At 37.9% G+C, this 101,039-nt stretch overlaps 2 protein-coding genes across 3 annotated transcripts; both read right to left on the bottom strand.

Moving 5' to 3' along the window:
• Positions 1-14,915: 14,915 nt before the first annotated feature.
• On the bottom strand, positions 14,916-54,364 carry GXYLT1 (glucoside xylosyltransferase 1). 2 transcript variants are annotated; one of them, XM_027893435.1, is made up of 8 exons: positions 51,263-54,364; positions 51,035-51,118; positions 28,660-28,834; positions 27,551-27,676; positions 26,441-26,692; positions 19,165-19,288; positions 18,673-18,845; positions 14,916-16,778 (listed from the first exon to the last, which is right to left on the bottom strand). In XM_027893435.1, the coding sequence occupies exons 2-8, from the start codon at positions 51,115-51,117 to the stop codon at positions 16,617-16,619; spliced, it is 1,095 nt and encodes a 364-aa protein (XP_027749236.1). In that variant the 5' UTR covers position 51,118; positions 51,263-54,364; the 3' UTR covers positions 14,916-16,616. The 2 variants fall into 2 exon arrangements, with proteins under 2 accessions (XP_027749236.1, XP_027749235.1); XM_027893434.1 differs by lacking the exons at positions 51,035-51,118; positions 51,263-54,364 and adding exons at positions 37,777-37,869; positions 46,150-46,349.
• A 6,641-nt stretch (positions 54,365-61,005) lies between these two features.
• On the bottom strand, positions 61,006-85,541 carry YAF2 (YY1 associated factor 2). Its single transcript, XM_027893437.1, has 4 exons — positions 85,315-85,541; positions 85,050-85,175; positions 64,069-64,218; positions 61,006-61,421 (listed from the first exon to the last, which is right to left on the bottom strand). Exons 1-4 carry the CDS (start codon positions 85,338-85,340, stop codon positions 61,184-61,186), a joined length of 540 nt encoding a protein of 179 aa, XP_027749238.1. The 5' UTR covers positions 85,341-85,541; the 3' UTR covers positions 61,006-61,183.
• Positions 85,542-101,039: the final 15,498 nt, after the last annotated feature.

Here is a 101,039-nt window from a genome sequence, read left to right as displayed (position 1 = left end):
GCTAAGTGTCAGAAAACAGCATTCACGCTGCCGAAAGAGCTAGAGCAGGAATTTCAACTATTCAGCATAAAGACAGAGAACGCTTTTTTATTTTGCTGAACTTCAGGTAGCTGGATAAACATTTCAGTTAATTACTCTGAGAAATTATTTTCCTGATTTAGAGATTCTGGGAGTTTCACTGATTCATTGCTTAAACTCAACCTGTACTTTCCATTGTGATTCATTCATTTTAGTGAAGAATTACCCACTTGAAACAAATACTGGTTTTGTACACATGAAAAGAACCCCTTAATAAATATAAGTCACTGTTCTGCTCTAACTACACTGGGAAGATAGATTAGTGCAGTAAATTAATCCACAAGCAGACTTTATGCTTTCTTGCTCCTTAAAACAAAATCAGTGCATGGCTAAGTAAACCATCTCTGAAAATACGTAGCTCAAATTGCTCAGCCAGGACAGAAAACATTATTAATAATCCCCAGCCTTGGACTGAAAAGTTTAGCTAATGGCAATAGTCTGTAGAAGAAAGGGAAGCAGAGCACCATCTGCTGTACAGCCCTGCAAATGTTTCAGACAAAAACTGCAAGAAAACCATCCCTATCTTGAGCTTTCTAAATAGTAGGATGACGATGAGTTTTAGATGGACATAATCTAAAATTAGAGAGACACATGAAGACCCAGGGTTCAGAGTAAGTCATCAAAAGCTACAGGAAGAAAACAAATTGTGAAGTGTTGTTTCTTGGAAGGGACAGTCATGGCTGTGATTTTTAAAAGTACAGAATTTGACAGCCTATATATGTATATCTCTATGCCACTATATTGACATGTCATTTGGCTCAGGCTAAAATGCTGTTTTGGAAAAAGACCCAGAAGTCGTGTTAATATGCCTATAATTGAAGAAAAATGAAAATTAATAGGGTTAGGGGCCACTGACATCATCTTTGTGCAAATCCTCATAATTTATAAGGGGTCAGTAGCCATTTGAAGACGAGTCTTTTGAGGAGCCTTAATTTGGGAAAGTTCTTTGTCAGAATCTCAAAAATCAGATCAGGTTTGGGCATGCCTGTCACATGCTGGAGAGAATGTAAGAGTTAGGAGAAGCAATGCCAGTGACTCCTGAGGATGTGGCAGGGAAGGGAACACGGCCACAAGTCCCAGGAAGAGCAGCCCACTATGGAAGTGGTTTGGTCAGCAGTACCCATTAGCCAGGGGGACAAGGGAATAGTTAAATATAGAGAGGAGATTAAAAAGAATGATAGTCGAGGGAGACTAACAACTGGATTTTACTTTAACAGTTAAGATGTCAGTGACTATAGAGAACACAACTAGTCAAAAAGTACACCACCAAAAGGAAGCAGATTTCACCCTAAAACTGAGATCCCAACATATGAAGGAAGCAGAATATTTCAGCACCCTTCTGTCTCTCCCCCTTCATAGGATACTTTCACAGAGTTCATTAAGTCCAAGATAGAATACAGGAAAAGCCAGTCTCCTTGCCTGGAGAATTACAGTACTATGATCTTTCACACCAGTCTGGTGTGAAAACCAATTTTTTTCTTCTGTTCAGGTAACAAAAGCAAAATATTATCATTCATTTTATTCTGCAGGTATGAGAGAGCTAGGAACTTCTTATTTCTCATAGCTGTTGAATTGTAGGGTTTTTTTCACTTTTCTTAGTTTGTATTATTTCACTGGAGTGAGTGACCAGTTGAAACTGTACACCATTATACCAATTCTTTTCCAAAACAAAACCACTGTGAAAACAAAGAGGAAAAAAATGAAGGTTTTGGACATAAAAACATAGCCATGCTCCTTCTATTTTACTCCAGACCACAGGAGTGTGTTTAATTCACACACACACAAAAAAAATAAAACTAATGCTATGTTAAATTAATATGTGTTTTCTTATAAAACTCAGTTTTGCACCTAGTAACCTCTATCAAAAATACATATGAAAAAGAAGTTCAAAGAATGCAGCTTGTAGTAGTACTCTTAATATAACAAGTTTAGAAAGCAAACTATAAAGCCTGAGTTAAACACACATCTGATGCTATTAAAATTGCACTGTTGTGCTCTCTTTCCCCTGAGATTCTGCTGAATCTAGGGCTCATGGATGACTGTAAGCAGTAATGGTCTCTTAAAATTGAGACCAAATGTGAAAGAAATACAAAGCAGTTCATGAACTCTTCCTGTCTGCAGAACCAATTACATTATTAAAGACTGACAAAACATTCTGTATTTTAATTGCTGTTTGAGATATCACTGCATCCTGAAAAATAAAGTTCTGCTTCCTTTTCAATTAGTGCCCAAAAGCTATTTAAGAACAAAACTGCGTGAAAACAACAATAGTTACTAGAGGTTTTATTGAGAAGATTGCCACAATTTCCTTAATTTCGTGCATTTCCCAAAGGAGTTTATCGTCAAATTCTTCACCTATCCCATGTTCTCCACAATTTGCAAACGTACCCCATTGATTTTCAGTCCATAGAGTGTAGGGTGAAGATAAACAATAATTTTATAGAGGAAGTATTGATTTAAACCCATTGATTCAAATCCCTAGGGTATCAAAAGATTAGTTACTTGTAAGGAATGTACTAGAGGTGGCTTTCGGCTACTTCATTATTGAAAAACACAAAGCAAATAAACCCTGCTATTCAAAGCAGCAAGATATCAATGCAGAGGCTGTTACAAAGCGAGCCGGTTTGACCAGCAGAAAGCAGATCAGCAGAAAGAGACCCAAATAGGCATTGACAACGACTGTTTCAGTGACAAAACATAAGTGCTACTTCTTCCAGAGGAAAAACCCTGCCTCACACCAGCATGAATATGTGGTCCACTCTGTCATCAGAGCTGGATGGACTGGGTGATGCTGCAGGCTGATCCCACATGCAATGAGGAGAGGAGTGGGCATGAGGTATGTTGGATGTGCAGAGCTGCACGGGGAGGCAGGGCCATGGGACAGGGAACTGCCAGCTGGTGTCTGGGAGCTGCCAGCTCTGCTGGGGAAGGCACTGGGTGCCAATATACAGCTCTGAATTCACTGGAACTGGCCACGTGGAAAACTAAATGCCTGACAGTACCAAATTTAATCCCCTCATAAGCTACTTCCACAATCTCCTTATAAAACTCAGGACTGGAAATTGTGAGGGACACACTAGACCGTGTGTTTTTCTTTAACATAGCGTGGTGGCATGATCTTGGCTGGACAGCAGCTACCCACTAAAAGCAACTCTATCACTCCCTCTTCAGTCGGACAGGAGAGAGAAAACAGTACAAACGGCCTGTGGATCAGGATAAGGACAGGGAGAGATGACTCATCAGTTTCCGTCACGAGTAAAACACTCCATTTGGGGAAAAATTAATTTATGACCAATCAAATCGGGGTAATGAGAAATAAAATCTTAAACACACCTTCCTCTCACCCCTCCATCCTTCCCAGGCTCAAGGTCACTCCCAAATTCTCTCCCTCCTCTCCCATGGTGCAAGGAGATGGGGAATCGGGGGCTGGAGTCAGTTCGTCACACGTCTCTGCTGCTCGTTTCTCCTCTGAGGGGACTGGACACAGCACGTGAGGTATGGCCTCACCAGTGTCAAGTACAGGAGAACAATCACTGCCCCAGTCCTGCTGGCCACACTATTTCTGATAAAGGCTAGGATGTCATCAGCCTTCTTCGCCACCTGGGCACACTGCTGGCTCATGTTCAGCACCCCAAGGTCCTTTTCCACTGAGCAGCTTTCCAGCCACTCTTTCCCCAGCCTGTAGTGCTGCAGGGGGTTGTTGATACCCACATGCAGGATACAGCACTTTGCCTTGTTGAGTCTCATGCAATTGGCCTCAGCCCACTGATCCAGCTTGTTCAGATCCCCCTGCAGATCAACACTCCCTCCCAACTTAGTGTCATCTGCAAACTTATTGAGGGTGCACTGAATCCCCTTGTCCAAATCATCAATAAAGATACTAAAAAGCACTGGCCACCAAACAGAGTCCTGGGAAACACCACTGGTGACCAGCCGCCAACTGGATGTAGCCCCATTCACCATCACTCTCAGGGGCCAGTCAGCCAGTTTTTTACCCAGTGAAGAGCTTTCCCATCCAAGCCATGGGAAGCCAGTTTCTTCAGGAGAATTCCATGGCAAGCAGTATCAAAGATTTTACTGAAGCCCAGGTAAATGACATTCACAGCCTTTCCCTCATCCACTAAGTGGGTCAGCTTATCACAGAAGGAGCTCAGGTAAGTCAAGCAGGACCTGCCTTTCCTAAACCTATAGTGACTGGGCTTGATCCCGTGTGACATGTGATGGCACTCCAGATGATCTGCTCCATGACCTTCCCTGGCACTAAGGTCAGGCTGGCAGGCCTGTAGTTCCCTGGAGTAATACCAGCAGTTATCTTTGGCCAGCAATTTAGTTACCTGGCCTTCTACATCTAATCAACTCTGGCTAACAGTAGCTGGCAGGTAGCAAATATTGTTTCCAAAATGCTATAAATGAATGCAGATCTTGAATGTGACTATTTGGCAGAGAGTTGTTCAAGCTGCTGTTAGCCAGGTCTTATGAGCATATAAAGACAGTAACTTTTGGAAACTTTCTATTTAGCTTTGTTGGCATGGACGGATTCCTTTCCAGAAATGAAAGCCAGAAGGGCCTTCTCTCAGCCTCTGAAGTTCAAGATTTTTTATTTTTATCATGCATTACCTACACAAAGGTCTTCTCTTCTGATCAAAATTATTTTGGCAAACTGAAACTGGCATCCAGAATTAGAAATGCTGACTGAGGAGCAGATGTAGAGGTTACCATAATTCACGTATCAGCCCAAACTCTCAGACTGACAGTACTCTACAGATTTAATATGTACATGATGTAACAGTCAGTTGACCTGAAGCTAATTTGCTTTAGAATCACAAAATATCTCAAGTTGAAAGGGACCAGTAAGGATCACCGTGTTCAACTTCTTGCTCCTCACAGGACTAACTAAACCAAATGGCTAAAAGCATCATTCAGTTTCTCCTTATTCTCTAGCAGGATGAGCACTGTGACCACTTCCCTGGGGAGCCTGCTCCAGTGACTGACCACTCTGTCAGTGAAGAACCTGTTTCTAATGTCCAATATGAATTTCTTTGATCATTATTAGATCACCTTAGAGGTTACTAACAGGAGTAACTAACACGGAGAACATTTTTAAGATATACTAGCTAGGAGGAAAAAAAATCAGAATTACATTAGTATTTGCATCAGAAACCCTATTAAGAGATGTTTTCCTGCCCAGTCAGGAAACAGAACATATATCACTTACTATCTACTGATTTCTCTTTAACCACAGACCAGCACTCAGCATTTAAATAATTTTAAAAAAATATATTTCAGAAAAAAAACATGTTCTTTCCTGGATATTTTTCCAAATATTTGGAATGGTAAGGAATAAATCTTAAAATGGATCCAGCTTTGTCTGGGATTCATTCCCCTTAGTCCACATTAGGAATCTGCATTGTTGCACTTGCTTCCTAATCTCTATCATCAGGGAAAATCCAACTACTTTTAGAGTAAAATTTCCTTATTGGTCACCTTAGGATGAGTTGAATCATGATGCAGAATTCTGCACCATATTTACCTCCTTTCATTTAGAAGTGGCCTAGAATCATTAATTCAGGTAAGTTTGATGTTACAAATCCAACATATGCTTTCAGTAAAGGAACTATAACATTTCCTGATGCACAGAGTCCTTCATTAGGTGGTGTGAGAGCCTGAAATGTTAAAGGTTAACGGCTCAAACAATCGGTCATTTGCAAAAGTAGCAGGTGCTTTGCTCTAATCTGCCCCCAAGGATCTACTAACAAGAAGTTCAGTGAATGATCGTTACAGGTAGCACCAAAGAATATTTGAAAAGCAGTAACCGGCACATTGCATAAACAACAGCCAAAAGTCCTTCTCTTTCATTTCAAAGTTATGAGGTTTGATATCATTGCAGAAAAAAAAAGAACTGAGCTGTACCTAAATTTTAGCTGAAATCAACGGAATAACTATGGACTATGTCAGAAAAGGTTATCCAATATAACTACACGTAAGACCATTAGGAATAACTACATATTTCTGTATCAATACAAGTTTGCAACTCAAAGGATTGACATATAAAAGGTAATCTACAGACCAGTTCAAGAACACCACAGACAGAAGTTAGAACACTCTGATGGAAATAACACTAACTGTACTATTATTAGGATTTTTTTCTCCATTGAAGCAGAAATGTTTGCATGGAAAGAACATATCAATTCTTTTAAAATTCGTCATCTGTTTATTTCCTAGTAATTTGCTGAGATGATATAACTAGACTGCTAACTTTAGGAAGAAAATAAACTGCAAGGCACAAACTGTTGTGAAGCAGGTACTAGCCTAGCCAGCAAGATTTATCCTTGGTGCTGTCTGAAGGGAACAGACATTATGTACAGTCTCTTACTGTGAGGGTGACCAAGCTCTGGCACAGGCTGCCCATGGAGGTTGTGGAGATATTCAAAGATATCCTTGGAGATATTCAAAGGCCAACTGAACATAGTCATGGGCTCTATGTGGCCCTGCCTAGGCAGTGGATCAAATTACCTCCATAGATCACTTCCAACCTCAATCCTTTTGTGATTCTGAGATGTTTTTAGAAGTTGTAGGAGCTACTCTGAATTTGGGTTCTACTGCTGAGGTTCTAAAAGGCATTTCCTTTTCAGGTAAACAGGTATTTCACATCCATGAAAAGTGGGTGTAACACCCATCATTCAAAAGTCTCAGAAGTTACTTTTTTCTCTGTCATGTCTACCTTCAATCAAGATATTGAAAAATTAGAAGTTGGGCAACAGAGTGTTCTTCTTTCCTGCGAGTTTGTACGACGCACGTATAGGCAACTTTGTGCACAACAAAGAGCAAAAGAGAAAGACAGATAGAGGTAAGGGCATTCATTTTTTTGTTCAATCTAATACTGTAATCATAGCCTGTCTGAACCTTGTAAGCATGACCCCAAAGGGAAAAATGACTAGGGTATCTCCTTTTTTGACAAGACATCAGACTCTACCACCTCTTCAAGATATTAACTCTAAAATGAAATTATGGTATTTGTGCTTACCAACAAGCTGATTTGAAAAGCAGCCCTTCTTTCTACCACCCTCTCCCCATTTCAGGGGGATACAATGCTGTAATTTCTGGAATATATTAAGAATAAAATAAATTAAAACTGTTTTCACAAATAATTATGTTGTTGATAATGTGAGGGTGTTCAATTAATTCTTCTACTTTCAGAAATATGTTTGCATCACATGAGGATGTTGAAACACTTTCTTATCCATTAGCAAACCAGAAGAAAGTTAAACAAATATTGACCAGGTATAAACATTTCCAAATCAGTGGATCTAGACAATTTACAGCAGGAACCATGAAATAATTTCCTGAAGAATGCTCCTGTTAATAGGTTCAATAAATCTTAGCATTCCCAGAAAATTCCAGAAGACAACCTAAATAATATTATTTAAAATACTGAGTTACTTGTAGTTAGACTACTACAAGAGCATTGTCACACAAAAAATATTATAAAAGTTGCAACACAACTAACTGGAAAATAATTAAAAGAAAATACTACAATCAGAAGTGATCGACGTGGTTTCCACAAAAATAAAACTTGTCAAACAAATATGATATTTATTCCTGAATATTTTTTTTTCCATGAAGCTGAAATTATGCTATGCAGAGAAAAAGCAGGAACATCAAAATCCTGTAAGATTACCTGGCCACTCTCAACAAATAAGCTTTGATAGAAAATCTTTATCGAAGAGCTGTTTTCAGTGATGTTTTAAAGGACAACATTATTAAAAGCTTTCACTGGTAATTCAGAAGTAAATATAAAATCATGGCTGGTGAAGTTTGCAGATGACAATACCTGGTAAGATGATAAACAGTGATAAGAGCACCAATTCCACAGATGAATCTGCATTAATGTCATGAAACAGTATCAGGCAGAGCTCTTTTTAACAAAGACAAATGCCCCCACAGAAAGGAATGAAGATATAAGCCCAGGAATGGAAAGTATGCTAACACGAGCATTTAATGTACAAATTTCAGAAATTACTGCAATTTCAGAAATTACTAGGAAAATGTTACCTATTTACCTATGTATTAAAACTACCAAGTCCTTAACTATACCGAAATCCATATTTTATCCTATGCCCATAGTTTAGGAAGGCCCCCGGAAAATTCATGAAGGTATAAAAAAGAGCCACAGAACCTAAGTGATGTATTTGAGTGAGAGAGAGTTCATGAACTCAATTTGTTTGGCTTATCCAAAAGGAAACTGAGAAGTGACTTGATTACTTCATTTAAGTATCACTACAAGAAGAAACTGCAGGATATTAAGGACCTCTTTACCCTACTGGGGAGAGGCATAAAAAGAATCTATGGCTGAAACCCAGTGCCAGAAAAAATTCAAATGAGACACGAGGCACACACTCACCATGAAAACAATGAACCATTGCAACAAACGGGCAAAGGGAAGCATTTCTCTTCTTCATGCCTTCAGACCAGGACTGGACATTCCACTGAATGGCATGGATTAGCTGGACACAAGTTATGCTTTGGTCAAACAAATTAATGGGTTTGTTACAGCTGTAAAATTGATGAAATCTGATGGATTGTAATATAGGACAGATGAGACTAAATGAACTGATACACCCCCAAAGGCTAAACTATATTAATTGATTTATCAGTTTTTTATACTGCCATCTATTGCTAGGGTATCTAAGCACTTTCATATTAAATCAATAGCAAAATCCCTAATGGACTTCAAGTAGCTTCTGGAACTTCTGCTTTTAAGTGTAAAATTTATTAGGGGAGGATTTTTGAGGAGGTCAGAAGGTCTATGTTTATCCTTCTTGTTGTAGACTGTGCATTGCTGTATTTCCTTTGTGCTTATATAGGATTTTGAAGCAGTGAGCTAGTGATTTCAGATAGGCCCAGTACTGCTAAATAGTTCGATTTAAGAATCACAGTTAGGTTTGTCTTCTCTAACTTTCAAGGTGCCAGCGGGTATCATGTCAGAACTGTCTCCAATCTCCAGTGCTCTTTAGGGTAATGGACGCTTCCTTTGCTGACAACAGGAAAAAATATTTGCATCCTCGGAAAGTCATAATTTAGATGAAGAGCAGTGATAGGCTCAAGGCACCATATAATCTGATTCTTCAAAATTACATATTTTCAGAGACACGATACCACTCTAAGAGAATAAGCACTTTTACATCTAACAGTTATTATAAAGTTATGGTACAGGATGTGGTGTTGCTAAAATTACATGTATTTTGCAAAAGGTATTAATTCAAACTTAGACTCTGAAAATTATAAAAATACAGAAGTATTTTTGTACAAAAATATGAAACTTCTTCCCAATGTATTCTTTGACAAACATACAGTAATAAAGTGACTTGTAATTAATTTAATGACTGCTTGATGTCTAGAACATCAAAAATAGAGCATATTTGATAACTGTTTCATTTTTCTTACAATAACAAACTGTTGATGCTTTATTCTTCAAGTTAAATCAATTTTCATTAATTACACCCTATCCTTCTGGCCAAAGAAAGATCAAAATAGGTAAACTGGATTACTGCAAAAATAAGGTTTTTAAGCAGTATCTTACCATCACTAATTTTTGCTCAGTTTATTAACTGTTTTTATGGACCAGTGAAGGTACTTCTCAAAACTCTGTGTGTTTCAATTGTCTATTTGCAGCTGTTAATTTTTCAGCTAGAATCATTTTATGTACTGTGCACACTCTATTGCATTCTGCAATTCCTCTAAAACTTTGTTTGGGCCTTTTGAAGTCATAAATCAATTTTCTCTCTTTGTACCTGCACCAAAAGAAGAGTTCATTGAAGATTGCTTTTTCCTCAGAGGTTGTCCAGCACCTACAGGAACAGGGCAGAGACCAAGCCCCTTGCTGCACATCAGGTGCCCTGGCACTTTTGCTGGCTCACACTGTTCTCTGAAGCCCTGCTGAGCCTGTCTGCCTCAGGCACTCAGAATGGCTCAGATCACCTCCTTTTAATTGTAACAGCTTCAACAGCCAAGCTTTCTTCCTGAAAGCGTGCCTCTAGTAAAAAGCCCTTTATCTCTACAGAAAAATAAAGACTATTAAAATTTTGTAATAGTCTACACAAAGCTGAGAGGGAAACTAAATTTATTCCCAAAGCTACAGCCAAGGAACACACAGCACTGCTTTATGAACTGTGCTGGGTAAAGAACATGCTTAGGTGCCCAGACACGCTCCTTCAGTAGCACTGTGGAGAAAGCAGCATGCCTGCTCCAGGGTACCCTTTCAGCGGGGAATACAGTCACCTTATTAAAGTCAACAGTTCAGGAAGCACGTACCTGGTGGCAGAAGCCTTACTGACTAATGGGCATAACAGCCACTGAGATCCAGAAAGATCATGAGGAGTGACACCAGCTCCTGGAACAGACATGCAGCAAGGAGACTGGAGGGGTAGTGGAGAAAGGAGGTAAACCAGGAATAACAAGCAGAAAAGATAAACACCCATGAGAGGCAGTAAACCCCCAACACATCAAGTTTACCCACAAGACTAGCGAAAAATATCAAATCAAAAAAGAAGTATATAACACACTTTGAGTAGCAAAATCGGGGTTTTTTATTTCTTGGGCTTAGATCTGCAATCCAAATTCACCTTGAATAACACTATCCATTGCATAAAAATGGAAAACCAAACAATAACATAAAACATAGCAGATACGTTAAAATGTAAAAAAAAAATAGCAATAGCAGTGACTAGTCAAAACTGCATGAAATACTTGTCAGGAGTTTCATGATATCCAACAGGTAAGCAGAGTTTCCTAGGCACCAGCTGCTCAGCGAGACATAGTAGGTCAGCATTACAAGGCTAAAACACCAGCTTTAATTAAATTTCATTTCCTAGTCTTGAATCAGGAGTTAAAACTGATTATATTGCTTTTGTTTTCTTGGAAGCCTAAAAAACCCATGCCCTAAATACTCATTAATTCAACCACAAAGATTTGCAGTTTAGGGTAACTTCTACATTACAGACTGATTTAATGTGGATTGCTCTAGTAAAATGTGTGCAGAAATGACTGGCAGAACATAAACATTCATAAGACATAGACATAAAAGAAAAAGTGGACCTATTGTACCCAGATTATAATTCTGAAAATGAGGGCACGATATTAAATCACCCAAAGGAAGAACAGGAGAAAAAGTGACCTCCCAGAATATGAAGGTAGTAGAAAATGCTAATAAATTGCTCATCTCAGTTTAATAATTTAATACGAACTGCATAAAATAGAAAGGCCACTTAGGAAGGCACACAAAGCATTTTTAGCTATCAGTACTCAATGCTAGTAGTGAGAAAATAAGGGCAGCACAGTCTAGCAGCACATCTCTAAGTAGTGATGAAGGCACAGGTAAGATCCACATTTGGACTCCATAGCCTTAGAGAAGTCTGAAGAGCAGAAATGATACCTAGCAAACAAATTTCACAGTCTCTTTCCTCTCCTTGTAAAATTCTCTTTGGTTTCAAGTGGACATTATTAAGGCAAACTCCCCAAATTTTGCTTTTCTCTAAAGAGGTAAATGGATTCGTAAATTATCTGTGGAAAACCACACAGAGGAAGGGGAAGGAAGGGGAATTTGAGAGAGGATATTAGTTTAACAGGTATCTAGAAAAGCAGACAGAACACATAAAGACTATAGGCTTAGACTATATGCTTAAAGGCTTCTAATGGATTTACTTTGGGAATATAATATGCCTTTCTTTTACTAGTTTGGCACTCTTAAAACAGCACCAAACTATATCAAACCTGAGAAGCCCTGCTTTTGCAGACCTGTTCTGATGTAACACGCAAGGAAACCGTCCTGTCGCCTAATCTATGATTAAGGCCCATGACCAGTGAAAACATGTTCCTAAATGAGGGTGTTAATGTGCTATTCTCCTCTATCTTTGACTCAGACTCAGAAAGCTGGGTTTTGGTTGTTGGCTTTTAAGTGTCATGTGGAATTATAAAGACAGAAGCCCAGGAACTAACAAGAAGAACCAAATAACTGCATCATTTCCCCTCCCCTTTTAGCATGACCATTACAAAACAAGTCAAACCAGTACCACCATACAGCAGTAAGTGGGCAGTTATTACTAGTTTCAAAGAGTTTAAATAGGATGATACTGAAAATCTACAGTGACAACTTACACTTCCTTTCCTTGAAATTCACAGTAAACAAGGAATGGTCTTTTAAGAGTTATCTGCCCATCCTTCCACATAAGGGGCTAACACAGGAAAAGTCAAATATTTGATGGAATCAAGATGCAACCCTTACATCTACCAAACTGGAAATTAGATTGAAAGATAGAACCTTATTTGAAAATTGTTAATTGTATTTCAGAAATCTGTAGTTCTCTGGTTTCTGTTGTGAAAAATTCTGAATTCCTTGGTATCTCATTATTTCATTCCTATGGGTACAGCTGCAAACTAAAACAAGAAAATTAAATCAAAGATGGACACCTTAAAGCAGCCTTCCAGTACTTGAAGAGATGCTACAAGAGAGCTGGAGAGGGACTTTTCACAAAGGCGTGTAGTGACAGGACAAGGGGGAAATGGCTTTAAACTGGAAGACAAAAGGTTTAGATTAGATATTGGGAAAAAATTCTTTACTATGAGGGTGGTGAGGCCCTGGAAAAGGTTACCCAGAGCAGTTGTGGATGCCTCATCCCTGGAAATGTTCAAGGCCATGTTGGATGGGGCTTTGAACAACCAGGTCTAGTGGGAGTTGTTGGAATTAGATGAGTTTTAAGGTCTTTTCTAAGCCAAGTCATCTCTAAATGGAAACAGACTAGGTCCCTGGTTTGTGCAAGTAAGGTGGCACCCCGATACGGGATAAGCATTTAAAATACAGATCTAGAAGAACTGACGGTCACTGCTTTGATTAAAGGAACTTGGAATCATATAGATCAAGTAGGCAGACTGCAGCCATGCACATAGCATAAGAAAGAACAGAGATTGATTCAGGGAAGAAACTACCGCAACATAATAACATTTCTAAATGCTCAAAAATTCCTCTTATCCAAACATCACCAAATAGCAATCTGAAGAAAAAGAAAAATTAAAACCCAATCACAGTAGGAATACAGGTCCTCCTTTAATCACAGGTTTCTGCAAAGAGACTTGTAGTAATACCTCCTGTAATTTTTATAAGCATTCAAGAGAAGAAAGAGCTTTGTGATTATCTTTTAAAAGCAGTGCAGGGAAAATGGGGAGAGGAGCAGAAAGAAGCACTGTAGAAATCTGCCAGCAAATATACAGGAAGATGCAGATTCATAAATTGAAATGAGGACTCTCTAAAGAATTGACTGCTGCACCTGTACGTAAAGCAACTTCAAAACTAAAGAGATAAATGAACTTCAACTTAAGAATTTCCACTTACTTGATACTCCTTCAAGAAACTTAAAATTTTAACAGGTTACAAACTACAAATCTAAAATTTCATTACAACCTTGGAGGAACAAGCTGTTCTTACACAGCTCCACTATACAGTTAAAAGAAAGAGATTTTGCGAACTACCTTAAAATGAGATTTTCCCCTAACTTCCTATAGTGGAAAATTCACTATTACCTTTGCAAACATCTTCTGCTTTCAAACCTGAGTAATAGTTTCGAGTAGACTACTAGGACTATGAAGCAACTGTGAAGCAACCTGCCCTTCTATAGAAAATTACCCTGCATTATTTAAGATTTGGCAGTTAAATACAGAAAGCAAGTTGTGTTTCTCTGTACAGTTAAACTTGGATCAAAAAGCTTTCTTCTTTATTCGAAGGAAATCTAAAGCATACACACTCATGGTTAATTTTTTAATTTTTTACTTGCTGGGTTCATGCTTGAGCAAATAACTTGGCTGTTATTTGTGCAAAACTCTGTAGGAGTTTCAGTTACTTTTCTCAAATATACAAAAAATGCAGCTGGACAGAACTAAACATCAAAAAAAAGAAACAGAAGATATTCAAAGGTATTAGATACAGAACATAAAAATACTTAAGGTTCCTTTTGAACAATGCAAGTTATGACATCACCTGCACGATCTGTGCACGGAAAAATGCTTAGACTGACAGCAACAGCCACATAAGACGGATCTGAGATCTGTTCCAAGACCCATGGTGATGAGAAGTATCTTCCCATTACTTCATACTTCTACTGTCTCTTACAGAAGAATCCACTTCCCCTAATAAAATAAAAGTCTTACATTCACATTATAGTTCTCTGCAACTTATTTTAACAGACTAAATTACTGGAGCAGTTCCAAATACCATTCATTCACAAGGTAGCATAGAAATTATGATAATTATCATAATCACCTTAGATACTACAGGAGAGAAAGTTAAAATAATGATTCAAAAATGGTTATTTATTAGAAAAAAATGGGACAAAGAGCCTACAAATTCATTTAAATTATACATGAGCATTCAACTCAATCAAGGGGGAAAAAAATCATACTGTCAGTAAATTGTATTGTTAAACCTGTCTGATAGTTGAAAACCTTTAAATTTGAAACAGAAAACAGACAATGAAAAAAAACTCAAGACTTCCAAGAAGTGGAAATATCTCTATCTATGCATTTGGAGACACCTTCATAAACCAGGTAGAGGAGAGTAGAAGTCTAATGTTTTCCTATAGATAACCTCATTTAATCTGTCACAAATACCATCACAGCCATAAATGTGAGTAAATAAGCAGTGTTTCATTGCAATTTTCACTCAAAAAAAAGAGAGTCAAATAATGCAGCATATATGTCTGCAAAGACAAACAACAAAACAACTCAAAACACAGACTTTTTTTTTTAAATACAAGCACACAGTACAAGTAAAAAAGAAAGCTGAACACAGATTGATAAAAAAATCAGTATTTATGTAAAAAAATAATGCACTGCATACTGTAAAATCAGTCAGTCACAGTATTCACCTTCACATAGATTTCTACATTTTCAGTCTTCAAAAGGTTACACAGCAAGGAAAAGAGACCTACGTGCAAGGCAGACTGCTTCCTTGTTTTCATCCCAGAAATTTACACCCTGAGCCTGCAGGGAGATTAGAAACAGAATATAAACTCTGTTACACTGCAGTGTGTTTTTGCACTGCTAAAGCATTTGCTCAACTCACATGAATCTGGAAATCAGAGGAGCCTACCTCTGACATGGAAACAGCCATAAAAATTAAGCTTCTAAAATGGGGTTGGGATGAAGGTGCAAGTCAGTGAGTGGATCCTTCATGTTCAACACACAGGAACTTTTCTGGAATCCGAAACCTCACTTTATGAAGACTTCATCTCACTTAGGTTATCTAAGTTCAAATACACTTTACAAATACATTTTATACCACATAAGTTTAAATATTTTACTGTAACTCTAGAATTCTGCCTTTTTCCTCGTCTTTTTCTCTGGGAAAAAAGTTTGTATTGCATAAACAGTACTTTTTTCACTAAGACAGTTGAAGAAAGCCTAATCCTTACCTGTTGCAAATCACTATCACCCTTTTGACAGTAATGCATTCATGTAGTTGAGAGTCCGCCCCGAAGCTATTTTAAAGCCATGTTATTTAAAAAAATATGGTAACAGGATATATTCTCTAAGAAACCTATCTACTACACGGTCTGATGAAGCATCAGAACTCTTACTACAGCTCTTCACTTTTAGGTCCTACATACTCTATAACAATCATCAGGTAATAATTCCTAGTATGGAAATACAACAGCAACAGATTTCCACTGTTGGGTTTTTCTCAGCTTCCCAAATGCCCTATTAAAGCTGCAAAACCATGAATTTTTTAAAAAGTATTATAAGACAAGCAACTTCAAACTGAATTTTTCCTTAAAAGCCCCTCAAATCTGCTCTACCTTTTAGAGCTAATGGCTCTACAATGTTCAAACAAATGCTTTTTAATATAAAGTCTCCATATTCACCAATGGAGAAAACTAGTATCACATACTAGTTCTCAGCTTCTCAGAAAATCGTATTTATAGCGTGCAGTTTACATCTGAGATAAACAAGATTGTCAAAACAGTACTTCAACATGTAAGAGATGAACATGTAAAGGCACATACAGATTGTCGATAATTACAACCCATTTTTTGAAAACAGAGTATTTTCTGCACTTGTAAACAACTTTGTTTACATAAAGGCTCACACCTTTAAAGTGAGGTTAGTGCTGCTGACCCAGTTATTGCTACATTCACAGTTTAACATAATTTTAGACAGTATATGAGGTACACTCCCAAACAGAGCCATCTTCATTTTTTCCTTGTTTGTTTGATCATTAGATAACTGAATTATGCAGACTAAAACTACTGACCATAGAAGCCAGTAACACCCAAATCATCAGATCCAAGATAAACATTAGCAGTCATTAAACTTCAAAAGAGCAAAAAGTCACCTTTGCAGAAAAAAGTTCCTGTTCTTCATTACATGACTATTTTCTTCATTTTTATGTATGCTAGTAAACTTTTGTCTGGGGACATTAGGAGCCCATTCAAGCTGTATTAAAATTCAGTATATTACTTCAGTCTCCTGATGTAACAGCTAGGAGTCAAAAGTCACCTTCCCTTTGATCTTCTGGCATACAAGTCTCTTATGCTTTTTGTTAGTTGCTTTATGAATACTTTGTAAACTCTTCCACAGTACGTATGCATGGTTTTCTGTAATTCCAGTTCTAGGGGCTGCAGCAGTGAATGAACCAGATCATCTCCAAATGAATACTATAAAGAGGTTAAGAAAAGAAAATTTAAGGTCAATACAGAAGATTGTCATTGTTCAGAGGATTAGAGTTTTTATGAAAATGTTTCTGGGCATCATATTTGCTTTCTATAGGTTTATTAAATGTTTTCAAGCATTCAGAGTGCTTCTAAAAATGCAGTAATTGAAAAACACCTCCGAAGTCTAGAAATATTCTCTAATGCTTTCAATAAGCATAACATGGAAGACTTGACTTTTTTTAAATGTATGCAAATGAACATATTCAGACAGGCAAGGAGGAAATTTAAAATTACCTTTTAAATTAAAAATTTACAAATCTGAAATTATTTCCAGTTATTTTTCTTGTTGTATGGTAACTTTCTCAAATGGCATATAACCTTTAAGTAACATAATTTTTATCAAATTATAATGAAAGCAGTATGAAAAGTGGTACTAGTGAAGTTTCATTAAACTGAATGATGGTCAAACACATACTATATTTAACATAGGCATGAAATAAAGTAGTCATTAATTCAACAGTGCTATATTTTTATGAACAAATGATAAGTTTTTGCACTTTGAAGTAGTATAATTTTGTTCATCTTATTACCATTGAATCAGCAATGTTTTACATACTTTCTCTGACATGTTCGTATACCAAATGGGATCATAAATAACAGGAAATAGTTTTTTCATCTGTTTTTGACAATACTCAAAGGAAACAAAGAAAACATATTTTTATGGAAACACAATAACTTTCCCTGCTACATATTCTCAGACCCCTGAAAGTACTTTTCTTCATTTTTATATCTATATGACAACATGCAATAAAGCAACATTAAAATATACTCTTGATTTTTGTAGGTTATACACACACAGTAGCCTGCTACATTATAACGTGCATCAGTGCTAAATTTTACAGCTCTTCAGTGAGTATACCGATGCAGTGATAAATAGTTTATTAGACAACTTATCTGCAGAATGAAAAGACATCATTGTGCTTAGTATTTAAAGGAACAACAACATATTAATACACTGAATCTCTACAAAAGGTCAAAACACAGTATATAAAAAGTTTTTTACAATCCAAATCTAGATACAAGTATTAAAATGTTGCAATAAATACTTCCAAGCTTTGGGAATGCGAGGTTTTTCCTGCATTTTAAAATATTCAGAAAAATAAAGCTTCTGGTGACAGCTTGTTGAGCCTGGAGAAAAGGAGGCTGAGGAGAGACCTCATTGCAACCTACATCTTCCTCACAAGAGGAAGAAGGGGGAGCAGAGAGTAGACACTGCTCTGTTCTCTGTGGTGACCAGGGACAGGACCCGAGAGAATGGCCTGAAGTTGTGTCAGGGAAGGTTTAAGTTGGATATTAGGAAAAGTTTCTTCACCCAAAGGGTGGTTGGGCACTGGAACAGGCTCCCCAGGGAAGTGGTCACAGCACCAAGCCTGTATGAGTCCAAGAAGCATTGGGACAATGCTCTCAGGCACATGGTGTGACTCTTGGGAATCGTCTTATGCAGGGCCAGGAGTTGGACTTCAGTGATCCTTGTGGGTCCCTTCCAGTTCAGATATTATATGATCTCCAAATGCTCATGTAAAAAGTTTATCAGATGATTAATTAAATGAATGAGAATACAGCCTTTTAAATAAGCATTGACAACTATGGGCAATGCTTTAGAATCCTAACTGAGACACAGTCTACACTATGTTTCCAAAGATGCTCATCACAATATTCCAGGAATATACTGGAACTCCATCCAAATAATAAAGAAGAAACTGGTGAAACACTTAAGGTTGCTTAAAAGAAAAAAAAAAATTACTTTGTTGCAATCAAGGTGAGTATCAAACAAAATACATGCAGCGTAACAGATAAAAATACTTTAAAAAATAAGTACAATGATGAAAACACTTACATTTTTTATTGCTTCATAGACAGCCCTAAAAGTTGGTTGTTTATCATCGTGGTACACACCTCTGTTTCCATGAAGAATAAATATACCTTCTTCTTCAGCTGCCTTACAATTGCTTCCATAGATGCAGTGGTCAGGCCGATAATTCCATTGGCAAGGAAAGACATAAAGACTTTCTGTGTGGAAAAATGAGAGTTCTGGATTAAATGCCAAAATTGTTTCAGGAAATATACTAATCTCTATTTTTATTAAGGCTGCTTCACAGATTGCCATACAGTTGTTTTGAAATCTAACAGTTCATTGCTCTCTAACAAGCTCCAGTGTTGCGTCTAAATGTAAACCCTCGAAGTAAATACTTTCAGAGAACAAAAGGAGCACATAGTCCCTTGAATGCTTTCACAGAAAAGTCTGCTAAAAGAGTATTTTCCTGGATTTTTGAACATCATGGAAAAGATCAGCTTTCTTGTGTTAGACTTAAAATCAATATGGATTTACCTGGATTGTGAAAAAACATAATGTTCAACAGATCCTGATCGCCCCATGTTATATTCAACTTATATTTCTTCAGTAGTGGCATAAGAATTTCTCCCCACTGTAACCGCACTGGCGTCATATCATTCTATGAAGCAAAAGGCAAAACAACACAAATTCAGGAAAATTATACCTATAAGGAAGCACCTTACACAATCACAGTAATTTGCATTTCAAAGTTACAAATCTCAAACGTATAGAGATTTTTTAAATCAACAAGCCTATCTAAGGAAAATAGTTATAGACACTTCCAATATGCTTTATTTCTCAATTATTAACTTAGAAGGAAAATTTGATGCATCTCCTACTTCTATTTAACTGCCACAGTAGATTTTTGTCTTCAAGATTTTCCTCAAACATCTTAAGCCAAGAGTTCTAAGAAATGGCATGGGTTTTTTACACAGCAGTAGGATCTAACACCAAAACTTCATTAAGTGATGCAACAAGTCGATGGGCAGTATTTAAATATCCACACTTCATGCACTTTCTCTCTTTATCACAGAGTGATAAAGGTTAACTTCAGGTTCTAAGGTTAACTTCAAAAATTCAAATCAGTTCAATATAAAATTAATTCTTAAATAGTTCCAAACATACAGACAACAAATACATGCATTTTGTACATGGTGTACAAAAATACAAAGATTCTTCAATGGTTTTGAAAAGAATTTTTTATCCAGTTCAACTAATTTTTTTTAGTTACTAAACTCCCACAGTAAAGGCACAACTTTTCACTAGCATAAGTCAGTAAGACACCAAACCAACAGCTGATACTAAATTCCAAACTTCTTGATTTAGCAGAATCGCTTCAAATGGAAAGAAGGAGGAATTCCTCTAAGGTTCTGGTTGTGGTGGTGCTACTTAGAGTAAACTGGTTTACAGTTTACTCTTTTGGCCATATTACCAAAGAGATTATAACCTGCAGTTACTGGTTACATATTCCAAAACTAATTTCTTATCTTTACATCATGTTTAAGCTCAACTAGAACAGAAAAGAAACAAGACTGCTCACTCTCTAGCTTGTACTTCAGTTGTGAGAGTGAGAAGGAATAACAGAAAGTCCCAGAGATAATTCTTAACAAGTACAGAATTGTACGCTTTTTAATAGGTTGCAAAAAAAAATATTAAATTAGAACTCCAGTATAGTTTGGGATTTGCATACAGGAATATCATATTAAGAGACAGATTACTAGGAGCAAAATACTCAGTTTTTGAATTACAGTATCAAAGACTTTCTTCTCTGAGCTTTACCCTGACAAACTACAGAGTGCACAAGTTAGCAGTTCAGTTTTTATCCTTTTCTCAAATCATTTCAACCATTGAATATGAAGGGCTTTTAGAACTGCAGAATAAAACAAGAAATACTATCAGATTTCAGACATGAATTAATACAAAAAACAGATCTATAGCTTATATCATGTAAGAAACCAAACAGAATATTACAGTCCCTTCTGTCCTAAAAAATTTATGACTATGATTGTCTGCAAGTATTTAATGAGAGCAGCATAAGAAATGCACAAGAGAATTCTTCTCTAGTAAGAATTACCATTAGACTCAGTGCAATGTGATTAAACGAAATAAAACACAGGCTTAACACCAAGCTAAAATCTTCCAAAAAGCAAATAAATTGGACTGAATCACAGTGGATAAAGATTATTCCCTCACCTGAACATTGCCATCCATAGATTATTGACCAAAACATAAGTTTAAGTTATTAAAGTCATTATTTAATATAATTTCCATTTAACTTGTAGAGTTTTAATAGCAGTATATCCCAAGATGCAAAGCAGGTAACAGCATGTATCACAGAGCCAGACGTCTAGAAACAACACTACTTGACAAATAGTGCTGTCAGATTTAAGTACCGGAAACTGTAATATTTCAATAGCCTTTGCATAAATAAAAAATAGTTAAACATTAATTTATTAACAGTGATGTATAATGACACCAGCATAGGAGTCAGAGAGCAAGAGAAACTACTGGAATAGTTATATGTTCTCCTTCTTTAAAATATTCTACTATAACTTTTGGTGAAGTTAAACAGTTTGAGAAGTAGAATGCTGATAGAATTGCTTTTCAAAAGTTCTATGATAATTTAAGGATTTTCAGAATATAAGCCTTCTGTCCAATATTCAACAACAAGCAAATAATGTTAAAGAGATTTAAGAAAAAAAGCACATCAAAGTAATACAGACAAGCTCTTACAAACTCTCAAAATTCTACTTTTATTTGAGCAGAAGAAAATGTGTAAGAACAAAATATAAATAGGGACATCAAAATGTTTTCCTACATTTTGGTGGGGTTTGTTTGTTTCTTTGTTTAGATGCTGTGCTTTAAATAGTTTGGTCATTACCCATTTCTGTACCAGAAAACTTCTGCGTGGCTAAGGCTAAAGTCAGACTTAAAAGAGCTATCACATTTAGCCTTGTATTACGTTTCTCTTAATTCTAGTAAAAAAATATAAAACTGAGGAAAAATTCTCAAATCATAAAGCAATATCTGGACCAGTTGCATCTGTATCCCACGAACAGTTGACCAACTTAGAGCCAGCCCTCTTCCTTCTGGTTACATGACTATCCTGCTTTTGCACTAGTGGTGTAGTGCTAACACTTACTGAATGTTTTTGCAAGCTGATTTACTTCCACAACCCAGCAGAAGGATATCTTTTTTTCTACTGTTACCAAATTGAATCATAGAAAGGACCAGCAAACACCAGAGGCCAAGACAAAGTAAATAAGAAAAGGGGGGAAAAGCTGGTAAGAGAGCTGGTAACCTTGCTCTTAGAAGCAATTAATTCTTTCTTGGAACTATAGCCCTAAGCAACACTGAAAGGTAAAAAAAAGAGTTTATAATGGTTTAAGTAATAGAAACTCTCTGATTATTTTTTTTTTTTCTAAAGCATACCCTTGAAGCTCTACTTTGCACACTCTATCTCGAGTTAATTTGTTGGGAGTTTATTTGATTTTCTAAGAACTTGTTCCTTTCCATGACTGCCTGCATCTCAGGAATTACAACGTGATAAAAGTCATTGCTCTCTATTCACATTGCCTCACTGGTCTAGGACTTTGTGTTAAAACACCATATATGTTGTATTTGCTACATCTCTTTCAGTTTAAAAAAATAACTACATCTATACGTATACAAATACAAAAGAAGTCATGTGCTACTACCTCTTCCCTGCCCTAAATATTCTTGCATGTTTTACATTCCCATTTTATAACTGCTGCTTAGCAAAGACAACATGCAGGTCCTAACCATCAGAAGCTCCATTACGGATTCTAGTATCATGCCCAGTAATGCACTGTTTAATGACCACACTATACTCAGTAACACACATGTGCCTGCATATGAATCTGCATAGATCACAGAATACGCTGAGTTGGAAGGGACCCATGAGGATCATCGAGTCCCACTCCTGGTCTTGCACAGGAGCATCCCCAAGAGTCACACCATGTGCCCGAGAGTACTGTCCAAATAAATGCGCGCACACACACACACATGTGTGTGCATACACATATATGCATACAGTGCATATATTTGTTCTGTATATATATACAGAGACTTAAAACAACAAGACAGATAGCATAGTTAGGATCAGGAATAACGACTTCCATTAGGCGCCACAGATAGCCAAATAGCTAGGATACTCGTCTAAAATGACTAAATCTGACAGTCCTGAGAAGACTGAGGCTTTAATAAGTAAGTGGATAAAAGACGACTTAATCCTCAAGCAATACACGAAGTACAGGTTTATTGCTACCCAGACAAACACTATAACCTTTAGCTAAAGTCTCTGATTCTACTTTTTATTTATCCATCTTCTATCTTCTCCTGACTCTTACAAATCAATGTGACAACAGAAGAAAGATGCTTAGAGGCCTCAAGCAGCTCAGTCCGTAATTTTGGGCTGCAAAAAACTACAACAGATAAAGAACCCACAGTTTTAAATCCATAGCATTAGAGGAATATCCTGATTCGAGACTTCTACTGTTTAGATAAAAGCTCTAGCCATTGCAGTGTCATGTAAAAAGATCTAGAGACAGCTTTGTAAAGACACAAAAATTCCCAGATCTTATATACTCCTTGAAGAATTTGTTGAGCCTCCTGAATGAATATAAACAAATTCAGACCATCCTATAAAACAATGAAGCATTTTCTAGTTCTACTGTATTTGACTGAAATCGTTAATGGGACACAACATGGAACAGTTATCTGTAAGGTCCAAAAACATCTGCAGTGCTGTGGCAAGGGATAGCCCCTACCCCCCCGAATGTAGGGCAGATCCTACACCTACCCTCTCTCTTCCATAGGGTTAAGATTAGTAGCTCCTTTGCTTTCAGTCACAAGAAAAGTCATACACTCTCAGGCCTGTAGTGTGTATAGACTCAACTACACTAAATCTTTTTCCAAGTTTTGCTGTGAGGTTGACATTTTTCCTATCAAACAATCCTCCTTTTATTAAGACATTCAAAGAACCCGAAGAAGAAAACAGTCTCTGCAAGTCTCCATGAACAGAAGAGTATTTGTAATAAAGCTTGTGCACCTTCAGGGCCCTGTTACACTCTGCAAGCTTGTGGGACCACGCTCTAGGTACTAAGGGAGAATAAACCAAATGGTTCCCCTGCTGAGTGCTCTCTAAAGCTCTCAATAATCAATGTTATATAACAACATCATTTCCTCCTTAGTCATTACCCAGGCTGCACTATCTCACTATGACAGAGGAGGAGAATGATCAAACACTATCACTCCTAAACTTCAGGTAACCTAGAAGATCTCTGATTAGACAACACCAAACTGTTCTGGCTGGACTGAGAACACTACCATAAGTCTGATACTACAGGACACTTTTCCAGTGTGTCCAATAAGTAGAAGGACTAAGGCAGCAGCACAGTTTAGAAATCATGAGGTAATTTCCTGTCAGAGACAATTCTGAACCTATTTTACTTTTTACAATCAAGCAAGAGCGAAAGAATACTTCTTCAGGTGCACCACTAGTCCTAAATGTTTGAAGAACAGCCACAGTGCACACAAAAGCACTCCTGGGTAAGTATGAGGTTCAGAAGACATGTGAAAGCAAGGGACGAAAGTACATATGCATCACACATGGAAGCAGAAGTCTAAGTTTCAAGTGACAGTAATGATCTAGGAAGGATGCCCAAGAATTATGACTAACTATTATGGGCAGAAAATTATGTATTTCTAACATTTAAAACAACTGAGCATGGGTTATTGCCTCTTTTATTACTTTTGTTAACTAAATTCATCAAAAAGGGCTTTGAATCATGTGCTTTGCTATTAGGAAGCTTTACTTTGTTCCTGCTTCCCTTTCTCAAGTGCCGTTTCACAGTTCTGAATACTTAGTGTAGTAGCACTGAGTACCTAATTCCAGTCTTAGTTCCTTTCCCTTAATTGTATGATTGCTTAGCCTGCAACTCATCAAGCAGACTTGTGCAGTACAATACATACAGAACAATTTGAGCATTAAGATGAATGTTTCCAGAACAATTTGAGAACTGTTTTTGTTCTGATTCCCAATAACAGTTATGATGCACTATCTTCCTCACTGCAGAAAGAAGTTCAGTGGCCCACTTAGCCAGAAACTACATTATGTTAGGTGTACTGCAGTTTGCCAGCAAGATCATGAGAAAAGCATATGGATGTATGCCTTGCCTTACAGTGAGGTCTTATAAATCAGATACTCACCCTCATAATAAAGAGCAATCATAAAAAATTCACTTCCTCCAAGGTTGGTTTTGTTGAACAGTCTGACATGTTTCATTGCATAATAAATATACACGGTAAAACCAGGAATACATAGCAGATATTTTTAGGACTTGGAAAATATTCCAGCCCTCTAGAGCCAAGAGAAAGTGGCAATGTTCCATTTTGAATTTCAAAATACTCATTAATTATTTCACCTGCATTAATCTGTATATATAAACCTAAATTGGAAGAAAACGCCAGTTTTAGGTGTTAATAAGAAAGGACTTCATATTTTCCTCTAGAAAACAACAGTTAATTTCATTGACAATTTTATTAGTCTACATAATATGCATACTTTTCAAAACTTTAACCCCAGTTTTAGTAAAAACACATCAAGTTTCCAATTAATTAAAAATCTAAGCTGTACTGAGAAGCCCAATCAGAATTCTGGCACATAATAAAATAAAAGACCAACCTTATTTTTAGTGGGGTAAACACCAGGATAACTCACTACACAGAACTGCATTGTCAGAGGTTAAGATACATGCAGTTTTCAGTCCCATGACTTTCTCATTATACTTTTCGGTATTTTCATTTCTCCAAATGCTATAATCAGTAAAACAAACAAATAAAGTAGACAGTGCAAGATTTCACTGATGTCATATACGGAGAAGTTTTCTTCTTGGAGAAACTACAGCTCTATACTATAGCTACTGTAACTTTCTACTTTATCTGCAACTGAGATAATTCCCCATTTTTCTTGAATTCTCTGAATTTCCCTAACAGTAAGATTTTGAAGATGAAAGCTGTTCATTAAATTGAAAATGGGGGACAAGTAATATCTACTGGAAGTTTATGCTGTCCCTCTTACAGATGCACTTCCAAAATTTTTTGATTGCATGATTATTTTTCCCTAATCAAACTTCTCTTAAACAGAGATATACTGTTCCCCTAAGCATAATCACATAGCACTGCTTTTGTCCTTGTGTTTCAAGTATGTAAGAAAAAAACTTCCCTACTTTCATGACAAACTTAAATTGTCTACAGAAACTATGACTTCATGGTAAATAAACAGATACTTAGGGTGATAATCAACTGGTTACAATGTAAAAGATCAAAATTTGGTAACTTTCGTTTTAAACACCTTACTAAATGTTTTAGCACCACCTCCTGGTCATACAACTACACATGGTAAAAGTTGACATTAACTTTTTTCTGGGATCACTACAGTGAATTTAAAATGCTGGCATATCTACTGGCAAATGTAATTTACAGCAAATTGTACCAAGTCAAGGATCTCTCAGAACTAAGAAAAATTAAAACAATCAAGCACACTTAATATTAGAGAACTCCAAGTCTTACAGTGAATGACATTTAAAAAATAGTTGGAAACTACTTTAAACACAGTGTAGTTTGAGAAGATTACTACAATTACAGGAAAAAAGATTTTGAAAACTACACATGAATTTGAAACAGGATTAGAATTAAAATATTAAAATACTTAAGTCCACAGAAAATACAATAAAGGCAACACACATACCTTGAAATATTTTCTTCTGATACGTGTCATATTCATTAACATGACTCCAGAATTAATTCCAGTTACTCCATAATAGGGATGTCTAGCAAAGCGATTATACCACCCAATACGAGGCTCTTCATGTTCTGGTGCCATTGCAGCAATTTGCGTGGAGTTGAACTTTCCCAAAAAAGACCAAATATCATCAACAGGCCTCAAAAACAGGATGTCGGTATCAACATACAGTAGTGAATCCACATTTTTGAGAATTAACTGTGAGAGAAAGAAATTTAAAACCAAACTTTTAAGTTTTATCAAACTTCTCTTCACAAAACATAAATTGCTGCCATTATACAATAAAGTTTAACACATTTTTGTCATATGCAAATAAATTCATTTTAGGCTGACAGTTTGCAGTCAATAAATTTGCCATCACTCCTCTCATTTTAAAGAATTTTTGTAAAGGGAAACAGAGGTTTTATATAGAATAGCAATGCAAAGGCACTCAGTCTACACTTTATATGTCAGGGATCCTCAGGAGTAGGTTTGCAGGCCAGGTGAAACATTACTCTAACAGGAGTTCCTATCTTACTCCTGTTCCCTTGCTTTCCCATGCAGATAATCAAACAAGGAAGAGATGTAAAAGCACCAGAATAGACACTGTTTGGAAGATAGCTGCCACTGCTCTAATTCATCAAACCTGAAGGATGATTCCTGAAGTGTCTTAGATAAGCAAAGAAAAAAAGGCTGCACAAAACACTGGCAACAATAGCCCATTTCTTGTTTCATTTTCTCTAACACTTCTCAGACCCATGCACGCAGGAAACTTTCCAAACAAATGAGCAGATGAGGCATGATAAATCCTTCTTACCTCTGAGAGGATGACATGACCTATACCTCTCTCTGAGGATACTGTGCCATAACGCAGCAAGTGAGAAAAGGACTTTTATTCCGTAGGGTATTAGTGCCATAGAAAGTGGTAAATTCACAGGATTTTTTAGGATGTCATAAAAATAACTTTCAGGAGTAGTAGTAGTCCTTCATTTTAAACCAAGTATATATCAGATTAACAAGGGCAGCTTGATCCTTCATAAACAGACTTCTGGACAGTCCTATTACAGAGTAACTTACTGGCAAAAATAGCCTTTGTGAAGCACATGGTTTAAACAATTTCTTCCATTCTGCTGCACTCTCAGTTGGAAATGTTATTGGATATAATGTGTAATTAACTTTTCCTTCATAGGGGAATTCATCAAGCTATGGAAAAGAAGAAATCACAGAAATTATGTCAGTTCAATTCTACTACAAAACAATAAATCAACCCTGCATTCAAATTGATAATTGAACACAACTACAACATCTCTTTTCCATAACAGATATGCTTCTTGACCTACAAGAATCTGTCAGCTAATCAAAATAATCGAAGGAAAAGGGGCACCTGCAGGCCACTATAAAGAAAATCATCATATCCGATCATATGCAAAAGGAAGAGGAAGTAAAATAAATTAGTATTTACAAAAAGTAAGTACATTAAATAAAACTCTTCCCCTCAACTAGTTTCCACAGGAGAAATAACAAGGAAGTCTTTCTAAATTTAAAATAACTTACTCCATTTTTGCCAGTTACTGTTGGCATAACATTAGCATATACACATAAGCATGTATAACACACTAATGTCACAGTTAATATGACATTTTAAGCACAAAAATAATAAACCCCTCCACAGTTATATCCTAGTCAGCTTCTAAAACTGTTACTACAGTCATAATGTTACATTCATTAACTGCAATTTACTAAAATCAGACATAACCGTATCTACCATTTTCAAAAACTGGTCTTTCAGTTTGTCTCAACAATTCAAGGCTGATTCATGCTGTAAGCAGAGGGTCAAAAAAGGACAGATTTCTAATTTTTTCTTTTAAAGCCAACTTTAAATAAGCTCACACAAGATAACTGGTTAGCATTCAGAATATAGGTTTGTATTTAACAGATTTAAGGTGACAAATCAGGAAGATTTGGTCTGTCTCTAGGAGGAACTTTGATATCAGCAACTGGCACTCTTCCACAGGAAAAAAAAAATTCAAAAATCCCCATCCAACATTGCAAATGCCTTATTATCTTATTTCCAGATTCCTGCATTTCTGCCACTGTATCAAACAACTACTACCCAAGTAGAGAAATTGCAAAATATTACTTAAATTGTGCTACAAAATGATTGAATTCATTCTTTGAATACTTACTGTGTTTTTGAAACTCTCATGTAATTGGTCCTCAGCAAAAATATGAAAGTGGAGAGGTCTGATGCTGAAAATAATGGCTGATCTCAACATAGTAACAGTCTCCTCCAGTCTTTCACCACAGGCCACCACTGCTAGATGCATTTTCTCAGAAGGATGTGTTTTCATATAATCATATCTGATATAAAAATATTTTTTCATTTGACATTATTTCTAGCACAGGCTTAAAGAAAAACACTACTATTTACTGCAGGAAGTAACTTAACAAAATACCCTTTATCATACTTAAACCAGCAATGCATTTATACTTCATATATATTATGTTAACCTCAACCATTCTCATATTCACTCCCACTATCCCAGCTGAAAAGGGAAAAAACAGGTATAGAAGAGCTATATAGAAACTACACAAACATTTACTTTCTTAGTAACCTTACTAGCCATTAATAGCAGGGAATTTCACAAAAATACCTATTTAAAAGGAAAGACTATATGAAGTTACATTGAAATGTGGAAAGGTGATAGCACATTAAGTCTATACATGAGTTAATTTTTTTCCCCTTTCCCTGGGCTAAGTATAGACATAGGTAAAAATTACAAATACAGTAGAGTTAAACTCAACAACAGAAGTGAGATAATCTCTACTTTCAAGATGTTCTGACAAGAACATTTTGGACTGCTCTAGGCATTTTGTTCATTTTCTGCTCCAGTAAGTCCTTTTTGGCAAACCCTTGCTTCAGCATTTCACCTAAGCACTGATAAAACACAAAAAGTTTTCTCCTATACTTCCATCTTGCAGGAGTACAACATGAGTTGGAAAAGGCAGGAAACTAATAGCTCAGATGGCTTTGTATTGTGGAATGCTTAGTGGTTCTGTAAAATCCCTCAGGCACACTGACCAAGAGCACTGTCCATGTGCCTTGAGGCTAAGTCACTGCAAGGAGTGGGGACTGGGAAATCCTTTACTCCTGAAGATACCTGTGCAACAGTTACAGTGTGAAGTGCTTGGAATGTCTTTTATAGTGTACATTTTAAAGTTATTTCATTACTTTAATAAAATAGACTAAAATGATCATCAGGTAAATATCATTAACTTGGTGGCAAACAGTGGGCACACTAAACCTAAAACCATATTCTCCTGGATTTCATATATTTAATTAGTCAGAAAAGCTTTCAAAGGTTTTAAACATACATCAACTCAAAGCCCATCTTCAAAACAACATGCAGTTGAGCTCTTTGCACAGACTATGGGAAGAGGGGGGTTAACAGAACTAAGAGTATCTGAAGGTTTAAATTACAAGTTTAATGCCAAATTATGCAGACAAAACTAATACTCAAGTTAGAAAATGCTTTCCTAAACTAGTAACAATAGAGAAATGCTTGACAAACCACGCATTCTTAGAAACTTGTCAAAGAGAGAGACACTTCAAAACAGAAATTAACACATGTGACTCTTAGCGAAATCTCCACCCAATTTATGTAACTATGTAGATACATACAAGTTTTCCTTTAAACTGACAATAGATAGTATGTAAATATGCCTTTCTTTCTTTAAGGCACAGAAGAGCAGCATACATTATTTTCAGTTACATGTGGCAAAACATAGGCAAAGTTATCACTCTAAAACTGCTGAATTTTAGTGCCATAAATAATTGCTACATTTAAAAAACATTCTGAGTTTTGAAAGAATTTAATGCTATGGAACCAAAAAACATACAGTATCCCAGGGATTTAAGATTAACGAAATTTTAATTAAAACATGCAGCCACTTTTAACTCAAGGCTTGGGGTATTATTAAAAATCCCATGGACGATAGACCTCGTAGGTTGGATTCAGATCCAAAACAGGGCACATAAAGGAAGATGCTAACATGAGACTGTGTCCAAAGTCTCATCAAAGCCAACAGAGATCTAGTGAGCAGGTTATAGAGCACAGACAGTAATTCATCTTATTTCAAAGTAAACACCTAAGGCTTGAATCAATTTTTAACATAGGTGCAGTGCCATTTAATAAGCTCTAGAATATCCCACCTGAACTCCAGGTGCCAGTCCAAAAGGACTGGGTGTTTCCAAGATAATGTTGTATCTCCTAGTCCTAACGAGATTTCTAGGATATGCAAGTGCTTCTTAATTAATACCAACTATTTACTTCTCAGTCACCAAATGGCTAGTCACATGGATCATCCTCTGTGCTCTGTGACTGTTTAAGACCTACTTGACATAGGCACCAAAATGCAGACCTCTATATTCAGATGGTTTAATCTGCAGACTGAAAGCTTTTCTAAGTCTTGCAGCAAAATCTGAAAAATTAGTTTAGATTAACACACACAAAAGAAATCTTGAAATGTAACCAAGGCATGCCCATTCAGACTTTTATACATAAAGCTAATTTAAACATTACACCATGTAGTAAGTAATAATGTAAAAGACACAATGTGAGCTGAATATGATGAGGGCAACTGAAACCCACAAGTAAATACACTGCTACAGTGTGAACAAGCTGCAAGCAGCAGATTAGCTTCATCACTAATCCACTGAAAGGGGAATTACAATAATTAAGCCCCGAAGTCATGTGAGCCTACAGTGATATTACAAGGTCATGTTATACATAAGGGCAAAATGAACACAAACTGCATAGCTGCAAGCCAAGCTCCTGAACCACGTGTAACACATGGCTTTCCATGAATAAGGTCTGACAAAGATTATGCCAAAGTATTTCTAAAACCTACTGAGATTCCAAGACCATATTTTATTATTTCTACATCTAGTGACATCTGTGAATAAAAGAACATTTCAAGACACACAACAAAAAAATGACTGATCGTATTGAAATGCTTTTACAGTTGCTTTGTTCACACAATCCCTGCTATATGAATTTCTGACTCAGGTTTTTAAATGTGTGCTTAAAAATAATTTTTAAAGGAAACAAAACATTTAGAAAGAACTAACAACAACTGAATTTCAGTGTGTACAACACAGGGAACAGCCAGACTCAGATCTCTAAGTTCACCACAAAGTTTTATTCCTCAAGCAGATGGAACAAGAAACTGTTGGAAAGAACAGGCCACCATTCCCTCTGGGGACTATCCACTACAAAGGTGCTGAGACATATTAGATCTCAGAAATACATTAAGGCAGAAGTTATGAGATTCCAGAGTTGTGGTTCTTACTGCAGACTCCTTTAGTGAAAAGAGACATTCTTTAGTGATTATAAGTTGCATTTGACTTCCCTGAATACAGACCACTGAGAACCACAGCTGTCTTTTCAGTAACCAGGCCTCAGTGCTGCTCTTCTCCCTGCAAATACATCTCCCTCCACTCCCAGAGGGAAAGCCTATCCTTCATCCAGAGACACTAACTACTTACTGCTAACCCTCAGCTAGGAGTATCTTTCATCACCTTTTCTTCTTCCTGACACTAGAGGCAGAATAAAATGTAAATTGTCCTGCAGAGCTTATCAACTTGAGCTCTGCAGTCTCACCTTTAATATGAGCATGTCCCACCCACAGAGACAATTATCTATTCCATGACTTGTCTCACTCTCTTCTTCAATATTATGTCTACATGGCTTTGGTCTTTCCCCTAATTCCTTTCAAAATTATCTGCCTTCAACTGCTCCCTTCTATACTTCTCCTTTCTGAATTTTCCAGCCTCTGTAACCCTTCTCCCCATCTTTCTCCATGCAACTACCTCACCAGTAGCCAGGAAAAGGAGAAACATGTTCATTTAGACATCCTGGTATCTGGTATGAGAAAGTGACATAAGACCTTTTGGCAATAAAATTTTCTTAGCAGTTCAGTAGCTGAGTTGACGATGAACAAAATAAAATTTATTTTACAAGAACAGTAACTTGTCTGAACCTGAGCCAGTTTGGTATCAGAGTATCACAGCTCTGATATGAACCCTTACTGAACCTCAAATACAGGTCCTGAAAGGGTTAAGACACTTTCAAAAGTGACATACTTTCAAAAAAGTTGTTGAAAGGCAATGTGGAAAACACAAAAAATACAAATGTAGATTTTCATATGCACATTTCTAATTACTAATAGCCTGTTCTTTTGGTGCGGGAGAACTTAGTGAAGAAGCCAGAAAAAGCAACAATAAAGTGAAATACAAAGTGTATTTTACTAGGTATTTTGGATAGACTAACAGAGAAAACTTGACAGCCCTAATTTCTAGAGAAAAAAAAAAAAAGATCTCCAATAATGTGGGAGTCCTAGCTCCTGTAGGGAAAGAGAAACTTCTGGTAATTCAAGTGAAAAAAAAAGAATGCAGCTGTAACTCAGTAGAAGACACTGACCTGAATGCCATGACAGGATTTCAGTTTTTAGGGACAAATAAGAGAACTTCACTTGCTTGGGGTTGCTAATTACACGTGAGGGGTAGGGATAGTAAAAATAAATGAAATAAAGCACTTGAGATAGAGGTCCACACATACTCCCATGAGTTTAGAAAACATTTAAAACAATCTGCTTCGACACTGTGAGAACAAAACAATATACTTTAAAACATGCTGCTCATCAGCAGCATAAGGCGATGTACAAGCCTTGCCCTGAAGTATTTCTGTGTCAAGTGAAGACCTTCATTCTATAGTGATTAATTCTGCTTTGGAGTTAATAACTTCTGAGAGGAACTGCATATGCTCAGTAAATCTTCTACAACAAGGTTTTCCAGAGCCTATCTGTCAAGACACTGCCTTCTATTTAAAGGTGTTTACCATGATGCATTGTATATTAAATTAGCTTTTCTAGGTCAATTACAATTATGAAGCTATAAGTTGGTAGTAAGCTACAGAGGTATGTTTTGACAGGGGTTACTCTTCTAGAACCTTCACTGCATCCCAACTGGAGTTCCTGAAAAAAAATAACCCAAATTTTATTGTCACTAAAATACCCACCAGCCCCACAAAAATCTTAGCTCTGTCCTCTAAATTTGACACAAGGTACCTCAGTGGGGGTCACTTGCATTTGTTTAAGGTAGGGTTCTCCTATTCTCACAGAGGACATGAAAAACACAGGTGAGAGGGTACCAAACCCTCAGGAACACCTTGTATACGACTGAATCTGATTTGTGATCATTAAACCTATCCCAATCCCACTCTGCTTTAGTGAGGTCACAGGACAACAGCTCCTTCTGCTGCACACATACACTGTTGCCTTTCAGAGCAGCCAGGGCGTTACAGCGTGACCTGGGTACCTTCAAAGAAGTGTCAGTGCAAACAGGCCAATTTTCCCCTCTTTTCTTAAGCTACATTCAAGTATAGACACACTGTTATTAAAGAAAGGCACAAAGTAGCCACAGTCCACCTCACTTTTGTTACAAACTTGATGCATTAGGGTTCCTGTTTTCTTCATGTGCTGATGTACTAGCAATAACATGCCTAGGGGTCAACATGAAGCTCCCTGCATAAATACACTGGTAATCAAGCTGTCCTCTCCTATTGCCTTAACATGGCTGCGGGAGCCAAGGAAGGAAAGATGAGCATCCAGAGCAGAGTTGTATAAAGAACTTAAGTAATAAATTGACCTCAGTTGTCCTTTTAAATTTTATCCTGGTCCGTTCATTGAGGAGTTACCATACTAATCGCATGAGTTTTGAACCATGTAAAAATATTTATCACTTTTTGAGAAAATTACCATCATCCTAACTTGCACCTCTAGTTTTTTATGTACCACCACTCTGTTACATAACAGTAATACAAAAAAGTAAGAATTATTTTGTAAGTTACACAAAACATTTTAAAAATTACATCAAAGCAAGTTTTTCTACACTTGTTCTGAAAAAGCTACAGCAGCCTTGCTTTTCTTTGATCTTTTCTCTGTATGGTCTATAACATGTGAGGTATCCAGTATTCAGCTTCTTAAACAAGGTCACTTAATAAAGTCTCTCAGTCCTTCCCTAACACCATTAAACTATGTTTCTTTGATATTTAACCAAATGAACTAGGTTGTCAGGCTCAGCTGTGTTAAAAGTTGTTTACATTTACTAAAAGAACAAACAGAAGCCTCCTGCAAATGTGTTTTCTTCTTCAGTATAAAGAGCCAACCACATTATCAATGCAAATATTTTACCTATAGAGGTGTTTTCCACAATTAGCATGGAAGTAAAAAGGTAGCAAAGCCTACACTGATTAAAATGCAGCTGTTAAATTATTCCCACACTTATTAGAAGTAGGATGAAGGTAAGTACAGACATTTTTTGGAGTTTAAAGTGAGGAAAATTCTAGTTTTTGCTCAGCTTAACTTTCTGCTACCGTGCTGAATTAAAAACATGTCATAATCAGAGCTTATTTTGTAGAAGTATGCTAATGATACCACTGCATATGACCACTGATATGACTGCATATGACATCCAAATGTAATCTATTCAATTGTCAACTCAGTAGATTAGGTATGAAGTTACAATATATTAATTTACAATTGACAAATTGACTATTAAAATATGAAGTCTTATCCTCTGATGAGCTAGCTAGACTAGAGAAATCCCTTTTTTTCAGGACTATCACAATTCATCTCACTATATCCACACCATGAGAACATCAATATACTCAAAAACTAGTGAAACTTTCTTTTTTAGCAAGCAACACAAGTTAAAACCCACTTAGAGTCAACATGCAACATGAAATCAGGCTGGTCAGATAGCCATAGTAATAACCCTAATAATTTCTCCTTAATCAGTACCAGTAGGAAATAGGCAGCCATTCCAGTTAGATGACACTGAGCACTTTGAAAGGTGTACTAGAAAAGATATGCATCATCTAGACCATGCTGAACTTGAGCCTGTTACCTTTATCAGCATTTTTAAAATTTTGATAAAATCTATACCACTGTATGGAATAGCATCTCATGCTTCCTCTGTCAGTGTGAAAGCTAACAAATACTCTGTGCGAGAAGCACAACATAAGACTTTCATTCTCTCTCAATAAAGTTGATAATCAGGATAGTCGTAAAAAATGTGGGGGCACTCACTGCATCTCTCCAACATCAACTGAACTCATCAAACAAAGTAAGAATAAGTTTGGGGGAAGCATATTGGTGCACTCTGAAGTTAGAGCACCTCACTGAGGAATTCAACAAGCACCAGAATCAGCACAACATAAGCGGATTAATTTAATAGTAATATATTGATAAAATAATCCAACTCAATCTGAAATTATTAATCTGAACACCACTCCCCCTTTACTCATTGAAGAAGCTTTTTTCTTTCAATTTCAAAATGAAATGTTGAACACAAAATTCTGCAAATATTAGGGGTTCACCAGAGCAATTGTTTCATCATGGAAGTGGACTCATCCAGTGATGTCATAATCAGTGCATACTTTGACTTGTCTTCCCAGCCACATATGGCATTCTTAAAAAGATAATACTAGTTCCGGTTTAAGGTACATGTAAATAAACTGCATGGGGTTTTCTACTTCTGGTTCCAAGGTCCCACTTGCCTCAAGCCTGACAGAAAATCCAGAAAGGAAGTTTTCCACTATTTTAGTGCCTTACATTGAATGTATTGTGGAGAGTTCATGGACATTATCATGGTCAACATGGTCAGAAGGCAGCAAGGCCCTCTCCTCTTTCAGCAATACACAAGAGTTAGACTGGCTCAGATGTCCAAGAATTAAATGAAGTTTACAATCACATCCTGTCCCTCCACTAAGAATAAGCTAAGCCCCTACACCTTCAACCACGACAGCACTGACATTTGATTTACTCCACTATGATAAACTTCATAAAGCTAAACTCCCAAAAGCTAACCTTTAAGGAAAAAAAACCAAGATAATTCAGTCCATTCAGACAGCTAAATCTGCCTAACAAAGTCAGGTGAATCACTATGGATTGACACACTAGCTACCAATGGCAGCTAGATAAACTCAGCAGTCCCAAATTACAGGTACAGTTCATTAACAGACTAAAAATCAATATAAGCAATCTCTTTAAGGAACTTCTTGGCAACTGATGATCTTAAAAAGCACTGACAACACACAAGCAGAGAAGAATACAGGAATAGGGGAACTGAAGTCTTTCCCACAATCAAAATTTTCAAAAACACATTAAGTCTTGTGAAGCTAAATTTTCTTCTTTGCTTCCCTAGAAATAGTCAAACTTCATACTAAGAAGAAAAGGTAAACTGCTGATCTGAAAGGATGATCAGCAAAATTTTAAATATAAGAAAAATTGACTTACATTTTAGTTATAATGGCCAGTCCCTTCGCGAACGAAGAACCACCTTCCAGCCTGCGCATTGGATTTTTTAGGTGAGACACAGTGTGCGCGGAACTGAGCCCACCCTTTAATCCTGAGGTTCATCTGCCGGGGCCAAGCGAGCTTGGACGATGGCAGCGAGGTCCTCAGGACGTAGATGGATTGCCTTACAGGGCTAACGAGCTCCATCTGCCCGGGGAGTGTCCTAACCGGGAATCGAACCCGGATCTCAGCGTTGACAACGCTGTGGTTTAGCCACTGCACCACCAGGGACACTTCACATTTTAGTTATACAATGAAGAGAACTACGCAGGTTAGAGAATCGGGAAGCTTATTTCTTTTCAAGCTACTCCTGTAATCTGTCAGCCTAAAGCATATGAACCACCACATCATGACATTTAAACTTACTTTCAAAGATGCAACTTTAAGGGCACAGTCTATGCTTTAACATACTGTATTTTAAAGAACATTCTAAAATGTTGTTTCAGTGCTTTTGAATGAAGTACTCTCCTCAAATTCTATAAAACATGTAACTTGAATAAAAAAAAATCCGAACTTAACTAGTAAGCATATCTGCCAGTTTTTACTATAAATTACATCATGGATATTACTGTGCAAGTTTTATTTTGGGAAAATAATTTATCATTAACTTTTCAGACTATATTCGGGCAGGCTTTTAACAAATCTTAGCAATTTTCTATTCAATGAAGCAACACTATTGAAAAAATCTACTCTTTGTAGTAACAGTTGGATCTACAATTTTAAAAACATAATGTAACAGGAAAAACCCAGCTAAAGGAAACCACAATATAAGCAGGAGAAATGCATGTGAAGCAATCAAAATATTTTGCTTTGTCACCTTGCTAAATAGTAGCTACACCTCTCTGCAATCAAATAATAAAGTACTATTTAATAACAGATCCTACCTAAAAGCAGCTTCCCAAAAGCAGTTCATTCCACAAACATCAGAGGGCAGCATCCAATAGGAATTCCAGAAAGATACAGACAAATTCTTACACCTAACAGAATAAGACAAAAATAACCTATATAAATGTTAATGATTTTATGGCAGAGTTAAATGGATTATTTTCTATCTAATGCACAACTTGAATAGTTAATTACTTGGGAGAAAACTGTCTATGCAATGCAACTTGAATACAAAGGAGGAAGTATTAGAGGTCAACCAGGAGGATTTTTTTAAGGAAGAATGGTCCCATTCTTTAGCCTTTCCTCTTCACGTATTTTCACAGAGGGGCTGTGATTTTTGAGGGTCCTTCTCTGTTCTCAAACTAAGTCCTACAGGTCACAGAGCAAATTGCAACACTTTCGTCTAGAAAGAACTCCTTCACCTTTTCAATACCTTTGTCTACTCAAAGCAGAGGAGCAACTGTAACTTTTCATTTTCAAAGTTACAAGTCCATTTAACACAATTCCTGTTCATCCATGACTCTATTCAGCACAAACCTGCAAATCTGATATTTAATAAAAAATAGGGCTTTGCAGCACTAAGGAATTCCACTGTTTCATAACAAAAGGTCAATGCAATACAGAAATAATCACCACATTTGGCAAGTTTTTTTCCTCCATACTAATAGCAAGACTAATAATTTATTGACTTGTGCTACACTGACAACTAAAAAAGCAGGGTTTACTAGTTTACCACTACATTTATGCAACAGCAATACAGGAAATATTTAAAAATAGAAATAGCATATTGTCAAAAGTTCTGGTGAGAAAATCAGCATCAAGATTGAAGATCTGCAATGAGCAAGCAGAATACTGTAAAGCAAGGGATAGGATGTGTGACCTTCTCTGCTCTCTGCTCTGGTGACACAAAGCCAATAGTGCTTATTCTCCTTTGAAAGTTAATATCTGTGAATGAAAGACATGTGCAAGAAGAAAACCAACACAAAAGCTGCTGATGAAAAGATATTTAAGGACTATAGCTCAGATCTCTTCTAGAAGTCAATTTTGTAGGTTTGAAATGAATCAGCACCATCGTGGTAGTGTCACCTGGAATCTGTAAAGGTCAGTGTTTTGCAAATAATAGATCAAGATAGCATCAGAAAATGGCAAGCTGTGTAATTTCTTCTTTTTATAACACTTGAGAAAAACAACTTGATAAACACAGTTTCACAAAGCCTCATTATGTGCCAGTGTGGGTGGTGGTGATGCAGTTCTTTGGTAGAGATCACAGGAAATCCTTGTATTCTGTAGTTAGATTTTTTCAAGTAATTTTATGTCATGGCTTAAGAATGCTTTCCACAAAAAAATAACCAGGTAAAAAGAAATGAAAATAGACTAAGATATCTGCACTTGTCTTTACCAAAGTGAATGGTATAAAACCACAGTGGTATACAACCACTCTGCTAGATTCTTTCTTGTATCAATCTTTGTGGGTTTTGAAGTTTTTTTAAAAACTTCAAGGCACATTAGGACCTTGCACTTATACGAAGAACAATCTTCACAATCTCTACTGTGGACCTTTTTGAAGTACCGTTTCTCACTACTAGTAGAATAAATTAACAGACAATCTCTCAAAAAGAGTTTTCTGGTTTGGAAGATTATTGTCATCTTATTACTACAGGGGATTCCTCTTCCAGGTGTCAACAACAGTTTTCTTAGCTGTCTTGAGCTATTATTCTACCCAAACTACCAAGGCAAGAGAAAAGTTTGAAGTAACACCTAAGTCATTTCTCTGACACGTTTGGCCTCTCCAATGTTCCATTCAGCACAACAATAAGATTATCAGAGTGGGATTTGAGTCATAAATTTCACATTTAAGACTAAAACGTTACTAAGATATGTATGTTTGTAATTTACTTCATGTTAGACTAAGACTATTTTCCTTTCAACAGAAGTCTCTCTCAATTGACCATAGGTTTTTGCATACAAAGGATAGCATACAAATGGACGGCATTTTCTTCTTGTTATTCACAATAGGATCATTCCAAATGCCACTCATGAAGATAATTTTTTATTTGTAATAAAATCTGAGGAAAGCATAAACTACAAACAATTGCTTTACAAAGCCAGGGAGATGCATTGTATCTGTTCATCAAACAGGCACATTCATTGTTACTTCAGCAAGGTTACTAGTCAGACAGGAATGGTCACCTTCAGCACTAGGGAGGGATATTTTGCTCACATCTATTATAGTTACAGGATTAAATGCCAATCTCCACAAAGAGAAAGAAAATAATGTCAGGTGAAACACAGCAATCTAACCCAGGCACATGGAGCACCGTGAACCAGACCCAATTCAGGGGAGCAGGGAGCCCATGAACCGGGCAGAAGTTCCACCACATGAGACAACCAGAAAGACTTTCAAGAGTACCTCACCGACTGTCTAATGGGACTACTGCCTGCAGGGGTGGGGCTCTCACTGTGGAATCAAGGTGGACTAGGGAGGAATGAGAAGCAAAAAACAGTGAGAAAATAAGAGGGTCTAGTCACATGTGAACAGGTTGCCAGTCAATATGATGGGCCGTGTTGTGTGGCTGATCACCAGTCTCCTTATTAAACTTAATTTCTGTTTTCCTGGGTGACAGGAGTGGCTCTGTTCCATGTGCATGTACACAAGTCAAAGTGCCCGCAAATGAAGAGGTAGCCACAGATCATAGGGGCCCACAAGCCTGCAGTGCCGGAACCGGAGAAACATGTCTGCACATAGCACGTAGGTGTGTGCATGCTGGTGCATGTATCCAGTAGCAACCAGACTAGCCTCCTAGTAGAGCAAGAGGCTTGGGAGACAGATGTCAGACAGGCCATAAGACTGGGCCAGGCTCTGCAGAGAACAGAGGGTCTGAGCTACTGAAAGAACCTCTCTCTTACTCAGCCACAAGAGATTAGGGTCTGAGGGATGGCTACTGGAAGCACCAGAAGGCCTAAGCCAGCCACCTGGGGTTCGAGGGTCGGCTAACTTTAAGGCTATAGGTCAGGGCCAGCTATCTGAGAGACCCCTTTATATGAGGCAATCCTGTGGCCAGCTGCCACAAGGTTAAGGCCAGTAACTGGAAAGATCCATAGTGTATTCATCTGTATATGTGTGTGCACATCCAAGAGGGTGTAAGTACCAGCAACTGAATTGGGGCTGCAAGGCTCATGGGTTTGCACACCCAAGCTAGCAACAGAGGAAATGAGAGGACCAGGAGGCAGTTCCTGGATAGACCGAGTGTCTAAGACCAGTTACTGGAGTGATCCACATTAAACACATTAATATAGTTTTCACCAAAGCCTTTCACCATGATCAGCCAGAGAAGGGAACAGGATCAGGACTTGTCTTGTATAAGTGCTGTTTTCTCTGCACTGATCTCTGTGACCAGCCATGTGTGTATGCACTAAGAGCATATGTTCCCATTAGGAATAAATGCTCAGCAGGTTGGAGCCAGGAACAAAGAAATGCAGCAGCCTTGCCTCCATCACTCTACCGAGGTGGACAACTCCTAACACCCACCATTGTCAAAAATATAAAAATGAAAAATATGAAGTTTCAAAAATCACTGGTGTGACAGACAAGCATTCTCAGTGATCTGTTTGCCAATTCGACGTATCTCTCCTTTAAGCAACAAGGTGTTTCATAACTGCCTTTATCAGGTACTTTAGCTTCAACATCACTGGATAGCAAAAATTTTACTACTGCACACATAGGTTTCTGTATTGTGATTTGAAAACTTTTCAGAATTAAAGGACAATTTAAAATTATTGTGCAAAATACACAGCAATGCACAAGTAGCAGTCATGAAAATTAAGGCCCTGTGCTCAGGTGAGTAAAGTTTTAACCATAAGGAGTTCCACAATCATCAGTGGTAATCTCCTAATGGAGATCATAGTTTAAAGAATACTTTTCAATCCATATGGCATCTTTTATACCACTGTAACTTCACAGCAAATTTAGCAGAATGTCTCAATGGTGAGGGTTGCAGCCATGACTATGTTCTTGTCAGCATTGCATTAGCAGCCCAGATCTGATCAACTGCATGAATCAATCAAGAGAGACAGACTGGTATCTTTCCTGCTGTCTTTGTTGTGGCGTAAGCCACAACATGCAGCAAAACAGGAAAGCAGCATTTTTTAGTTCCTTCCCATTCATAATCACTAAGGAATAAAAATCTGGTAGGATGAAATGCTCGATGCAATTCCCAAATACACTGAGAATTTCTGATTCTTCTCAATAGCTTTTCCTGAACATTTGCAGCAATATCACAAATTTGTCATGACATATTTTGTCATGGAGGCAATGGCTTTATTACACAGGAGACAGTAAAAGCAATGTTAGATGTCTGACACATGCCAAACTTTTTAACTGGAAAAATCTCAATAATGTTTAATTAATTTATAATATTTCTATGTAAAATAACATTTGCTAGTCAACTGCTTGAAAAATTCAGCAGATTTTTTAAATGAATTTTCAACTTAAAAGGATGAAACACTGACTGATTTGAAGTTAAACTCAAAGTTTGAAATTCTTAGACAGCATCTGGACCAATTTCTCAAGACACAAGAACAGCTGAGAAGCAGACTGGTGAAACTGCTGGTTAAGCTCTGATACAGACAAAACCAGCTGTGCACAGGCCAAGGAAAGAACCAACTACCTGTCACAGCCACTCTCCTCTACTAAGCTCGTGGATATACTTTCTATACTTTTCCATGCACTATAATACATTTAACTCTGCCCTTTTCTGGATAGTTAAGAGAGTGAGAGACTGACACAGTCAGATATCTGTGTAACACACCACAAAACAGTGCGGCCAGCTGCAAAAATGCTAAATTACAGCACAATGAAAAAATGTTTCATTTTAATAGAGTCAAACTCATTGACCTCGTTAACATCACAGAAGTGACAACAGATTGATCCGTTCTCTATTTCTCAGACTTGCCATTGCAATAGCACTTTTTTGGCCCTGAATAGATGAACATTATCTGCCTAACTGAAGTGGTAATATTGATAAAATTAACTGAAGGTTCACTTCTCAATCTGCTAATTAACTCATCTGAAAGCATGTGGAAAAAGACTGACTTGAAAGGATATTCCACAGACAGCAGATTACAGCACTATTTAATAACATATTGTAGCAAGTACATATTTATGCACTTTGGTTGTTTTTTTTTATTTATATTTCTTTTTTTTTTCTCAGCCACCTTCTTCATCCATAAATCATAATAGCAATGAAAAAAAGGTTGACTACATATACTGCCTTTTGATTGATTTTGTACTTTCTGGAAGTAGAAATGTCAATATGCTTTCATTCTTTTCAAGTTCAGATCCACTGCTCAATTAGCTATTATTTATGACAGTACTGACTATTCATTACTACTTTTCTCAATAGAATGAATAATCAATAGGACAATTTACCTTCATTGGACAGCTAACCCCCAAACTTAATTTGTTATTAGATTCTTAAAATGTTTTTCAATCGTTTATACCAAGTTTCAAGATATAAGCCTTTAGTTTTCAGTCCTCTTGTTCCTCAGGCTAGATTAGGGTTTTAAACAAACAGCTCCTTACTAAACTGATTACTCAACAAGTTCCCCTGAATTATTATGTTTATTGGAGGATCGTGCCTCAACCTGTAATTCTAGTTTCAACGTGGTACTTCCTTTTCAATTATTTTCTACTTAAATATGTCTTCACTATTGCTAAACTATTCCAGGTGTGGTATTCCAAAGCCTGATTCAAAGCTTGCAGTTTTCATGTTTGCATGTTCTGAAAATGGACAGAAAATTCAACTTCCCTATCCTCCATCCCAGAGCATGATCAAGTTCTTTCTGCCCTTATGGGATATACTAAACCAGATTATTCAGAAAAAGAAAACCCTTCTTGGCTAAAGAGAAAAGCAAAACACTGCTGAGTGCATAAATGCCTTCAGATGATAGTTAGACTTGCTTTGCTGAAGTGTATTTTAAAGCTGTCCAAGAAAACAGCTGAAGAAAACCATTTATGAAAGTTACTATTAATGCATATAAAACATTAAACTTTAAGAAAGATTAGAAGGTTATCTGAACACAATTTTTTCTATAACGTTATGGACCCTTCAGAATATTACACAATCACAAGACAGTCAGAAGTGGGCATATAACAGCCATATGGCCATTGTGCTCTCTCTCCACTGAAGAGACAGCTGAAGTACTAAAAAAAAAAAAGTGGATCAAGGGTTGGACTTGATGATTTTATGATTCTATGATTCTATTCGATGAAAGACACCAATACATTCACTAAGATGCGCATGTATCACTTACACAAGTGAATGTAATGCAGCTTAATACTTTAGAATAAATGAAACATGCATCTATGGGAATATTCAGTGGGGTATTTCTTAACTGCCATAGGACAGAATTTTTCCTTAAACAAAAGCCTTTTAGGGACTGTTCTAAGGGACTGACTCTCAACTAGATTTTGCACACACTGTTTGCACAAACAGCATGTTTCAGTAACTTACAGCAGGGTACTTCCTGAGCCTTCAGTCTGACAGCAGTCTACAGGTAAAGAAATCCCACAAAGGTGACAACAGACAGTCATTTTGCAAGGAGATATACCCCCATGATACTATACACAGGAATTATTTGTGGCGCTTGAGACCTTAAGAAAAGAACTTTCTCAGTTTGTAAAACTCGTCTACTTTGCAACACAGGGCAGATTTATATCTCACCTGACATCACTGCAGCAAGAAGTTTCTTGCACATTGTTGGGGTTCTTCCCCACTCATATCTTTGATTTAAAAACTGCACTTTGGTACAAATACTGAAACACTATAGCTTTTAAAATGAACTTGGTTCTTCTTTTGTTAACCAGGAGCATGATGCACCTGAAGGTATTTCAATGTTTAGTAAAAATATTGAGATTATCATCTTTTCTCAACTTAAAGCTTTCTTCGTGTAAACTGCATGTTTTCCTTAGCAAAACAAATATCATACACGTTTTTTCCTTGTATTTCTACTAAAACTGATTTATTAAACCAATAAAATCTTATACAAAACTGTCAAAGGTAACTTTTTTATTTCAGTTAGTGTTCCTTAGAACCAGTAGATTTCAACTGTTCACAATGGGTTTTTAATCATGAACTAGAAATGAGGAACAATCATCTTCACGATTTTTTCAAGTCATAATCTGTATTAATTTGAAATAAAGTAAAAGCATGGGGAAAAAAAATTCTCTGAAGTAGTTACACCAGTCAAAAGCTGGGTTTCGCATTTCAGCTGACGCCACCCCGGTATTTAAGAATGCTGTTTCATAGTGTTTTAGGATTATTAAGTGCTTGCCATCCTATCGTCCTTCATCATTCCTTTGCACCAGCACTGACACTTTCATAATTACGTGATGAGGCAATTCAAAGCACTGAGCTAGCCAAAAATTGGGTGGTTTTCAGGCAGGTCAACATGCCAGTTCAACTCATTTGTGTGCTCAGTCAAGCACAAGAAGTATAAGTAGTGGGGGGCGCCAGAGCTTGTGCAGCATTAGAAAGCAGTGACCATCCAAACAATCAAATGCACATTGTTTTAAACTGCTTTAGAATCTAAGCAGAGCTAAAGGTAGGCTGGCCCAGAAAGGCCTGCCCGAATTTCTCCTCCAGCTTCAGTAACAGATTCCTTGTCGCTTCTCTTTTCCTGGCATTAGGATTCCCATTGCCACTGGTGATCATTATGAAAATATAACCTAAAGGAAAACTAGTAATTTTCATTCCATAATCTTACTCACCTTTTGACCACATAAAAATTTCTGGCGATAAGAGGCAGAGAACAGAACAACGTGGTTCTGCAGAGTGTGAAATGCTTAGATTTACACTCCTTTAACTGCAAAACTGAACTCGCTAGTCTGTGTGAGAAGACTGACTCTATCAAGGTATCCCATAAAAAGTTCTGTTTCAATGAAGTTATATTTGCTATCCCTATAGTTACCAAGTTTCAGAGCTGAAGAAACACCCTGAGATTGTCTTCGCTTGGAAAAAGGAAACGCACCCTCCCGCCCTGTCCCACCAGTAGCGGCCAGGGACGGGCTCTGAGCGGCGGGGACGCGCACGGGGGCGGCATTGGCCGCCGGCAACGCCACTTCGGAAAGTTTCCCTGGTCTGTTCCAGGCTTCTCCATCCGCTGTTCTCCGGCGTCTGTCTCGCGGGGAGGGAGGGCACGGAGACACCGCCGCCCGCCCCGCCAGAGCGCCTCCCAGGCCCGGCCCCGGACAGCCGGGGGCGCCGCGACCCCGCTCCGCCCGGCGCTCCCGTCTCCCGGCCCGCCCCGCAGGAATGCGGGGGGAACCACCGCCCGCGCCTCCCCCGCCCGGCCCCAGCCCCCGCGCCCGGTACCTTCCGGCCCCCGCCTCGTCCCCAACCGCGCTCCCCGCCTGCCGGCGGGGGCCGGGCGCGGCGGGGTCTCGGGCCTGCCACTCCCGGCCGCCGCCGCCGGGCTCCTGCTCCAGCGAGAGGGCGAGCTGGCTGAGGCCGTAGAGCAGCGAGCAGACGCCGCAGCCCAGGCACAGCAGCGCCACCCGCGCGAATCGCCGCATCCTCCGCCCGGCCCGGCCCGGCCCCGGCAGCGCCGCGCGGGCCGCGGCTCCTCCGGCAGCGCGAGCGCGACGGGCGCGGCGGCAGCGCGCGGGGGGCGGGGCGGGGCCGGCGGGGGCGGGGCCGGGCGGGCCGAGGGGCGAGGCCGGCGTGGCGGCCACGGTTCAGTTGTCCCGAGAGGAAAACAATGGCACAGGTCCTCCTCTTCCCCCGCAGCCCCGCGCTCAGTCCGGGCTCGTCCCGTGCAGGTCTCCGGAACACGTCCCTGGGCGAGAGAAGAAACGTCCTCGACAGAAACAGCGGCAGCGCTGACGTACCAAAAGTCCCCTCAAAATGACACTCTTTCCCCCTATGCTAAATGTTTCTGTTTCAATAACTCCGATTTTCCCGTGCAAAAGCTTCAGGGTTGCCTCTCCACAAGGATACTCTATAAGTACAGTAGGTAAAGGGAGCATGCCAAGAGGATGGAGCCAGGCTCTTCTTAGTGGTGCCAAAATAGGACGAGAGACTATGGGCAGAAACTGATGCACGGGAAGTTCCATCTGAATATGAGGAAGAACTTATTTACCATGCAGGAGACTGCACACTGAAACGGGTTGCCCAGAGAGGTTGTGGAGTCTCCCTCATTGGGGGTATTCAAGAACCGTCTGGACACAATCCTGTGCCATGTGCTTTAGGATGACCCTACTTGAGCAGGGAGGTTGGACCACAGGACCCACTGCGGTGCCTTCCAATCTGACCCACTCTGTAATTCTGTTATTCCTTCTCATTCCTTAGGCAGCTGTAGTTACACAGGTGTCCTTTTTCCTTGTACAGAAACAATCAGAGCATGCAAATCACTTTGGACTCCAGTGCTCTTCCCTCCTCTGGCCTCGGCACACAGGTGATGCACAGTACTCTGGCCCAGGGAGCAGGTGGGTGCTGCTGGGCTAGGAGGATGCTGAGCTGGAGCAGTTTGGTGAACTGAGCTTGCAGGATTTGTTTGTGGTCACTAGCAAACAGAGGGTTATTTTGGCTCACCAAGTCATGCTTATGGATAACAAGATTCAGCTCTGGGAAGTGGCAGAACAAATAATAGCTGTATATCCTGCTAGACCAGGGGAATATTGCTTGGGTTTCAGCAGAATCCAAAACAGTAGTGGATCCCTCCTCACTGGCCCAGACCACTGAGCAAAGACCTAGTAGCTTAACTAGCCTACACCATCACCAAGGTAAGTATTTTAAAGTCACCACTCAATGCTGCTCCCTCAGCTTTCAGGTTTAAAAAAAATTACAAGTTTGGAATAATTCTGCTTCCTTCTTTGTCCTCACAGTGCATTTGGCTCACATTTTCTCTGTGGACTGGAAATACCCTTTTTTAAAATAAGTGATGATATCCCCATTTAACTGCATGAATTTAGGACCCTGAATTTTAAGAAAAATGCCAACAAATAAAGCATAAAAAAATAGTTCTGTTATAGATTCTGTGGTCTAAGGGTGAATCTCAAATGGGAATGCCCATAAAACCTCAGCCATAGTTTTACTGCTGCTCTTGGCTGTGCTTAAAAGAAGGGGGAAAGCAGAAGGCCATCTACCTGCGTATCTACCTGCTGACCTGTGTTATGAATTTGTGCACTGTCCCACTTCACAGCCCCTTACATACACTACCAACTCCATATGGTAGGGAATGAGTTACACAGAGAGTCAGAATGGAGAGATACAACTGAGTATTTACTGATAGCAAGCTTAAAAGCAGAGACCAGCTAGTCCATACTGAGGTGTGATACTTGCCCTTTTTATGGAAGAGTGTTCTAGCCAGAGAAACTGAGGTTTGAAAGGTCTTACAAAGGCACCAAGAATGAATGTGGCAGATGGGCAGCAATAATGCTCTCATGCTTCAGAAGAAGAAAGTATACTCTTGGATGAGAAAAGAAGAAATAAGGAGTGCTAAAGAGAGGTAACACAGGGAGAATTTTTAAATTACTATTATCAATCATGTCATCACCAAAATAGAAATTTACAGGACTCTCTTCATTCAGTGCTGTCCAATAATACATTAATAATTAATCAGTGGGAATGTATCTGCAGTGCTCTAAAAATATAACTAAGGTAAGGTCAGAGAGAAAGTTAGTATCTTTTTTTAAGCTCTGTGATGCTATTGGGAAGCAAAAAACAGCTAAACTTGCATTTAAACATAAACATAAATGCAAGCTAAACTTGCATTTAAACATTTAAACATAAAACACAGTTTTTTCACACTGCAAAATCTGTCCATTTAATCAGCTGGTGTGATAAAGATGCTTCTCACTACAAACTCAGCCATCTGAGTAAAGAAGAGAAGTAAAAGTGACTGAAATGCCATACCTAGGCAGTATCACTGAGAAAAAACCACCATCATATTACATCATGCCACCTATAAATTCTTTAAAGATTAATAATTATGTATCTTTATTACTCACCATGAATAGTTAATTAACAATATGTAATATATTAAGCTATAACGTTTGCTAGTCTTTAGTAAACTTAAAACATGAAGAGGTATAATCAGGTGCAAGATTCTCTCCTTTTAATAACAATTTTAAATCTTTAAATTCTTTCTTTACTGGAATTTAGTTATTTAGCCATGGTAACTTTTGTATATTTAGAATTCAATTCTATTTACTATGTTCAGAAATTAGCTGAAATTCAGAAAACAGCAATCTTATTAAACTACTGGTGTTAAATAAGTAGTTAGAAAATAAATTTTTAAGAGAATCAGCATCTTATACTTCTGCAAGTGTGTTCAAGGGTCAGAAGAGCAGTTACTCTGTGCCAGAAGAGGAAAACAAGATTCTAACAAGTCATTAGATCAAGATACAAATCAGATCAACTTAATTAAAAAACCCAGTCCTAATCAGATGCATTTGTATCCTTCCCCCTGTTTTTGTTCTTTCAGGAAGTTAAACTATTAGTTAAGTTGGCAGAGCAATAAGATTTTGTGCTGACCTCTTTGTGTCAATGCTGCCTCATGTGCAGACCAGTTAAGGGTTTTTCAAGGGCAGCAACACTTTCTTTGATGTTCATGTGCCCTTTCATACAAGCTGCAGCATCAACACTCGGCTATGATAGATTGTGAGGTTGGGTAATTAAGGAGAAACTGCTTTGTTGCCACGTGTTGTACATATGGTATCATTGGACTTCTTGGGACAATGACCCTTTTCTGTTGCTGCCAGATATCACTGGTTTTTTTCCTCCCTGATACTTTTCAAGAGAAAGACATAGTTTGGTACAACTGCCTTCCATTCTTATTGCATCTACTCTTCAGATTTCCCAATGTATAGAAATGCCTCCAATGTATAAAAATATTGATAAAATTTTTCAGGTTTAGGACAGGAATAAGAAAAACACATCAGGACATTTGTACACAAAATTAAGCAAACTGCATTGTAAGCTCTTTGGGAAGGGGTATGATACTTTGCAAATTTCCTAGTTTCTTCTAATATGAATCAATTATTTCTTCAATAGAAAAACATCACTTCAAAATTTATTTAATGGATCCTCTGTGAATAAGTTATTATGCCCTAAATAAACAAATAACCAAACATATCTATATATGTAGGCTTACACAGTATTTAGTGGTTTACTACATTAACAAGCAGAATGAATACTTTCTAGGAGCACAAAGAGAATTTTCTCCTTATCTCTTTTTCTGCATTTGTTTGTCAAGCTCTTTTCTTCTGTAATATTTCTAAATATGGAGCTCCGGAACATCAGTCCAAAGAGGATTCTCAGTGTAGGGCTTTTGTTTCTTTAAGTCACCTAAAATTCTCCAAGCATGGCTATAATGAGGTGATTGGTGACAGCTAACATGGCTTTACATGCCTGACAAACTTGGTGGCCCTCTGCAATGGGCTCACAGTCTTGGTGGATGAGGAAATTGCATTGATGTCATATACTTGGACTTGTGCATAAAATCCTTGTCTCTTAACTGGTAGTTGATGACAAGTTCAACATGAGTAGCATGTACTTGCTACATAATTTTCTCTAAGGGTTGCTTTAGTTCTATAATTGCTAAATAAAAAAAATTAAAATTTAAAAAAAATTAAAAACAAAAACAAAAACAAAAACAAAAACAAAAAACCAAAAACCAAACAGATCAGAGTAACCAAATACAGCAACTGTTTAAAGCATTTAGTGCTTGAATTATAAGGAAGAAAAGATAAGACACTAATATTGTCTTTTGTACTGATTACTTCTTTAAAAACTGAATTGAACAGCCACATCAGACAACTGCCTAAGGTACCAGCATCATTATGCTTGGTTAACAGCCTTGGTCATTCCTGAAGTTCATGGGAGTACTTAGGGGAGCAGTCAGCCTGTGGAAAGAAATTAATATAAAGGTGATAAAGGGCTTTACAACTTGCTCTCCTCTTTTGAATCTCTTCTGTTCTTATAAAATTGATGAGTAAGACTAAATTAGACCCCTTTAACTAGTGACAATAGCCTCATTCTGGTATCTGATGACAATTTAGGCAGGGTTTCTGCTAGTACCAAACTTGATAATTATGTCAACAGTCTCCTAACGCTTGCTGCTTGCACTTTGGGATCTGTGCCCAACACTAGCAGGGTGACATTAAAAGCATTCTCCACCTGAGGAGGTATCAGCCTCACACACTGCATCCCTGGAGCGGGGATGAATTCCCACACTCATGGCCAACACTGGAGTTACCGGCTGCACAAATGCAAAACTCTGACAATCCTTACAAGGGAACGAGCTTCTTTTAAGAATGCCTTGTAGAACCTCTGTCTCATGCTGCAAAGTGACACAAATGACAATTCAGGTAACTGAACACAGGAACTGTGCGTAGCTTGAAGATAAACTGAGAAAATCCACGCAGACCACAGTTTTATAACCTGCTTTAGTAACAGAGTAGCTGTTTCTTACAAAGTTTCTTACCTCAGTCGTTACTTTAATTTGCAAGTGTGGATACTTCCAAAATTTCTTGCCCCAGAAGCGGTACTCCCAGGAATATCTCAACTTCCATCATAGCCAAAAGAGGTAATTAATTATCTCTGCCAATAAATTAATAGAGGCCTCTTGGCATTTTGAGATCAAATTCCCCAAGTCTCCTCTTCATCCTCAAACTGCCCACTTATATTTTTTGCAACTCCTCCTAGACAGTACAAATAACATATTCAGAGATGGATTCTGAACAATTTAATAGCTTTATTTACCATTTTATTTATCATAGCACACTCTAATCATCACCACTGCCAGTCAAGATTTCAATATAGTGCACCCACCGTAGCTTTCACCAAAAATACTTTCTTATCAGATTTGATAAATTCACAGGCAAGAAGTATTAACTTATTCCTGGGGAAGGCATTTCAATATGTGTCACTATTCTAGGCATCAAACACATCTTTTGATGCTGATCTGAAATCAACTGTATGTCATCAATGTGAAATAACTCTAGCAGTGTTAATTTTTAAACAAGTCCATTACCATTAATTGTTTAACATTTAATACAGAAAAAAATTATCTTTGTACCGAGATTCCTGCTGTTTCTTTATTTCCAGGTGTTTCCCCTCAGCCTTCCTGCCAAGCTTTCAGCATTTTAAATTCTTAATAATGTCTTTGAACTGAGGTAGGAAGAAGTCAGTTGAAGGCAGTGTCCCAATGGGTTCCTACACACTTGACTAAATGCAATGCATTGTTGTCTTTATTTAAAGGAAGGCTTAACTGGAATTGAACATAGTTTATCAGACAGAAAATTTAGAGCATCTCATGATGCAAACTGTACTTTCAGACTGCTACATTGAGACCTTTTAAGTGTAAACCAATATACTACCTTTAGATTTTTTATAATAAATTTGTATATATTAAAAAAATTACAAACACACACAATCTTTTGTTCACGGAGATGTTTATTTTTGTCTTCAATGTTTGTAGGGAATACGATTTCACTACAAAAGTGTCTCAGAGAAACTCCATTCAAAGTCTAGGCTTAAGAATGAAGGGAAAATATACTTTCAGCTGTACCAGTCCTGAGCAAAGTTTAAAAAAAAAAATTAAAAAAAATCTTCTAGAGATAGGAAGCAGCACCAATTAAACCAGAGGGCCCCTTACTGATATCTGCTCATGCTTTCTTTTCTGCTTGAGAATTGGTAAAAACATAGGTAGGAAGAATTACTTTATTAGAAGATGGACATAAGATTGTCAGTCCCAATCTCTCACCAAAAACCACACATTTTCTTATAGTTAGAGTCCAGGGCCTTAGTTTTACTTTCCACTAAGTAGTCAGGACTGCTAACAGCAAGACTGTTGCCCCCATGGTGTAACATTTTCTCTTACTTAAATTGGTAAATAAATATTTATTTATGTACTTCTTTTAATAAATATTTATTTCCTATCAAGTTCCTGTAAAGTTACATTGTTCTTAGAAGTATACTACTTATAGCAGTTGTAAAAATTCTGATAACATCAGGTCTCAAAGTAATTCAAGTGGCTTACATTCTGTCTCATTCCAGTGAAAGGATTTCAAGCCATTGGTAACACTCAATACTTAATAGTTGGTTTATCCAGGACATTCAGATTCAATCTGACAAAGTAAACACTTCTAAGAGTCAGAACAGAAAAGGCACTTACTCCTTTTGGGGAAGACACCTGGCAGGTAAGATTTTTATTTTCCAAATAACAAGCCCTTTTTCTAACAACAAAATCCTTAAAAAACTACCATTGGATTAACATAAACCCTATGAACAAAACCAACTTATGTACCCCTTCCCGTGAATGGTAATATTGTCTTTGATAGAGAAACTGAGAAATGTGAAAGCATCCAAAAATACTCACAAATTTTATTCACTTCTGTGATGTTTCAGTAGACTATCATTGCTGACTAGAGAAAAAAAAAAATCTCCTTCAGAAAATGTGTGTTTTACAAATTGAAAGCCTCAGAAATTTCTGGACTGTTTCTTATTAACTACTTGTATTACCAATAAAATGTAAGACTCTAGTGTATTATAACCAGGAACATCACCTTGGTTACAACTGATAACCTTTACAGAGGAGTAAATCTTTTATCAAACTTTCTTGCAATCAAACCATTGCCTCAGCGATGCTCTGTGTAAGGCACTTAGCAAATTTTAAGAGCATCTGACAGTACTGTTGGTAGTCTTGATTTGTTTGTGAGGATGCTCTAACAAACTGCAAGATTAACGGGGTAAGGTGTGGAATAATCACTGAAAACAGCCAAATGAACTACCAGCCACTCTTCAGAAGCCACATCCATTCTAGTTTGGCTTCCTATCACCCTTGCAACATAAAGCTATCCTTTTTTTTCTAGAAGTCCAGGAATTAGACCCTTTAAAATTGTTTACTGGCTAATTGTACAAGAGGAATTTGTTTTGTTCCTGACTAGCTCTTTAATCAAAACTTCCGCCCTTTCAATAAATGACCTGTATCCAAGAGTGAAATGTTCATGGTATTTACTATACAATTCACAAACCCCTACATCTATCTTTAGGCCAAAAGTCACTGAACCAACAGGTTTCAAGCCAACAGGTGTAAAGCAAGACACACCTCTAAGAAGTGTGTAATGCTGCCTACTTCTAATACAGTACACAGAAAAAAGAATACCAAATAGACAAAGAAGCCATTATATATGGCTCTTCTAGGGATTATTCTGAAAATACATATTCTTTGTTCTTCCTCCACCCCTCCTTATCCTCTGTCTTTTTGTTGGACTGAGCGTTTTTGAAGGTCTTTGACATTTTAGAAACAGAAGCTGGTTAGTTAGAATTCCTGTATGAAAGCTGAGAAAGCACACAGTATTTGTGCATTCTCCTCAGACCTTCTCTAGTGGGGACTGAGCACATTTTCTCAGACTTTTCAAAAAGCCTCCAGGTACTGCAAGTTACTTGGCAACATTATGCCTGCATCACTTGGAAAGCATTTTGCTTATTTTTTCATGTCTGGAAGTCTCCCAGCACAGAATCAGATCATTTACAGAAATGCAGGTAATTGGCATCCCAGAATGCCAGCTACCTTAGCCAGAGTGCTCGATAGTACTGTTCACTAAGTCAGTTATATAGAAACAAAGACAATGGTGACAAAATTGATGATGACCTCTAAGCTTCACATACCATTATTGGTCTTACAGAAACCAGAATATAGCTGAAGAACTGGGAACAGCCGTCAAATTCCCCACTTACAAAAGCAGGTATAATAAATTATTTCAAACTCACTGCATCCACTTATGCTATAGATGTACTTAAAAAAAAAAAGGGGGGGGGGAAGAGGAAGGAATCAGAATGTGTTTCCTTCAGAGCTGGAAATAGTGATACTCAATAAATACACATAACCTGAGGAGATTTCCCTTGCCTAGATTAATTCATAGCTGGAGGCTGTTACAGTAAGAGATGATCAGTCAGATAGCAGATTTTCTTTCTGAGATCTATGCCATCAGGAACTGGGCTTGACATTGAAGCATTTTTATTTATTCTGTGCAAAGAAGGATCAGCTTGAAATAGATTATTCATAGATGGTAAGTATGTATTAGATACATATAAACAGCAAATTAGATCTGTGTTCCCGAAGTGGGTATTCAGAAAGTAGAATGGGCCTGACCACGTACTTGTCTTAACCAACAGATTGTGGTTGAACAACTCCATCTTTTTTTTTAGCGACAAAGACCTGGGAATATCTTTGAACCAAATTCAATTTGTACTTTGTAGAAACTAGTGAGCTTGGGAAGGATGTAAAGAGCCACATTTCATTAGCCCAGGTTACATTTATTTCCTCCTTTTGTATACTTTTGCTTCTTCATACAGAAGAAGAAAATTGGGTGTGCATGGTTAGCAGGTTGTCAAAAATTACACCAATAGTCTCTTCCTCAGCTGTCTCCTCAGTAACTCTGTTGTAAACTACTGCTTCATTGGTCTACAGCCACATTTCTTAAAATCTTAAAAGTTTAAGGGGGCATGTTCACTTTGCTTTGACCAAGATCAATATTTATACACAGATGTGCTGGTTTTGGCTGGGATACAGTTAATTTTCATCACAGTAGCTGGTACGGGGCTGTGTTTTGGATTTGTGCTGGAAACAGTGTTGATAACACAGTGATGCTTTAGGTATTGCTCAGCAGATCTTACAGAGTCAAGGCCTTTTCTGCTTCTCATACCAATGCACCACTGAGAAGGCTGGGGGTGCACAGGGACACAGATAGGACAGCTGACACCAAATGACCACTGGGATCCCTGACCATATGGTGTCATGATCACCATATAAAGCTGGAGAAAGGAGAAAGCAGGTGACATTCAGAGTGATGGCATTTATCTTCCCCCATCACCATCATGTGTGACAGAGCCCTGCTTTCCTGGGGGTAGCTGAACACCTGCCTGCCCATGGGAAGCGGCGAATGAATTACTTTTGTTTTCCTTGTGTGTGCAGCTTCAACTTTACTGTTAAACTGTTTTTATCTCAACCCATGAGTTTTCGCACTTTTACTCTTCGAATTCTCTCCCCCCTCGCACCAGGGGCAAGTAAGAAAACAGCTGTGTAGTACTTATTTGGCAGCTGGGGTTAATGTACAACTTTGTTAAACAACAGAGAACAGTGTAATTAAATACTACACTTTTCCAGGTGGCCTAGGTCCTGAAAATGTAGTCCTGAAGGGTTTCTTGCTCAAATATTCTTCCCTCTGCCAAGATATGCCATAATTTCTACAAAATAATTAACATTTCAGAACTATTTTTTAAACTATTTTTACTGAACAATATTTTCCTGGTGGTGATTTTCCTTTTAGACATATGAGAGTCATTAGATAATATCACCATTTTGTCTTTTACAAAACCCAAAATGGGACAGCAACCTTTTGTGATCATTCTTAGTAATATTCATTAGGAGCTATGGAATATGCTTTTGCTCTTCATCTTCCATGTTTAACTCCTTAAAAGTACACCTAAAACTTCCTGTGCCCATTAAACTGCTTTTAAAATCCCCTCTGTCAGTAGACAGAGCAAGTTCATTCTGATAACTCTTATCTGTCTCCCACAATAAAAGGGGCAAGATCAGGATCAAATACCTGTGAGTGATTACGTAATATACAGTGGAGGTTTGTTTTAATGAATTTTCACCAATACAGTTAAATAGAGGGTGTAAACAGCTCCTGCATTATTAAGTCTACAGGATCTGAAACTATTTGTTTGCTGCATTTTTTTTTCACTGTTTGAATCCAAAGATACAGTTTAGGCAGGGGGACACACCTGGACTCCTAGGCCTCATCTACAGCAGAATTCTTGGGAAAGTCATGTAAACATCACTTGCTGTTGGATAACAGCATTTTCTAGCAAGTGTGCAGCTATCCATTGCTGTTGCACCATTTACTCCATTCTAGACAGGAAGTTACAATGATTTCTATAAAGCACTGACTTTTAATTAACTTGTGAAGTATTTTCTCAATTTTAATTTAGTGGTTAAATCCTGTTAATTCCTGTTAAAACGTGGGTTTTAAACTTAAAAGATGTCAAACTAAGCTCAGTCCAAGATTATTGTCTTAGACAAATCTTTTAAGTGTTTTTTTAACAGTTTCTCATCTTGATAAAACTTGGACAGCACAAAAGAAAAACACCTGAGCTTCCTCAGTTTGACTGATTTTACCATACAGTTTCTGCTAGCTTGGGAAGTTACAACCTTTCAAACTGAGACAGCTTTGGCATATGTTGGGGCACAATTTCAGGTTAGCAAAACCTTTCAAATCTCAAACTGTATTTCCAGCACACCCAAATCTTAACGTTAAGATAAAAGTACGCATTTGCAAAATGCCATATTTGACTGACTGGTCCACTAGCCAAAACCAGCATTGTGTTACCTATCTTATTCCTGAGTAAACACAGGCCATATTTACTACCAGTATAGCACTTGCTGTTGCCTTCGGAGAAATTAAATTTAGATGCCTTTCTATTTCCATACAGTTTCAGATGTTTGAACAGACTCCCTAGTAGGGAGAAGAATCAAATAAAGGCATGTGACAGAAAGAAAACAGATACAGTTAAAGAACCCCAATGTACACAAAAAGTACACAATAGACAGTTCCATAACAAATCCATCCTGTATAACAAAGTAAAATCAATCAGCATAATTTGGGAAACTGTCCGGCTTTTGAGACAGGAAAGAGAAAAAGTAAAGAATCTAAGATACAAGATGTGAAGTTTAGAAGACCTGTCTAAACACTATAGTGAACCGGTAGAAACAAATTCTAGAAAGTACTCTCTCTCACATGGCTACTTGAAAATGTGCTATTCATATTATTTAAAAAAAGTAAAGTGCACAAATTATAAAATCAAACCTTTTTTGAGATTTTACAATCTATGCTCCAAAACATCAAATATCTAGATAAACATATAATAGGTTAATACATCAGTCATGGTATTAATATCAAGACTACTATTATCAAGAACTTTAAATTTTTAAATGTCATCTATTTATTACTATTGCCTCTGTTGGAATCAAGATTTTTATATGGTATAATTGAACCTGCTACTGAGTAGAACTTAAATTCATGAAAAAAAAAATCAGTCTCAACTGTATTCATTCTTTTCCTTATAATTAATATAATTATATTAATGGCAAAGTTAGGAAGATAAGAGACTGAATTACTGTACACTTTATCAGTGAACTATTTATACTCCATTTTCCCCCATTTCCCCCCCCTTTTCCTTTCGGAAACAAGACAATCAACACATAAAGGAACTCATTTACATGGAACACTATCACACTTGTCTTTGTTGGGCCACCATTTCATGAACAATCCAGGATGTATGGCTGTTTAAGACTGGTGCATATATAGATTTAACAAATAACAGTTTATGCAGAGCGCAATCACAGAGAAAAATAGCTAATCAAAACACATTACAACATTAAATTTTCACTTTTTATAAATGGAGTAAAGATGCTTTTAAATATATTTACAGTTAGAAAAAGGACTTAATATTACTACACGTCAAAATTATTTAAAAATTATGAAAGTGAAGTTCATTTAAATTATAACACTATAACAGAATCATATGCCATATTTTACTTAGGATTTGTCTACTCTGCTGTCAGTATTGTCATATTCCTTTAATCACCAACAGGCAAAAATTAACTTAACTTTGCTTAATGCTAAAACAAGCATCATTGCAATGAAATGCTGGCAACCTAATAGTTCGGTTAAAACCACCACAGTTTTCTAGATCCTAGCTGATTTGTGTTGTATCTGTAGTTAGAAATTGCTTTTCAATGTCTTGTTCCATAAAGAACAGCTCTTCTTTATTCTTTTTGATTATAACCATACTTGTACCACATTTTTGAGATTATTCTCTAGAGACAGTTGAATCATAGTAAAATCCACTCCATCCTTCCTTCCAAACCAAATGGCTACTTATTTCTGAAGAGAGAGTCCTCTCGTAGGGGAGCGCTGGGTGGTGTGTTCATATAAACTTAATTGAAAATACATTTCCCATTTAGTGAATTCCTGATAATAGATTATTATTTGTTTGCAAGGAATTCTGAAATGTGTTAGCGTTCATTACATTTTAAATTAGAAACACATTTCATAAAACTTCTTCCAATGAGATTTGCTATCCTTACACTGCTTACTTTAAAGAGTTTCAGCTCTTTTGTAATCCATTACATCAGTATAGTCCCACCTAAAAATAAAAAAATAAAGTTGAGAAGCATGTATTTCTCTTTTAAAAACTAGTGTATGTTATTCCGAACACCAGCCCAGCCCCCAAAACATTTAAGAACCTTAAAAAGCATTGTTTTACAGATACTAAGAGTTGGCCAGGTAACAGCAATGAACAGACATCCTATTTAGTAAGATAAAGCAGAATACATAATAAACAGGTCAGTAGTTTATCCATCTGAAATAGCCTATAATTAACATTTGATGTCTAAAAAGTTTAAACAGCAACACCAAGGAATGAGGTATGTATGTTCTCAGATATCACATCAGACTCTCATTTTATGCAACTAACTGTATTTCACAACTAGCATCTTACAAAATAGAACAGTACCATTGTGCCTGAAGAAGTACTGCATTAAAAACAGAAAAATACATTACTACAAGAAACCACCAAACATCACAATTGTCAGGGGCTACAAAAATCCATTGTTTTAAGCTGTTAAGAAGACATATCATATGTTGGTAACAATCTGGGGCTGGATTCACTACCAAGAAGGTCCATCCAACTTTTACATGGGCTTTAAAATGTATGTACTTTGAATGAAAAAGAAGAGGTTCACAGGAATGTAAGTGCACTATCTCCCTAAAAGGAGGTAAATGGACTTTTGTACTGAACCAGAATCTATAATTTAAAATCTATATATGAATTGTATGTATATATCAAAACACTTATTGGTTGTAAACAAAAATGCAAAATCTGTATTCACAAAAATATTTTATTGGTAACGTTACATAATACCAGATGGGATTGTAAATAATTCTGCTCTGTATCAGCATATTGCTAAGTGCGTAAATGTTGACAGTTTATGCCATAAAGCAGGATGGATACTGAGCTTTTTTCCATATGATTTATGACATAATATATTCTAATAGGCCAAATCAATATTAAAGAAGTTGATTCAGGAACAAAAAAATAATATTGTTGTTTTCTCATTCTTGTGCAACATCTGATATTCCTGTAATGAAATAAGTCACTATATGACACTAGAAAAATTTGGGGCAAGGAAACAGCACTAAGCAGAAACAAGAACTGCAGTTCTGTTATTTTTAAAGCTTTTCCAAACTTTCATATTTCCAAACGTTAGTTTTTGCCAAATGCGTCATCATCTGAGGTTCAGTATTTGTTACACAACACAGAATACCAGTGTACAGCGACAGTGCAGTACTTTACCTGAATTGCAAGGTTGACTAATCAATACTTAGAATGTGTTTTCTATTTTGCTTGTAAACATTACAATAAGTGTTTTAAGTGTCAAAAAATATTGGTAAAACCATCAACATAATTCAGTAACAGTAATCTAGTAAAATGTGTCAAACATTGGCAAAAATTCATACAAATGTTTTCTTTAATAACATTTTTCCTATTGAACCACACCAAGTACCAGCAGGTGTTTTTAAGAAGATAATTATATGAAAATTCTGTTGCAGCAATAGTTGATTAAGTTGATCTTTGACTTGCATACATATAACTATGTTTCACAATTCTCAAATAATACATATTTAGGCAGCTTGAACCATGTTATAAAAATTTAAATTCAGTACATGCCAATAGAGGAGACTCCCAAGAGTTGTGTTGGAATTCATTAAACTAAAAGTGAAAATGGACATACCAATAACACTGCATAATGAACATTCAAACCACATTTTCATGGCACCCTTACACATGAAGATTAAAAAGTTGTTCTGAAAATGCTCTATAAGCATTTGTAGATTGCATTTAAATTATTACAGAATCATAGAATGTGCTGAATTGGAAGGGACCCACATGGATCATCGAGTCCAACTCCGGCCCTGCACAGGACACCCCAAGAACCACACCATGTGCCTGAGAGCATTGTCCAAACGCTTCTTGAACTCAAACAGGTTTGGCGCAGTGACCACTTCCCTGGGGAGCCTGTTCCAGTGCACCCTTTGGGGGAAAAATCTTTTCCTGACATCTAACCTAAACCTCCCCTCACTCAGCTTCATGTCATTATTGTTTCTATCACTGCACTTCTTCCTTTTCTTTTTTTTTTAGCTGTAGAAATTATGTTCCAGTCAATATACCAATTATGCATGAATAATCTGTCATGAAAATGTGGTAACAGCTGACAGAAGTTATGTATTTGTATGTTCTGAAGAGAAGAGACTAAAACTGGAGGAAATAAACTTTAATGAGATTCTCCATTCAGTGATGATGCTTCTCCTCGGGGTGAAGATGACCTGGACATTCCCCTCTCTGTGTTGTCAGAGCTAGAACCACTCTGACTGTGTTGATCTGCAGAAGCAGCACTGGAAGCAGGTGGTGACTTAGTTTTCTCCTTAAAGTCTGTAATTATGACTGTCAGATCTCCAACGGTAACTTCCAAATGCTGAGCGCTACTTCGATCCACATTTTTCAACCTTGGCCTAAATAAAGCAAATAATCATATTAAAAGCACACACACCACCTTATTATCTTGTCTCCCTCCTACTTTTTAGGAGCTCTGGAGAACAAACATGTATATAAGACTGCTTTGTGCAACATCTAATACATAAGAAAACAATGTACCACAAGTATTAATGGTGTTTACTAGTATGTTTTACATTGAAATAGTTGAATAGAACACATTACTACCTAAAATTATTTAAATTTGACATTATGAATAATGTCACTGTGTAGCAATATGGATATATTGCACATGTGAAGGTTTTTACTTTTAAAGATCAAGTCTTTATTGTGACTATAGGAAGTTACAAATTTGATCCAGTGAAACCTCTATCTCTGCAGCAGCCTTACGCAACAATTTTAAGTTGAAAATTATGTTCAATAATAAAGATGTTGGTATCTGTCTTTTAAATTCAACAGCACAGATGGTGTTAACTTGCAGCAGGTGTTACCTCATTTCAAAACCTCACTAGGACTACCACTATTTAAACTGGACTTTGTGTTCACAGTATATATAACTCTGGTATTTCTGGCATACGCTGTGATTCAAATTATGCACAGCGATGAGTATTACACACAGTGTTGATATGGTAATTATCTTCATATAATCTTTCAACTGTTTGATATTTCCTAACAAAAAGGACCAAAAAACACTTCAATTTTGCCATCATCTTTTTGGCTAGTGACAATAGAAAAGTACTTTCAACTTAGTACTTTCCCTTGATCACTATGAAAAACTGTGACCAGAAAGCTGAATTCACAAAGTGGTTATGAACATCTCACTCAACGCGTTTAACTGACTCCACAGCTATCACTAGCTCAAGCTGCAATAAAATGACGTCACGTTTGCAGGTGTGCTCACAGCAAAGCGCTAAGCCTTGCCCTCTCATCTGACTTAGTCTGAAGTAGAATTGGATCCCATTCAACTTCAGCTGAAACAACTCATGCCTTTCCTCCACTAGAATTGAGACAGGCTTTGACATCTTGTTCCTCCGAGGCTGAAGCAGTATGACTGAAGAATTTCAGAGAAAACTGAAAATCTGCTGCTCTGTAATGTGGGAATGGAGACATTCAGCATTATCAACCTGTGTAAGTGCCAGGCCTGGAGCTTATTAATCATATTGAGTGTGCATGCAGATTCTTATGATTGTTTACAGCAATAATAAATGTATTTTAAGGCAAAAAGAAAAAGAGATCCTTTTCCCAAAGGATACTGAAGAAATCTGTTTAAACCAATCAAACATTCTTAACTTACTATCCTACCTAGTGAAACCATTCTTGGAAAAATTAGGCATTAATAAATTAGCAATTCTTAATGCAAGACAGTATTGGTATTTCAGTTCAAGATTTTATTTTAGTTATTTTTCAAATGTCCTTACTCTTTTCCTATCTCACTTTTGCATTTTTTCTGTATTATTGCAATTTAGCAATCAATATTTCAATTTATAACTTTCAATTAGCTTAACTAAAACTCACTACACTAACATCAAATGCTTCATAAATAATGTATTTCAGCTGCATGAAGTAAGCTCGTAAATTTTGTAAATTTGACTATTTAAAAAAAAGAAGAAAATGGAAGAACATCTCAGTGTCCTTAATCCTAACCATGACTTTCTAAATGACTGCTCTCTCTTGACTCTCAGTCTCTACCTGATTCCAACCTTAATGATCTTATTTCAGGCACAAGAAAAGCATCTACTACTTCTCTGCATAACTAATGCCAATGGATATTTCCTGGCTGGGCTACTTTGGAGTTCTTCCCCCCCTCAAAAAAACCACCAAAAAACAAACAAACAAAACAAAACAAAACAAACCCAACCAACCCAAAAAACAATAGTTCCTCCCACATTTGCTTAGACCACCTGTCTTACATACTTCTCAGATTTTTGGTACACCATTATTGCCACAATAACTTTATGCTTAATTTGTGATGAATTAGGGGTTAAACCTGCTGTTTTTGTTTAGTAGTTTGAACCTTCCTTCCACCTGGTCTTGCAGCAAGATCAAGGCTTTTACAACAGCTTATTTGTACTGTAATAATTCATGTTTTCAGTTCTAGAGTCCAAGGTTTCCTTCAGCATCCCAGATGCTGCACAGAGATTTTTATCACTAGGTAATATACATGCCTTATTCTGTCTCATTAATTTATAACCTAGTTGAGCCCTTCAAAGCTAAAGGGTTCTGCAAGGCTATCAATAATCAAGTTACTTTCCCACTCATCTGCAGTCCGGTACTGGTTGTCTCTCTCTCCCAACCACTATTTTGTATGAAAATTAGTCACTCCCATCTCCTCTCTTTACCAGAGATTAATATCATCAATTTGCCTATCAACAGTTTTGTATGGTGTGAGAAATACTTTGTAACCCTTTAAAGGATACCTTTAATAACCTTTAATAATTAAAAAGGTTTTTTTCACTTTTCAGCTGACCTCCATCTTCTGGCCATAATTACATACTGCAGGTCTTCTTCCCATTTTATAGACATCCTAAACCAATGAAACTTCACACACCAACATTTAGCCTTATTGTTTGCCACAGCACTTAAAAAGCAGTACAATCAAAGAACATTTCTTATTTTCATTTGTAAATTACATTTTACCAATACTGCAAAAGTTTCTAGACTTTTTACCTGGTTTTCTTATGACTGTTCTTTTTGCTTGTTTCCTTTTCACTTTTTTCCTTTTCTACTTTGTCTTTTTTCTCTTTCTTTGACTGTGTAGGGGGCACGAATTGCTGAGGAACCTGCTGTGCAACCAGCTGAGAGACAGGTCGAGGTTTCCTGTGTGCACATATATATAGACACGCTTAATGCTTAGACTTAACAAGTCTCAAATTGTCTACTGTTCAGTAATTAACATTAACAATTACTATAAAAAGAAATATTGTTAAAACATATCTTGCTGCTAATACTTCATTAAGATAGCATATAAAATTTAAATGTATTACAGCCCTTTGTTTCGCTTATTGCATTATCAGTAGATTTTTTATTTCTCTACAGGATTTAGAGACAATACTTTGCGATGTGCCCTCTTCTCCCAGTTGTCACATCCAGAGAGAGACCTCAGAGAGTGAATTCCAAAAGATAAAGCTCCCAGAGTCAATACTTTACCATCTACATCCAGGCCCCTCAAATGCTGAAGGGGTCTGTTTTGAGCGTACTCCAATACAGACACAGACAATCCGTATCACAAAAATGAAAAAGCTAATCTTTAAGGTGTCAGAGCTAAAACCACTGTTGGCCTTATAGAATAAAAGTTAAGTGTTTTCAGCTCAAACAAAATAATTGAAGGCAATAATAAATCCTGTTGTGTATCACTTTTTCTCACGTTCCCTGGAGAAAAATATACTGCACTAATATTAGTAGGTTATAACTGTCAGAAGACACAGTTTGAGAGCTGGCAATGGAAACATACAGCCACATTCCATCAGTATACACACTGCATGCTTCATTTCCAAGTTTTCATCCAAATTAAAAACCAGTGTGGGAAGAGTAAAGCAGGCAAAAGATTTTCAGCAGTTTATTATTTTTACATTTTCCAAAATATTGTTTTCAAATGGCTTGATTTTTATTCTGTTTTGTATTGCAATATAATTATTCTAGTTTGAAATGAAATGTTTTCCTCTTTCCAATGCAAATATTTAATCTCTCATTTTGAAATTAAGAAATTTCAAGTCATGACATATAAAAAAGAAGGTCCTATTAATACTTTGAATATGTAAATTCCTTCTCCAAAAGAACATTTACCATGAAAAGCTCTTGAGTTTTGTTAGTTGGGTTGTGATGTTGGGTTTTCTAAAATAGAAAAAGCACAAACGATATGCACTGTGACATTCTGAGAATACAAAACAGTTATTGAAGCAAAAGAAGCTATCAGCTCATACACATATTTATTTATCCCAACCCACAGGGTCTCGCTACTGGCACTTCTTGCTTAGGTGAAGAGATGAAGGAGGAAATCAACGCTACTCCCATTAACAAGTTATATTTTCAGTAACGATTGCAACAGTTCATATTACAGAGTGAAAGACAAATTACAAGAATCCATGAAGTGTGGGAAGGTTAGTTAATATAAATTAGCTGAGATTTCATGAGCCTTCACAGCAAGTTCTTAATGAATTAAATAAATTAAAGCAAAGACTATTAAAATTGTCAACACAATAGAACTTTGAAGTAATAACTAGAGGACCATTTTCACACTCTTGAAGGAATCAAGCCAAGAACCACCAAGGTGTAATGGATGCATGAGCTATAATTTTGTGGAAAATATTTGTCATATATAAACAAAACTGATGATCTGTCTTGAAGTGAAGATTATTCCATGAGATAGGGATACAATTGCTCATGACAGTCAAGTGATAATCCCATTATTACTACACAGTGACCTGAGAGAATAATTTGACATGTTACTGATGAATTAAGACAGCAGTGAACTTCTTGACACAGAATGGTTTCCAAGAACTGTGAACAACACCATGATTATAAAAACTTGTTAAACAGAGTGGAGGGGAAAAAAATCTTGGCCAAATAATTTTAGAAGTTCTCAGTTTGGAACAATTTCAGTTCTTGAGGGTAAACTAGATAATTTATATTAGGATACAGCTGGGAAACTAAGCTTAGTTCTAAGTCCTAGGTTTAGAACTTCTTCTCTTAATGCCATAAAACAAGTGAGACTGAAAAAAATCTTTGCAACAAGGTACAGAAGTCAGTTAAGACAAAGAACGCACAGAGAAATCATGTTTTGGAAAATTTATTAAAAATTAATCAAGAGGTTCTATGTGGTTTTGCTGTAACAAGGGATTCTACTCAGTTATTTTATTCCTTCCATTGAAACAGCCAGCTTTTGGTTGTCAATTATTTCTATAGCTATTAGTTATATCAATGTTCTAAATTTTATTATGTGATTTGTCACTTCCAGATTTATTAAATGGTGCATTCAATGTCTTATATTTAAAAAAAAAAAAAAAAATAGAAAAAAGTAATCCATATCTCTCAACATTAGGAATGTCTTTCAAGCATTCAATTTTTTTTTTCTTTAGGTACTCAAAAGAGGCTACTAAATTGCAGCCAAGCACTGCAGGAGTTAGGAAATATCTTTACTACTCCAGAAGCTTTAACCTGATAGATAGAATTGTTCCTGACTTAGCAGTAGCTGAATCATGTCATTCAAGCATGAAGGAATTCATATAGAAAAGGCTTTCTCAGAGAAGATAGAAGTAAGAGAAACTATCCTGCAATAGGAAATTGATTTTGATGATTTGTCAAAATACATTTTAAATTATTGGTTTTCAAAACCAGTAACAGACTTCTTGCGATAGGCTGTTACAGATTAAGTATATACAGACAGTGTTAATATTACCTTTTATTTCATCAATATACTTAGGGTAATTTGCTTTTTAAGCATATTTAAGAGCACCTGAGTTTTCTGGTGTTTAGAAAGAAGTTCTATAATCTTCTGCTTGAAGATTACAAGCACTATTGCCTCTACCACTGAGCCACCATCTGACCACCCCAACTGAACAATTCAGAACTACAAGCAGAAATGTTTATAAAAACAATACATATAATTAGCCAGCCCCTAAGAGCTTTGCATTTTTATCTAGTAATGCCACTTCGGTCATTTGAAGGGGAACCCTAATAAAGAAAGACATACACTATTACAGAAGATAAGAGCTATCAGTTCTTTCCAACTGTAGAACATTCCAGCTCCAAATATTACACCTCTCCTTCTCTACCACCTAGTTTTCCTTTTCAAACAATATATCTTTCTTCTAAGTTAACATCAGCCATACTTTACCAACACTTCTATTCCAACCTCATCCATTACCGTTTTACTAATTCTCTAATTCCAATGTTGTTTTCAAGGTGTTGCACACAAATACCCACATACTCCATAGTCTCCTTAAAAAATTTAGGGAAACTAATAGGAAAGCCAATAGACATTAACACAAACATACAAGGATAAAATTTTTATCTTCTCTACAATTCCCATAAATGCTAAATGATAAGGATGTCACCATTTTAACTCGAGTCTTGTTGCAGGATTTGATCTAGCTGCTAGTTTAGAAGATACATTTACAGAGATTGCAGAAACTTGTCTTTACTTTAGGTTTTGCATGCAGAAACTCATTCATTGGTGATGTTCTCAAATGAAACAAATATTTAATACTGCAAAGCATGAACTAGTTTTCATTGCTGGCATTCTTAAAATAAAAAAAAAAAAATCTTTGTAACACAGGAACTTACATGCCTAAAGATGAAAAATACTCATGAACTATAACAAACGATAGCTGGAACTTTTGCCCCAAGTGATGCAGAGCTCAACACAATACCTTCTCATAAGTAATTTTGGGCATCTCACAGCAGGACATGCTTCCTTAATTTCCTTCGCATGGTAACCACCAATAATCTATGTTGATAGAATTTTGACTAATTTGATACAGTGAATAACTTGGTTTCATTACAAGAATGCAGGTCCATTTTGAGAACGGAAATAAAAGAATACCTATGTACAATACTAATGATCAACATATGCAGTAGAAGTACAGTAAACTTGCAGTGGCCCAAGTTGAGCATCAAACATTCAGACAACAAACTGGCTTAATGCTGAAGCATCTTGGGGTCTGGCAGAATTTATTTAATTTATACAGAGCACAACTACATTTGCACAATGCTGCTTCTGCAGCCATCCCTAGTCTATAAAGCAGACTAATGCCTCCTGCACTACTCAGAGTATGAGCTCCAATTCTGACAGACCTCAGCTACTTATCTGTCAAACCAGCTCTAGAGCTCATCTGCTACTGTCTGGGAAAAAAGAGCACAACTGTGCACAGTTTTTCCATAAATCAACCCCAAAGCTACCTACATCTCAAGAAAGTCCTGGGTCAGCATGATGCACCCCTGCACACAAGGTTCAGAGCAGATTTGTCCCTTTGGTGCTGCATATCCTGAACAGTCAGAGTGTTCCTGAACACTCAGAGCCAGCCAAATAAGACTGGCAAGCAGCAAACAGTGCAGCCAAGCAAGTAAGACTGCTGAGAAGCACTGCACAGAGACATCAACAGAGCAACCAACACCTTAGCTTTGATTTGGTGTGAGCCATCTTGGACTCGGATTGATTCACACAGAACCAGTACCAATATCCTCCCAGTATCCACAGATCTCAGAACATAATCTGTGCTTTTCTATGCAAAAAACTAAATGCTATAATTAAATCCCAGTGCTGAATACATACACTTTTTCAACTTACTGTGGGAAAAGTGTATTGTCATCTATAATGCACAGTTTACAGGGTTCAGACATTCTGAAGAACAGGAAACTTACTCAAAGACACACTCTTTCCTGAAGCTTTATGTCCTTTGCTTTGTATATTTTACTACTGCAGAAATATTAAAATTACAATTTCCCAATCTTAACAATGGGTCTATGTGGGGGAGCCCAGCTGGTTCTGGGCTCTCTTTAAACTGAAATACCAAAGATAGAACTTCTTACACCTGGCAGAGTGTTAACCACGGACAGTAGGACTGTAACACAGAGGGGGTTTCCTGCTAGGAGTGTTAACCTATTGTGTTAAGACATGTGGCTGTATGTCCAATCATGAGTTGTTATGATAGTGATAAACCAATGCTGCATGTACATGTGTCACCCAGAACTGTATAAAGGTAGATACACTGTTGCAATAAAGCAAGCTGGTATCCTGAAACCATGTCGTGTACCACCCCAACCCACGACAGGTCTAGATTAAGGAAATGCTGTCACCTTAGCATTCAATCAAGCTGAAAGATGTTCTTCAATTGATAATCTGGAACCAGAACATGACATGCCATGCAGAGCTTCCATTTCAATGTGATCCTTTCCTTCACTTTCCTCTTCTCATGTCCATCCACCTCCAAGCCTCAGTTCAGACAAAAAGCCCTTGCTGAAGGCTTATCCGGTCTGAAGCGGCAAATTACCTATTTTCTAAAGCAAGTGATACATGCTTTAGAATCTAAAAACTTTCAGAATACCACATGTTAAGCCAGATATTTATGTCAGCTATTGAGCTCTGGTCACTTTACTCGCCAAACATTTCTTCCAATAACTAGAGCAATAATTTAGTCCAGTTCTACTTAGCTATCAATTCTAGCTGATACAATTCTATTTTCAAATTCTTCTTATCCCTGGTTTCCTATGAAATTATACTCATCTTGTCCCACCCTAAACATCAGGACGAAATTGCCTGTGAAACACTATTTCTACAGAAGGATATTATGTCCTAGCTGCCCAACATGGTATTGATGTGGTTCATGGATTCAAGTTCCTCTTCCAAGTACTAAGAAGTTACTTTTTGAATGACAGCAGGATTCAATGAAACAGGTAATAATATAGAATAAAAGAATCACTGAGGTTGGAAAAGATCTCTACGATCACGATGCTCATGATATCAAACAGAACAGGAAACTATTACATATCTCAAACTGTTTATTCATCAAAACAGTTCAAGCTTTCAGACTGATCAGCAATATCTTATCTCCTACCATGTTTTCATTCCCAGAAAAGACCAGCTCCTGAGAAAAACGAAGCCTGTGGTACTTCCTCACAATTCTTCACCTGTTTTTATGTAGAATCTCTACATGATATCTCATACATTCAGTTTGTCAGTTCTTCCACTTCTTAAAAAAAAAAAAAAAAACAACACTCCACCAAAACAAACCAAATTTCTGAGACTTCAAGAGGTTTTATTCAAAGGCAGTCCTATTCCTTAAGTGGTACCAAGTATCTAAATTTCTCCTCACTGCAGGGAGATACTGACCTTTTTCTCAAGACCGCTGATTTATTCCTCAAGAATGAGAGGTTAGAAATATCTGGGACAGAAACCTCACTGATTTTGTCTCATCCTTGGTCACAGAATCCTTTCCTCAAAAATTAAAAATCCACATTATTCTTTAAATACAAACTATTCTTCCCTTCCAGGCCACTCAGGTGAACAGAAAAAAAGCTTTTAAGTTAATCCAAGTTCCCGAATCTTCTAGTCTACTTCTTGTTGCTTTAAGGCCCTCACTGCACATGACTTAGGTAGAGTTCATCATGTTTTTGAACATCATCTTCGTCAACACTTCTGCAATATGTTCTGTCCTACCAGCATGGCATGGCAGAACTCATTCTTTGGAAAACAGTAGTCTAGTCAATTAGCCCCCTGAATTTTACTGTGCAGGGTTTTACAAGAATTATCAAAATCGCTAATGCCAAAAGGTTTTACAAGCAGTAAATAATCTATTTATGTATGTCATCTTTGGTCAAACTTGTGAAGCTGACTGCTAAAGAATAGAATCAGTATGAAAAAGAAATGCAACTGCCTTTACAGGTTCCACATAAAGGTTTTTTTACAGTATCTCCTTGGAAAGTCTTGGCGTTTATTCCAAAAGCTTCATTATAAACACAGGGTATGCTGATGCGTTATGGATTAAACCCAGAATACCTCTCACAGTTCTGAATAACATAGTAGAAACTCTAAAATCAAATTCAGGCATTCCCAAGTAAGTATCTTTGTGCAAAGCATAACAGAACAAGGTCAGTCAGCTTGTAGCAAAAAAAAAAATACCTAGAACTATTCACTAGGCTTCAGAGAAAGTCACTCAGCTCCTTTAAATAACCACTCAAGTTTTCCTGAATCCCACCTCTCTCTTCATTTACTACTTATGAGGGACAACTGCTTAAAAAGCAACCTTCTGTAAATAGAAGAGATCCCTGTAATATCTTCTATTCTGTAAATAGAAGATATTTCCCTCTCTCTCATGCCCTGCCGACTTGCCCATCTCCTTTCCATCTGCTACGGTGTGGCTTCTGAGTGTCTCTGACTGAGATTACTCAGTTAAGGTACTCAATGTTTTTTTCAAATGGAATTTTAATTTCAATCATATACTAATATTCCTCCTCCACCAGCCTTTGCTATTCCCTCATCCAGTGACGATTTTAGAAATGCCTTGTTAACATTCCAAACCCTAATATAAATCCTGTCTTGCTGATGTTTGTTTCATACATGTCTCTAAAAGTCTAAACAGAATACAGTTAAGTGCATTAAAATCTTGTTGAGAACAAAGCTGAATCACTCAAATCCTACTCTGTTCTCTCATTACTAGACTGGATCATTTTGCAGTACAAACGTACAGGCTTTAAATATCTTATCATTTATTTGAAGATCATTTTCCACTCACATCTATCCTAAATATTAATGTCTCAAGAAGCTAATAGAAATCTGATATCCACAGTAATACTCTAATCTTCATTTTTCTAGTTCATGGTCATTACTGAAATCTCAAGAAAAGCTTATCTTTGCATACTTTCTACTTTATCATCATATTCTAGCTAGTCTTTACTCAAATCTCCTTCACCATGTCCTCATTTCTCTAACTACTACAGTCCACATTCTCAAATATATCTTAACACAGTAACTAGAATAATTAATTTAAAAATAAAAGGTAGTTCCTAATCTTCAAAGCAAGCAGACATTTACAGGAAGTCAAACTGATATTACAGTAAACATGTGAAGGATATGAAAAAGTGGGTTTAGGTAGATTTTCTAAGGAACGACTACTCCTGTAACACATACTGTTAGGAGAACACCATCACTTAGGTGTGAATGTTTTGAGCAATTCTTATGGCATCTATCTCAGGAACTTTTACAAGGCACAGCTATAGTTAAGTATTGTAGCAATATTATAGTGTGATACGCTTCGTGAGCATTTGCAAAAAGACATTAATTATGCAAAGTTCTAACTGTAACTTTTGTAACAGAGCTTAGATAACTTTTCATTCAGCAGATCCCAGGACAGGTTACAACCAGCAGCTTTAGAATGTGACTTTTCCATGATGGATCGATGATGTAGATTTAGACACCAGAAGGTCTAAACGGCTCCAGGAAAAAAACCAAGATACTTGAAATTCAGTTTCTGTAACAAGTAACAGTGTGTTGAAGTAGAAATGATTAAGAAGTCAATAAACTTTCCTCCCACCCACTAGCCAGGTCTTTTTATATAGTTATCTCTCCCTACTCTCATATACTGATAAAGAGTTACTATATAAATATCAAGTAATTAACTTTCACCCTTCCTCAGACATATTTTCTCCCTTTTCAGAGGTCTTCCTGCAAAAAAGGTAACAATGACCCTAATAATTTTTGCATCTATGCTCCTTCCAGAGTGTCTTTTCCCTCTCACTATAATTGGTTTTAATGATAACAAAAATGAGCAACTTCACCTAAACGTTCACCTAAAAATTAAACACAGACACAGCTGCCGGAGTCTTCCTTGCTTTGAGCTAACCTCTGCTTCCAAAGAGCTTAACTTCAAAGAGACTGCTCTTTTTTCCAAGACTAGGAATTCATGAAAGATGTTGGGAGGCTGAGATCTATATTTATATAGACATTGCAATGGTATTCACAGCTTTAAATAAAAGAAATGGAACCAAATTTAATTTCATATCATAAACTTATTATCATGGCTTACAAATGCAAAAGAATTTCTTAAGAGTCAAGAAACTGACACTTGAATGACTAGAACCAAGACAAACATCCATGCATTACGCCATTGCAGTGACTGTCCTCATGTAATAATGCTGACAGTCAAAAGCCAGTTTGACACATAAGGAGTGACAGAGTCTTACTAAACTTCAAGGGAGAAGGCAAAACTTTAGCTGTTACATTTTCGGTCATTCATTCCAGTTTATGCACAAATCTGTACTGTTAAGGTATAAGTATGTGCAATCTAACCGCACAGAAACAAACAAACAAACAAAATTCCCTATCTTTACCCCATCAGTATCTTTTTTACTGATCTCTGTGCTTCAAGACAATGAAGTTTTCAAGTGCTAGTTTGACAGCAAAAATTTAAAACCATGAAATATTTTTCAAACTTCAATAGCAGAGGACTATTTTTATCAAATGTAAAACACTCATTCCCAAATAATTTGACAGATTTATTGAGCATTTCTACACACAAAACGCACAGCTTTTAATATATCCTTCCACATATTTGCATAATAGCTACAATGTTTTCAGACTTTATTTTCTTCTATCAGGCAATTTTTCAACTAACAACATATCTTTCTAGATTTGATATATAAGCAAAATTTGCTTTCTAAACTTACATTTATCTTTTTACTATCATATCTACTCCACAATGTCTTTCTGCAGCATCTTGCACAACAAGAGCTTCTAGGTTCTGCCAAACAATATTCCAGAACAAAGAAGGTGCTTTTTTAACTTTGCTATAAACCCAACACAAACATTTGTTCCATTACTATTGCTGGGTTTTGTGATCTAGTGTAAGTAGGCCACAACTTACCTCCTAGTAACAAAAAAAAGATTTATTTCTGCAAAAGCACATCAATATTATTTAAAGCAAATGGGAAACCCTCAGGAACACAGTGTATACTAAGTAGTATTGCAAATGCTGTGGCCAGTTAAATCTTCCAAACTGTGTTCTATACAGAAGTGAGCAGCTCATGTAATGATGTCACTCCTGATTTTTAGCAGTTGAAGTCCCATTATGAAAAGTAAAAGATATTTCCTATTAGTGGTTCTCATAATGCAAGTATAAGTTGCTAGCAATTAAATTAAATCACTACCAGGAGAAGCAGTCTTTGGGTTCTGACACAGATCAGCTCACCCTCCCCCAGTCATCAGTACTGTATTAAGCTATTCATAGAATAAAAACTATCAGATTAAACTACATTTAGCTTGCCATGTCACATGAATATGCTCACACTAATCACCACACAAAGCCATCTTGTGAGAAACTAGTCTTTATTTCTACATTGAAGCAGTTCATGATTAAACGCATCTTCAACAATTTACGCTGCTATCCAAAATTATTTTTTCTCATTACCATTACTTCTGTCATATCCTAGAGTGTTAAGAGTACATTACACTGCCTCCACAAATTATACAACTGTGTAATTATGACAGTGCAAACAATGGAGCTAGTAGTCTGTATGGGAAAACATAATATAGCTCCATCTGCATATTGCAGGGTAACAATGCAATTTCTACACATCCTATGCATATTTGAATTCTAACTTTCAGCCAGCTCTGATTTGTGCTTTCATATTCCTAACTGTTCTACAGTATGAATCATTTACTTGGAATTCATCCATTCAGTGCATTTCTAGCAATTTTGTCTTTCAATAAAAGCTGATTCAATTAGAATAGACTCACAAGACCCATATGGTTTTATCAGTCACAGTAAAAATGTGCAGAAAACTACCCCTTGAGGCAGTGTCCCTATTTAATCATTCCCTTAAAGGGAATGCCCTATTTTCCAGATGACATTTAACAGATGAGGCCAGCAAGTCTCCTGAAGACAACTGGCCCAGTGCACAACAACCTGCCCAAAGAAGAAATATATGTACCAGGACCTTTAGAAAGACAAAGTTCATCTTCATGGATACTTTTCAAAACAGCCACCAAATGTTACTTCTCCAACAACCAGTTAAGTTTCCAACCTTCTGAACACTGTTGTTAGGATTCTTTCCCATGTGCCACAGACTATGGTTCATCAATGCTCGGCATTGACACTGTGCTCCATATGAGCAGTGGTTAGGAAGTTCAGTTTCCTTACCAACTTCCCCTGAGGAAGCAGTATTTGGGACTCTACAGAGAAAGCAGTGGTTACATTCTTTTAGACCCCTAGATCCTTGTGATTCATGGGGAAGTGACCTCTTCTGACTGCCAATCCCACAAAGGATTGGATCCTCCAGGCTGCTCCTCTGTCCCCTTCCTGCAGAAACTGTGATGCCTCTTACACCTATGCAAAAAAGCAGATGCAGAACACAAGGTTCACACTGATGCAGCACATCAGTGTTCACTGTTGCACTGAACAGGGTCAATACTTGGCACAGCTGGTTTTGTGATCAAATAGGAAAGAACTTGCTTCTCATGTATCTTATTTGTTCTGCACCGCAAGTGTCATCTTCCCAGAAGGTTGCAGCAATCTAGAAACTTCTTGCATTCAAAGCCAGCCCCACAAAGATGCTCACCTTAAGTAGGGGAAAAGACTTTTGCCTAAAAAGTCAAGTCTCCATAACATTCTTCAGCAGAATGCATATTAAGCTTAAAAGATGCCACAGAATCAGTCCTGACCTTCTCTTTTACCCCTCTTATTCAGTTATAGAACTTCTAGTGCATGACCCTAAACACAGATTTCAATGACATCTGTAAGAAACAACTTCCTTTCACTGCATGTGCCAACCAATTTTTTTTAGCTATTAAAGTTAGGAACTTTGTTTTCATTGTGAATTTTCAAGCCCCCACTCATTCACACATTTTTTTCTGCTAGGCACTGTGATTTGAACTGTACAGTTCAGGGAAAGCACATGCAAGCTTTATGGAAAAGTTTAAAGGTAAGTCCCAAATCTCCAGTAAATCAGAACGGGAAAACTTTCAATTGCTCATTTCCTCCCCACCACTCAACTCCTAAGAAAACAAGAAAAAACTTGTAGCAGACATCAAGGTCTTGTCTTCTTCCAGACTTCTGATGAAAAATCTGCCAGCCAAAAGCCTAGCAACAACATTCTGCAGCTGAACTCTCAAAGTTCAAGCCTGCTTCACATCAGTGTACCACACACCAGTGGAAAGCACTTCAGAGGGAAGAGATAATTCTCAAGATCTCTATGTCTTGCTTAAACCAGGATATGCTATTTCACTGCATGAAAGTGTAAAAATTGAACACTTAATATTTTATTCTAACCTACTTAAAAGTATTTTGTAGCTCACTGTATAAGCCAACAAGACATGATTTGATACTCCAAGAAGATTTTCTGCAAAGCATACTGTCCTAACCCGACTTTCAAGATGAAAAGTACAGACACTTAATCAAGTTTTAATTAGGAACAGCCATAGTGGGCTGTCACAACTATCAAGGAAAAATTGCTATAAAAAGTCATGGGACAGAAAATGCAACTTCTCATCACTCTACAGGTGATACAAGAGCTTTCTTCTCACCAACTAGACTTCTCTTTTAATATAGTTCATCTTATCGTAGGTGTTCATTCAAATCCCAGTAGCTTTTAGTCTAGAACAGATAATTTTCCCTAGAGAAGACACATGGAGCAAGAATACCATTGGTGGCACTAAAAACAAAGATGACTTTTCCACAAAAACACCCAACAAAAACAACAACAAAAATTAAAAAAACCAAAGCAGCCTAACCAAACAAACACAAAAACCTCCCAAGAAACCCCCAAAGCTAAACACATCAAAACACACACTTCTTATGCCCCAAAGGAAAGTACTTAACCATGAAAATAGAAAGAAGTATATCCACTATCAAATATGGAAAGGAAGCAAGTACCAGATGGTATAAAGGCTTCCTTGCTTCAGTACCCACACAAAAGTTTAATTCCACATAACCAAATTAAACAAGGGAGTGTGAGTACAAGTGAGAATAAGAAATAGACTGGGTTACTGAATGTTAATGATGGCAGTTAACAGCCTGTAATGAAATTTACCCTCAGAATCAAGTGTTTAGAGAACTACATGAAAATGGAAGAAGTCATCAAGTACTGTAGAAGGGGAAAAAAAAAAAGAAATCCCAAGATAGGCAAATAAAAACACAGGTAAGAGTAGAGTAGATGACTCATCCTAACTCAAATTTCAGAAAGATACTAGAATGAAATTATTTAAGAATTGGGAGCATTCAAGGATAAAGTTAATTGGCTTGTCACAGTCTAGTTCCTTTCTTTAATGGACTGATAGTCCTACTAACTAGGAGAAAAGGAATACACATTCCAAGTCTTACTTGCAGCACAGTCAAAAATACATCCTCTCACTTATGCTAAACTATGATGAACACAAAGTTTCAGAACGAAACTCAAATTTGGGGTTGCTTGTTTAACAGTTCTCAGCAACAAGCCTCAGAGACATTTACACATACAGCATAGTTTTTATAGTCAGGTTCTACAGGCATGCTATTTAATATTCTTAAACATGCTTTGGACAAAGGAATAATACAAAGAATAGAACAAGCATCAAGCTGAAACTATTTGACAAGACCACCCTGAGTGAAGATGACTCAAAAATCAAAATTAGGAATTCCAAGAACGAAAGCACAAAGCAGTGCAGGCCTCATGATAGCATGAAAAAGAAAGCCCTGCTTAAGTAACAATGGCATACAAAAGGACACTAGACTGTACTGGATCAAGTAGATTACAAGGCATGGATAAGTTAACATCATGATACTATCGCACAAAGGAAAATCCTAATTCAGGGAAGTATGAACATCAGACATCATAGTTTAGCAGAATTCTAGAAAGCCACAGTCCCACTAAACCATACACTAGGAATTACTCAGCTGAAGGTATGTCCTCATTCTGGGCTACTACTGTAAGAAACAAATGTGTCAACTGAATACTCAGGAATAAAGAATCATGATATAAAGAATCATGATTTAAGAAAACTTCTACCTTTAAGAAAAGACGGCTGAAATTTTCTTCTTTATATGAAGACTTACAAAGGGAAAATGGGTGAATATGAAAACCAAAAGCCAATAACCAAAGAACTACAAATGTAGTAGGTAATGCACTAAAGGGAGAAGGGGGAATACAAATCAACCTATCTCATTGAACACAAAGGTTAGATATCTTGGAAAACAGTAAGGGTAAAAGCACTATAAATAACCTGTCTAAAGAGGTTATAGTTCCCTTCGCTGGAGATCTGTTAGAATAAAGATAATGTTAGAAGTTGCCCAGCTTTACTGATCCTCTTTCAAAGTAGGAGAGAGTCCAAATCACTGGAAGACCTTTTCCATCCTGAGTTCCTAGGACAATAAGACAAATGAGACATATCAGCCTTTACACCCAACCCTATAATGAACACGAAAGAAATTCAGAGCTTTTACTGCTTTCTAACAGCGGAAAACAAATGCTAATCTATTTTGCTGACAGAACCTTTCTCTGATCCTGCAGTACTATTAATAAAATTGGCCTTCTAGAGAGCATATCTCCTAAATCCATGATCAGATCTGAGATCTTGGAAACAGAGGGCTAAGCAGTTCTTCCTGTTCAGCAGCTCTGATATCATTAGTTACCATAGGAGGGGGAAAGAGAATGTTTATAGAAAGCAATAGGTTTCTTTCTGCTCCATGTTTGTTTCTTTTAATTGCATAAGTTGTGTATATATACAGAGATGGCCAAGTAACTAAAATTTCTGGCCAATATAACTAATGATATAACACCAGGGAAGTAGAGGTCTGTCAGCCTGACTTCAGTGCCAGGGAAGGCCATGGAGCAGATCATACCAAGTGCCATCACACACCAGGTTACAGGAAAACCAGGGGATCAGGCCCAGCCAGCAAGGCTTTAGGAAAGGCTGGTCCTGCCTGACATACTGATTTCATTCTACAACAAAGTGACCTGCTTAGTGGAAGAGAGAAAGGCTGCAGATGTTGTCTGCCCAGACTTTAGTGAAGCTTTTGACACTGTCTCTCACAGCATTCTCCAGGAGAAACTGGCTTCCCAGGGTATCGACAGGTAATAAGTAAAAAAACTGGCTAGATGGCCAGGCCCTGAGAGTGGTGGTGAATGGAGTTACACCCAGGTGGTGAGTGATCACTAATGATGTTTCCAAGGACTCAGTACTGGAGCCTGTCCTGTTTAATATCTTCACTGATTACCTGGACCAGAGGATCAAGTGCACCCTCAATCGGTTTGCAGGTGACACCAAGCTGGGTGGGAGTGTTGATCTGCTGGAGGGTAGGAAGGCTCTGCAGGGGGATCTGGACAGGCTGCATTGGTGGGCTGAGGACAACTGTATGAGGTTCAACACAGCAAAGTGCTGAGTCCAGCATTTGGGTCACACCAACCCCATGCAGAGGTACAGGTTGGGGAAAGAGTGGCTGGAAAGCTGCTCAGTGGAATAGGACCTGGGTGTGCTGGTCAAGTCGATGTGTGCAAAATCTTAAGTTTCACTATATTTTTTCAGGGAACTCCTAAATAAGTTTCCTAACAATTCTAAAAACTCCTTTTAAAAATAAGACTGGAAGTCCAGAATGACTGGATTACCCCGTGGCTACCTACAGAGCAAAAGAGAACTATTTATTCTTACTCTTTGTTATAATTTAATATTGACACTAAAACACAAAACTTCTAATATAGAGTTTGGTAAAATGTGGATTATATATGACTTTCCTACTCACTTAATTCCTGCAAATATTTCCTTCTCCAAACTACCACAAGTAGCGAACAGCTCTTCAGTCTGTTAAGCTTGATTCAGTAATGTATTTGTGAAATCAGCATGACAAGTAATTCTTTCTCTTTTTCTTCTTTACAGCCTTCCCCCGACACACACACACGTGCACACACAGAGGCTGCATAGTGGAAGGCAGAAGAGTCCTTAACAAGCTATTGTAAAACAGACATTTTAAACCACCTATACAGAAGTACCAACTCTGTCCTCAGCAGTACTGCATTTCAACAGAAACACAAATACCAGATTTGATTAAATATAACTGATTTGTGCTTATAAACATCCAGATGGTACATGACTAAACAAATTGCACGTTTTCTGAAGAAAAATGACCTTGATATCCAAGTTAAAAAATTAAATACTTTATTTATGCTTCTCAAAGCATAAAACAAACTCATGACAGTTCCAAATAGAGACCTATATCTCATATTTACAGGATTATCAGACATGCTTATAAAATCATGCACATATTAGCTTGCCAGCCTCTCAGGCACAGTCAAGGAGCACAGACCAAATACCAAGGAAACGCACAAAGATTGCATCCCAGTTCCTTATACCTCACACTGGTATGATTTAAAGTTGTCTTTTCATACCTTATGCTGGGAGAAAAGGAGTAATTCAGCAATGAAGATCAACAGATCACAGGACAAGGAAGCCATGCCCCCATTCAGCTAGTTATACATGTCTCTACTTTGGCAGTATAGGATGTTAAGAGGCATAGATCCCAAATCCACAAAAATTCATTCTGACTTAAGATGACTTTCTCATTCTGGCAACAAATTTCAGAGGTTATTTTATAAATGATATTGCATATAGTAGCTCACTCGATATGTGTATCAAATAGGAATCCCTAAAAAAAAAAAAAAAATCTAAACCCAAGCAAAACTTCACAGAAGTCACTTGCACCTGTCTCATCTCTTTTATTATGCCTCCTTTCATTTTGCCAAAAGAAAATTAATATGGATTCAAATAGTGTGCACTAAGACCCAAACTTATAGGCAAGATTAAGTTTTTAGAGAATTCAAAGAAAGTAATGAAAGAGGCCCTAAAAATTACAACCATAACAAGCATAAAATACATTCTGTACAAAAAATCATCCCCTGTTACCAGCTAAGACAAAACTTTTAGTGAAAATGTCCCTTTTCCATAATTTTAAAATCACGGAATTCTATCAACTCTGAAAAGGGGAAAATAATCATATGTCCCTGCCCCTCTTTTTTCCTTTATTTACACAGAGTATCATTCCAAGCATTTCAAAATTTAAAAAGTCAGTGTTTGCAGTTCCTCCTGTAGTTCTCACTACACTTCCCCGGATGCTCATCATTCACACTGAAAGGAGAAGTGGTTTATCATAGCATTGAGAAAAGAATATCCTGCAACTAGAGCTCAGACCACATGCATAAAAACCACATGAAGGAAAGCAAAGTGACAGTAATTTTAAATCTGGATGCTATAGCTCACTGAATAACAAGAGCATTAATAATGCTTCTTAGGAAGTCCAAGCAGAGAGGTGACAACAGGGCAGTAATGCAGCAGCGTCCCAGAAAGCAGAGGAGACTAGGAAGCATACATTCCTGTAGAGGGAATCCCAGTCCTCTTGTGTACTTCTTCCCAGCAACACTGAAACTCTTAATCTTTAGGTTCACAACACATTTAAATTACAGTGACTAATGGTGTTAGCTGGCAAGAATAGCAAAATCCAAACATCTATTGAAGAACAGACAAACCAGGAGCAAATAGATGCTGAAATAAGGTCTGTCTAAGGATCCAGCCCAATTCTTGAAGGTTAACCACTATTAATATACTCCTGATTCAGATGGTGCCATGAAGAGCAGAAGGAAAGAAAGAAAAGAAATGGTAGCTTGCTAATGGAAGCAACTTTCTTTTGACAAAGTGGTAATTGTGAGAGTCAGACCAAATTCAGCAACCCCATTATAACCTCCCCAGGAGCAAAATAATTCCCTTATAGGTTTTCAGCACAGCATCGTTGCCACTGCTGCTTTTACTTGACTCCAGTCTGGGCTTTTTCCGTGTTCTAGCAATGACTTTTCTGTACAATATGGGTGACAGATGGGGAATGATGATTTTTCAAGTAATTTAGTCTCAGCAAAACGCAAACAATTTCATGGGGCAAGGAAATCAAAACACTTATTTAGCCTAAGGACTCTTCCTCTCGCCAAACTTCAACGGCTTCTGCAAACAATAAAACTTCTCAAAGAGGTCACAGAATTTCTTTGTTATGGAAACTCTTAGGCAACCTAAATAGAGTTTGCTACCAATTCCCTCTATAACATAGTATGCTAGGGTTCTCTTCAGTATTCCTTACTCATGCTTCTAATGAACTTCAGCAGGAGATTTATCCAAGTAAGAAAAGATTATTGCAGTCCTATGTTCCTTATGTTTGTATAACATCTTTCATCCAGACGACTTCAAAATGTTTTAAAGGTCACACATAGAAAATGACTATATTCAGTGCAGCCTCCTATCAAGAGGAACATAGCAATTTCAGTACCCAAGCAACAAAATAGAACTATTTAGGTTAGAAAGTAAATACAAAAGCCATGCCTACGGGGAGAGTTTAGATCCTCAGTGACATTATCAAATTAACATCTGGCAGTGGTTCTAGAGTAAAAGGTACAGGGATTTTTGTCTGGTAGATGGGAGTTTAGTTCTATGTCTGGCTCATGGCACATGTAACTGGCACCATGTCCGGGCACTCCTTTAGTACTAACCCAGGGAAAAGAGTGCCACCTTGGGAATCAGTTAAACCACTTCCTGCAGCACCCAGGATTTTTCTTGGACATCCACCCTCCAAGCACAGCCCAGTTTAATCGTTCAACGTAATACTGCCATAGACAAAGTTAATTGAACTCTATGATCTCACCTGCTTTCAAAATTCAGTCTAGAAATTAGATATAATCAAGAAGTCATAGGAGCTATTTGCACTGACCTTAAAAATTCTACTAGCTGTTAAAGAACACAATCCGTGTCTAGCCCCTGGCACAAAAGATAACTCTTTCAAAAAGAAGAAATTATTCAACAATGAAAACACCCATAAACCCTACCCCCACCTGAGAATACTTCTGTAAAGTTAAATGTACGTAATCAGTATTAAAAAAAAAAAAAAATTAATCAACTTTGCACCTGATTTCCAGTGGCCTTCAAACCCACTAAACTTGAATATGATTGCCTGTTTTTCCACCTGAAAATCTGGTCATATTTAGTAAATTTTAACATGCAGAAGCAGATATTAAACATTCCACCACAAAGAAACAGATTTCTCTGAATTAAAAAAAAAAAAAAGCAGTGTTTTACATTGTCTTCTAGACAAAGCTCTCCTCAGTAAAAAAATAGTCAAAAATTTTAAGTAAGAACCACTGCACACTAAGAACCATGCTGAGGCATCAATTTAATCTAACATCAAGCTTCAAAATGGAAGACTGAAATAAATAAATAATGCATTCTCACTGTCATCAAAACATGGTAGTATTGTTATTCTGGCCAATGCTGATGAAAACCATGTTGTCCTATGGGCAATACCAACAAATGCTTTAACAAGGCACTAATTTGATCACTTGGATTACAGATGCTTTAAAAAAAAACCTAAATAATAAAACCATCCAAATGGCCTTTTGTGTCTCTTTGGCACCCTAATGATTCTCTCCATGGACACAAAGGTCTACTTACTAGCTCAAATCAAATATCAGAATTGGAGACAAAACCTGCCCGGCCTAAAACCTCAACTTGTATTTATCTCATGCCATGTGTAAAATCTGGACTTTGGAAACACATGAAAATTCAATCTATTTAAACCTTATGGGAAAAAGAAATCCATAGCAGGTCACTGTCGAGGAGAAATTGGAAAGAAATAATAAAAAAAAAAACCAGCCCAAATGTTTTGTGGCTAAATTATACAAAGTCTGAAATATTCAACTGGGGAAATTAGAATGCAATGAAAATATTTGTTTCTCTCTTTGATTTGGCATGGGTTTTTTTTTTGTTTGGTTGGTTTTTAAGTTTCAATGCTTTTATCCAGCATTGTTTCCAATGCAACAAAACATAATTTTACACTGACTTTGCCTATCAAACTGACTGGATGTTAAAGAGCGTTTTTTAAAGACTTTGCATTAATTCAGTAGTCTTATTTTGCTGAATATTACAATCTGTACACATTTCTCTGTGATATAAACACAATGCCATTGTTGTAACTGGAAACCACACTATTTGTGACAGATGTAATTCCCTCTCAGTGCATTTACCTCAATGATTTCCTTTGTTAAAAAAAGAAAAAAATCAACTAGTATTCAAACCTCAAGTTATAAGAAGCCCTTTCAGAGCTCATTCTGGTTTTCAGAAGTCTAAGAAACCAACTCCAGAAAAGAGTAACCTTTTTTCTCAAGTAATTGGATCTAACCTTGCAGTTACAATTTGAAACATGTAACATTTGTTGCAAGTCATATTCATCACTGCTTTGACCAATATCTACAATGTAATTGTGGCTTTTGGTAGCATTGCAACTTTGATTGCCACTTAAACTCCTGCAGACAAGATTAACCTCTAGGTAGGGTAACTGTTCGAAAGGATTCTTGAGCAACACTCTCTTCCTATAGCATGCATGGCTACAAGTGTGTTCCTGTTCATTTATAAAAAGCCTCCATTCCCCAAACATACATGCTTAGGCCACAATACTGAAAAACACCGGCAGGCACCGGGTAATCCACTGCAAGCTTTCTGACTGGTGTACAGAGAAAAGGTCCTCCTGGGAAGTCACGGGAAGGCAATTCCACACAGCGCAATTCAGCTTACAATTCCTTCCTAAGCACTGAAGGGTTATAATCCACCCCCTACAGCCCCCAGAAACCTGGACGGTGATACTCTGTGATAAAAAGTGAATTAAAATTAATACTACTATACTACTACTAATAATAATACAAAGAGGTTACGTACATGGCAAAGTTAAACTCATAGAAAACATGAATTTAAAAGAAAAAAAAATATTAAAGGGTGAGTGTCTTAGCAGGCGCACCCCAGGTGATGGTTCTTCTTCGTGCAAGGGGCACAGCCTCTCCAGGGTTAGGCTATGCAAGCAATTATGCCCTTCCTGGTATTTATAATTTCTGTTTCCACACACGCCGGCGCACCGCTGGGTCAGGTTTACCGAGGAGCTCCGGGAGGATGAGCGTTCCCCCTCCGTCTCCCCCCCCCCCCCCCCCCCCCCCCCCCCCCCCCCCCCCCCCCCCCCCGCACACCCCCCGGTAAACGTGACCTGATTCCTGTTACGGCCGCCCTCCCTCACACCCCGGGGATGCTCCGCGGCTTCCCCGGCCCCCATTCCTGTCACGGCCGCACGGCCGCTCCCCCGCCGCCCCCGCTCCCCGCTCCGCCGGCGACCCACCGTGTGGAGGTGCCTTTCCTCACGTCGCACATCAAGCACTTGAAGGCCTCGGCGCTGTTGCGGAAGGTGCAGACGCTGCAGTCCCAGTACCCCTCGTCCGAGGAGGGTTTCGGCTGCCGCTTCGGCCTGCGGAGACACACGCGCGCCAGGGGGAGCGCCGGCCGCGCCACCCCCGCCGCCCCCGGTGCAACCCCGCCGCCATCGCCGCCGGCCCCGCGCTCCCGGAGGGCCCCGGGGAACCAGCAGGCGCCGCCGCTGCCCCTACCTGGTCGGGCTCTTCTTGTCTCCCATGCCGGCTCCAGACGCGTCCCCGGCCCGGCCCTTTGTGCGTTTGTCAATAAGGAGGAGCGCGGGGGGTCTCCGGGAGCTCTAGCGGGGACCCGGGGAGGAGGAGCCGCCGCCGCAACCTCCAGCTGTCGGGGAAACTCCCGCTGCCGCCGCCGCCGCCTCCCCGCTCACGTGTCCGCCCGCCGCCAACCAGCGGCGCCCGCAGGCCGCGGCGCCCCGCGGGCCGCGCTCGGCGGCGGCTTCGCTCCGCTCCGCCGGCGGCTCGGGCGCTGCGAGCGGCAGCGGCGGCGGGGCCCGGGCAACGCGGGGGCTGCTGGGGGCGGCGGGCGGAGCGGGGGCGGTGTCGGCGCCGGGGGGCGGCCCCGGCGGGGGGACCGGAGGAGGCGCTGGGCTGGACGGGCAGAGCGGGAGCGAGAGGGACTCCAGCCGGCCTGTGCGGCTCTGCCCTGAAAGCCGCTGCTCTTTTATCGCGCAGGGCTGATCGCACTAGCACCTTGTGCTCCTTCCCACAGAAATTGTTCCAAGGCGTGCTTTACAGTAAGAAAGAAACGGGAATAAACTGAACACGAAGTTCTGCTCAGCAGTCTTGGTCTGAAGCATCCCGTTGGCCTGAGGCTGTGGATACCAATACAGAACCAGGCGACAGCGATGTTACCTGGCACCCCTCTGCGGCGCGGTGCTTTTGCACTTGAAAGCTTGCAAGTACAACGTGCTTCAAAGGCATCATAGCCATATCAGACAGGACACGGGGGTTTATCACCTCTGTTATCTTAGAGCACCAGAGCCCAGTCACAGACTAGGATGCCATTTTGCAGGATGCTGTGCAAACTGAACAAAGAGCATATGTCCTAAGTACGTAACAAAGACAGCATTAGACACAGGTAGACAGCAGAGAGCAAGCAGACAACGAGATGATACTGGTCAGCATGTCAGCGGCCAAAGCTATTGTCTTTGTGAGGAAGTGATAGGATTTCAAGAAGAAAATGTGCCCAAGGGTAGCTTTACCCAAGGGTGTGAAGACAGACGTTTTTGTAAATTAAGTGAGCGGACAGTGGAGAAACTTTCTAATTCTGAAGGCAAAGTTGTCAAAACAAATTTCAGCTAGAAATACTGAGATATGACGAAGAGAGGAAAAATGTAGGTAAAGTGCTTGAAATCCTAGGAAAGCAATTAAAGACCCATTAGTTGGGACATTACATTTATGTATAAGCACCAACACTTCTACACGATTCATAGTTTTCTGTGTCTTTCTTAAAATCCTGTTCATCAGCAAGTGGAAACCTGTGTAGGATTTCCTACTATTGGTTGAAAATTCATCCTGATTTCCTTCTGCATTTGCATCCAGCTTCCAGTGTTGCAATTTTCCTTACCTTATGGGGTTTTTTTTTCTGTATTTGTCTTAGCTTTTCCTTTCTTCCTCTATTGCAATTTCTTTCTTTCTTCTCTCATTAAGCTTTTCATAGAGTCGTCTGTAAATTATTAATAAAATGTATGCATTGCACATCTAAGGGTGGGCCATGCCATGCACAGACAGCTGGCCTGGGTTTGTTTGCATTTAGTTAGACATCTACGTGAACTAGGCGCCCAGACCAGCCCCAGCAGGGTAAAACAAGCTCATGCTGAAGGTGATTGATCTGATGTTAAGACAGGCAACCAGAATTTTCTCCATAATTTTAGAGGGATCATTTCTTTCCATTGACTGTAAAGAGCACTTTGCACAAGTAGTTCAGAACTGGACATCTACTCTTTAAAATTATAGTATTATATGAGGTGTCTCACCTGTGCTTGAACCTCACACTACATAGAAATCTCTTGACAGGAAGCAGTGGAGAAACCTGTCTCCTTGTGCCCTTTTCCACAGTGCATTATTTCTACTGTATAAATAAACATATTTCCCCACTTTTGGAAACCATTTACTTAGAAACAACTGCTTTCTCTTGACATTTCCTCTGTCATAGCCTACTGTTTCCATATAGATTGTGAGAAATAGAACTTCCAGTGATGGTTACAAAGGCTGGGATGTGTTGTAATCCCTCAGGAACCATTCTTAGCTAGAACCATTTCTAATCAGTAGGAGGAACTGCAACTGCCAGCCACAGATGTTATCCCTAACAGACAAGTAGTCTTTCTAGTTGTGTTCCAGACCTCTTGCTTCAAAGCTGTCACCCAAACCACTGTACTAAAAAATCATCCTGTTTTCCCAGCAGCATTGGACCTGTTTCCCACCAAGCTCACAACTCATCCTTATTTTGGGAGCTGAAATGTGGTTCAGACGGTGCATTCAAAAGTTCAGGTGGATGGGTCATGGTGTTACTCCCAGGGCTCATGGGTTTGTGCAAGGGTGAGTCTCATTCTTGAATAACATTGAAGAGGAAAGAAAGGCTATTCCACCTTGCACCTTGTTCTGTCCTTAAGTAGGAGCACAAGAGAACACCACTGAAAGTATCAAGCCATCCCATGTCATCTTTGCAAATGAAACAGTGATGGAAAGCATTATTTAGTGGTAATACAGGAAAGCACATGGAAGAAGTGTGTGCATTATGCTAAAGAGATTTAGGAAGACTTTGCTATAAACTGGCAAAGTTGAGAATTCCATAGCCAGATATTTTGTCATCCAGTAGTATCCATGTGAACTCAGGAAACTCATTTCTCTTCACTATGACACGTGCATTAGACTCATATGGCATATGACCCAGAAACTTTGAATGACACCATTTTAATGGCACCAGTATTATCAGTCTTTTTAAAAGTGTTTCAGAGAAAGAAAGGGAATGAATGAACCACCATTTTGAATTCCCCTAGTTTTAGGTTTGATTTCATTTAGAAGTACAGTTGTTCCAGAATAGTTATTTGCACCCTGTTTTAATTCAGCTGAGCTAATGTAAACACATTTTTGAGATAGAAGGGATGGGCAACATAACTGTATCTTTATACATCAGGTATTCACTCTCTAGCTAGTGTTTGGTCTCTTATTATCTTAAAATTGACTTTTTTTGTAGCATTGTACAAGAGAAATGCTCACAATATGATTACAATACTGAAGATGATATTATGTTGATAGCTTTGTGGAAGTTATATATTTCAGTATACAGTATAAATGTTCTAGCATTCATGACTTCTCAAGTAAAAGTTTATTCATAATAAAGAGGATGTGAAAGGGGATGGTAGAAATTTTTAAGTATCTTTTTGTGTGAAAATTCTTGCTGCAGAGAAAATTACAGTTGTTCCTGAAAAAAGGTATTCACATACAAGGTTATTTAGCAATAGGCTGCTGCTGTGTAAATCTCTATGAAGACTTGCCATTTAGTCAATACTTGAACCATTGTTGTGCACATCAAACCTAAGCCAGTTGCTGCATTATCAGCATCTTGAGCAATTAAGTAATCACTTTGTCACTGCTTGAGCTCAAAAAACTCTCCATAAAGATGACTGTCATTATGTTGTAGATAAGTCACCTTGTAATTCTTATTCATGAAAAGGAAAACTACATAAATATAAAATTGCACTAGAACAAATGCATGTTATTCCAGCATGGTGTATCTGTTTTGTTTGGGTTGCATTGATATAATAAAATTAACACAAATCAATCTATGGGAATTTGACTGGTGGAGTTTTTTTACATGCTTGGTATAATGAGGCCCAAATCCTGCCTGGGCTTCTATGTGATGCTGCACTGCAAAAAAACAAAAACAAAAACAAAAACAAAAACACCCACCCACCCACCCCAAAAAAAACCCCACAACAAAAAGAACAAAAAACCCCCTGAGCTAGTGAAAAGTGAAAGCTGTTTTCATATCCTATAATAAAGACAGTAGGACTGGTAATAGTAAGAACTGCCCCTCTAGCCTATGTTTGCTCAGCCTCAGGGGCAGCCCAAGGCATTAAAAAAGTATCAGTGGTTCCTGACAATCCATGCTTTTCTTACTAGTGTGTGGAGGTAGGAGAGTGAAATTCTGATTTAGGAAGGGCTGGGACAGAGAGGGACCACATGTAGAGTTTTGTATTTTTTTCTAATATCAGAGAGCCTAAAACCCGTTTTAAAGAGTTTGCATTTCCTTGCATGTACAAGCCTGACCTAAACATATTGTATAATTTTTAGGGAATTACGGCACTTATGAGAATTGGTTCATCACCATATCCTTCAGTTTTCACACAGCAAGAATGGCCTTGACATCAGCAGGGATATACTGTCATAAATCTTGAGTAACATGGTGGTGACTAAGTCCAGGAGTCTTTCTGGGGCCATAATTTGACTGTTTGTGCAAATTTGGCTCCAAACACATAAGACATAGGATTGTGCGCAGAACTCTTACAGGTTATAGCACAGCAGCAGTAGCTGTGTGTGTAAGATCAAAAAAAATTTACCATAGTGGGTTATTTTTTATATTTGTCCCCTATGAACTGAAATGAAGTTATCAAACCACTTACTTTCAGATGCTTGGCAATTATCAAATAATTATTTCAGCAACTTCTCACTTATCATTCACTCTAATAGTTTGGGCCCAGCCTTTATCCTTTAAGATTTTGTAGTAAATTTAAAAGTTGTTCTACAGTTTCTTTAAGTCCTCTGCTTTATCAAAGAAAACTCCTGAAGTATAAGTTTCCCTGCTTTTTCTATTCAGACTCTCTCTGAGGTAATCCGAGGTGTGAAGGATCATTGGTAGGAATAAAAGAACATTCCCAACACTCATAAATATTTCTGTTCCTTTTGTTGAGATTTCTAGGCATGATGGCACAAGTGGCAATCTTTAAGACAGAAGAGAATAATTCATTTCGGATAGATCAGATCGTTAGTAAACAATATCAGTACTTAATTCTCTTATACATCTCACAGGAGTGGTCTGCTAAAAACTGCCTGTGAATGCTAAATTTAAGGTATGCCAGGTGATAGCTTCAGATACTGGAAAGGTGTTCACACCCTGTGTCTGGACTTGAGGAACCAGTGGAAGTTTCCAGCCTAACAAATGGTGCAAGATTGGCTCCTCCAGGGCAAATGTTTCAAAGTGGTAAAGCCAGAGTTTTTCTTTGAACCATCTATAAAGGAAGCAGAGGGAGACAAGGCTCACTAGCATCTGTGAATTTGGATCTCCAGGGTCACAGGAACCGGAGAGAAGCTGCCCTTGTCAACTATGTAATTTTGAGGCTAAATCCTTCCCTGTCTGCTCCTATCAAGGTGAATTGAGGTAGATGTCCAGCACGTCCTCTGCCAAGGAGGGACTTGTTTGGGCAAAGCCAGAGCCCCCTGAGGGGGAACAGGTATGTATTGCTGAGGCTCCTTTAAACAGAAACAATCTTTGTCTTCAGCTGCCAGTTCTTGCTGACATCAGCATAAGATCTGGCTGGTTACAGGGTTGAACACATATATACCTCGTTTAGCAAGCCAAGTTCCCTTGAGGCTATAGGAGAGAAGAAAAATATCCCACTTTCAATGCTATTTTTTCATGTCTGCTCCCTGATTTCATTGTGTGCCTTTATCCCTCCTAATTTGTTCCCTCATTCCTTCTCTGCTCTTTGTTATATTCCTGGTTGTTTTTTTTCCTTCACCTATGTGTTCCTTCATTCTCCATCCTGTTTTCTTTTCATCCTTGTCTTTATGTCTGAGATTTGTTTTTCTGCCTGGTCTTCTGTACTGCTAATCCTGCCTGCTCCATCCAACTTCATTTTCTGTCATGTCTCACTCTTTTCTTGCTTGATTTTCACTTTTACTGATGCTCTCTCTTTCAGTTGTTCTCATGTGTTAAAATTTGACAAGAGGTTGCGTTTCCTGTTTTTGTGTCATGCACGTGGCAGGCTTCCAGTGGAATTAGTGCCAAAGGAAGAACAGCAGCCCAGAGGAGATTTCACACTTTACAGCAATATTTAAAGCATTCTGAATCTGATTAGGGAATATGGCTGAAAGTCACAACTTCCTGGTCCTATGCAGCTAGCCTTTTTTTAAGGCTGTCAGAGCAAAAAAATGAAATACTGGAATAAAAGCCCCTATCTAAGTTCCATGCTTAGTTCAGTGCTCCAACATCATGTCAAGTCAGCACACAAACACCTACTGCAATGGCTGGATTCCATAAGCTGCCTTTGGATCAAAAGTGCTGTTCAATTTTTCTCACTGTAAATCTCTTTTATGAATTCCTTCAGATTTATTCTGAGATCAGAATTTGACTTCCAGGCATTATCTTTGACTAACGATGGGGAAAGGGTGAATGTGTCTGCATTGTGGGATCACTAAGAAAAAAGATATTGCAGATGTACTGATTTTTTTCAGAAGTAATAGTAGTGAATGAGCAAACAAACCTTCCATCAGAAAAGAACACACAAAGATGTTAAGTCCTTGAGAAGAATGCATTTTCTGTCTGCAGTGAAAAACCATATTTCACTGCTTATAATTATATATACAGAGACATGGGTACTTAAATGTTCAAAACAATTTCAAATTTTTCCTAAAAGGCATTCCATATCAGCTCACTATATTTGCATTATGAAATATTCTGATGTAAGAGATCTCCATGAGAAACCTCATGAGTCTTTTTTTTCCCAGTTTCCACATTATTCTAGGTAAGGAAGAGAATGATGAATTTAATGAAGATGCAGCATGCAGGAGTGCTGGTAAGAGATCTCACTTTTTTTTTTTTGGCTTGGAATTATTGGCGTTGTCTTGGTTTGGCAAAAGATTATACCCTTCATGACATAATCCATGTCAGTATCCTCTGTCTCCAGCTCCAGTGTTATTTTCTATTTTTCCTTTGGTGTTTTTTTTTTACTCTTGCTCATTTTCATGAAATTGAATACAAAATATAGAATCCAAACAATGAAAAGGAAAAAAATAAAGGACAGGGATCAGAACCAGCTACTAGAACACATTTCTGTGTGGGCTGAGAATCAAGGCTAGGCGAGGAAGACTCTTCTTTGAGGAGAAGACAATTTCCTTTCCACTGCGCTAAGGTTATTGCAATGCCAGCACCCCCAAATAACCATCCACTGCATCTTACCACCCATTTGTCTTTCTCCCCACCCTTCTGCTTGCTGCCAAGTACAGGGCTGGTCTGTGTAGACTCAGTATTGGGTAAAAGTGTTTTACAGAGCTTCTTTTTCAAAATAAATCTTAAATAATAATTTCAAAATTAATATATAAATAAGAGAGAGAAAGAATAATTAATTTCTTTCATTAATGTGGAGTGTATCCTCAGGCTTTGCCTGTAGGTTCAGAGCACTGTCTGTAGCGAGTCCATGCACTGACAAGTGGTCTAGGGCTGGGAGAAGTAGAAATCTCCCAGAGGAACCTATCAGTCGACATGGATTGTTGTTGATTCCTCCCATTAGGTAATTACTGAAGTAGAAGACAGGATTCAAGAAAAACTGTTCAAATAAAAGACTATTGAATCTTGCAGTGCTGCTATTTTTAAGATGATTTAAAAGTACAAAAAAGTGCTCTGGAAAAAAATACTGTGATGATCATCACAGATCACCATCCCTGGAAGCTGAACACTGAGGTCAAATGATTTTGTTACAAAGCAGCTTCTCCTCAGAGTTTGTCTGGGACTGCCTAGCCTGCAAATGACCATGAGGCTGAACGGGTAATGGTGCAAAGGCATGTTAGTGATGCAAAAGCTCCACTCCAAGCTAAACTGCTGCTCTCTGGCTGCTGAAAACGAGGGAAAAAAAAAAAAAAAGGCAATGTAGTTATACAAAATGGAATTTGAAAAATCTCAAATTTTGCACAGCGGGGAGGACCAACCGCGTCCTGGGAGCCATCAGGCAAAGCATCACCAGCCCATCGAGGGAGGGGCTTGTCCCGCTCTGCTCTGCACTGGGGCAGCCTCACCTTGAATATTGTGACAGTTTTGGGCGCCACAGTGTAAGAAAGATATTGAAGTGTTAGAGAGCATCCAAAGGAAGGCAACAAAGAAGCTGAAGGGCCTTGAGGGGAGGTTGTATGAGGAATGGCTGAGGTCACTTGTTCTGTTCAACCTGGAGAAGAGGAGACTGATGGGAGACCTCATTACAGTCTACAACTTCCTTGTAAGGGGAAGAGGAGCAGCAAGTACCAATCTTTTCTCTCTTGTGACCAGTGATAGGACTTGAATAAACGGCATGAAGCTGAGTCACTGGAGGTTTACGTTAGGTATCAAGAAAAGTTTAACCCAATGGGTGGTTGAGCATTGAAACAGGCTCCCCAGGGAAGTGGTCACAGCATCAAACCTCTCTGAGTTCAAGAAGTATTTGGACAACAATCTTAGACACAGGGTGTAATTCTTTCAGTGTCCTGTGCAGGGCCAGGAGTTGGACTCGATGATCCCGATGGGCCCATTCCAATTCAACATATTCTATGGTTCTGTGATTAATTCTGCATTGGAGTTATTATCATCTGTAGCCGTTACGTACATTTGACTAACCCTCAGAATGCTCTTTTACAGCTCTGCAAAAAAATCTTCAAAGAAACCCCAGGATCAAGGCAATGTAAGCACAAGCTTTAAGTCAGCTTTGCGTGACAGCTTCTGATCTATGTTTTCAAACATACCAACCATATCTCCGTCTCGGTTTGTTCATTACCACTTGCAAAATACATAAGGACATGCAGTGCCTTAACATACCTCTCCCAGAACAAAGTCTCTATACATATTCTATTAAATTAGACAGTTCAGAAAAGAACTGCACTTTCCTGAAGACTAGGGTTATGAAAAGACTATTTAGAAGCTTCTATTTTTAATTATTTGAAAATTCTGTAGCATTCTAGACAATTTTAATGTCCAAATTTTTTCTCATTAAGTCCATTTAACTACTATCACTTCATATAAATATTCATAAATAATGCTGAGAATTAAGTGTTGAATGTATTTTTTATGATAGCAGTAGAATATACAGTAAAGGCATTTCCCTTATCCTTGAGGAAGTATTTAAGTAGATAAAGTAAATAATAAAGTGAGTTACTAGCTTATATATTAACAACAAAATATTTGTTAGCTGCTCATACAGGAAGGCTTCAAACAAATTCAGTAGTTCTAGCTGTAGTTCAATTCTTTGAAGGAAAAAAAATCCTATGATTGGATTTATTTGTTGGAAAAAAGCTATTTCACTGTTAAGAAAAGAGACGTATCTGAAACTCTTTAGTCATGTCTCTCATTAATGTGTAGTAAAACATGCTAGATACTCTGCTTGGGTTAACCATCATAGCTTTATGCAAGCTGTCTGAAATGTACACTTAACTCCAGATAAGACTCTGTCCCTTTGTAACTGAAAGATAACAAACAGTACTGCAGACATAGGAAAGAAGCAGCTCAACAAGAAAGTGTCATGAAAAGATGCATTGACTTTGTCTTCATTTGGTAACCTCAGGACGTCTAATACAAGAGAAGGCTGGGGAGCTTCAAAGTCTAAAAGATGCACAATCTAAGAGTTGTGTTCTGCCTTCTTAGGAGTCGGCCTGGGACACTAGCCAGAGCAGCACTGCAACAGCACCTGACAGATAAAATTAAAGCATGAATCATAATGTCTCTGGTCTGCCAAACTGAGCTTTATTCAAGTTGCACTTTTAAGATAGATTACAGTCTATAATTTGATGGCATGTCCTGAAGCTAACTATCCTGAATTTCAAAGTGTTGTAGGCAGGTTGTGTATTGGTGCTGGGGTACAAACATAGGTATGTGTGATGAGAATTGAATGAAGAGAGTTCAAAATCCTAGTGGTTTGTGTGAATTTAAATGAAGTACCAGCTGGACATTTGCCAGGATAAGATGTCATTCTGACAGAGCAGAACACTCAAGTATATTGAGCGAGCTCTTTGGACTAGTCTAAAAGAATAAAGGGCACTATAACACTCAAGGCAGAGAAAATGTGGAATGCTGCAAAAGCAAGCATTCAAAATTGCATTGATAATAAATTATTTAAATGGAATTTGGAATATGGAATTCTTGATGTTTGAAAGCTTTTTCTTGGATATGAGGAAGGAGGCAGGCAGACTAGACATGGGAGAAGGCCCTTTATAGGGCAGAAGGATATTGTTTTCATTAAGGCTAGCATTATTGATAGGCTAATCTTCCAAACCAAATCAACGTAATCTATAATCTTTGAAGCTATAGAATTGGTTGAGTACCACAGCAGTATCATCCTTACAATTTTCATTTTGGCCACTAGCAATGAAAGGGTGATATAACTTCGAAGAGTAATATGACATAGTTCTAAGTTCAACTTTGCATGCTGGTAATGGGCCAAGCACTGGGATTTTTCAGTTGGCTTGACTGGGAAGAGGAATGGACATCTAGAAATCTTCAATCATCAAATTGCCTTGATATGCATGACCGAACACAGGCTTAGTTAAACTAAACACTTTGTAATTGCAAACAAACCGCCTGTTTTATTAAGACTAGTAAAAAAGACTAATGTAATTCAAGAGTTTTTGTCTCTGTACCTAGATTTGTATCTCTTATTGAGTTTTGTAATCCATAGGTCAAGGGATAGTATAGAAACAAAATTGACGTCAGTTTATAATTCAAAGCATTCTTACATTTGAAATAATAATTCACAAAAATAAAACATCTAACAGATTTCAGTGCAAGAATATGTATTTACTTTTTGTCTCTTCAGTAGGACCTGACATTCAGTTCATCAGTTGCAGATATGACCAAATCTGTGAAAAGGGGAAGTCTGATTTTTATGAGACTAGCCATCACTAGATGCAGCTGGTATCTTTTCTGGGATTACTTAAATTTAATGTTAATTAATTACTTAAATTAGTAATATATATTCTTAATATCGACTCCAATTTAATACTGATTTTTGTGTGAGAATTTCTTCAAAAAGTTTTTACATATGAATATTTAACCAGAAAGCCTGTGAAGAAACCCAGTGAGAAGACACAAGAAAGGTAGTATAATAGCTCCCCAAACCTGAAGATATATCTGAGGAACCTTGGCTCAGCTTAAAACCATCTGAAGTTTGAGCCAGATTCATTAGTAGGCACTGGTTGCTTTGTGCTGCTACATGACAATGTAAAGCAAGTGAAATATAGTCATAAATTAAGTCAGATTTACTGATCAGCCACTTTGTATTGCAGGTTAATACCAGCCAAAGAGACTGATCATTAATTGACCAGCAATCAGGCACAGACATACTTTACAAGACTGGCATTGAGGACCAGGGGATAATTGTGTGCACTGTCAGGGAGAGCTATTAACAAATGAGGCCATCCCTAACTGCTTTTGCCCATCTGAGCTAAATCATACAAATCAGGGAGTGAGGAAGGATGACGCTTCATTTCGTTATCTCCAGCTATAGATACATCTATATATAGATGTATCTATATATCAAGATAAAGATCTGCCCCTGCTTTTATCAACTACAGCAGTTTCTATGGCAGTTGTTAAAAACATACTATCAATGTATGTCCTCCATACAAAGTCTTCATGTAAGGTTTTAGGAAATTTAGCACTAAGGAAAGTTTGAATGCTCCTATGTTTTTACATTATTGAACAAAATAACAGCCAAAAGTTGCATCCTCTGCGCACACCAGAAAGGATGTGGCAACCCAGACAGAGCTCCCACAAAAACATGCAGCCATGCAGGTCTCAGGCTGCAGATGTTTTCTACCTAAACTTGTAGTAAAGCCTTTGACACCATTTCCCACAGCCTTCTCCTGGAGAAACTGGCTTTCCATGGTGTGGGCAGGTGATAAATAAAAGACCAGATGGATGGCCACACCTAGGGAATGATGGTACATGGAATTACATCCCATCGGCAGCTGGATCCAGTTCCTCAGGGCTTAGTGTTAGGGTCTGTCCTGCTTAATATCCTCACTAATGATCCGTATAAGGGCATGGAGTGCGCTCTCAGTCAGTTTGCAGGTGACACCAAGCTGGGTGGGAGTGTTGATCTGCTGAAGGGTAGGAAGGCTCTGCAGGGAGATCTGGACAGGTTGCATTGATGGGCTGAGGACAATTGTATGAGGTTCAACACAGCAAAGTGCTGGGTCCTATACTTGGGTCACACCAATCCCATGCAGAACTACAGGCTGGGAAAAGAGTGGCTGGAAAGCTGTTCAGTGGAAAAGGACAGGTGGGTGCTGGTCAACAGCCACCTGAACACGAACCAGCAGTGTGCCCAGGTGGCCAAGAAGGCCAATGGCATCCTGGTTTGTATCCCAAATAGTGTGGCCAGCAGGGCTAGGGCAGTGATTGTCCCCCTGTACTCTGCACTGGTGAGGCCACGCCTTGAATCCTTGTTCGGTTTTGGGACCCTTACTACAAGAAGGATATTGGAGCATGTCCGAAGAAGGGCAATGAAGTTGGTGAAGGGCCTGGAGCTCAAGTATTCTGAGGAACAGCTGAGAGAGCTGTGGTTATTTAACCTGGAGAAAAGGAGGTCCAGGGGAGACATTATCATTCTCTATAACCACCTGAAAGGAGGTTGTAGGGGGTGGGGGGCAGTCTCTTCTTCCAGGTAAGAGGCAACAGGACAAGAGGAAATGACCTTAAGTTGCAGCAGAGAAGGTTTAGATTACATATTAGGAAAAATTTCTTCATGGAGGTGGTTGCCAAGCATTGGAAGGGGTTGCCCAGGGAAGTGGTAGAATCAATGTCCCTGAAAGAGTTTTAAAAAACACATGGTTTAGTGATGAAGTTGTGGTGCTAGGGTGACAGTTGGACTTGATGATCTTAGTGGTCATTCCCAACCTTAATGATTCTATGATTCAAACGGAGATGTGGGATAAAGGACTGTCAAATGGCAAATTTCTAAAATGACTGGTTTAGGTTTTTATGTTTAAAGTTAAAAATTAATTAAAATGTTATATCTGTAAGTTGTCACAAAAACTGCTGTACCTAAAGCATAGGTGATGCATCCTATGACATATCATTGGTGATGCATCCTACAATCCACACAAAAGGATCTTCAACTTTGATGTGTACAAAGCAAAGAAGGTTTGAGTATTGAATCATTCTGTCAGATCTCTATATGAAGACACATGCCAGGAACACACCAGTACTCTATGTTCCTTACAGTACATTTAAGGCCTGGAACTGGGGGGAAAAATATCACCTGTGGTGATGATTTTAGAGATTATATAAGCTTTCTCTGATGTTCAGAAGGTGTAAAAGAGGTTGTCAAAGTAGGCATAGTCAGGATGATCTCTAACAGCATGCTGCCACTTCAGTATAAAGTCCTCAGTAAAGGGCTTGGAAGAATTATTTCTGGCCAGCTGAATCATAATGCCTTAGATGTGCTGATGAATGGTGTTGCAACACAAAACCTCCACGTTCAGAAGGAACCTTAAAATGTGTGTTTGCAGTGCTATCAAAGACAGGAAGTATTGTAAAACTAATGTTACCCACATAAAGATAACAGCAGGAACACCAGTGATCATATGAGGATGTCACAGCTGTACCTGGACAGTGGGAAAGTCAGGGAACTAAAAGCAAGAGAAAACAAGTTCCAGAAGATAGTCTGGGTAAAACTTTTCCTTTACTGTGTGCTGCTATGTTTCATTTTTAATTGCCAAGGAAGAGGTTTCAGAGAGCCATAAAACCTACAGCTCCAGGGACACTGAGCCTGGAAAAGGTATGCTAAGGACAGCACGACATTACACCAATATTCCTTCCTCCACATCACTCTTATATGGGATGCCATGGAACTTGGAACCATGAGCCTAAACTCCAAGGTGAGAATTAGGTTTAGGATTGGAGTTCAGAGAACCAGCAAGCATACAGCTCAACAGACACTGAGGCCTGAAAAGGGATACCACAGTGAGCGCAACACTGCACCTATGCTGCTCCTTCCACATTTTTCTAATTTGGGCCACCCATAGTACTTGGTACATCAGCCTCAACCCCAGGCTGCCACTAAGGTCAAGGGGTAGGGTTTGAGTTCAGAGAACCACAATTGTTCACAGAGAACACAAAATGTTCAGCTCTATGGATACTGGGGCTGGAAAAGGCATGACAAGGGGAGTAAAGGAATGCACCAACACTGTTTCTCTTATCTGGGCCACACATGGTGCTGGGGACCTCAGTCTCAACCCCAAGTCTCCATTAGGTTTAGGGTTATGGTAAGGGTTCAGAGAACCACAAACATCCAGGGACAGTGGGAATGAGAAAGGCATGCCAAGGAGAGCACAGCACTGCACCAACATTGCTCATTCCACATCTTTGTAATCTTGGCCACTTGTAGTACTGGAGACCTCAGTTTCAGACCTCCTCTGCCACTTATGGATTACATTAGTCTTCCCTAATTCAAGGTATTTTAGGTACAAAGGACATCAGTTTAGTTTTTTATTGCTTGGAAAAATGATGAGCTTCTAACTTCCTTTAGTAGATTCATAAACAAACAAACAAACAAATGAATATTATACAGAAGGAAACAACTGTATCTTTTTTCCTGTTGTATATGAAATATTTTGTACAGGCAAATGTGACTTCACAGTCATTCTTTGTATTTGAAATCCAATAGAGGTGGAAAGAGTCAGAGCAGTTGTAAAAACTAGTAATACACTAGGTTGTTTGGGGTTTTTTGTAGGCTGTCCTTGCAACACATAAATTCCAAGAATTGTGGCAATATTCTCCTTTACTTGAGTCTGGCTTGCCACTCAACTAGGAGCTGATCACTGAAGCTTAGTCTGCTATACTCCTTCAGTGAGACAGATGAGAACCTTTCTTTTGGTAGTTGACAAATTTACTGCCTGAATTGATTCAAGATAGCATTTATGTGTTTACACTGAAATAAACAGTAGACACAAACTCATTCCTGTTTAAACTTGCTTTGAGGTAGTTTACATGTGTTCCTAACTCAGCCCTGGACTAAGATTTTGAGTTCTTGTCTGCCTGCGACTGTAAATCTTCTGTGACTCTGCTTAAATCCAAGCATTCACTCTGTATTTTAAAGTTTAAATGGGTGCAGACAGTTTTATTTTGAGGCTTATTTGTTTCTGTCTTCCCCTTCCTTTTCCACCTGAAATAAAGAAAGCAGATGGAATCCCAAGTTTTTTGAGAATAATCGCGGGAAAGAAGTTTTCCAACGGTGTGCAAAAACAAGCTAGAGGACAATTTGTGATTTATTGGTGCACTGCTGAGTCTGAAGTAATTGTATGACTTCTGAGGAGCCTGAGGAGACTGGGGGAAAGCACACATTAACATGGACGTGTTACTGAAAAACAGGGCAATGTCAAACCACTCAGTTCCCATAAAAATGTGGAAATAATAGAAAAATTGTTATTTTTCTGGATTATGTTAAGCTAAGTATGGATTAAGTTGTATCAAAAATAAATAAATATACAGCTTTTCTGTTAAGAAACCTGTGTTAATGGATATGAATACATGTATTAAGAATGATTTGTTTATTGACAGCCAAAGTATTCTGACGTAACACTCCATGGTCTTTCTTAATGGATTGTGATAATTTTGGAGTCTATCTGGGTTTGCAGAAATTATGTTTTGTGTTACTAGGTGCCAGCTGTGAGATAAGGCCCTGGCAGCTTCTTAAAAATACTGTTATTCATTTACACTGACTTCACATATAGCTAATCATTGCACAGTTTTGCATTTGTTTTCAAAAGCTAAAAAGAAAACCAGCACTTCACTTTACTATTGTAAATAATTATTGAAGTTTAAAATATTCTCTGGCTTTGGTCTTGTTCCATGCCAGATAAAATAATATTTTTAAAATAATCATTCTTTCCTGTTACATTTGGTTGAGGAAAAAGTTATAATAGGGTGTCTCTTACTG

This window comes from Empidonax traillii, unplaced genomic scaffold (genome assembly GCF_003031625.1).
Source record: "Empidonax traillii isolate 1590-97213 ecotype Southwest subspecies unplaced genomic scaffold, ASM303162v1 scaffold388:size1278207, whole genome shotgun sequence".
In the NCBI taxonomy this organism is placed as follows: Eukaryota; Metazoa; Chordata; class Aves; order Passeriformes; family Tyrannidae; genus Empidonax; species Empidonax traillii.
This window is presented reverse-complemented; position numbering and strand designations above follow the sequence as displayed.

What these genes read in the sequence shown, in the direction of transcription:
- GXYLT1 (XM_027893434.1), bottom strand. Translation starts at nt 46,349, where the DNA reads ATGCGGCGATTCGCGCGGGTGGCGCTGCTGTGCCTGGGCTGCGGCGTC. An exon ending in GACGAGGCGGGGGCCGGAAG is followed by an intron (nt 37,870 to 46,149) that starts GTACCGGGCGCG and finishes TTATTCTGTTAG; the next exon opens with GTGTAAGAATTTGTCTGTAT. An exon ending in TCAGAAGAAAATATTTCAAG is followed by an intron (nt 19,289 to 26,440) that starts GTATGTGTGTTG and finishes TTTGCTTCATAG; the next exon opens with AATGATATGACGCCAGTGCG.
- YAF2 (XM_027893437.1), bottom strand. Translation starts at nt 85,340, where the DNA reads ATGGGAGACAAGAAGAGCCCGACCAG. An exon ending in GACAAGAAGAGCCCGACCAG is followed by an intron (nt 85,176 to 85,314) that starts GTAGGGGCAGCG and finishes GTGTCTCCGCAG; the next exon opens with GCCGAAGCGGCAGCCGAAAC. An exon ending in AGGAAAGGCACCTCCACACG is followed by an intron (nt 64,219 to 85,049) that starts GTGGGTCGCCGG and finishes ATGTGCACACAG; the next exon opens with GAAACCTCGACCTGTCTCTC.